The 144,179-nt window shown below is 46.9% G+C and overlaps 1 protein-coding gene across 2 annotated transcripts; it reads left to right on the top strand.

The window, feature by feature from the left end:
- The first annotated feature begins 76,880 nt into the window (after window positions 1-76,880).
- GFAP (glial fibrillary acidic protein) lies at window positions 76,881-119,505 on the top strand. Of its 2 annotated transcripts, XM_069237942.1 has the most exons (9): window positions 76,881-77,515; window positions 94,903-94,963; window positions 97,935-98,030; window positions 98,762-98,923; window positions 106,970-107,095; window positions 111,661-111,881; window positions 114,249-114,292; window positions 116,787-116,872; window positions 118,999-119,505. In XM_069237942.1, exons 1-9 carry the CDS (start codon window positions 77,022-77,024, stop codon window positions 119,038-119,040), a joined length of 1,332 nt encoding a protein of 443 aa, XP_069094043.1. In that variant the 5' UTR covers window positions 76,881-77,021; the 3' UTR covers window positions 119,041-119,505. The 2 variants fall into 2 exon arrangements, with proteins under 2 accessions (XP_069094043.1, XP_069094044.1); XM_069237943.1 differs by lacking the exon at window positions 116,787-116,872 and having other exon boundaries at window positions 76,907-77,515.
- Window positions 119,506-144,179: the final 24,674 nt, after the last annotated feature.

Raw genomic sequence — 144,179 nt, 5'->3', positions numbered from 1 at the left:
GGCAAAAAGTGGGGGGTAACTGCAACAGGGAGCCATTTCTTTACAGATGTCCTCTTGCCATGTCTGCTTTTCGCTTACAGAGAGGTGCCACAGAAGGGAGTAGGATTCTCACCCTTTGAACTTCTGTTTGGTCATCCTGTAAGGGGACCACTTGCTCTTGTTAAAGAAGGCTGGGAGAGACCTCTTCATGAGCCTAAACAAGACATAGTGGACTATGTACTTGGCCTTCGCTCTAGGATGGCAGAGTACATGGAAAAGGCAACCAAAAACCTTGAGGCCAGCCAACAGCTCCAGAAGTTTTGGTATGACCAAAAGGCTGCACTGGTTGAGTTCCAACCAGGGCAGAAAGTCTGGGTTCTGGAGCCTGTGGCTCCCAGGGCACTCCAGGACAAATGGAGTGGCCCTTACCCAGTACTAGAAAGGAAGAGTCAGGTCACCTACCTGGTGGACCTGGGCACAAGCAGGAGCCCCAAGAGGGTGATCCATGTAAACCGCCTTAAGCTCTTCCACGACAGGGCTGATGTCAATCTGTTGATGGTAACAGATGAGGATCAGGAGGCAGAGAGTGAACCTCTCCCTGATCTTCTGTCATCAGACCCAAAAGATGGCACAGTAGATGGAGTGATCTACTCAGACACCCTCTCTGGCCAACAGCAAGCTGATTGTAGGAGAGTCCTACAACAGTTTCCTGAACTCTTCTCCTTAACCCCTGGTCAGACACACCTGTGTACCCATGATGTGGACACAGGAGACAGCATGCCTGTCAAGAACAAAATCTTTAGACAATCTGACCATGTTAAGGAAAGCATCAAGGTGGAAGTCCACAAGATGCTGGAATTGGGAGTAATTGAGCGCTCTGACAGCCCCTGGGCTAGCCCAGTGGTCTTAGTCCCCAAACCTCACACCAAAGATGGAAAGAAAGAGATGAGGTTTTGTGTGGACTACAGAGGGCTCAATTCGGTCACCAAGACAGATGCTCATCCAATTCCAAGAGCTGATGAGCTCATAGACAAATTAGGTGCTGCCAAATTCTTAAGTACCTTTGACTTGACAGCAGGGTACTGGCAAATAAAAATGGCACCTGGAGCAAAAGAGAAAACAGCATTCTCCACACCTGATGGGCATTATCAGTTTACTGTTATGCCCTTTGGTTTAAAGAATGCCCCTGCCACCTTCCAAAGGTTGGTGAATCAAGTCCTTGCTGGCTTGGAGTCCTTTAGCACAGCTTATCTTGATGATATTGCTGTCTTTAGCTCCACCTGGCAGGATCACCTGGTCCACCTGAAGAAGGTTTTGAAGGCTCTGCAATCTGCAGGCCTCTCTATCAAGGCATCCAAATGCCAGATAGGGCAGGGAACTGTGGTTTACTTGGGACACCTTGTAGGTGGAGGCCAAGTTCAGCCACTCCAACCCAAGATCCAGACTATTCTGGACTGGGTAGCTCCAAAAACCCAGACTCAAGTCAGGGCATTCCTTGGCTTGACTGGGTATTACAGGAGGTTTGTGAAGGGATATGGATCCATTGTGACAGCCCTCACTGAACTCACCTCCAAGAAAATGCCCAAGAAAGTGAACTGGACTGTGGAATGCCAACAGGCCTTTGACACCCTGAAACAAGCAGTGTGCTCAGCACCAGTTCTAAAAGCTCCAGATTATTCTAAGCAGTTCATTGTGCAGACTGATGCCTCTGAACATGGGATAGGGGCAGTTTTGTCCCAAACAAATGATGATGGCCTTGACCAGCCTGTTGCTTTCATTAGCAGGAGGTTACTCCCCAGGGAGCAGCGTTGGAGTGCCATTGAGAGGGAGGCCTTTGCTGTGGTTTGGTCCCTGAAGAAGCTGAGACCATACCTCTTTGGGACTCACTTCCTAGTTCAAACCGACCACAGACCTCTCAAATGGCTGATGCAGATGAAAGGTGAAAATCCTAAACTGTTGAGGTGGTCCATCTCCCTACAGGGAATGGACTTTATAGTGGAACACCGACCTGGGACTGCCCATGCCAATGCAGATGGCCTTTCCAGGTTCTTCCACTTAGAAAATGAAGACTCTCTTGGGAAAGGTTAGTCTCATCCTCTTTCGTTTGGGGGGGGGTTGTGTAAGGAAATGCCTCCTTGGCATGGTTGCCCCCTGACTTTTTGCCTTTGCTGATGCTATGTTTTCAATTGAAAGTGTGCTGAGGCCTGCTAACCAGGCCCCAGCACCAGTGTTCTTTCCCTAACCTGTACTTTTGTATCCACAATTGGCAGACCCTGGCATCCAGATAAGTCCCTTGTAACTGGTACTTCTAGTACCAAGGGCCCTGATGCCAAGGAAGGTCTCTAAGGGCTGCAGCATGTCTTATGCCACCCTGGAGACCTCTCACTGAGCACAGACACACTGCTTGCCAGCTTGTGTGTGCTAGTGAGGACAAAACGAGTAAGTCGACATGGCACTCCCCTCAGGGTGCCATGCCAGCCTCTCACTGCCTATGCAGTATAGGTAAGCCACCCCTCTAGCAGGCCTTACAGCCCAAAGGCAGGGTGCACTATACCATAGGTGAGGGTACCAGTGCATGAGCATGGTACCCCTACAGTGTCTAAACAAAACCTTAGACATTGTAAGTGCAGGGTAGCCATAAGAGTATATGGTCTGGGAGTATGTCAAACACGAACTCCACAGCACCATAATGGCTACACTGAAAACTGGGAAGTTTAGTATCAAACCTCTCAGCACAATAAATGCACACTGATGCCAGTGTACATTTTATTGTAAAATACACCCCAGAGGGCACCTTAGAGGTGCCCCCTGAAACTTAACCGACTATCTGTGTAGGCTGACTAGTTTTAGCAGCCTGCCACAAACCGAGACATGTTGCTGGCCCCATGGGGAGAGTGCCTTTGTCACTCTGAGGCCAGTAACAAAGCCTGCACTGGGTGGAGATGCTAACACCTCCCCCAGGCAGGAATTGTCACACCTGGCGGTGAGCCTCAAAGGCTCACCTCCTTTGTGCCAACCCAGCAGGACACTCCAGCTAGTGGAGTTGCCCGCCCCCTCCGGCCAGGCCCCACTTTTGGCGGCAAGGCCGGAGAAAATAATGAGAAAAACAAGGAGGAGTCACTGGCCAGTCAGGACAGCCCCTAAGGTGTCCTGAGCTGAAGTGACTCTAACTTTTAGAAATCCTCCATCTTGCAGATGGAGGATTCCCCCAATAGGGTTAGGATTGTGACCCCCTCCCCTTGGGAGGAGGCACAAAGAGGGTGTACCCACCCTCAGGGCTAGTAGCCATTGGCTACTAACCCCCCAGACCTAAACACGCCCTTAAATTTAGTATTTAAGGGCTACCCTGAACCCTAGAAAATTAGATTCCTGCAACTACAAGAAGAAGGACTGCCCAGCTGAAAACCCCTGCAGCGGAAGACCAGAAGACGACAACTGCCTTGGCTCCAGAAACTCACCGGCCTGTCTCCTGCCTTCCAAAGATCCTGCTCCAGCGACGCCTTCCAAAGGGACCAGCGACCTCGACATCCTCTGAGGACTGCCCCTGCTTCGAAAAGACAAGAAACTCCCGAGGACAGCGGACCTGCTCCAAGAAAGGCTGCAACTTTGTTTCCAGCAGCTTTAAAGAACCCTGCAAGCTCCCCGCAAGAAGCGTGAGACTTGCAACACTGCACCCGGCGACCCCGACTCGGCTGGTGGAGATCCGACACCTCAGGAGGGACCCCAGGACTACTCTGATACTGTGAGTACCAAAACCTGTCCCCCCCTGAGCCCCCACAGCGCCGCCTGCAGAGGGAATCCCGAGGCTTCCCCTGACCGCGACTCTTTGAACCTAAAGTCCCGACGCCTGGGAGAGACCCTGCACCCGCAGCCCCCAGGACCTGAAGGACCGGACTTTCACTGGAGAAGTGACCCCCAGGAGTCCCTCTCCCTTGCCCAAGTGGAGGTTTCCCCGAGGAATCCCCCCCTTGCCTGCCTGCAGCGCTGACGAGATCCCGAGATCTCTCATAGACTAACATTGCGAACCCGACGCTGGTTTCTACACTGCACCCGGCCGCCCCCGCGCCGCTGAGGGTGAAATTTCTGTGTGGACTTGTGTCCCCCCCGGTGCCCTACAAAACCCCCCTGGTCTGCCCTCCGAAGACGCGGGTACTTACCTGCAAGCAGACCGGAACCGGGGCACCCCCTTCTCTCCATTCTAGCCTATGCGTTTTGGGCACCACTTTGAACTCTGCACCTGACCGGCCCTGAGCTGCTGGTGTGGTGACTTTGGGGTTGCTCTGAACCCCCAACGGTGGGCTACCTTGGACCAAGAACTAAGCCCTGTAAGTGTCTTACTTACCTGGTTAACCTAACAAATACTTACCTCCCCTAGGAACTGTGAAAATTGCACTAAGTGTCCACTTTTAAAACAGCTATTTGTGAATAACTTGAAAAGTATACCTGCAATTTTGATGATTTGAAGTTCCCAAAGTACTTACCTGCAATACCTTTCGAATGAGATATTACATGTAGAATTTGAACCTGTGGTTCTTAAAATAAACTAAGAAAAGATATTTTTCTATACAAAAACCTATTGGCTGGATTTGTCTCTGAGTGTGTGTACCTCATTTATTGTCTATGTGTATGTACAACAAATGCTTAACACTACTCCTTGGATAAGCCTACTGCTCGACCACACTACCACAAAATAGAGCATTAGTATTATCTCTTTTTGCCACTATCTTACCTCTAAGGGGAACCCTTGGACTCTGTGCATGCTATTCCTTACTTTGAAATAGCACATACAGAGCCAACTTCCTACATTGGTGGATCAGCGGTGGGGTACAAGACTTTGCATTTGCTGGACTACTCAGCCAATACCTGATCACACGACAAATTCCAAAATTGTCATTAGAAATTGATTTTTGCAATTTGAAATTTTTCTAAATTCTTAAAAGTCCTGCTAGGGCCTTGTGTGTTAAGTCCCTGTTTAGCTTTGTCTTTTAGAGTTTAAAAGTTTGTTAAAAGTTTGAAATTAGATTCTAGAAACAGTTTTAGATTCTTTAAAAAGTCTTCCAACTCTTAGCAAAATAATGTCTGATACAGAGATGAATGTGGTGGAACTCGACACCACACCTTACCTCCATCTTAAGATGAGGGAGCTAAGGTCTCTCTGTAATATCAAAAAAATAACCATTGGCTCCAGACCTACCAAAATTCAGCTCCAGGAGCTGTTGGCAGAGTTTGAAAAAGCCAACCCCTCTGATGATGACCTCACAGAGGAAGAAATTAGTGACTTGGAGGCCAATGTCCCTCCTCCAGTCCTAAATAGGGAGAACAGGACCCCTCAAGTCCTGTCTCCAACTGTGTTAGTCAGAAATAGTGAGTCCCTCACAGGAGGGTCCCACATTTCTGAAATCACTGAGGATGCACTCAGTGAAGATGACCTCCTGTTAGCCAGGATGGCCAAAAGATTGGCTTTAGAGAGACAGCTCCTAGCCATAGAAAGGGAAAGACAAGAGATGGGCTTAGGACCCATCAATGGTGGCAGCAATATAAATAGGGTCAGAGATTCTCCTGACATGTTAAAAATCCCCAAAGGGATTGTGACAAAATTTGAAGATGGTGATGACATCACCAAGTGGTTCACAGCTTTTGAGAGGGCTTGTGTAAGCAGAAAAGTGAACAGATCTCACTGGGGTGCTCTCCTTTGGGAAATGTTCACTGGAAAGTGTAGGGATAGACTCCTCACACTCTCTGGAAAAGATGCAGAATCTTATGACCTCATGAAGGGTACCCTGATTGAGGGCTTTGGATTCTCCACTGAGGAGTACAGGATTAGGTTCAGGGGGGCTCAAAAATCCTCGAGCCAGACCTGGGTTGACTTTGTTGACTACTCAGTGAAAACACTAGATGGTTGGATTCAAGGCAGTGGTGTAAGTAATTATGATGGGCTGTACAATTTATTTGTGAAAGAACACCTGTTAAGTAATTGTTTCAATGATAAACTGCATCAGCATCTGGTAGACCTAGGACCAATTTCTCCCCAAGAATTGGGAAAGAAGGCGGACCATTGGGTCAAGACAAGGGTGTCCAAGACTTCAACAGGGGGTGACCAAAAGAAAGGGGTCACAAAGACTCCCCAGGGGAAGGGTGATGAGACAACCAAAACTAAAAATAGTAAAGAGTCTTCTACAGGCCCCCAAAAACCTGCACAGGAGGGTGGGCCCCGAGCCTCTTCACAAAACAATGGGTACAAGGGTAAAAACTTTGATCCCAAAAAGGCCTGGTGTCATAGCTGTAAACAGCATGGACACCAAACTGGAGACAAGGCCTGTCCCAAGAAAGGTTCCACTCCAAACTCCCATCCAGGTAACACTGGTATGGCTAGTCTCCAAGTGGGATCAACAGTGTGCCCAGAGCAAATCAGGGTCCACACTGAAGCTATTCTAGTTTCTGAGGGTGGGGTGGATTTAGCCACACTAGCTGTCTGGCCGCCTAACATGCAAAAATACAGACAGCAACTCTTAATTAATGGGACTAGAATAGAGGGCCTGAGGGATACAGGTGCCAGTGTCACCATGGTGACAGAGAAACTGGTTTCCCCTGGCCAATACCTGACTGGAAAAACTTACACAGTCACCAACGCTGACAATCAGAGAAAAGTACATCCCATGGCAATGGTTACTTTAGAATGGGGAGGGGTCAATGGCCTGAAACAGGTGGTGGTCTCCTCAAATATCCCAGTGGACTGTCTGCTTGGAAATGACCTGGAGTCCTCAGCATGGGCTGAGGTAGAACTAAAAACCCATGCAGCAATGCTGGGTATCCCTGAACTGGTGTGTGTGAAAACAAGAGCACAATGCAAGGCACAGGGTGAACAAGTAGAGCTGGAGTCTGGAAGAATGGCCCAGCCTACCAAGAGAACAGGAAAGTCAGTTGGGAAACCAACTACAACACAGCAAAAGAAAGGGAACCTCTCTTCTCAGGAAGAAGTTCTGCCCTCTGAGGGAACTGAGCCTTTGGAGCTTGAACCTTATCAGGTTGAGCTCTTAGGCCCAGGGGGACCCTCAAGGGAGGAGCTGTGTAAGGGACAAGAAACCTGTCCCTCTCTTGAAGGCCTTAGGCAGCAAGCTGCTGAAGAGTCCAAAGGCAAGAAAAATGGAACGCATAGGGTCTATTGGGAAGATGGACTCCTGTACACTGAGGCCAGAGACCCCAAACCTGGTGCCACTAGGAGAGTGGTAGTGCCTCAGCTGTTCAGGAAGTTCATCCTAACATTGGCCCATGACATTCCCCTTGCTGGACATTTGGGACAAACCAAGACGTGGGAGAGGTTAGTCAACCACTTCTACTGGCCCAATATGTCCAACATGGTTAAGGAGTTTTGCCTCTCCTGCCCCACCTGTCAAGCCAGTGGTAAGAGAGGTGGGCATCCAAAGGCCCCCCTCATTCCACTTCCAGTGGTGGGGGTTCCCTTTGAAAGAGTGGGTGTGGACATAGTTGGTCCACTAGAACCTCCCACAGCCTCAGGAAATATGTATATCCTGGTAGTAGTGGATCATGCTACCAGGTATCCTGAAGCTATTCCCCTTAGGTCGACTACTGCCCCTGCAGTAGCCAAGGCCCTCATTGGTATCTTTACCAGAGTGGGTTTCCCTAAGGAGGTGGTGTCTGACAGAGGTACCAACTTCATGTCAGCATACCTAAAGCACATGTGGAATGAGTGTGGAGTGACTTATAAATTCACTACACCATACCATCCACAAACTAATGGCTTGGTTGAGAGATTCAACAAGACATTGAAAGGCATGATCATGGGGCTCCCAGAAAAGCTCAAAAGGAGATGGGATGTCCTCTTGCCATGTCTGCTTTTCGCTTACAGAGAGGTGCCACAGAAGGGAGTAGGATTCTCACCCTTTGAACTTCTGTTTGGTCATCCTGTAAGGGGACCACTTGCTCTTGTTAAAGAAGGCTGGGAGAGACCTCTTCATGAGCCTAAACAAGACATAGTGGACTATGTACTTGGCCTTCGCTCTAGGATGGCAGAGTACATGGAAAAGGCAACCAAAAACCTTGAGGCCAGCCAACAGCTCCAGAAGTTTTGGTATGACCAAAAGGCTGCACTGGTTGAGTTCCAACCAGGGCAGAAAGTCTGGGTTCTGGAGCCTGTGGCTCCCAGGGCACTCCAGGACAAATGGAGTGGCCCTTACCCAGTACTAGAAAGGAAGAGTCAGGTCACCTACCTGGTGGACCTGGGCACAAGCAGGAGCCCCAAGAGGGTGATCCATGTAAACCGCCTTAAGCTCTTCCACGACAGGGCTGATGTCAATCTGTTGATGGTAACAGATGAGGATCAGGAGGCAGAGAGTGAACCTCTCCCTGATCTTCTGTCATCAGACCCAAAAGATGGCACAGTAGATGGAGTGATCTACTCAGACACCCTCTCTGGCCAACAGCAAGCTGATTGTAGGAGAGTCCTACAACAGTTTCCTGAACTCTTCTCCTTAACCCCTGGTCAGACACACCTGTGTACCCATGATGTGGACACAGGAGACAGCATGCCTGTCAAGAACAAAATCTTTAGACAATCTGACCATGTTAAGGAAAGCATCAAGGTGGAAGTCCACAAGATGCTGGAATTGGGAGTAATTGAGCGCTCTGACAGCCCCTGGGCTAGCCCAGTGGTCTTAGTCCCCAAACCTCACACCAAAGATGGAAAGAAAGAGATGAGGTTTTGTGTGGACTACAGAGGGCTCAATTCGGTCACCAAGACAGATGCTCATCCAATTCCAAGAGCTGATGAGCTCATAGACAAATTAGGTGCTGCCAAATTCTTAAGTACCTTTGACTTGACAGCAGGGTACTGGCAAATAAAAATGGCACCTGGAGCAAAAGAGAAAACAGCATTCTCCACACCTGATGGGCATTATCAGTTTACTGTTATGCCCTTTGGTTTAAAGAATGCCCCTGCCACCTTCCAAAGGTTGGTGAATCAAGTCCTTGCTGGCTTGGAGTCCTTTAGCACAGCTTATCTTGATGATATTGCTGTCTTTAGCTCCACCTGGCAGGATCACCTGGTCCACCTGAAGAAGGTTTTGAAGGCTCTGCAATCTGCAGGCCTCTCTATCAAGGCATCCAAATGCCAGATAGGGCAGGGAACTGTGGTTTACTTGGGACACCTTGTAGGTGGAGGCCAAGTTCAGCCACTCCAACCCAAGATCCAGACTATTCTGGACTGGGTAGCTCCAAAAACCCAGACTCAAGTCAGGGCATTCCTTGGCTTGACTGGGTATTACAGGAGGTTTGTGAAGGGATATGGATCCATTGTGACAGCCCTCACTGAACTCACCTCCAAGAAAATGCCCAAGAAAGTGAACTGGACTGTGGAATGCCAACAGGCCTTTGACACCCTGAAACAAGCAGTGTGCTCAGCACCAGTTCTAAAAGCTCCAGATTATTCTAAGCAGTTCATTGTGCAGACTGATGCCTCTGAACATGGGATAGGGGCAGTTTTGTCCCAAACAAATGATGATGGCCTTGACCAGCCTGTTGCTTTCATTAGCAGGAGGTTACTCCCCAGGGAGCAGCGTTGGAGTGCCATTGAGAGGGAGGCCTTTGCTGTGGTTTGGTCCCTGAAGAAGCTGAGACCATACCTCTTTGGGACTCACTTCCTAGTTCAAACCGACCACAGACCTCTCAAATGGCTGATGCAGATGAAAGGTGAAAATCCTAAACTGTTGAGGTGGTCCATCTCCCTACAGGGAATGGACTTTATAGTGGAACACCGACCTGGGACTGCCCATGCCAATGCAGATGGCCTTTCCAGGTTCTTCCACTTAGAAAATGAAGACTCTCTTGGGAAAGGTTAGTCTCATCCTCTTTCGTTTGGGGGGGGGTTGTGTAAGGAAATGCCTCCTTGGCATGGTTGCCCCCTGACTTTTTGCCTTTGCTGATGCTATGTTTTCAATTGAAAGTGTGCTGAGGCCTGCTAACCATGCCCCAGCACCAGTGTTCTTTCCCTAACCTGTACTTTTGTATCCACAATTGGCAGACCCTGGCATCCAGATAAGTCCCTTGTAACTGGTACTTCTAGTACCAAGGGCCCTGATGCCAAGGAAGGTCTCTAAGGGCTGCAGCATGTCTTATGCCACCCTGGAGACCTCTCACTGAGCACAGACACACTGCTTGCCAGCTTGTGTGTGCTAGTGAGGACAAAACGAGTAAGTCGACATGGCACTCCCCTCAGGGTGCCATGCCAGCCTCTCACTGCCTATGCAGTATAGGTAAGCCACCCCTCTAGCAGGCCTTACAGCCCAAAGGCAGGGTGCACTATACCATAGGTGAGGGTACCAGTGCATGAGCATGGTACCCCTACAGTGTCTAAACAAAACCTTAGACATTGTAAGTGCAGGGTAGCCATAAGAGTATATGGTCTGGGAGTATGTCAAACACGAACTCCACAGCACCATAATGGCTACACTGAAAACTGGGAAGTTTAGTATCAAACCTCTCAGCACAATAAATGCACACTGATGCCAGTGTACATTTTATTGTAAAATACACCCCAGAGGGCACCTTAGAGGTGCCCCCTGAAACTTAACCGACTATCTGTGTAGGCTGACTAGTTTTAGCAGCCTGCCACAAACCGAGACATGTTGCTGGCCCCATGGGGAGAGTGCCTTTGTCACTCTGAGGCCAGTAACAAAGCCTGCACTGGGTGGAGATGCTAACACCTCCCCCAGGCAGGAATTGTCACACCTGGCGGTGAGCCTCAAAGGCTCACCTCCTTTGTGCCAACCCAGCAGGACACTCCAGCTAGTGGAGTTGCCCGCCCCCTCCGGCCAGGCCCCACTTTTGGCGGCAAGGCCGGAGAAAATAATGAGAAAAACAAGGAGGAGTCACTGGCCAGTCAGGACAGCCCCTAAGGTGTCCTGAGCTGAAGTGACTCTAACTTTTAGAAATCCTCCATCTTGCAGATGGAGGATTCCCCCAATAGGGTTAGGATTGTGACCCCCTCCCCTTGGGAGGAGGCACAAAGAGGGTGTACCCACCCTCAGGGCTAGTAGCCATTGGCTACTAACCCCCCAGACCTAAACACGCCCTTAAATTTAGTATTTAAGGGCTACCCTGAACCCTAGAAAATTAGATTCCTGCAACTACAAGAAGAAGGACTGCCCAGCTGAAAACCCCTGCAGCGGAAGACCAGAAGACGACAACTGCCTTGGCTCCAGAAACTCACCGGCCTGTCTCCTGCCTTCCAAAGATCCTGCTCCAGCGACGCCTTCCAAAGGGACCAGCGACCTCGACATCCTCTGAGGACTGCCCCTGCTTCGAAAAGACAAGAAACTCCCGAGGACAGCGGACCTGCTCCAAGAAAGGCTGCAACTTTGTTTCCAGCAGCTTTAAAGAACCCTGCAAGCTCCCCGCAAGAAGCGTGAGACTTGCAACACTGCACCCGGCGACCCCGACTCGGCTGGTGGAGATCCGACACCTCAGGAGGGACCCCAGGACTACTCTGATACTGTGAGTACCAAAACCTGTCCCCCCCTGAGCCCCCACAGCGCCGCCTGCAGAGGGAATCCCGAGGCTTCCCCTGACCGCGACTCTTTGAACCTAAAGTCCCGACGCCTGGGAGAGACCCTGCACCCGCAGCCCCCAGGACCTGAAGGACCGGACTTTCACTGGAGAAGTGACCCCCAGGAGTCCCTCTCCCTTGCCCAAGTGGAGGTTTCCCCGAGGAATCCCCCCCTTGCCTGCCTGCAGCGCTGACGAGATCCCGAGATCTCTCATAGACTAACATTGCGAACCCGACGCTGGTTTCTACACTGCACCCGGCCGCCCCCGCGCCGCTGAGGGTGAAATTTCTGTGTTGGCTTGTGTCCCCCCCGGTGCCCTACAAAACCCCCCTGGTCTGCCCTCCGAAGACGCGGGTACTTACCTGCAAGCAGACCGGAACCGGGGCACCCCCTTCTCTCCATTCTAGCCTATGCGTTTTGGGCACCACTTTGAACTCTGCACCTGACCGGCCCTGAGCTGCTGGTGTGGTGACTTTGGGGTTGCTCTGAACCCCCAACGGTGGGCTACCTTGGACCAAGAACTAAGCCCTGTAAGTGTCTTACTTACCTGGTTAACCTAACAAATACTTACCTCCCCTAGGAACTGTGAAAATTGCACTAAGTGTCCACTTTTAAAACAGCTATTTGTGAATAACTTGAAAAGTATACCTGCAATTTTGATGATTTGAAGTTCCCAAAGTACTTACCTGCAATACCTTTCGAATGAGATATTACATGTAGAATTTGAACCTGTGGTTCTTAAAATAAACTAAGAAAAGATATTTTTCTATACAAAAACCTATTGGCTGGATTTGTCTCTGAGTGTGTGTACCTCATTTATTGTCTATGTGTATGTACAACAAATGCTTAACACTACTCCTTGGATAAGCCTACTGCTCGACCACACTACCACAAAATAGAGCATTAGTATTATCTCTTTTTGCCACTATCTTACCTCTAAGGGGAACCCTTGGACTCTGTGCATGCTATTCCTTACTTTGAAATAGCACATACAGAGCCAACTTCCTACATATAGCAATGCACCTTATTCACATTATTAGGTGTTTACTATTATACCAGCACTAGGTTTAGTTACACCTCTACCCTGCACTGTCAAGCTCTTTCAAAAGGGAGAGCCCACGCCTCAGTGGTTTAGCCAGTGCATCATGGGCCCTAGTGTGAGGAAGAAAATGGCCTGAGTCAAGTCCAGTGACAGTGATATGGGAAATGACTGGTGTATTCCGGCGGGGCGGGCAGCAAGGAGCGTCAGGAGCGTAGCTTTAATTGGTGCAGCAAGTACAGCAGCACCGGAGCACAGAGACCTGAGGAGCCAACTGAATCTTCATTATTGTTGTATAACACAAGTTAACAGGGATTAGGAGGGCCCCCCACTGAACATTGAGCAATAGTCTGGCTGCTGTACGCTGCTAAAGTGGCTGCACTCGGGGGTCCAGAGCTTTACTTCCTGCCCTGCAACTGAAGGCCCGGGAATGACCTGGAGGCGGGCAGCCCGGCCTGCCTTTCTGTCGGACCTTATTGCCAGCCCGGTTAAAATTGCCAGCCCGGTTAAAATCGTCAACGCCTAGCGAGACTCCCCAGAGGAGGCGTTGGGCGCAAAATCCATTACGAGACAGGGGGCAATTGAATCTCAGCAGAAACCCTGGATGCTCCCAGTGGCCGGGGCTTACCTGGTGAATGAGGTGGGTGAAGTGGTCTGCCTTGAGACTTGAGCGTGAGGCAGCTCGAGCTGGTTGCGGCAGCCCTGCTGTTGCTGCTGGGAGCAGTGGAGGCATCTCGCCTGGGTGCCAGAGCAGAGTGCGGAGCCGCAGAGCCTGAAGAAGGCTGCAGCATGGTCGGTAAGATCCCCTTGGGGGTCTGGGCCAAAGGACTTGTCGAGGCCTGATGGAGATCCAGGACGGACATGCTGATACTGTGAGCCTCACTGGAAGGCTGCATACTTACGGTGCCTGCATTGGACCTCCATGTCACGCGCCTCAAGGGAGCCCCGCATTGTGATCCTGTTCGCCCCTACCTTAGACACCTTGCTGTGGCACGGGCGGGTGTCCAGAGATGCCCCCTGCTGAGGCTGAGCAGTGAGTGCAGGGCCCCCCTCTGAACACTGAGCAATAGCCTTGCTGCTAAAGTGGCTGCACTCGGGGAACCTGAGCTTTACTTGCTCCCTCAACATTCCCCTTCCACTGCGGACATTGAAAAGGCTGCTCTGCCTTGGGTCCCTACACCCCTCATAACAGTGGAATTTATGTGTGGTGATATTTACCAGTGGTGGCAGACAACATGGTTACTGGAGCTCCCCTATCTGGCATGCTATTTTTGGCGAATGTACTGACTTGGGAGGACACACCTGGGGAGGCCTTGAAAATACTCCTACATTTCCACTACTAGAACGGAGGGGATTGTGGGAAGGGGGCGTTTCTCACTATCCACTATAAACTGCGCAGTGTTGCAAGTGGCTGCCTCCTCAGCACTTGTTTGTACCAAAAGGGCCGTACCCATCATTGATTGCTGTTGCCATTCATTGCCATGTATTACTGTAGAAGAAATCTTCTAATGCCATGGGCTGCATAAAGGGCAAATCCGCAGACTTTAGTGAACGTGTCAGGTCCCAGTCGATCCTCTTTACTGATGATGGAGGACTGCATACATTCAATGGTCGTCAACCCCCCAACAGGATAAACTGGATGTAATCATGAGGGAAATATACGATTCTAGAGTGGCTATAGAACAATGCCTAGAGGCCATTACTACTGATCCTAGCCTCCTCAAAGACGATTGTAGAAAACAAGCAGATATAGATAAAGCAATAACACTACCCTTACCCTTCTTGCACCCTGGCGGGCAGAATGCACCGCCATCGTCACACAAGCATGCAGAAACAATGTCAGGGTTATCGGAATGCCAGAGGGAACTGAAGGCCATAACGGCCTGCAATTTGTAGAGGTAGAAAGAAACATTTACGAAGGGGGCACGATCTGTTCTGACGTTTTCTTGCCCATCTTATATTCTTAGCATTAATGATGTAATGACTATTCATGCTGCTTATTGATCATCACGTGCTTCTCCCTTTCCCTGATGAAATGTGCCTACCATTATTTGGATGCCAGGTCCCGGGCCTGGGGAAGGGCAGTCTGCCTTTCAAGAGACTGCCCACTTGAGTTCTTACTATGATAGCTGAGTTGGTGTGTTGCACCCGACAAGCGAATGCACGTTGTACAATTGTTTAGATGTTTTGTTGCTCTTGTTTGGTCAAACGAGTTTCTATCGCGGGACCGTGAATTGGGAGTTACTAATATTTATGTGCAGTTCTGCTGGCATTGACCCCTACAATATATGTTTATTCTGTTGGTACCTGTATGCACATTCATGATTTCTCATGCATGCACATGTTAGGCGATAAGTCTGTCACACACCAATATAATATAACCACCTGGAATGTCCGGGGTATGGGATCCATACATCAATCAATCAATCAATCAGTGAATTTATAAAGCGCGCTATGTACCCGACAGGGTTTCGAGGCGCTGGGGAGGGGGGGGGGGTGCTGCTAGCGTTCGAAGAGCCATGTCTTGAGGAGTCTCCTGAAGGTGAGGAGGTCCTGGGTCTGGCGTAGTGAGGTGGGGAGAGAGTTCCAGGTCTTGGCGGCGAGGAAGGAGAAGGATCTGCCGCCAGAGGTCTTGCGCTGGATTCGGGGGACGATGGCGAGGGCGAGGTTGGCAGAGCGGAGTTGACGTGTGGGGACGTAGAAGTTGAGTCTGGTGTTCAGGTAGGTGGGTCCGGTGTTGTGTAGTGCCTTGTGTGCGTGGGTGAGGAGTTTGAAGGTGATCCTTTTTTCCACGGGGAGCCAGTGGAGGTCCTTCAGGTGGGGGGAGATGTGACATCGGCGGGGTATGTTGAGGATCAGGCGGGCGGATGCGTTCTGGATGCGTTGGAGTCGTTTGATGTCTTTCGTTGGGATGCCTGTGTAGAGTGCGTTGCCGTAGTCAAGTCTGCTACTGACGAGGGCTTGAGTCACCGTCTTCCTGGTTCCTGTTGGAATCCACTTGAAGATCCTGCGGAGCATGCGGAGGGTGTTGAAACAAGAAGAGGAGACGGCGTTGATCTGTTTGGACATGGTGAGAGCAGAGTCGAGGACGAAGCCGAGGTTTCGTGCATGGCTGGCTGGGGTGGGTGGGGGTCCGAGGGCGGTGGGCCACCAGGAGTCGTTCCCGGCCGAGGGGGTGCGTCCGAGGATGAGGAATTCTGTCTTGTCGGAGTTGAGCTTCAGGCGGCTGTTGCTCATCCACTCGGCAATGGATTTTAGTCCCTCGTTGGTTTTGGCGGTGATTGGATCTTTGGTCAGGGAGAGGACGAGCTGGGTGTCGTCGGCGTAGGAGATGATGCTGTGGTTGTGTTGATGGGCCAGTTGTGCGAGGGGGGCCATGTAGACATTGAACAACGTTGGGCTAAGAGAGGAGCCTTGGGGGACGCCGCAGATGAGGTTGGTGGCTTTGGAGCGGAAGGGTGAGAGTCGGACTCTCTGGGTTCTGTCGGAGAGGAAGGATGAGATCCAGTTGAGGGCTTTGTCTTGGATGCCGGCTTCGTGGAGACGGGTTAGCAGGGTGCGGTGGCAGACTGTGTCGAAAGCGGCTGATAGGTCGAGGAGGATGAGGGCTGAGGTTTCGCCGTTGTCCATTTGTTGTCTGATGTCATCTGTGGTGGCGAGGAGTGCGGTCTCAGTGCTGTGGTTTCGTCTAAATCCAGATTGAGAGGGGTCTAGGATGGAGTTGTCTTCTAGGAAGTGGGCGAGCTGTGCGTTGACGATCTTCTCGATGACTTTCGCTGGAAAAGGGAGGAGAGAGATTGGTCGGAAGTTTTTGAGATCGTTGGGGGTCAGCCTTGGGTTTCTTGAGGAGGGGTTGGATTTCTGCGTGCTTCCAGCTGACCGGGAAGGTGGCGGTGTTGAAGGAGAGGTTGATGATCTTGCGGAGTTTGGGGGCGATGGTGGCGTCGGCTTTGTTGAATACGTGATGTGGGCACGGGTCCGTGGGGGAGCCTGAGTGGATGGAATTCATGGTTGTTAGGGTTTCGGCGTCGTCTACTTGGGTCCAGGTGGTGAGGCGGCAGGCGTGGGAGGAGTCGTCGGGGGTGGGGTCTGGCGGAGGTGCGGTGAAGAAGCTGTCGTGGATGGCTGCGATTTTCTGGTGGAAGAAGGTGGAGAGTTTCTGGGAGGGAGGGACGTCGTTGACGTTGGCGTTAGGGTTGGAGAGTTCCTTCACGATGCAGAAGAGTTCTTTGCAGTCGTGGGCGTTGTTGTTGAGGCGTTCTGTGAAGTGGGCGCGCTTGGCGAGTCAGATCCGTTGGTGGTGTTCACGGTTGGCGTCCCTGAGGGTAGCAAGGTTGTCGGGTGTGCGCTCGAGGATCCATTTCTTCTTGAGTTTCTGGCAGGTGCGTTTGGAGGTGGTCAGTTCGTCTGTGAACCAGGCTGTTTTTTTCTTTTCTTGGTTGGCGGTGGGTTTCTTGAGTGGGGCTAAGGTGTTGGCGCAGTTGAGAATCCATTGATGGAGGTTGATGGCGGCGGTGCTCGGGTCGGTGGGTTCGGGTGGTGGGTATTTGGCGAGTGTGCTGGTTAGTTGGTCTTCGGTGACTTTTCCCCAGCGGCGGTGAGGCGGTAGAGGGATGCGGTGGTGTTCGGTGTTTTTCTTGAAGGTAAAGTGGACGCAGTGATGGTCGGTCCAGTGGAGTTCGGAGGTGTGGCTGAAAGAGATGTGGTTGCTTGAGGTGAAGAGTGGGTCAAGCGTGTGTCCGGCGATGTGGGTGGGAGTGTTGACCAGTTGACGGAGTCCGAGGTTGAGGAGGTTGGTGGTCAGTGATGCGGTGTTGGCGTCGTTGTTGTTTTCCAGGTGGAAGTTTAGATCTCCCAGGAGGATGTAGTCTGGAGAGGCGAGGGCGTGGGTGCTTGCGAGGTCGGAGACGGTGTCACTGAAGGGGGCACATAAGCTCTACAGCGCACTTGCCCAACTCCACTGCCGACAAACACATATTGGTCCTCATTACAACCCCAAAATGGAATCACGACCATGGCGGAAACCGCCAACATAGACAGCCACTTTAACACTCCGACCGCCACGGCGGTACAAACAAACAGCGCAGCGGTAACCGCCAACAGACAGGCGGAAGACAATGTACCACCCACCCTATCACAACCCGGCAATCCGCCACCTTTTCCGGGGCGGAACCAACGCGAATAAAAACACAGCGGAAACAGTACACAGAAGGGAAAATCACTCACCTCTCCACACCCCACGAGGAACCAGGACGCCATGGAGCCAGAACTGCAGATCCTGCCGGCGATGGTCTTCCTGCTCCTCTATCAGGAGCTCCAACGGCGGCGGCGACGACCACAGTGAGTACTGTACCTACAACACAGGGGAGGGGTGAGGGGGGAGGGAAAAGAGAGTGACACACACATGCAACACGCAACACCCCCACCCCCAACCTCACCCACAACACCATACACACAAATACATGCTGCAACATTACATTTACACCCACCCACCCCCCCTTGAATAACGCAAGGACAAAAGGAAATTATTTGAACGATTGTAATCAATAAAAATCCAGTAGTCAAAACTCCAAATTCAGTATATACAATTATGTACACCAACTACACAAGTCCGGATAGTGCACCAATCATTGTCCGTGGACCACTGAGCCCAAAATGCATGGGCGAGGCCCACACTAGATACCTGACTCCAAACGGAGAGAACACTGCTGGGGCATCAGACCAAAAATATACAGGCACCTCAGGGGGAGGGGGGCACCTCAGCCTGATGAACGCACAACGCCAGTGTTCCACGAGGAGGCTCCATGCCCACTGATGTATTCTGGGGAGTGCAAAGCCAAAGTCTCTCAAGTGGGTGGGTTGCCCACTGCTATATCCTGGGGAGTGCAAAGCCACAGTCTCTCAAGTCTTTTCAGTGGGTGGGTTGCCCAATGCTTTATCCAGGGGAGTGCAAAGCCACGGTCTCTCAAGACTTTTCAGTGGGTGGGTTGCCCACTGCTTTATCCTGGGGAGTGCAAAGCCACAGTCTCTCAAGTCTTTTCAGTGGGTGGGTTGCCCACTGCTTCATCCTGGGGACTCAGTCTCTCAAGTGGATAACAGTCTCCACTGGTTGTGAAGGTGGCTTTGTGCCCAGAGTGCTTCATCCTGCCAAGGACTGAGGTAGAGGATGTGATACTCCACTGGTTCTGGAAGGGGCATGGTGCCCAGAGTGCTTCATCCTGCCAAGGACTGAGGTAGTGGATGTGATACTCCACTGGTTCTGGAGGAGGCTTTGTGCCCAGAGTGCTTCTTCCTGCCAAGGACTGAGGTAGTGGATGTCATACTCCACTGGTTCTGGAGGGGGCTTTGTGCCCAGAGTGCTTCATCCTGCCAAGGACTAAGGTAGTGGATGTGATACTCCACTGGTTCTGGAGGGGGCTTTGTGCCCAGAGTGCTTCATCTTTCCAAGGACTGAGGTAGTGGATGCCTTTCTCCACTGAAAGTGATGCTTCATGGAAGCTGCCCAGGCTCCTGGAGCTCACCACCAGCCTCGGACGACTGACCACTGGGGATGGCAGCCATGTTTGCGGTGGTGCCACTGGCTCAGGATGTCGCGAGGCCGCTGGCGGTGCTTGCGGCGGGCTCTGTGGCAGCGGTGCTGGTTGCGGGCTCTGTGGCTGCGGTGCTGGTTGCGGACTCTGTGGCAGCGGTGCTGGCGGCGGGCTCTGTGGCAGCGGTGCTGGCGGCAGTGCAGGTGGCGGTCTTCTCCGCCGTACAGGTTGGTGTCGAGGTGGCAAGAAGGTGTGACACTGGTCCCTCAGTCGGTGCCACCATGCCCTCTCCTGACCTGCCCTTCAGTTTCTGGCCCTTCCTCACCTTTGATGATGGCGCAGCTGTCTTGCCACTATCCCCTTTCGTTTTCCCTGACCCCTTGGTGACAGGTGTTTTCTGCTTCTCCCTCTGGGATGTGGGCAACTTTTTTAGCTTGGCAGGTGGCGGAATGTCCTTGCCCTCGCTCTGTGGCACACTGGCAGCCCTGATGGTTTGCGCACTCCACTAGCCCGCAGTTGCTGGCACCACTGTGCCTGGGGATGTGGTGGCTGAGGTGCTGGGTTGGGACCTGGGAAGCCTGGCCCTAGGGGACAGACGGGGGGAGGTGTAGGGAAGAGGTCAATATTAGCCAGGAAAAGTTTTTTAGACACACTGGGACGGGTAGAAGGAGGGGGTTTGGGAGTGGAGGAAGAGGTAGTGGTTGTAGGAGGTGTAGGTCTGCTGAATTTGGGTGAAGGTGCATGGGCTGGAGGCTGTTGTGAGGTGGAGGGCTGTTGGGTGGGTGTGTGCCTGTGTTTGTGTACTTTGGGGGGAGGGCTCACTGACACACTGGGATAGGACACAGGGGATGTGTGAATGGTAGTGGGGGTGGTGAGTGCACATGAGCGGTGTGTGGTGATGGGCGTGCTGGTGATGGAGGTAGTGTCTGAAGATGTAGTGCATGCAGGTGTGCGTGGAGACAAGACTGGAAGGGAGGAGGGAGACGTGGAGGAGGGGGACACAGTGGAGGCAGTGGATGTTGGTATGTCTGCATGGGTATGATGCTTGTGTGAGTGCCTGTGGGATGTGTGGTGCTTATGTTTGCCTGAGCCACTTTTGTGTGTTGAGGTGTGTGTATGCTGGTCTGATGGTGTGCTTGGGATAGGCTGAGGTGCAGGGGTTTGGGTCTGGGTGGAGGAAGTTGGAGGGGGTAGGCTGCCATCAGTGCTGAGGCCAGAGCCTGAAATGCTCTCTGTTGGGCTGCCTGGCCAGAATGAATGCCCTCCAGGTATGCATTTGTTTGTGGCAAATGCCTCTCAACACCCTGGATGGCATTCACAATGGTAGACTGCCCAACAGTGAGGGATCTCAGGAGGTCAATAGCCTCTTCACTGAGGGCAGCAGGGCTGACTGGGCAGGGCCTGAGGTGCCTGGGGCGAAGGAGATGCCCACCCTCCTGGGTGAGCGGGCACGGGACACACGCTGAGGGGCTGCTGGGAGGGCGGTGCTGGTAGGGGGGGTGGCGGCTGTACCTGTTGATGCGGGGGGCACAGAGGGGCCCGCCACCGCAAGGGAGCTCACTGCTGTCACCTCGTGTCCCCGCTGTGGAGCTCCCCTCGCCCTCCGTCCCACTGGTGGCTTCTGACTCCATTGTTTCGCCCTCCAGGGCCAAGGGGGATGCAGCTCCCTCTTTCTCTGGTGCCACTGCTCCTCTGCCTGATGATGCTATTGCACACAAGAATAGGGAGACCACAAAAAGGGGGGCGAGACAGAAGAAAGACATGTTCAGTGCATGCAACACCACTACCGTTGGCGGACACTACAGACACAGCAGCCCTCTGCACTACGCCATGCACTTATAGTTCCTAGATTATTCACGTGCCCATGGGGTACAAGGCCTAAGCCAGATTGCTGCACACATGGAAGTCACAGGAGCCTGACTAGGTGTAGATGGCACTAACCACTAGTGGGGTTGGGGTTGGGGTTCCACTTAACCTGTCTCTCAAGGGACCTTGCCTACCAAGCTCGCCCTGGCCTAGGGGAACCCACTGCCCACCTCCCCCACCCAGACACCTCGTAATGCTTGCAGAGTCAGATGAATGTGACTGTACTCAACCCCTTGTGGCTGCTTAGATGCCCTCAAGCGCCCATCCAACTCCAGATACGCCACCGCCAGGATCCGGACCATCAGGGGGGTCATGGTGTGACGGGCACCCCTCCCACGTTGGGAGGCCATCCCCAGCTGGCCCTCCGTCATCTTCTTGCTCCAGCAGCGAATGTCCTCCCATCTTTTCCGGCAGTGGGTGCTCTGTCTGTGGTGGACCCCCAGGGTCCGGACGTCCTTGGTGATGGCACACCAAATATCCTTCTTCTGGTGGGCGCTGACCTAGAGGAATAGTACAGGGGAAAAGGAAGATCTTTACCCGTCCAGACCGTCATACTCATTGGCCCACGTTCCCACCCTTGCCCTGACGCACATACACTCACCGTCCGCTCATGCAGGCCTCAGTCCTGTCCCCCCATGTATCTTCCATCCACACCACTCCAAAAAGGCATTGCCCATGCAGCATGCTCACAGTGTACTCACCTGTTTGTCTGGAGGACCATACAGTTGTGTGTACTGGGGGAGGACCCCATCCACTAATTTCTCCAACTCCTCCGAAGTGAAGGCAGGGCAGACACATGAGCCATCGTCGCTTCCAGACTGAGGTCACAGCAGCACTTGCAGTGTAGGTCCTCTCCTGTTGAAGGTCAGGTATCAAGTGAGTGAACAAACAGAAAATGGCGGTCACGTCCGCGGCTGTGCGTACCGTCACCGCCGGCGTACATCGTCATTGGCTCCTCGGACCCATAGGGTCCAATGTAAACCAATGCAGGATTGCGCCGCGGTCTTCGAAACGCCTACCGCGACGGTGTAGAACGCCAGTGCAGTTACCTCATATCCCCTTGTCGCACCTTACAGGTCAGGCAGCCGTCATTTCAGGGGGCCACATGGCATTAATAATAACTGCGTCACACCTATCTAGGCCTTGCATACACACAGTAACAGGCACATTGCGGATTAATAAATATGTGCAAATAACATTTTGTGATACCTCAGTGTGGGCTGACTCTCTGCTCGCTGTTCTCCTCCATAGGGCACGTCCGCTGGAGTAGGTGATGAGATGGCGGCATCTTCCGGTGTACAGAACGCTGGTGGACCTGTCGGCAATGGAAGAGAGACACGAAATATTCACCTACAGACTTGATCGTGCAACAATCCATGAACTGTGTGCCCAGTTGGAGCCAGACCTGATGTCAGATATCCGCCATCCCACAAGGATACCCCCTCTAGTGCAGGTCCTGTCAGTACTCCATTTCCTGTCAAGTGGGTCTTTTCAAACAACAGTGAACATTGCATCAGGGATGTCCCAGCCAATGTTCTCTAACGTGCTGTCCAGAGTGTTGTCTGCCCTGCTGAAACACATGCAGAGCTACATCGTTTTCCCTCAGGTGGAGGATTTGCCTACAGTGAAAGGTGACTTCTATGCCCTGGGACATATCCCTAACATCATAGGTGCCAATCATGGGACACATGTGGCCTTGGTACCCCCATGCAGGAGTGAACAGGTGTACAGAAACCGGAAAAGCTATCATTCGATGAATCTGCAGATGGTGTGTTTGGCCGACCAGTACATCTCCCATGTGAATGCCAAATTTCCTGGCTCAGTGCATGACGCTTACATTCTGAGGATTAGCAGCATCTCTTATGTGATGGGGCAACTCCAGAGGCACCGTGTGTGGCTAGTAGGTGAGGACAAGGACCCTATACAGTGTGGCTAGGTGTCTGGGTACCGGGTTGTCCCTACGGGTTAGTGTGTGTCTAACAGTTGTCCCTCGAAATTTGCAGGTGACTCTGGGTACCCCAGCGTGTCATGGCTACTGACCGCAGTGAGAAATCCCAGGACAAGGGCAGAGGAACGCTACAATGAGGCACATGGGCGAACTAGGAGGTTTATCGAACTGTCCTTCGGCCTCCTGAAGGCCAGGTTCCGGTGCCTCCATATGACAGGTGGTTCTCTCTACTACTCACCAAAGAAGGTGTGCCAGATCATCGTGGCCTGCTGTATGCTGCACAACCTGGCTTTGCGACGACAGGTGCCTTTTCTGCAGGAGGATGGTCCAGCTGGCGGTCTTGTGGCAGCTGTGGAGCCTGTGGACAGTTTAGAAGAGGAGGCAGAAGAAGAGGATATCGACAACAGAAACAACGTTATCCAGCAATACTTCCAGTGAGACACAGGTAAGAAGATGTCACTGCCTCACACATCTCATACTATTGTTTGAGCTATCAGAAGTCTGACATTTTCACCCAGTGTATATACCCTGACTTGTCACTTTGACTTTCCATTTAACAGATGTGGGTCCCACTTTGTGCCCTCTGCTATACTTCCTCCAGACCTACAGCTGTGTTTCATCGGTATGTGGACAATTAAATTGACATTGCTATATTCCATAGTTATTGCAATTACACATTAGTGAAAGCACAGACTGACTCCAGATTGTTTTGTGATTGATGTGTGTTTATTTCTGTGCAAATAAGTGGAGGGGGTTGTAAAATGGGCAGGGGTGATGGTGGAGGAATGTCCATGGCAGAGTCCAGTCTATTTGTTTCACAGGTGCATTTTCCAAAGGGGCATAGGAAGTGGAGCAAGGGCAGTTGAAGGATGGACAGGGTGACAAAGTGGGACAGAAGGGTGACATTCAGGGGGGTCTCATTTCATGGCGGGGGTCTTGGCAATGTTCTCTGTCTTGTTCCTGGATCTCAGGGACCGTTTGTGGGGTGGCTCTCCATCTGCAGGTGGTGGGGTGCTGGTGTCATGGTCCTGTGGCGGTGCCTCTTGTCCACTAGCGCCGGCGGAGGTGGAGGGCTGTTCATCATCCAGGCTAGTGTCAGGGGTCCCTTGTTGTGCCACAGTGTCCATCCTGGTGTTGACAAGGTCCTTCATCACCCCTACAATGGTGACCAGGGTGGTGTTAATGGACTTCAGTTCCTCCCTGATCCCCAGATAGTGTTCCTCCTGCAGCCGCTGGGTCTCCTGAAAGTTGGCCAGTACCGTTGCCATCGTCTCCTGGGAATGATGGTACGCTCCCTTGATGTTGGAGAGGGCTTAGTGGAGAGAGGGTTCCCTGGGCCTGTCCTCCCCCTGTGGCACAGCTGTCCTCCCAGTTCCCCTGTTTTCCTGTTCCTCTGTCCCCTGAACCGTGTGCCCACTGCCACTGCCCCCAGGTCCCTGATTTTGGGGTGGTGGGTTTGCCTGGGATCCCTATAGTGGTGGACACATTGCTGCTTGGCATGTCCTGGGGACAGAGGGATGGGCCCGAAGGGTGGATGCTGTGCTGGTGTTTCCTGAGGGGGAGGCTCTGTGGTGGCTTGTGCCAGTGTCAGGGGAACCGACTGTCCCGAGGTCCCAGATGGGCCAGGCTGGTCATCTTGATCCAGTTGTGCAGAGATGCTGTCATCAGTGTGGGCCTCTTCTGTGGGGGGACTGGATATGTCTGGAACCTCCTGTCCGGTGACGTTGCGTAGGGGTCCTGCAGGGGGGTAAAGGCATGATTATTGCATCTGTGTGTGCCATTGTGTCCAATGGTTGAGTGACCCTGTACTCCAGTGATTGCATTCTTGTCTAGGTCCTTGTGTGATATTTGGTTTGGGGTCGGTGTGGGTATCTGTAGTGGACATGCTTTGGTGATGGGTGTCCCTGCTTTGGTGTTGCATGCAGGGCTTGGTATTGGGATGGGTGGGTTGTGATAATGGGACATATGTGAGGTGTTGGAGTGATGGGGGTGAGGGTGAGGGTGGGGGTATGTGATGGCATGCAGGTAGGGTGGGGGATATAATAGTTAAGAGTTGACTTAGCACAGTCCATTCCTCCTGCTACTCCTGTGATGCCCTCAGGATGCAGTATTGCCAAGACTTGCTCCTCCCATGTTGTTAGTTGTGGGGGAGAAGGTGGGAGTCCACCGCCAGTCCTCTGTACTGCAATCTGGCGTCTTGAGACCACGGAACGCACCGTCCCCCGTAGGTCGTTCCACCTCTTCTTGATCTCATCCCGTGTTCTTGGATGCTGTCCCACTGCATTGACCCTGTCGACGATTCTGCGCCATAGCTCCATCTTCCTAGCAATGGAGGTGTGCTGCACCTGTGATCCGAATAGCTGTGGCTCTACCCGGACGATTTCCTCCACCATGGCCCTGAGCTCCTCCTCAGAGAACCTGGGGTGTTGTTATGGTGCCATGATGTGGTGTGGGTGATGTGTGAGGTGGTGTGTGTTGTGAATTGTGAGGGGATGTGTTGTTGTGTGTTGTTTGAGGTGCGTGGATGTTGTGTGAGTGATGATGTTGTGTGTCTGTGGATGCTAGTGTTGTTTCTGGTGGTGCCTCTCTCTGGCCTTCTTTCGGAATTTTTGGTAGTAAGGGTTTGTGGGTGATGTGGGTGTGTGTTTTAAATTGGATTGGGTGTGTCGGAGTGGTGTGCGTATGTGTATCAGGGGTGTGTATTTCGATTTTTCCAATGTGGTTGTGTTTTGTAAATGTGTGTGTATTTTGAGCACGGCGGTGTGTACCGCCAATGGAATACCGCGGTTGAAAGACCGCTGCATGGATTCGTGGGTCGTGATAGTGTGGCCGTATTCCTGTTGGCGTGACGGTGGAGGTTTTGTTTTCGCCAGTTTATCACTGACCTTTGGTGTAGCGGACTTGTGTGGGTGTCTGTATTGTGGCGGATTCCGAGCTGTGGGTCATAATAGCTGTAGCGGAATTCCGCCGCCGCAGCGGTGCGTTGGCGGTCTTCTGCACAGCGGTAAGCGACATTTACCGCCAATGTTGTAATGAGGGCCATAGTGTATCTACAAGAGACACATCTTACTACCGTGGAGGCTCTTAAATTACACTAGAAATGGAGGGGTCAAATTTTCCATGCTTCATACACAGCCTTCGCACATAGGTGGTGTGGGTCACCTCTGGGGTCCCATTGTCTCCCTAGACATCAGGGTTGATGAGCATGGATAATATACCCTACTATCAGGCACCTTAGATAGCATACCTGTAGTGCTGGGGAGCATATACGCCCCGAATACGGAGCAGGATGTCTTTTTAGCACACCTGTCCACGATCTTACAAGACTTGATGTAGTACCCATTGATCCTGGGAGGGGATTTTAACGCACTCCTGGATGTGGACCAAGATCATTCACACCCCCCTTTACTGGGCACTGGCCCAATCTGACAAGTTAAGGCCTTACAATGCTGGAGTCAGGGGTGAACACTTTCAGACTTCTGGTGCAGTCGCAATGAGGGCATGCATGAATATTCATTATTTTCCCACGTGCACGCCCTACACAGAAAACTAGATCAATCCCTCTGCACCACATCACTCCAAACCCGTTTAACCCATGCTACGTACCTTGGGAAAACCCTATCTTATCATAATCCCTTGGATATAATGCTATCTTGGGGTCCGTGCCATCCCCCATACCTACATGGCGCCTACACCCACAGTTGTTTGGAGGATGGAGCATTCCGTGATCCACTAGCTATAATGATAGATGTATACTTTACCAAAAACACTAACACAGCCACCTCACCTTTAGGTGAGTGGGAGGCATTTAAGAGAGCGGTACAAGGCACATTTCTAGGAATGACAGTGGGTGCTTGACAAACAATCCTGTGGGAGCTTTCCCACGTTGAGGGTGACATGGGCCTCTTGAGGAAAGAAATACTAAAGGATGTATCTCGCAGCTCGGAATTACAAGCAACTCGAATAAAATATGCGGAACTCCTTGAATGCCTGCGAATCATAGATTACAGAGCCTACGTGCAGAGATTGCATGCTGAAGCAGATAAATCTGGTACCTTAGTGGCTAAACTGCTTAGAGAGACACCCCCACCCGCCCCTGTCCTTGATATTATCACCCCCCCACATGAACCACAACACGACTTGACATTAACACAGCCTTCCATGACTATTACACGGACCTCAAATCAGCTCTCCCCCTGGTGAAACCTTCAGCAATCCAATCTTTTATGCAAGACCTGACACTACCTCTGATACCAGCAACTGCCAGAAAAGCTCTGAATGCACCATTGACTACAGACGAGCTCCAGGAGTCTATTAAAGACTTAACCAGTAATAAAATCCTGGAGACTGCCAAGCTCAACCCTGGGGGCTGCCAAGCTCCTGGTGGAGTTTAATGCTACTTTCTCTGTCCCCCTGGTGCCACATTTAGAATGCCTGTATAAGTCATCTCTGGAGAAGGGCGCACTACCCCCTACCACTAGACAGGCCTTGGTGACTTCTGTAAAGCCAAATAAAAGCCCAGCCCTTATCTACAAGGTTAACCAGACACAAATCCGGGAAACTGATTAGTTCCCTTAGAAAACCATCACCCACCAGGGTTACCCCTTGGTGGCATGCTTCATAATTTGGTCCTTCAGGTTCCGCTATGGGACAGGGTGCACTACAACCAACGGATTACGTGGGAGCACTTTATATGAAATCTACTATGATGGTGTGTAATAGGAGTGAGGGGGATCATAAAACAGATTTAAAATATCTGCCTACTAGGTAAACTAATGTTTTAATATCTGCCCTAGCGGCTGTATGGTTAAAACGGGGTGATTGGAAGGGGGAGGGTGCAATGAACCTGCCTTCCTCTTATGTGTGATCTACAAGTTTCAGGCCTACCCCTCAGCTTTTCGTCATTACCAAGAGTGTCTCCCTAGTGCAACTCCTTATGTGGGGAATGTGCCAATATACACCACTAGTGTGTTACTACATAACCATACTGAGTCATAGTGTATCACTCTGTAAAACTCTATATCAAAAGCGTGTTTGTCCTTCACACTGCTTGAACCAGAATGTTACTTAGTACTCCAAAGTGTCACTCCCTCCCCTCAACCTGTCTTCTACCTGCCCGGGGTCCGACTGTTACCAACCTCGGTGAACGCGGCTCATTTGTAATGGAAGAACGTGCGTTGCTTGGAACCAATTACGCATCCTCTTGCAAGCGCGTAACAACTAGGATGCCAACCTTCAGAAATGGCGAACCCAGATGGAACACAAAATGTGTTTCCTTAAGGACCGCACCCAAACTAAGGCGGTTAATCAGTTGCATAATGGCAATTCTGCAGGTTCATAGTGGAATTCAAAACAAAGATACCTAGGATGCTACAGGTTCAAAAATAGGAGGGGGGTAGGATGGAGGGGTCTCAATAGTCAAAAGGAATTAACAGGAAATAGTGGTTTTATTCAGACAGCGCTGTATGACATCGGAGTCGGCCCTCATTTACATTCTCACTTGCTGACCAACGGGGGTCCTTGGTAAGAATTTATCAACAGTTGCGCCTTGATCTTGCAGCCCAAATTGGATACATAAATAATTGGTCTTTTCTTCTTTCACTTCATTTTGTTGCTCTCAAGATTTTTCATGGGCCCTTGCAGTTTCTTCTAGCTACTGAATTGTATTAGGTCAGTTCACTTGCATGAAGACCTTGTTCTTAGTTTTGCGTAATTATCGACGCTAAGCACAACTCACTGTATGTTCATTTTTTGTGCATGTATGAAGTTCTGAGCAGCCATGATAACATGCCCGCCACATTTTTCACTTGCACAATAATACCTATTAGAACAAAACTCACAAGGTGGTCCAGGGTACAATAATGCAAGGTTGCCCAATCGTGTACGACCTATGCTAGTCCATGATTTTTTCTGAGGACGCTGCCAGTATGATGTGCATGCTGGGTTGATTCGATTATTAATGCGTGCTTCTATTGTTAATTATCTGTAACTTTGACCATACCTAATTTCGCCTTTTACCTTTTTTGTTTTCCCCCCCTCCTGTCTATCCCTTTTCTTTCTCCACAGAAAGCCTTGGTGACTTAAGTAGTAATCCTGTAAGACTTTTAGGTAAATCTTTTCAGCCTGATGATGATCCCGTTAATTTGCATGGGATCGAAAAGCTGCAGATAAATGTACCATGACTCGATGGGCTGGAGTTGATTTGATTGGAGCATGAGTACAGCATGCTTGTAACTTGATTCATATATTATTGTCATGCCACAGTGAATGTGCCTGATGCTGTTGATGCCAATGGCCTTTTAAGTGTTTTGTTTCCCATCAATCTGTGGTAATTGTGACTCATTGAATTCATACTATTGTTGATTTTGTTGTTTGAAAATTCAACATGGTTTTCATTGTAATTCTATGATTATTATAATTTAATAGTTTTCCTTAGGGACCACTGTTCCTCTAAAAATAACCTACAAACTGTGGCTTCACAGGTTCAAAGCTTGCTACCCAGGCTTTCATTTCTGAAAAAAGAGTGAGGCTGTGTAGGAAATCTACCTTTTCTGCAAGGACACCTCAGATTTTTTCACCTTTTTCTGGAAACCATTTTGCTGGTTTTTGAATTCTATACACTTCACCCTTACTACGCAGGAGTAGAGTGCCTGTGTTCCTTTTTTAAACATAGTTAAATTTACTTATTACTAATTGACACCTTTTAAATCCCTACTATATGGTCTAGAAAATGCACCTATGGCCTGGAAGTTAAATTTTATTTTTGGACTGCAGCACCTATCGTGCATGCCACAGAGTGGGCCTGCAAAACATTGCTTGAGGCCTACCCAGGGATGTAGGTTCACGGGGGTGGGAGGGTTGTTTGGGGAGTTACACCCCCCTAATAAATGTGTTTTCTGATAAACAGTTGGGTACAAGTGCTTTCACTCAGGTATGGTGACATGTCTGTCGGATTTCACAATAACTTTTTGCAGACACACAGACTAAAACACACACACACTCTCTCCCTCTCTGTTTTGAAAGTCCTCAAAAATATTGGTTATTTTAAAAAATATTGTTTTTTCTCTACTACCAATCAGCATTCCCCCCCCCCCCCCCCACTTCCACTGCTCCTTAAGCCCCTCTCATGCACCCTAGTTGTCATATAATGTAATTTAAGATTATGTGCCAGCCTGATTGTTGGAAAATCTGAAGAACAACCTGTTCATTTAACTCTTTTTGACAGACAAAGGCCTCCCTTTTAAATCTGAAGTTACCCCTTGGGCCTTGTAGCCTACAAGATAGGGTGCATGGTATATTGGAAGCAGGTCACATAAAAAAATAATGTCACCTTGTCCCTAAAGTGGCAGAGCCCTAAAAGCTTTTTTCGCCAGTGAAGAACCAATGCAGAGACAGAGTAGTTCCAGGTCCTATTACGCACAACCATGCACCCACACAAGCACATGCACACCCCTCATTCCTTTACATACACTAAATCATTACCCCGTAGGCAGCAGCAGTGAAGGTGGGGCTAGCAAAAAAGAGTGAGATGGAGAGTACAGGATGCAGTGGAGAGAGAGAAGGGTAAGGTGAAGAGGGGAAAAGGTGAAGCAGAGACATGGGGGAAATAAGGAGGAGGCTGAGGCAAAAGGGAGGATAGTGGGAAAAAAGAAGGATGGTGGGCGGAGAGAATGATGAGTAAGAAAGAATGGAGGGTGAGTGAGAGGAGGGTGAGGAAGAGAGAGAAGAGCAAGGAAGAGAGAGTAGGGTGAAGAAGAGAGAAAGGGTGTGGTGGAGAGAAAGGGTGAGTTGGAGAGAGAAGGGTGAAGTGGATTGAGAGTAAGTTGACACACAGTCAGAGTGTGGTGAGGTCAGAAGAGAGTGAAAATGAGATAAGGCGAAAAGGGAGGAGGGCGAAGCTAGAGAAATACATGGGTGAAGTTTAGAAATAGAAAGGCACAGTGGCAAAACTGCTGGAGAGAGGAGAATGTGGTGAAGAGAGGAGAGTGAGGTGGGAGGAAGTAGAGGTTGAGGTGAGCTGGACAGAAAGGAGACGTGGAGAGAAACCGAGGTGTAGATAGGTGATGTGAGGGAGAGATAAAGGAGGGTTAGGTGGAGAGAGCAGAAGAGGTCAAGCCCATATGTCTAAACCTATAAAAATAGACAGTTAAAACTAGTAGGCAGAACCCAGCAATTGGTGGATATTCTGCTCACGTCCATTTAAGACCATCCAGAATGTCCAGAACCAGCTTGCAGACGTGGTAAACTCTGGACAACCCCACTCATGTTTATGGCCCATCCATATTTCTTCGCAGCCCTCCCAGATCCCCAGTCCTGGATACATGTGTGGCTGATGCAAAGCTATACCTGGCGGATGGTATTGTAGTGTCCTGCTGGATGCATTATAGTGTTTCCACCAGCCACTCTGCTGACTCCTGGCTTCAACAATCACCCCACACCCATCCATCACAGGCATCACCAATTGGGTGACCCTGCTAATAAAAGGGGCCGGGAGCACGTGCCCTGGGGCAGTTATCAGTCACCCTACTACAGTGTGTGTCACTCATTATTAGTAGCATGTGGGCCTAGGGCCCCCAACACCACAGGTATAATCCAATCTTCTGTTTAAATTACCTACAACAAATTCATACTCCAACAGAAAAGCTCTGTGGTGTCATTCATTTCACATATCCCAGTTACGTACAGCGGTACAGCAACACCGTGACGTATTGAACAGGGAGTGCGCGCTGCCATAGAAAGCATTCAGCCCTCGCGCCCCTTGCATCCCTTCTCTTTTCGCCCCTCCGCGTCTGTACTCTTTGCAGCTTTACCTTCGCCTGCCTTGTGCTCCGTCGATGCACATGAACTGAGGGTGGGTGTCCTGGCATCCAGTGCATTGATCGAATCTTCCTTAATTGGGTGGCTGTTCTCTCGCTCCTAGGAACCCAACAACCTCCGAAGAGTTGAGAATTAAATGATTCGCTGCAGTCACTTTAATTAGAATAATTTAATCTGGGATTGGGGAGGGAGGCTGGCCCCCACCCCGGGAAGACGAGGCAAAAAAACAGAGGAGACGGAGTCCGGGGCCACAATATCCAGGAAGCAGATGAAATGATAAGGGCCTGAATCAGAAGAGGCGAGGTGAAGGGTACCAGAGAGAAGAGGAGAACAGGAGGGCAATGGGGAGAAAGAGTGGGGGAAAAAAGGGGGCGCGTTGTATGGACACGGTAGACGGGATAAAACTAAGACGAGGTAATATTTCCATGCCAGTGGACACTGTATTTAGTTTAATGTAACAGAGACTTCTAGCGAAAGGAGAAGGAGTCGAGCTTAGAGCAGTGTCGGCCGGTAATTTTAGGAGGGAGGGGGGCGGGCAGGAAGCACACACAAATTCATTCACACATGCATGCACATCCATTCACAACACTCATCAACATTCAAACATACACGCACACAGCAAACATTCATTTAAAAACACACACACACTTACCTTCGGCACGGAGGTCCCAGGAAGGTTGGGACTGCTGCCTTCCCTCACTGGCTGACCGTAGGTCAGCCAATGAAGGAAAGCACCAGTCCCAACTTCAGGTCAGCCAATGCAGCAGTCCCAACTTCATCACAGAGTGGGATGGGGCCAGTGAGACTTCTGACCCCTACCCACTCTGTGACGAGGTGTCACTGATTGACACTCGCCCTGGGTGACGCTTCTCCTCGTCACTGAGGGGGAGGGCCTCGAGGCACCTTTGCTGAGCCGAGGAGGTCACACCCATAGGAGCTGTGACCTCTTCAGCCCAGCAAAGTTCAGCTCAGGCAGCCAGGAGTCTGCGCAAATCGCACATTTCTCGCTCCTGGCTGCCTGAGCTGAACATGAAGAGTGTCTGCCAGGCTCACCTTTGCTCAGCCTGACAGACACTCTTCCTGAGGGTCAAAAGGTGGGGGGGGGGGGGGGTGTGGCCACTCTGCCCTAAAGGACGGGCTGCGGCTGGCTTAGGTTTGGAGAAACGAGAAGGACCTGAAGAGAATTACTGGTGAGGACATGAAAGAGGAAGAAAGGTTTACAAGGGCCCAGGGATCATGGCGAAGGATCCTTGTGCATTGTCTTCACTGGGGAGACATGAACCAATAGATTCAAAGCAGCGGAACTTGTAGAGGGAAAACATCAGTGCCTTAGAGAGACAGACTGACAAAAACAGACACAATTCAAGACAACTCAGCAAACAATTGTGGAGACAACAACAAAAAAGAAACAACAAAGATCAGCCACACACTTACTCCGAACCCGAGCTATATCTTTTATCGCTGTTCTGACAGGTGCTGGCAGAGATGCATCAGCCAGCTTGTGCCACCTCACACAAACACCGTCCTCCAGTGGCATGCACTGAGCCTTAATGTCAGCGGATGAGGAACCAGTGGTGAAAGCACAGTCATCCAACATCCACCTTGTGACAGGAAAGTGTTAATGGATACCAGAAGGCGTAATAGGCTGTGGTATGTGATCTTTTATTTTAATTCTTCCACTCTTTCTTTTCTCAAGATTATGTCTCTGTTTGTCTCTCCTTTCTCAGGTCTTGTCTTTATTGATGGGTAGTCTTGGTCTTGTTTCTTCAGGGTCTTCATAACTGGGTCTTCTTTCCTTCAGTTACTCATCGCGGAATTCCACCAATGATGACACCGGAAGGGAGAGAAAGAAGAAGCCGTTTTTTAGAAGGTATGGTCGTTGGTAGCTTACACTCTATTCTCCTGTCATCTCTCTTTTCTTCTTCTGTCTTTTCATTTCTCCTCATTTCCCCTGTTGCTTTCCCCATGTTGTTGGTGCAGTTCTTTCTTTTCTCTCTCTCTTTAGCGACTCTTCTCTTTTCCTTTATCTCGTGGCTCAATACTGTCCTTGTATGTTATACCTATGTTTTTTTTTTCTGGGGTTAGTAAGAGCTGCCCTTTCACCCCGTGCCTTCCTGGGTTTTTATTTTTTGTTATGGGTTGTGCGTCTTTTATTGTGTTCTTTTTTCCCCTTTTGCTTCCCATTTTCTCCCCCCCCATTTTCCAGTTATTTATCCCATGCACTCAGGTTTGATGAGTTTCCTCACCTTTCCTCCCCATTCCCCAGCGCTTCCTCTCCCTCCTCTTCTCCTGTTAGCGATTCTCTTTGGGGCTGCCGCGTCTCACCGCGACCAAGATGTAACTCTCCTTTTCGAGCCAGCATCTCTGCGTCTCCTGGGGACGCCACTTCAGCTTGCCTCCACCTTCCTCTCTCTCCTTGCTGTGACTTCCTCTCCCGATCCCTGCCTCCTCCTTCCTTCGCGTTACCGTCCTCTCCCGTTGTTCTGACGCTCACTTCCTTTTCCTGGCATGGGGCGCTTGAAAAATGCCCTGCCTATTCCTCCTCAGCCTCGGGCAATCACGCAGTAGCCCTGGGGCACTTCTCTCCCGGTCCGGCCCCCGCCGTCCTATCACACAACTCAATTTTGCCATGCTCTCGTCTTTTTTGCTGTCCTTGGAAACATCCTCAAGCAGCCTACTGTTGTAAGTGGGGTTAGACCATCTCAACCATTAATTTGAGACAGCACGCTCCACTTTGCAGGACTGAAATCATCTAACTTACTAATAGGCCTGTAGAATCAACACACAACACATCCCAACTACTCTCAGCTTCAAATGTATAAAAACTATAACATCTTCAAGTTTACCATTGTTGGAAATGGCCCTTTTTGCAGGGTTATCCCCAAACTTTTTGCCTTCTTCCTCCTATTTTTTCTGATCTGTTTTTGCTGGTTTATTGTCTCTGCCAATGTAAATTGTATTGGTGATTGCTTTGTCCATGAATGGCATATTTGATTTACTGGTAAGTCCCTAGTAAAGTGCACTAGAGCTGCCCAGGGCCTGTAAATTAAATGCTACTAGTGGGCCTGCAGCACTGATTGTGCCACCCACATGAGTAGCCCTGTGAACATGTCTCAGACCTGCCACTGCTGTGTCTGTGTTTGTAGTCTTAAACTGCCAGTTCGACCTGGCAAGTGTTGCCAGGCCCAAACCTTCTCTTTTCATACATGTAAGGCACCCCTAAGGTAGGCCCTAGGTAGTAGCCCCATGAACAGGGTGCAATATATGTTAAAGGTGGGACATGTACTATTGTGTTTTAGATGTCATAACAGTGAAATACTGTCAAATTCGGTTTTCACTGTTGCAAGGCCTATCTCTCTCATAGTAAACATGGGGGTTACCTTTAAATATCCTTAAAGTACATCTTCCCTTTGAGAGCAGATAGAGATGTGGAGTTTGGGGGACTCTGAACTCACAATTTGAAAATACATCTTTTGGTAAAGGTGGTTTTTAAATTGTTTGTTTGAAAATGGCATTTTTAGAAAGTGGGCATGTTCTTGCTTAAACCATTCGGTGCCTCTGCCTGCTTGTGTATGCCACGTCTGGATCAGACTGGCATCTGGGCTTTTCTGAATTCCCTCTAGACAGTGACACAAAGGGAGCTGGGGTGTAGCCTGCATATCCTGATGGGCCATCTGGGCTAGAGTGGAGGGAGGAGTGGTTGCTTACACCAGAAAGGGCTGTACCCGCCCTCACACAGTGCAGTCTCTGACCCCCTGGTGTGTGTCTGGGGCCAGGCCTGGGCAATGCAGGACTGTGTGAACAACAGAGACTTTTCTTTGAAGTATGCCTGCTTCAAAGGCAGAAAGGGGTATAAGTAGTGGATGCAAAACCCCAGACTTTTAGAATCTTTCTGGATAAAGAGGAACGTCTGCCAAGGGGAAGAGCAGAAGAGCTGGAGGAGGAGTAATTCCCCTTTGCTGTGTTGCTTTGCTGGATTGGCCTGCAGTTGCTACTTCTGTCTGAAACAAGAGCAAAGGGTGAACTTTGTTGTGTATCCTGCTTTAGAAAGTTCCCCAAGGGCTTGGAGTAGAACTTGCCTTCTGTTGGAAGTCTCAGAGATATCAAAGACTTCAGCTTCATCTGCCTACAGCATTGGGAACTATGTGTTTTGTGCTGTTCAAGAAGAAAAACCACTGTGATGCCACCAATGACGCCGCTGGCCTGCATCGTGACCTGCCGACGTCACACGGAGCCGCACTGCCCTGCTTCGCAACCCTGGTCTCACCGGCACCGCCATCTGACGTCGCCACTGAGCCGCTGCTTGCACCGTGACCTGTGGGCCCCGCACTCCAGCATCGCCTTGCTCACACCGCAGCCTGGGCATCCCCAACGCCGCCACTCCTGCTGACTCTGGCGCCACTGTCTGTACCATGGCCTGTGGACACCGCTAATGAGGCACACAAAGCACCGTCCCATCCGGCACCGCAGCCCCGGTCCACAGACACCAGCACCATCAATTCCAGTGTTGTACCTGGCGCCCCTGTCTGCACCGCGAACCGTGGACGCCCTCAGAGCCTGTCCTGCACCACACCACCGACTTGGGCCTATCGATGACAACGCTTCAGCAACAACGATGCCGCTGCCTGTACATTGACCTGATGAACCGCATGTTGCATCGTCCCGCTTCGCACTGCAGCCCCAATGCCATCCACGCCAGCACTCCTCACTTCATCAGCCTGCAGATTGATCTGCAACGCATGTGACTTCAAGGGCCTGACGACCCCCACACCGACCTCCGGAAACGACACCACAGCACCAGCTACCCCGCTCTCCGGATCTCATTGCGAGGATCACAACACCCTGCAATTCCAAAGGTGCTGTTTGTGGGTCTTCCCGATGCCGTAGCTGGCCCTCAACGCTGCGGCCGTCCTGAACTACTGGTTATGTTGATCACGACGCAGTGATAGCCCAAGGTGGAGCTATCGACTTCAAGAAACTATCTTTTTAAGTAACTTTTGTAGAATTCATATCTTTATTACTGGATGTTCTATTTTTCTCGTTTTGGTCTTGTTTTATATAGATAAATACTGGGTATTTTACTAAAACTGGTGTGGTATCCTTTTTTAGTGTTTTCCCTGTAATACTGTGTGTTATGTGCAAATGCTTTACACATTGCTTCTGAGATAAGCCTGACTGTTCATGCCGAGCTACCAGGGGGTGAGCAGGGGTTATCTGAGCAGGTATCTCCCTTATCCTGACTACAGTGAGGGTCCCTACTTGGACAGGGTGGAAACCGACTGCCAACTAGACACCCCATTTCTAACAACTATCAACTGGCAAGACCCAAAAGAAAGCTCTGCCTTGCACTTAATAGGCCATCTTGAGTAATAACCTTCACTAAGGAACTGAGCACGAATTATATATAAATAAAATCCGCAGATCTGCACAGATACATACTTCACAACCCGAAGCTTCCATACGTGGACAGAATAGACACCTCATGAGCCTAGTAATGTGCTGAAATTTAAGCCACAAACACGTAGAAGTGTGACTCAGACAACTAACATTGGAACCACAGTTATGGAACTACACCACCTCAGGATCAAAGATACACAGCAGTACGCTCCACACGGGGGAGTGATGGAGCACACACTACCTGACAACCAGAGACAGGTCTTGGAGATAGCGGTATAAACATAGTCGTGGCCCTATGCTGCACATCATGGCACATAAAATAGTGCTGCTACTTCAGTACAATGAACTATTATGCAGAGGCTTGATAGTCGATCACACACAGCCACCACACACAGATACTCCTACTGCTACTAATGATATTTATATAATGCCCAGTACTGTGAAATCTCGAGGCGCAGTATACAACGCAGAATTAGCCTGATTGTGCATGACGTCACTCCTCCATGCTGACCTGACACCAGCATTCACTGTTATTATCACCCTACATAATGCCTACTTTTTTGGTGTAGGTCCTATCTCAACACTGTGGTGACATCACCTATTAAACAAATGTTTAATGTCAACACAAGAAGCCACTCCTTTGAAGTACTCATCAACACAGATGACTCAGGTAATGTTATGCCCTTGCTTCAGAGCTTCACCTCATTGCCATCATCTCCACTTAAAGCAGCTCAGGCTAGTGTTTAGAAATATGTGAGCATGGCCATACTACCCATGTGTGAATGATTTATAGCCTGATTTATAGCCTGACATCACAAATGTTCACTAGATCAGTGGTTCCCAACCTGTGGTCCGGGGACCCCTGGGGGTCCGCAAAGCTTCCCCAGGGGTTCCGGGACTGCTTAGAAAATTAACTAATATTAACAGATTAATAAAGTGTATATAAATAAAGTGACTAAATGCAAAATTGAACATTTTAAAACATACCGTAAAGGTCAAGGAATTTGAAATTGGAGGCTAAAAATTAAATTAGTATCTTCTAATTGGTTTGTGGGAGCAGTCCAGGTGCATAAAACTGAATATAGTATGGACGATGTGTGGCTTTTATTGAATGTAGAAAAGCCCATTAAAATTAAAAAAAAAAAATTTGTATAGTATTTGCAAATTAAATAAAATGTGTTATCATTTGTGTATGTGTTTGATGAAATGTTAGTTTCTGTGTTATTTGTGTATTGTTTTGCTGTTTAAATCATCAACAATGTATAGGCCTGGGTCTCTGGCTTCCAGTAGTGACTCAGTGGGGGGTCCCCTGGTTCCAGTAATGATAAAATGGGGGCCCACAGAACCCAAAAAGTTGGGAACCACTGTACTAAGTCATTAGACTCCAATTTCTCTATTTTGGAGCTTGGAGTAAATGTGGTTACATATTGTGGCGTGGCTAGAGATTTGAATGGTAAATGATACTTCACTCTGAATAAAGCCCATGTTGTTTCATGGATAACTCCATTTTATGGCAACATGCTACCACTTAAACCTAGTCGCAGGGTCCCAGCCAATACAGGAACTATTGAAAGGGCCTCAGAGCATCCTCAACATCAGAAATGATATTCTGGTGTATTCAACTATGGAACATGGAAGTCCAACACAAATCCTGGTGGTATTTCCACCGGGCCACCTAAGCCTTTAACTCTAAACAAATATACCCAGATCATAGTGAGCTTTATTGATTGACTCCAGTTATGAATCCGGTAGCAGATTTGTGAAGCTTTCCAGTCCTGTGGAATTACTGGGACAAATAACCTCTGCAAGAACTCACAGGACCAGGAACATACCAACTTGCAACATGCTGCAATGGCATAATTCGAATGAATAAACACACCAGAACTCGGAGTGAGCTCAATCACTAATGGCCTTGGCACCCTAGTTGCTGAAAATGATGATTTGATAGCCATCTAATATGTCAGTCCATGCCTCAGCAGGATGCTGTCACCAAACAGAGCAAGAAGGGACTGCTTCTGTTCCCACGTGGTTAAACAGCACATCTGTCCACAGGTGGAAGAAGAGATACTTGCAGTTTTATACAGCATGAACTTTGCTCAAGGGCATTACATGAGCACAAGATTGCATTACACAGAGTCAGACTAATTTTTATTTTGTGCTTTTTAGGCACAGGGAGATTAAGTGATGTGCCCAGAATGACAGGGTGTTGAGTCGATGCCGGGACTTGAATCCCGTTCCACAGTTCCTAGGTGGGCAGCTCTGGCCTTTAGGCTACATGCCCCTCGCCTGTGTTTTCAACAAGAGAGAATGGAAGAAGAGGTGAAGCCCTAAACTCAGACAAAATAAAATTGTCCAAAGAAGAAGAGGGGATGAGGTCCGAGAAGAAGAACCAAAACAGAAGAACAAAGGAGGAGATTAGAGAGGACTGTCCAGAGGCTCAGAGAGAAGGAAAGAGGACAAAGGTCTCAGAGGGAAATCGGACCAGATAGAAAGAGAACAAGGAGTGAAAAGACACGAAATGTGATGTAGCGTCTGAGAGAGCAGAGGACAAGAAGGAAAAGGAGAGAAGAAGCCCCCCAGAAAGAAGGAAACAAATATAGGAAGCCAATGGAGAAGAAAATAAGACAAGGACTCAGACAACAACAAAAAGCATAGGAGAAAAGAAAAAGCCTGGAGAGCATTAGATGTGAAAGAGGGGAAAATGAGCTCAGAGAGGCAAAACATAATAGCCCCAAGATGAACAAGCATTGGCAAAGTCAACAGGTCACGCCTGTGGGACTTTTTAGTTAAGCCAATGCCTTTACGTGACCCTGTAAAGCACAGTGAAGATACTGTGAAGAATAGCCAAAGTTTTTAAAAAAGGCACAAAAATACACTGTATCATTTTGTAGCCGCATGCATGTGTGATAACGCATGCACTGTTACACATGTGCACCTACAAAGTGATGTGGGTATCATTTTTTTCATTCTGAGATGGAGCAGCAAATTTGAAAAAAAGATAAAAAGAAGTAGCGCAAAAGTGTTTTTTATTTTTAAGGTGGAGGAGCTGGTAGCAATTTACAACTGAGTCCCCCCCAGCCAAAAGAATATATAAAACATTTAAAAGACTCTGGACATAGGCAGCAGGTGGGAAACAGATTGGACAGCCTATCCAAAAATGACAAAGCGTGAAAATCAATGAAAAGCCAATGTCTGAAGGGGCTGTCAAAAAGCGTACTTCTTATTACTTTAAAAAACAATTATGACATGAGGTTTTCAGCCAGACAAAAGAAAGTGTATTTGTCATATAAAGCAGAATACCAAGATCACCCGAGAAATAGAAAGGCCATCTCCTTGACCATTCAGTTGACACTATTGCATTGCCCAAGGGGCGTAAAATGAATTTCCAAGTAGACTAGGCAAGTTTGAGGTTACACAAGCAGTACACACTCAACAACACTAACAAAGCATTATGCTTTTATGGCAGGTATTTGTAATGTGGCTGATAGTGTAGGGTAGGTCGCTTCCCCGCCGCTGCAGCTCCACCTGCCCAGGCCCCTGCCACCTCTTGAAGGCCGTAGGTGCTCCTTTTGCGCTTTCTCCTGTCCTGTCCATTTCTTCTTCTCTCCTCTCCACTTCGTCTTTTCTCCTCTCCACTTGGCTCCCTTTGCGCTTTCTCCTGTCCTGTCCATTTCTTCTTCTCTCCTCTCCACTTCGTCTTTTCTCCCTCCACTTGGCTCCCTTTGCGCTTTCTCCTGTCCTGTCCATTTCTTCTTCTCTCCTCTCCATCTCTTCTTTTCTCCCCTCCTTTTGGCTCTCCTCCAGGTAATTTCTTCTTTCTCCCATTTACTTTTCCCGCCTCCCCGCTTCCCGCACTCTGCTTTCCTGCCTCCCCGCTTCCTGCCGCTGCCACCAGTGCGGCCCCGCCCCCCCCGCTCCCATTCGTCGCCCTCCCTCCCGCCTCCCAGCTGACCCCTCCTCCCCCCCCATCCCTCTTATGCCGGCCGCTGGCGCGCCAAAGGCAAGCCCGTCTGCGCCCGTCCGCGCCCGTCCGCGCCTGGACCACGCCCAGCGCTCCCAAAACCCCCAGCACAGCTGCGACGCCGCCTCCCTCCACGCACTCAACCCCAGACGTACTACCACCTGCTACCAAGCCAGCCCGAAACGCACCCATGGACCCTTCGCCTGCCATACATGCAAGCACACCTTCCACCGCGACTGCAATCCATCCACCAGCCCACGCTCCAACAACCACCTCAAGTGCATCCTCATCAACGCACGCTCCGTCCACAAGCACGCCATTGAACTATGGGACCTCCTGGACTCTACCGCACCAGACGTCGCCTTCATCACTGAGACCTGGATGAACACCTCATCGGCCCCCGACATCGTCCTAGCCATCCCCGACGGCTACAAGATCGCCAGGAAAGACCACACCAACCAAATCGGAGGAGGAATCGCCATCATCTACAAAAGCTCCATCAACGTCACCACCTCCACCGAAGACACCCTCCTCGCCACCGAACACATGCACTTCCAGATCCACACCGACCCCAGGACCACCCTCAGAGGAACTCTCGTCTACAGGCCCCCTGGACCACGCGCCCTATTCAGCGAAGCCATCACAGACTTCATCTCCCCGCACGCCCTAGCCTCACCAGATTACATCCTCCTCGGAGACTTGAACTTCCACATGGAGAAGAACAACGACTCCAACACCTCCACCCTGCTCGCCAACCTCGCCAACCTCGGTCTCAAGCAACTGGTGAACATCCCCACCCACACCGCTGGACACACGCTTGACCCCATCTTCTCCGCCAGCAACCACGTATCCTTCAGCCACTCCTCCGAGATACACTGGACCAACCACAGATGTGTCCACTTCTCCTTCAGACGCAAGACCCACCACCTCCGCATGCAACCCATCACCCGCAGACCCTGGAACAAAATCTCCACAGAACAGCTACTCTCCACTCTCAACCATAACCAACCTGCCACCACCTCCGACGCCAACAACGCAGACCTCAACCTCACACAGTGGATCTCCAACTGCGCTGACAACCTCGCCCCCCTCAGACGCCTCCCAAGACAGACCAACATCAGGAAACCTCGATGGTTCTCAGACGCCCTCAAAGAATCCAAGAAAACCTGCCGTATCCTCGAAAAAACCTGGCGCAAAGAACAAACCGCAGAAAATATGTCAGCCCTCAAAATCGCCACCCGCGAACACCATCAGCTGATCCGCTCCACCAAAAGAGCAGCCTTCAAAGAGAGACTGGACAAGAACACCCACAATAGCAAAGAGCTCTTCAACATCGTCAAAGAGCTCTCCAATCCCAACGCCAGCTCCAACTCCATCACGCCCTCACAAGAACTCTGCAACTCCCTCGCTACCTTCTTCCATCGAAAGATCACCGACCTACACAACAGCTTCGGACCTCAGATCCCGCCGACCACCACGGAACTCACAGCCCCAACCATCACCCTCAATGCCTGGACACCCATCAGCGCCGAAGAGACCAGAACTACCATGAACTCCATCCACTCCGGCGCCCCCTCGGACCCATGCCCACATTACATCTTCAACAAAGTCGACGCCAGCATCGCCCCCTATCTCCAGAGCATCATCAACAGCTCGTTTGCATCTGCCACCTTCCCCAAGAGCTGGAAACACGCGGAAGTCAACGCTCTCCTGAAGAAACCTACGGCGGACCCCAACGACCTGAAGAACTTCCGCCCCATCTTGCTCCTCCCCTTCCCGGCCAAAGTCATCGAGAAGGCCGTCAACAAGCAACTGACCAACTTCCTCGAAGAAAACAACTTGCTCGACCCCTCCCAGTCCGGCTTTCGGGCCAACCACAGCATGGAAACCGCCCTCATCGCAGTCACCGACGACATCCGAACCCTACTGGACAACGGAGAAACAACCGCCCTCATCCTCCTCGACCTCTCCGCTGCCTTCGACACCGTCTGCCACCGCACCCTAATAACCCGCCTCCGCACCACCGGTATCCAAGGACAGGCCCTGGACTGGATCATCTCTTTTCTCTCGGACCGATCCCAAAGAGTCTACCTCCCGCCTTTCCGCTCAGAACCCACCGAGATCATCTGCGGCGTCCCACAAGGCTCCTCGCTCAGCCCCACTCTCTTCAATGTCTACATGAGCCCCCTCGCCGACATCGCTCGCAAACACAACATCAACATCAACATCATCTCCTACGCCGACGACACCCAGCTGATACTCTCCCTCACCAAAGACCCAGCCACCGCCAAAGCCAACCTGCATGATGGAATGAAAGACGTCGCAGAATGGATGAAGCTCAGCCGCCTGAAGCTGAACTCAGACAAGACGGAAGTCCTCATCCTCGGAAACTCCCCATCCACCTGGGACGAATCCTGGTGGCCCACGGCCCTGGGCACCACACCGACCCCTTCAGACCACGCATGCAGCCTCGGATTCATCCTGGACCCCCTTCTCACCATGACCAAGCAAGTCAACGCCGTCTCGTCTTCTTGCTTCCACACACTCCGCAAGCTCCGAAAGATCTTCCGCTGGATCCCCGCCGACACCAGAAAAACTGTGACCCACGCCCTAGTCACAAGTCGCCTGGACTACAGAAACACCCTATACGCAGGAACCACCGCAAAACTTCAGAAACGTCTTCCGCGCATACAAAACGCCTCTGCGCGCCTCATCCTCAACGTACCCCGCCACAGCCACATCTCCACCCACCTGAAACACCTGCACTGGCTACCCGTCAACAAAAGGATCACCTTCAGGCTCCTCACCCACGCACACAAAGCCCTCCACAACAAAGGCCCCGAATACCTCAACCGTCGGGTCACCTTCTACACACCCACCTGTCAACTTCGCTCTACCAGCCTCGCTCTTGCCGCCGTCCCTCGCATCTGCCGAACCAACGCCGGAGGGAAATCCTTCTCCTACCTGGCAGCCAAGACGTGGAATTCCCTCCCTGCCCACCTCAGGACCACCCAGGACCACCTCGCCTTCCGGAGGCGTCTCAAGACCTGGCTCTTCGAGCAGCAGTGACCCCCCCCCTAGCGCCTTGAGACCCTCACAGGTGAGTAGCGCGCTTTATAAATACCTTGATTGATTGATTGATTGATTGATAGTGCTGACCGGGATTGGCATATGGCAGGCAGTCATGCCCAGGTGGTCAGAAAGAAAGGCATGCCTTCATGGTGAATCCAAAATACGTTCACTGAGGCAACATTACCACTCCTTTACCAAGAGCAATAGAACAATCCCATACAACCAGTGGGTATAACCCCAGTAAATGCTTCATAACACGTAACCAGACAAATGCCCCTGCCTTAATCACATACTACACTGGAAAAACATTGCTCCCTCGTGTCTTCTTTATGCCTCTTTGTGGAACACCAAAGTCAACACATTACGCACCATTCCTCTGTCCAAAGCACTACTGTGCTTTACTAAATGGCACATGAACCTCACTTGGCAATGCATCACTAAAAGCAGGCAGGATTCCTCAATGAGTTGAATGCTCACCGCTGATGTATGCGGTTTCTGGTGATCATGAGTTTGAGACCAAATAAGGCCAACTCAGCCTTCCGTCGATCAGCAGGTCAGTTAATGGAATACCTTTGTACTGGGTAATTGTAACTATTATTTACAGAGTTTCAAAATAACCGATGTGCAATACTAAGCGCTATACAAAAAAGTAAGTCATTAAAGGAAAATCAAAGTAGAGCTAAAAGGTAGACCCCTGTTATGTCAAGGAACTATAACCCCAAACATCACTGACAATTATTGTCAGCCATAGTGGCAAACATACATAGGAATCACATTCCCATATGACAACATAGCACCCTGTGGTCAGGTGGGCAGACCCGAGCTGTTTAGCATACTGTCCCATGGGGCATTGCATAGATGGTTAATCAAATGTATACTTGTTTTTTCACAACTTCTTTATTTTATTCATTGTGTGTGCAAACATACCTTCCTCATATAGTCCCATCTTTTTCTTTGTGTTTTTTCACTCTGCATTTCTTAACCTCGTTTCACACATCAATGCATTTAGAAACTCTCTTGCAGAGAAAACATAAAAGATGTGGTGCTTAAGATAAGAAAAGAAGCACAAAGAAGGATCATGAAAAAATGGGAGGTGAAGGGACATCAAACGCATGACAAATTTGGGGACTCAGAATAGTACGCTAATGTGCAATGAGGGTCTTCAGAAAGAGTAAAGGCAGTGCTGATGTAACTTTGTCAATTGTAAGAGCCTGATAAATTATTATTTTTTAATCATTATAGTAGAAAGAACTTTATTTTAAACCTGTCATTATTAACACGAACTGTGCATGTAGGTACATTTCCCATACACTGCATTAGATTGTTGTATTACAATCTTTGCTGCAGAGAGCTTCTTAACAAAAAACCAGATGGATCTGAGATCCATTGAGGCAGCAGCAAAAAACAAGTTGCATGGAGAATTCCATGAAATTAGAAATGAGGTTAACATAGATTGAGAGAAAAATACAACGAGGAAAACAAAGACATTAACATTAACTTTAACAACAAATCCCCAAAGTCTGAATGAATGAGCAATTGTAATCAACAGCAACGGGTGGGGACCAAATGAATTATATGAGAAAAAAAAATAGTGCCACAATCACAGGAGAGGATGTGGCTTTAATGTCAAAGCTGCCAACTGGGGAACCAGGTTCGAGTCTTGGCGTTGGCTCAACATTCTTTGATTCTGGGCAAATAACTTAATCTCCCTGTCCCTACCAAAATGAATATGTCATGTTTCATGTTACTGGTGCTAAGGTATAGCACTCCAATACCTTTGGGTCAAGCTTGTGCTATATTAAAACTGCAATAAAAAATCAAGGAGGAAGGACACTAATTATTATACTTAATTAATCTGTACTTGGTTCGTGCACCACAGACAGAAAAGGATTTGACAGATAGCCAGTGCTGCCCAGTGAAAAGGCAGCAAAAAACAGCAACACTGACGCCAATGAATGGTAAAGTATGGGTGGATTTCAAGCCCGTTATTAGATACAAGAGTCTTGCTAGCGAGAGCGCATGCTCGCACAGGCTCGACCTAAAAAGCAGGCAGAAGGGGTTAGACATGAAGGGAGGGAATAAGAAAAACAAGGGAAGGCGAGGGAAAGGGTTTCAGATAGGAGGAAGGGTGGAGAAGCATAGCTGGCCACAGCATCTGACATGAACAGCCCCATTCTTGGGCTAGCTATGGCACATGTGGTCTTACACTCAAAGGAGCTTACACCTGACTGGCCGGTGAATTTGCTTAAGATTCTCTTACCTAATGGCCATCAATTCTCAATTCGGCCAATTTCAAATCTCACAGAAATTCTTGCACCCCATGGATATTTAAGCCATCAATCTAAGTTTACTTCTAATACCGATTTGGGTGGAAAAGTGAGTTTTCACACAACCAACATTACAAGGTATATGTTAATTCCACATGCAGTACTACATCAGTTGGGTTTCCAAGTAAAACCTTGTGGAATTTGTCCCTGGACAATAGTCTGGAATCCTGAAATGATTTCCAGAAACTGTTGTGGTAACACCAATTTCCCATGTAATTCCCCATTCCTTAGGGAAAAAGTCTGCAACAAATTCAAACTAAGGTTTCTACTAATTTAAAATGCTACTGCTACTTTTTATTTAAGAGCAACATTTCTTTCCGTTTAACAGGTCCTTAAATTGACAAGTGCGAAGATAAGCAAACTGGCCTTTTCTCTGTCTGTGGCTGCCAAATGGCATCAATTGACACTTGCTGCCCCACATGAAGCCACAATAATGAAGCTCAGAAAAGCTGTTTCACAATTTTTTCATGCAATGTTGCATTGTGTGAACAGGAGAGTGCAGGACAGTGCTATAGTTACTAATGTAACTTGCAACCAGGCGCAGGTCCTCTGCTAGGGCGGAGAAGCATTCCCCCCCTTCCCTCCCACCCCACCAGCAGCTACAAGCCTTTTACCAAAAAACTATTATAAACTATGTTTATTATTGGTTTTTGGTAAAAGGGGCAGGCCACAGACTGTGACGAGCCCTCACTGCTCATGTATGTTTGGCCATCTATCTCACATGCGCAGTAGGCTCTCTCCAGCCCAGCCACCCAGGGTGCTCCCAGCCTGCTCTGAGCAGCGTCAGGATTGGCCGCAGGGCCTGCAGCCTGTCTGGAGGGGAGGGGAGCAGTGCGGTAACCTCGGCAGCAACAATTCAGGTGAGTTTTTTTAATTATTAATTCCCTCCCCTTGATCCCCCCATCCGTGCGCTGCCACACCACCCACCCTGTTTTCACTGCGAGCCTCTCCTGCTTGCAGCTGTTCTCCTACCTAGTGCTGGAACACTTTCTGGCTGCTTTTGAAACAAAACACGATGTTTAGAGTATTTTAAAATCTTTTCCCACTTGATTAGTGTGCTATACAGTGCAGCACACATGCAAAGGTGGAAAGGTCTGTAGAAAATAAACTTTTTTCAAACTTTGATCCTGCCTCAAGACCCAAAGCCCTTCTACAATTGATATTAAATAGGGATTTGTGTCAAAAACATAGGTAGTTGGAACGCCCAGGTACCACCCATGGGACACCCTTTTGGAACAAAGTAGCACAAAGCAGCTCAAAGAGCTACACTGGAACATATTAGTGATGCTTTCCAGTACTAATTGTGCTTAAAAGTAAATCTCAAATCAACACTTTGTGCTGCTTTGTGTTACTCTTGTCGGCTTTGCACCGCCTCAGAGCGTTGATAAATTTGGTTCCCTGTTTTTTTTAACCAAATTAACATGAGTACGTGTTCTCCTACAAATAGAATTGCCATGTTTTTCCCTGGCTGGTACTTTCATGCTGAGGTAAAAACAACAGAAGAATCATCAACAAAATGGTATTTTTCAGCCTTTGAAATATAAACTTAAAATAACAAATACAAGGAGAAAATACATAAAAGGTATTTAGTGCTGCCTAATCTATTCCTACGTGATTTTAAAGCAATTAGAGGCAGAATTAACTTGTTAAAAAATAATTCAGATGATTTTACACAAACTGATGTTAACGTACCTTCTCCTAGCCCTCCCAGAACCTCAAAACTCACATAACTGGTCAGTACTTTTCTCTAAAAATGATGGAGACACTACATAGAAGATGCTTTTGTGTGTATCCGCTCTATAATTGCAAACACAAGCACAGATGCAAACGCAAAAGTTGTCCCTGCGAAATCGGTAATTTCAGGTCCTGGTGAAAACTGCAGAAATAAGAGCTGTCTTTTCTATTAGACATACTGAGACTCATAATCCAGCGGTATTCCCACACCCGGGAATTCCATGCTTTGTTGTAATTCCCGGATGCAGGTTTTCGGTGCCAATTACCGGGCCACTCATAGCGGCTCTCGTTGCCATTCTGTGTCTAGCGGCTCAGATGAGTCTGGGAAAGAGTCCATCCCCTGAGAGTCTGTGGTGGGGGCTCGGTCCTGGCTTTGTCTCTGGGCACGCCTTCCCTTAAGTTAATGACTCATGCTTTAAGGCCACTGTCTGCTCGGATGCCTGGCTCTGAAAAGGCCATTGTCTGTGAAGAGAAGGGGATTCCAGTCTCCTAGCCACTGGCTTTTGCAGCCAGTCATCTCCGTCGCTAGAGAGCGAAGCATTTGAGAATGAATGGCCATTGCTGAAGCAACATCCACACCTGGCACAGTGTGAATCGAAACTGGTGTCCTTTGCAAGCAGACCGCAGTGCGTATTTTGAGCAGTGCTTAATTTGTAAATAAAAAGGTGCCGGTGCCCAAAGCACTCCTCCTAAACACGCGGCTGCTGCAATTAAAAGTAGCCTCAGCCCCCATTGTTATCTGCTTCAAGCAAATGTGTGATGATTTGGGCCTGTTATTGCCCCAGGAAGGAAGAAAAACATGTGGAATTTGACTGACTATTCCTGGATCCCCATGTCAGTGCCTGTTATGGGGAAATAATTTGTAATCCCTGAATTTAAGTGCGGGGACAATGCCAGTATCCCGGCACCAAAATCTGGGGAACTCCTAAGGGCCGAAGAGATACCATGAGGATTTCTGAGGACCATTAATCACTTCAAGGTTAATCTCGGGTGACTATGCAGGAGGTGATTATCCTTGGGATGCTATTTTTTAAATTATGGAATTATTCTTTTATTCATTATTTTTATGTATAAATCTTAGATTTTTTTTCAAGCAATTAGTTGTACATTTTAAATCTGCCTTTTTCTATTGTTTCTGTTTTATTTGTGGGGACTTACCCTAGTACTTCCAGCTTTTTTCACCCTTTGCTCATTTCTGTTTTTTTTATGTGCCTTTCTTGTCTTTTTTTCTTCACTTGACGGAAACTCCAGTGCTCCTGTACTCACTCTTTATCACATTCAATTGCTGTTTCTTAATTCATTTACCCTTCCTTTAGTATGGTCTTTTACCTTTGAATCAGCTGCATTTATTCAGTTTATTTTGTTAGTACTATATTTTGTTTCACGTTTTAATTACCCAGAGATTTCTGTACACCGAGGCAGTTGCACCAAGGAAAACAAGCATTTGCAATGCAATGGGTCTTGTGTTTGCTCGAGTTAAAGCTATTAGCGTTGTGAACTCCTAACCAGACTTCTCTTGCCACATAAAGTGAAAATGAAAAGTAAAACAGTTTTACATAACTAACTGGACTTTTCTTGCCACAGAAAGTGAAAATGAAAAGTAAAACTGTTTCACATAAGCGAGCCGATGGCTGCCATGATCGCAAAGCAGACACACAAAAGGAAACAGAAGTTTGCTTGCAGTGAAACGTATCAGCAAAAGTGCAATTATCCATGTAACCTGCAAAAGTGCAAATATCCATGTAACAGGGTCGATGTCATGCAAAGCGCTGGACTAGTGCCCAGCGAGATCGATCTGCCTAAGAAATAAAGAGAAAAAGTAGTCCTGAAGCCATACCGATAACATGGAGCCTTGTATGTTTTCAGTAGTTGGCCGGTGCGCTCGAGGCAGGCTAAACACCTGAAAAGGCATGCATGCCTTTCACTAATTAAATCAAGCGAGTTTTAAAAGGCAAGCCCACGAACCAAACAAACTCATGGGCGTGACATGGGCGTGGTTAAAAGCCCACAGAGAGATTACATCTGGGACAGAACACTTTGGGCTCGACCCTAAAAAACATGTCCCCAACGACTAGAAGAGAGCTGACGACATAAGGAGAGTACTGCAGCTAGGAGAAATGGAGCAAAGGAATCTATGAAGGAGTTTTACCAAGTGTGAAAATCTGTGGGTACTTAGTGGCCGGTAATGCCACCAGAAGGGTAAGACCACGTAGACCCTGATTGCGAGTTGCACTGGTTACCAAAAAAAAACATGGAATTAGGCTGTAGAGCATACATTTACTACCTCCTCTGAGCAGGTGGTAAATGTATGCTGTGGCCTCTCTGTAGGGTGAAGGGGGAGGAAGGGACAGGTGGGGGCTAGGGAAGGGAGGGAGAGGCTACGTTCTTGTAGGGAGGAGCACTGTTTGAAGGGGTGTATGAATGAGTAAGTGAGTGCATGGAACTGTGAGTCAATCGATCTATCACTCTATGGATGAGTGAGTGAATGAGTGAAAGAATGGTTGTTTGAGACAGTGAGCGTCTGGCAAAAAAAGTGAATGATTGTATGGACTACTGAGTCAATCAGTGCATCATTATATGGATAGGTTAGCGAGCGAGTGCACAAGTGAGTGAATTAATGGATGTTTGAGACAACGACTGGGTGCAACGGTTTGATTATGTGAATACGTGGACCTGTGAGTGAATTAGTGACTCAATGAATTGATGAGTCAGTAAGTGGGTGAGTGTCTAGATATGTGTGAGTCAGTGTATGGATGTGTGAGTGATTCCGTGTTTCGATATGTGAGTGAATCGGTGTATAGATGAGTCAGTGCTGAATGAAGAGATATCTGCGAGTGTATTGATGAGTGAATTAGTATAAGGATGAGAAAGTGAACGGTTGCATGGATGAGCAGTTGCGTGGATGTGTGATCGAATGCATTAATCTGTGGCTGTGCAAGAATGAGTGAGTACATGCATGTGTGAGTAAGCATACTGATGAGAAAGCGAGTGCATGGACTTGTGAGGTAAATCTGCGCATCTGTGACCGCATGGACCCAATTCAGCCTTCTATTTAATTTCACCCAGTTGATTTACCACCCAGGAAAATTGTGTCTGGTGATCCCGCACCCTTATAATCTGAGACCACAAACCATTCATAATTGTGCGGCGCACAACTTCACAGGATGATGTCGCCCCGCACATTTTATAATCTGGGGCGCATTTTCTGTAACTTGTTTTCCAGTCTCGAGCACGGACTTGTGTGCTGCACTCCATAAATGTGAAAAGAGGGGGGCCTTCGGCGTGGTAGGACTGGGCCTGCAGCTTAGAATACCAATGGCGCTGGCACACAGCACCCCGCCTCGCAGGCAGGGCCCGGGCCAGCCCTCAAAGGGCTTCCGAGGCAGCGCTGACATTGTCCCGCCTTTGGGCGGGAAATGATTTTACAAGGACGCGGTTTGCATCCATTCACAAATCTATGAATGGAGAGATTGTTCAACTGGGGTCACCAGTAGCGAAAGCCGAGGAAAGACGAACGTGGGTGACTGGGAAGACGACAGTCATGAGCGTGCATTGAAGCTGGAGCCAGCTGCAAAGCCAAGCTTATGCAAGCATTTATCATGTTCAAGAATACCTTTGCCGAGTTGCCCTGTGCCCTAGGTTTGGTTTGCTTGCCAGCAGCATTTAGCATGCTGGGACTAGAGATGCTATTTGGCCACTGATTAAACCCCTCCAGACGGCCCAATCCGCAAAAGATACCACAGATCGTAGTTTTGGAAATATATTGGCCGCAGTTTATTGAGAGGTTAATTACAGCATGTCAGCCCTTCAACGTTGTTAAGGAAAATTGGTGAGATCCGGACTTTTGCCCTTTTGAAAATATGAATTTGAAGCTGCAAATATAAAAGGGATCAATTAAAAAGTATTTCAGAGCGGTCTAAAATATTTCTAAATGATTTTAAATAAACAGAGTTAGAATTTTTATGTTAATAAGGAATACTATTTTCTTAAATACGTATTTTCACCTAGAAGCTCCTGGCCCACCAGGTTATCAAAACTAAAATAAATGTCCAGTATTTTTTTGGTGAGAATGATGGCAACTCTGGGTGGGATTTACGAGTCAATACCTAAAATAGGAAGAGCAAAGCGCTAGCCAAAGCATTGTGGTCGTCAATCAGGGTAGCACCTGCTATCCCTTTGCTACCCGTCTCACTGGGATGAAGACCAGCACCAAGTACAGAAAGGAAGTGAGGCTACAAGAACCCCGCTTCTTTTGTTTACTTTCCATTTCTTCTGTGGCACTCTTTTAATTCCGAGTACCCTTACAATATGTCTGCTGCTTGGAGACCTGAATTGGCATCAGAAGTGAAGCAAAATATTTTCATGGCAAAATTAATAATTATTGCCACTATTTTCAGATATATCTATGGATGTAGGTGTTGTGATCTGTTTATGTTTAGTAGCCTGCCAGACGGCACTGGTTTATGCCATGGAGTTCTGAAGAGTGAGGTCACGAGATCTGCAGTAAAAGCTGTTAACAGAGGCAAGCAAAGGGTCTGTCACACTGCTGTGTAAGGAATAAAGACCAAGGGCGGCTTCTCCATAAGGGCGGAGGATGTGCCCCCCTGCCAGCAGCGGCAGCTGCAAACCTTTTCCCCCAAAATGAGAAAAAACGTAGGCCCATATTTATACTTTCTGACGCAAAACTGCGCCGGCGCAGTTTTGCATCAAAAATATTACCGCCGGCTAACGCCATTTAGGTGCGCCGTCATTATCTTTGACGCACACCGCGGCGTCAAGTCGTAAAGGAAAACAACGTTAACGCGGCGGAAATGACTGTGGGTCGATTTACGACACCGCAAACCGGATATGCGCCGTTTTTTTTTACGCAATAGCGTAAAAAAACACAGCGAACACAGCCATTTCACCAGAGGAGAGACAAAATGGATCCCAGATGCCACTACAGACCCCAGGAAGATGACAGCAGACCAGGAACCAGCCAGGAGGACCCACACAAGAACCAGGACACTTTTAAGAAGAAAAGAAAGTGTCGCTTCAGTGCAGAGGAGCAGGAAATCCTGGTTAAAGAGGTGACGGAACAACAGCAGCAACTGTTTGTCACATGAAAGTTGCCAATCAGTAGGAGAGAGGCTATATGGCAACAAATTGTCGACAAGATTAACAGTGTGGCTGAAGTACCCAGAACTGTCATTGAGTGCAAGAAACGCTGGCATGACTGCAAACGCAGGACCAAAGAAAAGATGGCCAGGAACAGGAAGGCAGCACTGCAGACTGGAGGTGGGAGTCCAGCACACCAGGAGGCCCTGGACCACATGGAGGAGATGGTCGCAGCCGTCATCCCTGAGGAGATCGTCACAGGGATTCAAGGACAGGACAGCGCAGACTACCAGGAGACAACGCACATGCAGGGTAAGTCACATGGGGAATTGAAATGCACTAATGTCAACTGCAACCGGGGGGTGGGGGGAATACCTACTACACATTGCATGGAAGTCATCTAATACATGGAGTGGCATGGGTAAAGGGGCACGGCAGGGGGGCATGGCCCGTTCTAAGAAGACCTGGGGCACACCATTACACAACACCAACAACAGTCCCATGGGGGCATGCTGTCATGCCAACGATGGAGCAAAGGAAAAGCCACAACAGGAGGGAAGGCCACTACGTCAAACTGACATCCTGGCACTCATCAGCCAACATACCTCCTACATTAACTAGGGCCCTATTAGCAATCCTCTAGCCAAACCGACAACTGCAATGTAACTGCGACAACAGTTGCCACTACCACCTCTGATCTGTGTGCAGCTCAAGTAGCCAAAGGCAGTAACCTCCCCGTGGAACATACATACCTAAATTAGGGGGTGAGGATGACATCTGCAACAATCTCCTGAAACAAGACAAAGGCCCCAGTACACTTAAATGTCAATGCCCATAGTTGTCACAAACATCAGCCAAAGTAAACAACAATAGGAGCGACACAGCACTAAGGACACACCCATGCTGCATATGTCAGGGTCCATCCTGTGCCTGGGTAACAAGGCAACATCACAAATGTCATACTGCTCAGACAACAGCATTGAGGACGGGACACATGTAACTGGTCACTGAAATACACCTGCACAGTCAGAGGACGAAATAGGACACTGATACGACTATCAGGGCAATCCAATGTAACACACATTCCCCAACATCAGCAGGACACATTATCAATGTCAACATCCATATCAGATCATATCAGATCATAACTATGCCATACATAGGATATGCAACATGTCAATTACATTTAAGTCGATGTGAACGATCAGGGATTGGGGCAGGTCCTGATAGTTAAGTGTGCTGCCAGGGCCATCAGAACACCCACAGCCAGTGAAAGGTCTCACCATGAGAATGGATATACACGGAGGGTCGAGTAGGAAAAGAAGGTGGCAATTCTCTATTTGGCATAAAGCAACACCTAGAGGCAATGAGGCTGACAAGTCTGATAACTCAATAACATACATGTGACACACAGGTGGGCCATAGGCCTGAAACAATGCCCATCTGAAGGACTGCAGATATTAATACAAAACAAGATCACAAAGTGAATTCATTAAAAGGCAGGAACGTCACGTCAAAATTGTCACAAGACAGACACACTCATTTTACCCTGTTTCATTGCAGAGGAAGATGGATCTCCTGCCGATATGCCTGTCCCAGATTTCCCTGATGACATGGATGACGAGCCGATAAACATTCCCCAGGAGACTATCCAAAAGGTCCTTGAAACCCTCCAGACCCCACCTTCAGTCACAAGGAGGAGCACAGAACAAGCAGCCATCGCAGAGGATCCACCCACCACCCCGATTGTAAGACCTGCCAGCTCCAATACAGCTGAGGACTCAGAAGACACAGGCACCAGCTTTGAGAGAACTGTAGTTGGAGTACAGCGGGAGCTGGCCAAGGAGGTGCGGGTGGGGATGCAAAATATGGCAGCCAGCCTTGAGGGGGTGCGTTCGTGCATGATGTCATCTGCAGATCAGGCAGCAGCTATGCAAGCCCTAACATCTATCTTGCAGGAACTGCAGAAAACCCAGAAGGAAATCAGCACAGCTGTAATACAGTTGACCCAACACCTACAACAGCAATCCTGTCAAAGCGTGCACAAATGCAACATTGAACCCCTCAGGGCCGACCTGGCTGCCTACCATCGTGATGTGGCTGCTATTCTCAAGAACCAGCAGGCCCTCCTTGCAGCAGTACTGCCCTTAAGACCTTCACAGGGAGCAGCCACCGGGATGTCTTACTCCACATCTTCTAACACTGAGGTGTGTGTTGCCCCTTCACAACCAACAACAACAAGGACAAAGCAGGCAACACACACATCAGAAGAAGAAGACATGGAACAGATCACATTCACAAGGAAAAGTACCCGGAAGCACTAGTTCCTGCCACATGGCCAACTATTACCAAAGTCCTGCATTTTGAAACATGACAGTCTTACAACTGTACTCAAGCACTGTTCTGCTAACCACTGTATAACTTGTCACCCAGCCCAGTGATTGTCTCTCTCCTACTCATTGGCTAAGTCTGTCCCTCTGCACTGTCTAAAACAGCAACCCCAGCATGACAAAAGCATTTTGGTAAACCCTTGCGTTGGATCACAATGGAAGATATCACTATAATGGACTCACAATCATGGACAAAGTACATATAGCACTACAGCACTTTTCAATAAATAGCACTTACACAACAAATCTGTCTCTGGGTAATGTGACATATCAACTGCGCAGTAGATAACTGAAATGTCAAATAACGTAGCTTGTCAATACAACTGTCCAGAAATTATGTAGTTAGAGAAATCTGCACAGTGACCATGATTGCATCATACTCTGCCCATCCTGAGGGAAAAATCTGATGAAGTGAGAAACCATACACCACCATGCTGTGTTGGACAGAAGAATGCTTCCTCAGGGGATAACTAAGTCATCAAATAGTGCCCGCTAAATGTTGTCAACGTGCAAAAATAACACAATAAACATGCCACACTAATCTAAGTAAACACTAAAAAAACTGCACAAATGAAGGTGTCTGAGTTAACATACAAATAGGTAATCATGCCGAACTGTGTCACAAATGATGTATGAGGGTCATAAAGACAAGAATACAAGATTTCCAATGAGAACTCATCTTATAAGGGTGTGCATGATCATCACACTGCAGTCAGACCTAAAACTGTTTCCCCAATATCAAGTCTGGAAGCACTGTTAGTGACTTTAAAAACACACTTATCAACAGAAACACATTGTCATCCATATTAACTGTGATTGGTGGTTGCAACAAAGGGTAAACACTTTGCAAGGTAGCTCTGGGTTAGCTGCCAATCATACAGCTCAGTTGGGATTTGTGTGTAGCATTGGACACAGATGTTATAGTACAAAAGAGATGTACACGGAATCCAAACCCACGATCAAGTACCATTCAACACATACTATTAAGGGGTAACCAAATATTTATTAAAAGCTAACCATAGATGAGGAAACTGAGGGAAAAATCTTACCTACCCTAATCTACCCTGACTACTCATAATCCACAATTGTCCCTAACTAACCTAAGCTACACTTACTTATCACATCCTCCGGAACCCCGACTCCACCAGCAGGATGTGCTGGTATCGCATGGCCCGACGCTGAAATTCACGGACCTGGTCTGGAGTCATGTTAGCTGCTGTGAAGACAAATGCAGATATGCCACATTAGTAACTGCATTGTGTGAAACAGCACAGCAAGTTAATCAGACAATACATCTACTGTACTTCTAACAGCTCATATCACGATACAGAGCATCGAATGTCCCTGAGGAAGTACATGGCAGGCCAGACAACAAAGGTCACATCACACAAAGCACATTCATAACCCACAAGATGGGTAACAACTGGCTTTGACTTGCAATCTGAGTTCTGACAGTTAACATCTAAGAATCATGCTGCATATCCTCCACCAAGAGCTGGGCAACAAATGTCAGTGTACGGAAAGCAAAACTAAAGCCACATGGTCTGCAAGTTGTAACTGGACTTTCCAGTATGGTACCTGAGTGTGTATACTAGTATGCAACCAAACCGTCACTTCTTCACAGGTATGTGTAACATACTGGTAGCATCAATACTAGGTACCCCGTTCACAAACCCATGGCCGTGTTTGAGGGGGGGCGGTGGATACACAACTATAATTTGCCAACAACATGTACACCGAGGAGTGTATAGGCTAATCCACACGTTTGTCTCTACAGACACACCACAGGTAAGGTCTATCTACATTTTGGAGTCAGCAAACCCTAGAGCACTCATAGGGTCAGACATGTCAGGAAAATCAGAACTTAGTACACAACATATACTTCCAGTGAGGCCTGACTTACATCAGACACAGAGTTGCTAGAACACCCATGATCATGAATTGCATGCACACCTAGGCCATTACACTCAGGTTCCACAGACTTGAGGCACTACATGTGGAAGTACATGATGCTAGGAGGTTCTACCTACTGTTTCAAAATTACATAGGTAAATAGTAAAGCAGATGTCTATTGGGAAGCTATTAGCTCCACCAATCTTAGAGAATGTGGGTCTGACAGGCTGACTAAATAGGGGCTGACTTCCATTGCGACTCTTGGTGATACAAGTGTCAGAGACATCACTATCCCCTGTACTCACAGTGGGGCCTACAGGGATGTCCTACAATCCCTACATGATACCATTGGATACGCATTGCCTAACTCAAAACATGTGAAAACTGCATTCCCACTCATGGAACAAGTGGAAAACATGCCCACAGCATCACACCTTGCTATGCGTCCAACTCACACAAGTCCATAACCAGCAAGCACAACACATAACAGACATATCAACACTTACTGTAGTGGTCGGGGTCCTCAAATGTCGCCACCTCTCCCACAGTGTAGGGCGCCGGTCCACCTGTAAGGTATGGAAGGAAGAAATGTGCTAAAAATCTGTGCACAGTGCAACATTTTCAGTATCATTTACAATGTGTAGGCTGAATAAGTAAATGGCAGCCATTCAGACATCTGATATTTCACGGCCAACTTGTACATAGCATGGGTCTCCTGTGACAGTTACACACATATCTGCACACATACATTGGCCCTATCATGTGGTTGCAAACTTGCCCCATAATTGGTGAGCACAAAAAAATATGGAGTGTAATCGTCTCATCATGTGCATCCAAGAGAAACATCCAACGCCTGGTTACTTGAGGACTGCATTACCAGTCAAACATGTCTTGTGGCCATGACACATTTAGTGCACATAGGCCCAATGTACAGAGGGAGGGGCGGGGACTCCTGTAAGCCATCCTGTTGTTACAGTATAGTCAATTCATGTGGCCCAGCTATGGTGATTTGCACCAACCATGGAGATGTAAAGCCACGTGCATACACTTGGACTGCCATCCATATTTGGATTGTGGCTCAACCGATTCCAACAAACATCTTACGATGTTAGCTGAGGGCACCTTACACCTTTACACGATTTATTCAAATCATGAACTGACATTTATCCAAAAAGATTAAGAAACACAATAATCCCACACATTCATAGTACTTCTATGAACGCTTTCCTTCCACACTCACCAGACTCACATGAGACCAATGTTTGAGCCACTCTGCTATTATAAATTGTCGTGAAGGCAGCACTCATTTTCAGCATCATGTAGTGATTCTAAAGTCAGTCTAGCAATTGCGTCAACATAGTTGGCCTAAATGTTGGTACATCTGTACTTCTCTGTCAATAGTACCCTATGTAGACATGATTGGCTCCTATTTTGTTAGCTGTGCTGACAGAAAGGCTGCACCAATTTCCTACATGGCAAAGTTACCTGTAAGTTTGCTGAGCACGTGCTACCTGACAGCTAGCAATTGTGATCCTTGCCATAGTGCATCAATGATCCCCTTACATGTCCCCAAAATTACACACAGTCATCAAGTTAGCTGGCAGACATTGCACTAATCCACTGATGTCACTACAAAGCATTCATTTGTGCACAATAACAATAGTCGTACTCACCAACAGTGCCACCAATCATGATTCCCAGGTAGTCCAAGAGATCCTGCTCCCTGGTGATGAGGTCTGCCCGCCGGTGCTTCAGCTGGTGGTCACTCCTCTGGCTGGCATACACACGCTGCAGGTGATGCAGCACCTTTCCCCACCGGATTCTGCGTGCCTCTGTAGGGTACCCCTGTATGACCCTGCCCCCTGCCTGGATCATGAGCGGCAAGAAATGTGTCACCAGCCAGATGAAGCCCCCCAACTCCTCTTCCCCCATCCTGCCAAGACGTGGCCTACCAGACATACTTCTAATTGAAGAGAAGGAATAGGGGTAAAAGAAATAGAAAGGGGAAATGGGTGAAAGTAGGGGTAAAAAGACAGAAAAAAAGTAAACCTAAACACTAAAAGAGCCCAACTATCCCCAAATTAACACTACCCACAACAGACTCCCACAAACAAGAAATACACAAGATAAATGGACAAATGTAGACAAAGCACAGTACTACAGTATACACAAACAAAATTTATTTCACAAAAGGACTTTACAGATAGCACACAGGACAAATACAGCACAAAATCTCTGGACAACACTCTCTACACAGCCACACAGTCTAGAAGGATCATAGACTGCAAAGTGAAAGTGAAAGTACACCCACTGTACATGATCTGTAAACAGGATATCCTATTACATCACTTCCTGAATGAAAAGTCCCGCCTTTTTCGCGTTATGCATAATTTTTTGTTTACCAAAACTGTATTTGCGTCATTTTTTTTGACGCACAGACGTGAATATTAACCCGCATCCACATAAAGATACATGGACTGTACAAATATCTGGATGCGGGCTATATTTCACTCCTGTGCGTCCAAAAAAATGACGCAAATACAGTTTTGGTAAACAAAAAGTTACGCACACCGCTAGGGACGTCAAAATTACAGTGCATTAACTGGTTTGGGGCATTTTTACTTCTTTTTTGGTTATTTTACATTTGGAACACATCAGAGATTGGCTAATTGAAGACAGTATGGTGTTGATGGTGTATGTTCACATGTGTGACATCATACTGCAGCGGAACATCATCCTCTACACCCTTCACAGTATGTTTACAGTTGGCTGACGTCATAGATGGTCATAAGTGTGGCCTACATATATGTGTGGCACAAATTGTGCATGTTTGCCATAAGTAGAGGATAGCAATGTGACGCACATATGTACAATACCTAATTGCCTTTGTCTCAAAGTGTGTGCTTTGAGAACTAATTTGTTGGTTGACCAGGTGTGTGTGTACATCACATGAAGCATTATTGTACATTTGGTTGTATGCATGTGACACCCATGTGTCCAACCCTAAGATGCAAGTAAAAATTGGAATGAGCAAGGGCATGTGTTAGTCATACATGTAACAACACCTGCAAAGTATACTTCCAAGTTTTAGGGTCACGTAGACACCACATGTGACATAGCATGCACCAGATGGATGGCAGACACATGTTCATGTCAAAGGTCCACAATTTCTACATCCTATGTCTTAGAGTATTGGTAAGAGCTTCCTAGGCACTAGTTGATGAATCCCACAGTGAGCCATACACATGCATTGAGGAAGTGGGTACCATGTTGTTTGCACAGACAGACAAGAGTCAATCTCATATGTATGATGACACCACAGTTGAGGCCATAGAAGTAAGCCCCAACTATCAAGTGGCTGTGGTGGACCAGCATACAAGACAGCACGTGTCCACATATTTCCAGTGATCAATTGCACATAGGTGTCTTGTTCATGTGTGTGGTCCAATGATGATCCTGTAGATTTTTTGGGATGTAATTTGTCACAGTTCGGACCAGGACTCATCATGAGTCAGTGGCAGCTATTCCTGTAACTACTGAGTATCCCTTGTTGATCAATGTGAGTAAAGTAGATGTGGACATGTGAACCAACATGTGGATGGTCCCACCCTGTCACTAAAGACGTGTAATGAGACAGTCAACAGGGCAACCTTGGTGTGCTGAGTGAGATAATGTCTCAATTGTCATGTTCCAGCAGGTGTCATTACAACATTTGTACACAGGTTGGCCTCTGCACTTCCCACTGCATCTGGGAACATCATAGCCTCTGTGCTGTTTATTCTCGCAGCTATTCACCACACACGGCCCATCACTATGTTGTGCGCACTGTGATGCTGTGTGTGAACTGTCATGGTTCTGACATTTGTGTATTAGTCATGTACATTATTAGAGGTTGCTGGTTGTGCTGAAAGCCCCGTACCCAATCCCTGCCTATAACCCTGGGACACTGTCACACTTTGTCATTCATGCATAAATGCAACCCAGAAAAAGGATGGGCCATGAATTTTGCATTTCCAAGAGGATTTAACTCAAATGGTACAATTAAAAGGCAGATGATGCTATACAATGTATTTGTGTATGCATGGTAGAAGCCCATACCTAATGCCCCCTGATGAATGGCAGGTTTGCTAACGCAAGTGTGGTACATATGTAGACACAGGGATACTTTAGTGTGACGCACAGACAGTTGCCAGTCAGGCTGACAGAATGCATGTTGATTCAGGAGCCAGCTACTGGACAAGTTACATAATCAGTGGTCTGACTGAGACTGTTTGGAGGCCAAACTAGACAGTTGACATGTCAATCTGTGTATGTCCTGTGTTTTTGAAGGTGACAAATGAACCCAAGGGCTGTGTTGCACGGCTTAATTACTATCAATGGTTGACGATGTATTTGACATAATGGCAACTCCTATGCTGTTCCAGGCATCATCAGGGGCAGTGCTTTTTGTAATGGGTGGTGTGCATGGAGGTGATCACAGGTGTGGGCTGCATCTGTTTATCACCAGTCCTGTAGGTGAGACTTGCATTCTTAGGGCCAACAGACATTTTCACAAGGGGAAGCAATCTACATGTGCTAACAGGGCTTTGAAACTAGAAGACAGTGTATAAATTGACCTGACGTCCATGCAGTCAGATGGTCTTTGACAATGGCATACCTTAGGAAAGGGTGTAGCACACTGGTTTGCTAATGTTGGTCTGTGTTTGTAGAGGAGGTATTATCAGGGTACACATCTTAGTATTCCAGGGACCTCTTCCGACAGGTGGGTTGTGACCAGGTGCATGGGTGTGTCAGGAGTTAGGAAATGGGCTGACATGTACATGGAATGTCATGTGCGCAATGCATGTCATATGTGTGGCACTTGTGCTGTCTATGTTCTGCTTCTATGGAACTCTAGTCACAGATATTCCTTGCAAATATTGGATGCAGTTGGACTAACTGCTGTCAAGGGTCTTGTCAGACATTCCTGTTAGTGATGCCAAAGCACAGTGACATCCTCATGTATGAGGCTTGTTTTCCCCTTATTGAGTGATGGTGTCATAGTTGTGTGCCATATGCTGCGTTGGACCTTGCTTTCAACATGTATGTGTGAAATAGTTGTGGTCCTCTGCTATAGGCCTTCAAACGAGATATGTACATGATATATGTCATTAAGAGTGTGTGTGTATGTGACCATTGTATGTTAGGCATCACATAAGCTCTGGGATGTTCCGTGTCCTACTCAGTATCTCAGCAATGCTCCATGAGGCAACACTCTTATTCTGATAAGTAGAAACGAAGGTGTGTAAAAAGGAATAGCCAGACCATGATATGGTGATTATAATAGGTGTTTATTTACATTAGTTAACTAAAGTGGTGAAGGTGATAATATTCAGAAGAAATTATTTACAATCTGTTGCCGCCTGCGTATACCAGCAGCTGTGTTCTGTAGTTCCCCCTCCTGTTGCAGGCCAGCATCCTCCTCTTCTTCCTCTTCAGGCATGTGTGGCTCTGGTTCCAGGAGGGGAATGTTTCTTCTGATACAAATGTTGTGCAATATTGCACATGTGAGGATGATCCTACAGACCATCTCGGGGGAATATAGGAGGCTACCACCAGTGATGTCGAGGCAGCGGAACCTTGACTTGAGGATGCCGAAGGTCCGCTCGACAATGCTGCGTGTCCTCCTATGGGCCTCATTGTATGCACGCTCTGCAGCTGTACTCGGGGTGCCAAATGGTGTCATAATCCATGGCTGGATGCCATACCCCTGATCAGCTGCAAGAGAAAATGAATGGGATCATGTTGATGTAGATGGCACTATTGAAAAGACCTTTAATGGCAGTAGTTGCCTTGTGTTGTCTGTGACTCTTTTGTGTACTAATGTGACATCCTATGCTTGTAGGCTGTACCATCTGCATTGTGTTGTTTCCTTGGCTGAACGAGTGTTTGTCTGCTAACCGTTTGTCAGCAGTATGTTTTGGGATTTTCAGTACAGTGTACCCTCCCTAGCATTGTGACTTGTGATACAGGTGTCCGTGTGTCTTCACTGGGGGTGAGATGATAGTTCCATGCACAGTTAAAATTGAAAGTGTGGTTAACACGTTCATATGAAAGTACCCTGGACATCCCATACCTTTAGACTTATGCAATGTATTAATGTAAAGGTCATTGGGACACTTACAATTTGCAAGGTGACATTTCGGCAACCACACTCATTGACGTCTTCACATCAGGCTGTACAGTAAATTCCGATGTGTGACAGGTTCAATGGTGACTTAAGAAACATGGCTAGCGATGTCACGACCTCAGTGTGTTCCTGTCGACATGTTGCTGTTGTGGTGTATGTGTTGTGTGTCCTAGAGGGTTGCTGTGCAGTGTGTAAATAAGTAGGTTTTTGTACTTACCAACAAGTAGTCCATTGCCATACCGTCCATCCTGGAAGTGTTCATTGATGGTGCAGTGACGGAAGATGTATGAGTCATGTACACTCCCAAGATATTTAGCCACGATGTTGGTGATCAATCCTTGGTGATCGACAATGGCCTGCACGTTGATGGAATGTGTGTGCTTCCTGTTGCGGTAGAGGTGTTCAGTTGCAGCAGGTGGCACAAGGCGTTCATGTGTGCAGTCGATTGCACCAACGACGTGTGGGAAGCCACTGATTGCGTAGAACCCCTGTTTAGTTTCCTGCTGCTTCTGCAGTGTGTTAGGGAAGCAGATGTGGCGGGGTGTCAGTTGAATGATGGCGTCCAGTACTTTGGGCAAAAGGCAGAGAATGATGGTTGTGATATTCCGCCAACCAGGGCACCAGTTGTTTGAAAAGAGCCACTTGCCAGCATGTGAAGTACGGCAAGCAGCTTTGTTTCTGTTGGGATGGTGCTGGGTGTCACCAAAGTGGGGGCCAACTGCTGTTCAATGTTTCGCAGCAGCTGCTGAATGGCCTGCCGGTTCAACCGGTACCTCTGTATGATGTTGTGTTCCCTGAGGCACTGAAGGGTTGTTCTTGGGCGGAATATCCTCTCCTGCCTTCTGCGCTGCCTTTGGGGGTCCCTGCTGGTGTTGTTGTAGTTGCTGTTGTTGCTGCTGGGCTCTGCGTCTGCATGCATGCTGGATTAGAATCACCTCCATGGCTCCCTGTTGCTGATCTGCTGCTCTGCTCTTTGTTCTGTGTGTTCTGATTCAATACAGGTGTGTTTGCCCCATTTTAACGCCTGCCCTGACCCAGGTGTTAATTTTTTACGCAAATCGGGCTGTGCGTCATTTTCTGGCTCCGCCTCCCGGACGTGCGTCATTTTTGCCCGAAAGCATAAATACGACGCAAGGCCCTTTAAGCCATTTTTGGGACGGGAACGGCTACCTTGCATATAATTAACGCAAGGCGGGTTGCTGCATCCAAAAAATGACGCACACGGCAGAATTTTGTCGTCCGCGGGCGTCAAAGTTTAAATACGGGGCAACGTTTGCGCTGGTTGTGCGTCAAACATTTTGACGCACAATCGGCGCAGACGTAGTATAAATATGCCCCTTAGTTTATTATCGTTTTGGGGGAAAAGGGGTGGGGCCATTGGGGTGACGAGCAATGAGGGGGAGTGCTCAGCACTCCCCCTCAGAGCGCATGTGTGTTTGGCTGGCCATCTCGGGATGGCCTAACACACATGCGCACAGGGCTCTCTCCAGCCTAGCAACACAGTTGCCGGGCTGGAGAGAGGCTGCACAGGCTCCCAGTTGCCTGGGAGCGCCCTGGCTGGGTGCTCCCAGCCAATCCTGAGGCTGCTGAGAGCCTTTGTCTGTAGAGGAGCCGGAGGATTGGATGGAGCGGCGGCATAGGTAAGTGTTTTTTTCATTATTTTTAATTTAATCCCCCTCCCTCCCCCTTCTGCCCCACCCCTTCTGCTGCGAGCTGCAACTGATAAAGACAGCATTTTGTGAAAGTGCTTCTCTGTCTGTCTTCTCCTTCTGTAGACAAAGCACTTTCCCGTCAAGTCCATCAATTCCTCATGTACGGATATTAGTACCTTTCAAGGTTAAATTTTCACATAATTTTAGGTCTGGCACTAGCCAAAACCTTTTGGATGTTACTAAAATGATATGTATAATTATGTACATATAGGGGCTTTCAGCCAGCTCTCTTCATTGATTGGTCTGTTAGAGTGTCATTCACATTTTTCTTCTGCCAACTACAGCATATGTCATGTGGCAGTTGAGCAGCCCACTACGGCCATTGGCTAACCACTGTGACTGGCGACATTCTACTCTTTCACAAAAGAGCAGTTCCACAGACAAAGTAGTTCCCTTCATTGCCAGGAAATACTATGGAGACATTTGTTTTTTGAGACCAAAATATTTTTGTTTTAAATCATTTGGTTTTTTTTAACTTGAGGATGGCCTGAGAGCTTCCACAATCATAAGTGTTTGCAAAAACAATGACAGAACAACAACGGACAAAGAGAAAAGGCTGACAAAGCCAGACCTACTAGCTTTGTCAATGCAACCTTGAAAACGGCAATGAATGGGTGATATGTGGACCAAGTAATGTTTGCAAAGTGTCACATGTTTTGTTGCATTTCATATAGAGCATTCTTGGCAACTGTTGCTCTGTGAAATTAACTGTCAAAATCTTCAGATTATGCAGCCAACCGATGGTCATGTGGCAAACATGGATAACACATACGTATATGATAATTGTGCAGGGACCTAATGTCACAGTTCCAGTGGCCATGATTATGTGTTGAATGACAGAGAAGAATATGTTGTTCCCTTGGCACGAATAAACTGACATCCTCAGGAGATACATTCTTATAAATATCTTAATACATGGGCACCATTAATCTCAAATGTACAGGAATCTCAGTTAAAACTAGCATTACCCTGGGGAATGAAGATATTTTTACTCTGCTGCTCCCTTAAGCAAAATCAATAACTTAAGCCAGACCTAGAGCTGTGGAGCGCGCCCTGTGATCTATGCCACTTCCCTGACTATGCATGTGATAATCTTTTCCACAGCCTTGTCTGGATGTATTCATATATGTACTATTTTCTATAGTGAAAACCTAGCTATAAAGCAACGGAGCACTGTGCACTGGAAAGAGGGGTACTCTTGGTGAGGTTGGTCAGTTGGGGAAGAAGCAAGAGGACTAAAAAAAAAAAGAGGGAGTAGAATGGAAGTGGGGCAAAGCAATGTCCCATAGAGAGATTAGGGGAAGCGTTAAATGGGAGAATACTGTTTGAATGTGGGAAAGAAAGCATGGGTGTGATACAACTTGTAGAGATACATGCAGCGAGGAGAGGAGGGGAATGGAGAAGTAGGAGGGTGGGAAGTTGCATGGGAGAGTTATAGGAGGCTACATGGTGACTGACAGCCGGGGCTCGGAAGGGGCAGTGGGCTGGGCAGTAGTGCAGGGGACTGGAAAGTCATGGGCTGAGATAAATATCAATGGAGAGAACAAGGAAACACATGCACTCCCGTGGACTGCTAAAATAAAAGGAAACAGGTGCTGGTAAAGCTCATAGGTCTCACCTTTGGGATCTATTGGCTTTGTCAATGGTTTTTGGCAGTGCTGTACAGTATCTCTAATGGTGTGCACCATAGCTAAAGAATAATAACAAAAAAAAACTATGACAAGGCTGCCCGCATCTGTTGTAGGTGCATACGCCATGCATGTGCCTCCTACAGAATGACTCTGCCTTTTTTTTGTTATTGATCCAAGTTTGCTCGGTTGATAACAAGAAAGACAACATGCAGAAGCGTTTTTTTAAGCGGGTGTGGGGAGCAAATCGGGGGAGGTGAAAGTGCAGAAGCAACTTGGGCAGTATGGATGGGTGAAGCAACACAGGGACGCCTGTGGGAAGAAGCAACATGGAGGACGCAGGTGGGTTGAAAGCAATGCAGAGTGCGCAGACAGGGGGGCAGAGAAAACCATAAGGCGAGAGCGAGCAACATAGAACATAGGGGGGATAAGCAAACGGATGAGAGAGAGGAATGTGGAGCCGGGGGTAGAAGTGCGAGTAAGCAGCACAAGGGGGTACATGAGGACTAGAACTTCATTCATGGGGTGAAGGAGGAAGTACAAGGGTGAGTAACAGCAACACAGCATACAGATGTCAATTGTGGGTCATGGGGGAAAAAGGGCAGGGTGGCATAGCGGGTAGATGAAAAAAAAAATCTAATACTTTTTTTTTTATGTACCTTTCTCGCCGCGTCGTTCCGATGCTCCTCTGGCTGCCAGAAGTTGCAGGCACAGGCTCCCAGCCAATGCTAATGCTGCTTTCATGCATGAAAGCAGTGTAAGGATTGGATGGAGCGCCCTGGCTGGGTGCTCCTAGGCAGAGTGGAAGTCTCTGCCTACTGTCTCCAACCTGGCAACACAGTGCCGGGTTGGAGAGACCTTAGTGCGCATGTGTGTTTGGCCGGCCAGAGACTGCCGGCCATACATGCGCACTGAGTAGAATGCTGTGTACTCCCCGTAGGTCCCTGTCATGCCCCATGGCCCGCCTCTTTTACAACAAAATCATAATAAGCATAGTTTATTATGATTTTGTTGTAAAAGTTTTGCAGCTACTTCTGATGACAGGGGCGGGCGACGCTCGTCCGCCACAGTGGAGGAGCCACCCCTGACAGACGTGGGAAAAGAAGCACACTAAGGAGACAGCTGGAAAACACATGAATTGTCCTTACGTACGGAAGATAAAAGAAAAAATAGTACCCTAAAGGTGAGCAGTGGAAGAGCACAAGTAAATTGGACCTGCTCCAGAGGAGGGTCAGAGGCAAGCTGGACAAGGCAAGCCATAAATTATGAAGCAGGTAAATGAGTGACAGTAAATCCAATCGGTGGTATGCAGTGGGCAGGCTGCAAGCCCCTCTCTATTCTTGTTCAGCCCATATCTTTTGCACCAGTGTAACCGCACTGTCTGGGCTGAAAAGCTAGGTCCCTGAATTTAAGCAGTGAAAGTATATAAATCATCCATTCAAAGGGATGCTTAAGAAGCTAGGCACTAGGGGAGGGAGACATACAAGAAGAGAAAGGAAAACTATAGACAGAGCAACTGAGATTGCCTGAAAGCCATCAAGGGTAAGCTATAGACTGACTCAAAGCCTACTGTAAGTATTGGTATTTTCCACATAGTTCTTCGACACAAGCAACTATAAACTAACTTGGAAGAAACCTAAAAACACAACTTTTGTATGCTTGTTTAATGAAAAAACAATGGCTTCAATAGAAAAAGTTACAACTAGTGCATACTAAAACGCACAAAAAAAGTCTCAAACCTTTTCAAACACATCAGTTAAGGTGCTTTTGTAAAATGAAAACAGATCAGTGTCAGACACATGCCGCAGCTATTGATAAATTTTGCAGAAAACCATACTGCGAACTTCAAAATTAGCAGATTTTTTAAAGCGTATTATCTATTTATTCAGAAGTAACTTAATGACGTATTTCAGTCACTCTGAGATACATGTTGTAGTCCGCAGCAATTGTACACTTAAACTCAATTCAAAACATAGTGTTAAATGAACTAGCATGTCCTAGACCATTGTTATAGGAGCAGTGAAAGTGTATGTGATATCTGCCACACCTGATAAAATCCAATACCCAGGGGTTGGTATTTATGGAATGTGATAAAAAAAATACCTATCGCAAGCATGTATCAAAAATAGAGAATAACATGCAGATTTTAGGGCTAACTGCACCGAAATCTGGATGTCATAGTGTATTTTTATCCCATTAAATTCCACCACGAACACGCTTTCTATGAGAGCTTGAGAACCTCAACCGCTTTACCCCAAAACTCTCCTGCTCCAAACTTGCCTGGTGGTCAAACTCTCTGAAGTAAGTACAAAGTGATGGTTAGCAGTCCACAAAACAGCAAACATGAGTACATGAGCTACAGACATCTACGCCTCTAGCTTTCCCATTTTACCCATCTTTTGCCCTGTTTTTATCCCTCATGCAGTCCAGGCCTCCTGGAGGACTCTACTCATCTGTGCTAATGGACGACTAGCACTGAATGTGATAATTTGCTTCCTTGTCCTTCCCTTTATGCCTATTATTCTCAAAACTTGATGATGTATGGTGCTTTAGGGACAGGAAGAGGAGCGGGTACTTCCTGGAAATCCCAAGGCCGAGCACTCTCTTTCTCCTACGCTCGTCTTCCCAGGGCTTCTATCTGAGGCCTTAACTGAGTATTGGAAGATAATGGCTCTAGGTTTGTGGCGAGGTTTGCTTTCAGCCTTGTCTTCTACTCAATCATGTCATGCTGGCATGTCATGTCAGGAACACCACCTCATTGCAATGCAACTGGCAGCGAGGCACTGATGGCCGTGAATTCCCTCTATTCATTAGCAGCCAAGCACCAGCCATCAGCACTGTGTTCAGCAAAGATCCCACAGTGACTGAGAAAGAGGCCAGATTCATTCTTGGCTAGCTCAGCTCATAGCTCTTGTGTGTCTAGAACACGTGCCTTGACCAGTGGAACAAAGCAGCAGTATATCCATTGGAATAAGGAGACCAACAAATCACAAGTTATGTGGTGAAACTCGAACATGCAAATCATGTGCCAGATCTGGGAGAGAGAAATTGACTTCTTCTGTCCTTATCCCAATTAAATCATTAAGTGCATAGTGGAACGAGTCTCGAATTATGTACCAGATTCCAAGAGTGGTTGGTTGATGCTGTCTGCCCTTGGTCACGCCCAATCATTAGGTGAACGGTGAATACCAAGAGACAGCTCCTGTGCCAGGACCCTGGAGCGATAGGGCAACTTGCTCTGTGCTAATCTAAGTAATTTCATTAGACTTGCATGGAAGTGAAACCTGCAGGAAATCATGTGGCAGATTCCATCAGTAATTGGGCCACATATTCTTCCCTTAGCAAACCCCTTTTGTTAGGTGCCAGATTTCACGACTGATTGCCTTCTTTACCCCTTTACCCAGCCAAATTACTAGACGAGAGGTCAAGTAGAATAAAACCAGAATCATGTGCCAGATTCCCGAAGCCATAGGGCAACTTCTTTTGTCCTTCTCTAATTTACATATTTGGGGTGGAAGTGGAACTATACATGAGCTCGTGGCCTGTGTCAGGAATAGAGAGATCTCGCCTGCTCTTACCCTAGTTAAATTGTTGGGTGAACTGGAACAGGGTTTGAGGTGGGATATGGATGCACCAAGAAAGCTGCAGGATGTGTCTCTCTCTGAAAATATTGTGTGTCTTATTTTGCATGTATTTATAAGCAATAGTAACAAGGCGGCACATTAGATCACAGGCCGCAGAATGGTTACATGGATCAATGATGTACGTGAAGGGTGATAAGTGAGACAATCCAATGAGAGCACTTGACATATAATGTTCATTACATATGCTCCCACTTTTGTAGCAATATATCACACCTGCTTACAGCATCAGACACAGAGAAATTAAATGATTGTCAAGTGACCTGAGGTGGAAAGAATGGAGAGTCTTAGTGTCTTCTTAAGAATTTTTGGGGTTCTGAGCAAGACAAATTTTGCGAGACCCTATTCTGAACAACTTTCAATTTTATTACCCATTTTCTAATAATTCGAGCCTGCATGATGCCAAACAAACTTCCAGTAATGGAGCCATCCAAAAACAGTTTAAATGTCTTTCCGGGGTCGCCAATACTCCTTCAGATGACACTGGGCGAAGAGACAGGGGTAGGCTGAAAGAAGGAGAGGTATTGATATATAGTAATAGACATGACGAGATAGAGAAAAAGAATGTTCACTTTCCCAGAGGGGCCTTGAAAAGTGGGGCCCTGGGCAATTGCCCACTTTGCCCATGCCTTAAAAAGACTTTGGGTAGCATTACAGGTAATTGTCTACCTGAGCAGTTGAGATGGCCATCTGATCCTTGCACAGACGAACAGCGCAGATGCGTTAATGAAGGGCTGGTGCCTCTGGCAGTGATGCAATCGATGTGTCGTGGCGCGGGGGGGTCTTGTGATTCCATGTTTTAGTTGGTGAGCACAGGTCCACAACGTCTCTCCTAAATGTTTCATGTCATAAACGTTTCCGGATGTATTAGCTGTTGCTTTTTACTGACTTGTTTTCTTCTAAAAATAATTTACATGACAGACAGAAAGACGTTAAGTTGGCAATTTCAAGAAGGGTATCTCGTTGTGCTTGGGTTGGTCTTCCTTGTATATGTGTCACTGCTTTTCACTGTTTTTGCAACATTTGAGTGACTTCCAGGCCTGTTTCAACTGTCTCAGCACAGCTACGGGCTCTGCCAGTCTCTGCCTTTTTTCTGGTTTTCCTTCCAAAATTGCTAAGGCACTTTCTAGCCTTCTTCTGTTACCATTTATGCCTCCACCAGTCATAGGTGGCACCAGTTCACGGCTGTAGCCATCCACCGTGATGCTGCAAGGGCCGCCAAGCTTGTGCTACATCTTCTGCAAGGAACAGCCCACTGTTAGTCCAGGTATTTTTAGCTGGTGCCCTCGCTTGAGTGGTGAAACTGCAGTATGCAGGAACTGAGATAAATTCATTCCTGACACCCGTGGGCATATAGTGGTGGAAGGCATCTTGTACAAGACACCAGACACTGAGGTCCTCCATTAAACAATGGAAAACTACCAGCCCTGGTAGCACTGATTCAATTTACATTTAGGCCTGCCTCGATTTTGTGCTATAAGTCTTGATCTAGCGATCTGTCTTCGTGTTCAGTGTTATTCATTTTCAGGGATGATGGAATGGGTCACAAGTCAACTGGTGACTGGGTTGAGCTCGCTGAGGTCTTCCTTTGCAATTTCTCTCAGACATTGAACAAGATGTGCTACACTGGGTGCGACGGATTCCTCACCAGGTCACTACTCCCTTTAAGGGAACTTTGACTAACATTCTGTGTCCTCATGCCAGTCACTCTGTGGGCACATCACAGCCCATTATTACATGTCTTTGGCGACTCCTTCTAACTTGTTTCCATTTTTACACTTTGTCCAATCTCAGTCCATCTTCATCTATTCAAGGCTTTGTCTTTTGTGTGCTTGTGAGCTGTCCTTCAAAGGTTTGTCTAGTGTATTTTGTTTTCCTCCACTCTCTTTGTCCACACTGAGTAATAAGGAGCCCCCTTCCATCTTTGCTCGGATTTTGGACTGAACTTATCACCAACACCAGCATCAGTAAAGGGTACGAGATATAGAAAAGGTAAAAAAAATTGTAAGCTGTGAAAAACCAGACTGCAAGCCATTCATCGATCTGGATGTCCGCCCATATATTGACTGTCGATTAGCATGTTGCTCAGTAATACGTCACACCAGGCTGACCGTTTCTCGTGTTCTTGCGCCCATCTGACCTATGGCACTGTAATGAATGGACAAACCTCTCACACCCATAGTCAAAGTATGTATTGGATGAGACAACGCAATCATGACACAAACTTTGCAAAATGCCCTTTTATGTGACAGGATTGCTAATAAAATGTTAAACCTGGCATATTTCCTTACAGCCTAAAGCCACTGTGTCACTAACACAATTCTTAACGTCACACCTATTTGGACCTAGCAACAAACCACCCACTTTTAAAGCATAATTGTCCTCATATGAAATAATGGTGTATGCATGCAACTCACTCTCCAGTCCACCACTCAGTACCAGTGAGTCCATCTTTCTTCCTGCAATCCTCCAATATCTTCTTAACTACTCAACACCCATATCTTATAAATTAATCGAATACTACCCAACTTCAGGCTGGAATCCAGGGACAAAAGAGAAAGTGCTGGAACACCTTAACCCAACAGCAAAAGGCAACAACTACCATAATTCTACTTAAAACGGATTGTCAGCACATTCAGCTGGCCTATCACAACAGCAGCCAAGCTATAGTAACAAAACATCAGTAAAACCAACTGCCCAAAACTGTCCATCAAAGTGACCTAGAGCACCAATGTAGCCTTATCATTTTAAGTATCTCACCCCACTTGTCTACTCATAGCTGCCAAAATGACAATACCTAAAGTGCACTAGGAAGCCTTTCGCTGCACAACAACTAACACAAACCAGCCAACAGGATGGCCAACCTGTATGGGATTTCCAGCCAATCCCAAGGTGGAGTAGTCACCAACTCGAACTACACTCCCATATGTGGGACGAGGAGGGGCTGCTACCCCTCTCTGAGGTCCACATTCTGCCACACTTCCCCATGCTGTGCGAAACTTTAATTAAATGCCTCTGAAAGGCCAGCGAGAGGGCTGAGTTGGAGTCATTTGCATGTTTGATGTGCCTGTCATACAATGTCACCTCAGCCCTAGTGGCTTTTCTGAAGCACCAACCTCTCCAGTAACCCATCCAATCTTTGACAGACCAATCCACTTCTGCTAGGACTCTCTTCTTCGAAGGGATCTTCTAGTGCACTTTGGGCCAAGCCTTCACAAGCACCAATGATCACCTTCCCACCTAAGGCCAGTCCCCCCACACTGCACCTTTTGATGCAACAACAAGCCAATACATCCTACACTGGGTACAGACATCATCAATCATAATCACCCCAACCATCGAAGAAACTCCATAGCCCACACGGAAAATATGAAAACAAGATGATTTGGGACCTTACCTTGACAGGAACCAGAACTCATCCTGATGACTAATGATCACGGTGGAGAAACAGATGAACATCCACCACCTCGTCCACTTCAGGCATAAACGCAGCTACACGACTGCAACCTCATGAGAAATGGATCCAACCAGTGACTGCACAGGACACAAAAACAAGCCCACACTCATACCCCACACTCTTCCAATCTGAACCAACTATAATGCCTCAATGTGCCTTGCTTTTGTATACTGATGCACTAAAGCATGTTTAAAAAATACAGGACAAAATAATGTATTATAAAGCTCAAGTGTTCTACCTCTCACTCATCCTCACCCTCTACCTTATAAAGCTCGAGTGTTCTACCTCTCACTCATCCTCACCCCCTACCTTTCAAAGCACAGCAACCCATGTCAGAATAAGAGCACCGCTCAGGTCATCGCTCACCAAAAAACTTCCAACATGGGCCACGCTGTTAATCATCTTTCTTCTACTTAGCAAACCCCGCAGTCTAAAATGCTGCTTGCCTGCCAATGCGCTTTGGCACCTTGATAGGGGTATAATGCACCTTATAAATTTAATTACAATACACTCGCTCTGAAAACAGCTGATGAGCAATTAGAAATAACACTTCTAAGCGTGTGAAGCACAAGACAGTGGGGGATGGGTTATTCTGATTGCCTTACATTTCTCAATTTATTTAGTTCCCAAACCAGAACGAAAGTTGACAGCAGGCCTCGCGCCCTTCCCATGTAGTCCAACCTCCCATTCCAGTAAAAATAGCATTTAAAAAAAGTATATACATAATTTACAGTTGCTCAGAAGCGTCATTTTCTGCTTTAGTAGTCTCGCACTCGCTAACGGCCTTGCTGCCTGGGAGACTGGGACAGGGTGTGGGAACAACGGGACGACCCCTGGCGCCGAAATTACGTCTGCCAATGACCTCATGACGTGCAGGTATAAATCTTTTCCGGGCCGCACCAGGGACACCTTAGAACAAACCGGTGGGAACAAAGGTGGAGGGTACAATGGGCCTGTTTTACAACTGAGAAGTTCAGAAAATGTCGCAATTGCAAGATTCACGAGCGGGATTCTGGGCAGCGACAGACCCATTCGTATTCCCATTGTGGAGCTGTCCTGCCCGGGACATGGGAGCGAGGCGCAGGGGGGGGCAAAGGTGGGGAAAAAACAGTGAGATGGCGGAGGAGAGGGGCAGATCAAAAGTGCCTCCCCGCCCCCCATCTTCAGTGAGGCCCCGCTAAGGGGCCTTCCTTTGTGAAGTCATGGGGTCTAGTGTGGGAAACGGGGGTTATTGAAATCCAGGCTTTGGGGTAGGAAAGGGAGGAGGCCCTCCACCCCTTGTTGTCTACGGCCAATCCATTTCTCAACGGAAAATGATGGTTGTGGGTTAACGATATTCAAAAGGCAGCCCAGGTCCCAGCTGGGTGGATAGAGTCAGCCTCTTGTTCGGCGGAAGAGAAGATGGGTTTATCAACACCGTGGATTGTGGATTACAATACTTGATAATGTTTCCTAATATCATTCATGCCAATAGACCGGGTTCAGATGGAAGACACCCGATTATTTAAGCAAAAAAAAAAAATAGTTTTCTTTTTGACCGTCTCCCGCCTGACATTGTCTCTGGGGCAAATATATTCTCTCGATTCATTTTTTTAAATCTCCCACTTTCCTCTTCTAAAATGCTGGCATGCATGTAATCCATACGTGTGTAATAGACTCACAACTGTGTTACCAACGCTGGATTATATCTACCCTCGCTCCCTGTTTATTAAATATGTTTTCCATCACACATATGCCGAATGCGTCATCTAGTTGATGGGTGCAACTGGTTTGCTTAGTGAGTAAAATTTTACTTTACAAGTTTTTAAATGTATATATTTTGAGGCGAAGCTTTCCCTCCCCCACCCAGCCCTTTAATGGGTATTGCTGGTATGTTTGGCAAGGCAGATTGCGACAGGACCTATCTTTAAGAAATATCTATTGTTTAAAAGTTTTGTTATACCTACTAACATTTTAGTCCATCCTCATTTCCAGCAGGTAGTAAGTACCACAAGGTATCTCTAAACAACGTTCACGTCTGATGTGTACACACTATTTAGTATAACAATGTTATATAGCCCAGGAGTCATTAAAAAGATACTGAACGCGTCTTGGAAGCACAAAGACACTTCGGACCCGCCCACTGTAAACAAGCCTCGGCACACACACAAACATACACACGGGCACTTGTTCACATGCCACTTTTTGGCACGCCAGACCCCCTCAGGAAGATTTGGGAAGAATGCTACTTGCCAAAGTAGTTACTGTTTTCTCTCTTAATGGGTTAATTTGGTTGGAATGGGTTGAAAGATCCGCTGCGCGGGAATGCCACCCCCCTGCAGCTCACAGAAGCCTCGGTACTCGGGAACAGGCCAAACATGCATGTGTGGGGAATTTTGGAAGTCAGTGTGGCGTGTGATACACAAACTGTAAGGAGTGCGCTCCCCCCCACCCCCAAGTCCCGCCTTCTGCGCAGAGAGAGGCCTGTCCTCGATGCAGTCACGCATCACTATTAATCACACGCACAAAGGCCTGCTCCATTCAACTCTGCCTGGCCGTGGCACTCAGTACCCTAGTTGTATTCTGAAGGATTTAAAGGAATGAGGAGGCTGTGAGATGGAGGGGGCGGAGGAATGCGTGGCCACAAGGGCATTGGTCCGCCCTTGCCTTCCCCCTCAAGCTCATCTCAGAGGGGGTGGGCTTCCTTGTATAAAGAAAAGCTGCTGGGAGGCACACAGGTCTCTCACAGCACTTTGGAAAAGTAGAAGGAAGGGTGGTAGCCTGGGTTGATTTGTTGTGAAGAATACTTTGGAAAGCCCTGAAAATGTCTTCATACCGACGCAGGTTCGGCGGAGAGACCACCAGCGTCTTTGTCAACCAGAGCCCAGCCTACACCCCACATAGGCGTCTGCGCTCTACCAACCCCAGTCCACGGGTGTCCCTGACCAGAGTGGCAGGCACCAGCATGAGCCCCCTCTCCACCTTCCGGCCGACGCAGGATAAGGTGGACTTCATCTTGGCTGATGCCCTCAACCCTGACTACAAGGAGACGCGCACCAACGAGAAGGTGGAGATGATGGAGTTGAACGACCGCTTTGCCAGCTACATCGAAAAGGTGCGTTTCCTGGAGCAGCAAAACAAGGTGCTGGTGACCGAGCTCAACCAGATCCGGGAGAAGGAGCCCACCCACCTGGGTGACATCTACCAGGAGGAGCTGAGGGATCTGAGGCGACAGCTGGACCAGCTGGCCAATGCCAAGGCCCGGACAGAGATCGAGAGAGACAACTTAGCAGAGGATGTAGAGAAGCTGAGGCGTAGGTGAGACCGGAGGGGCGGGAGCAGAGGGAGGTGGCTCTACATCAGTGCTTAATCTGAGCCATGATCGTGGGTGGTGGGCACCAGCTTTCGTTTTTGGGGACCAGCACTCATTTTTGGGGATTGGGACTTACTTTTCATCATCAGACTTTGGCCCAGTGCAAAAAAGGAGAAGGTGGAAAAGGGAGAAAGATAGGAAAACAGTGACAAAGGGAGAATGAAGTGATTAAAAAGAACCAGCGAAAATGAGATACAGATCTAGTTAACTGTTGAGTGGTGGAAGAAAGAGGCATGGGGGGAAATCAAGTCCAGACAACCTTGGTATTTTGTCCATTTCTGAAGCAAGCCCCTGAGAAAACTTTGTCCCCTGCACTTACATTCATCCTTTTTTTGAGAAATTAAACACTACACATAAGTCAACTCAATGGGTCAAAATTTAAAATAACACATTAAAGATGATGAGAGAATGTGTGTTTGATGTAATGTTCTAAGTGCCCAAGGGTGGCGTCCTTGCTCGCTGTGACACACGATCCAAGCTATACCTCACTAAGGATGGCTAAGCCAGTCTGAGGTTACTTGTGTGCCCTTCTGGAAAAGCCCTGGTCTGTTAGCTTGGGATGGACTGTTCCCATGAGGAGCAGGGTCTGGACTGATTTACCTAAGTCGGGCCTCTGTCTAGAGTGGCACAGTGGGCAAAAAACAATGGGCTGGAATGCTACCCAGAGCAGTTGCCAGTAGTTAGACTACTCACAAACAATCCTCCCATCACCTTCTAATATGATTTCAGACAACCACCTCTCTAAAATAATCCACATCATACCGAGAGCTCCTGTTTCCAGGGTAGAGATGTGTCACCCGTCTGTATGAAGGTCCCACCAAATATCACAGACTATGACTATAATACAGCTGGCTGCCATTATAGATGGGTTCAGCAGAGAACCTCTTGGCAGGTCCCAATCAGGCCTCAACCAGCCTCAGCGATGGATATGGTAAAGCTCTTTGATTCTGAGCAACACCACTGCACGTGGCTCGGGTAGGGCCCATGATCTGAACCATCCCAGCAGATCGCGCTCCTCCTTCTCTCTAGGTCTGCGGAGTAACTCATAGCAGCTGCCTGGTGTAAACCGTGTGCGCTCTACCTCGGATTCCTTTCCCACCACCATTCTCTAAGCACTGCTACCCACGACAGGGTCGGAGCACCACTCGTATCACTCACGCGTGACACCCAAATACTTCCCACCTAGGCCACAGTACAAATACAACTTCCTTAAACCAGGCGCCACCTCACAGTGTGGCGCGCGTGCTACCTGTGTGACAAAGTACTTCACACCCCTCAAGAGGCATAAAGTGCTGTACGTATGCAATTATATTTACAACAAAACTTTGGAACCGACGGGCACGGTTGGTCCCAATGTGTGCTCAAACAGGTGTTCCTATATACCTGACCAGCTCGCATCACACCTCAGATGTCACACCTTAGACTCCCTTGTTCACAGTTAGAATATATATATGAATGGCCAGATGTCACATATCAGCCTCCCTTCTATGCAGTCAAAAGACATACGTGACTGGGCAGGTCACATTGTAGCCCTGATGTCACACGTTAGCATCCCTTGTATGTAGTCTAAAGTCATACGTGACTGGGCAGTTCACACTGCAGCTCTGACGTCACACGTTAGCCTCCCTTGTATGTAGTCTAAAGACATACGTGACTGGGCAGTTCACACTGCAGCTCTGACGTCACAGGCTAGCCTCCCCTGTATGTAGTCTAAAGACATACGTGACTCGTCTGGTCACACTGCAGCTCTGACGTCACACGTTAGCCTCCCTTGTATGTAGTCTAAAGACATACGTGACTGGGCTGGTCACACTGCAGCTCTGACGTCACACGTTAGCCTCCCTTGTATGTAGTCTAAAGACATACGTGACTGGGCAGTTCACACTGCAGCTCTGACGTCACACGCTAGCCTCCCTTACATGTAGTCTAAAGACATACGTGACTGGGATGGTCACACTGCAGCTCTGACGTCACACGTTAGCCTCCCTTGTATGTAGCGTAAGACATACGTGACTGGGCAGGTCACATTGTAGCTCTGACGTCACACGTTAGCCTCCCTTGTATGTAGTCTAAAGACATACGTGACTGTGCAGTTCACACTGCAGCTCTGACGCCACACAGCCCCCGTTGTATTAAAGACATCCTTTAACACACCAGCCCAGAGAGGGCAGGAAGACCAGTGGTCGAAGCAGGCGCCTGAGTTCTAATGGTTATATAGCGGTTGCACACTCTGTCCCACCCCAGTTGTCTTACTAAGGAGGCCAGAGTGACGCTGCTACCGGAAGTGGGCGGTCATTCTCACCTCCTTCCAGGGTTTCCGGTGCCCACCGGAGGTTCCCTTACAGCCGCACTGAGGTGTGAGTGAAAGGACCGAGGTCTGCAGCTCCCGCCGGGTTTCTAATCCTACTCCGTGCGACCCAAGCCTGTTGAGGCTGGCCCCGCCCACTGGGATAGCTATGATAAGTGCAACACATGCAGGCGCCCACTCCGACCATATTTGATGCACTTTCGCCATAACCAGCATAACTTGCAGATTTCAACAACATAATGGCCCGTATTTATACTTTTTTTAGCGCCGCTTTTTGGCGCAAAACGGCGCAAACCTACAAAAGACAATGGCATTTTGCAAGTTTGCGCCGTTTTTGCGTCAAAAAACGACGCAAATGCGGCGCAAAAAAAGTATAAATACGGGCCAATGTGTTTTTTGTTCAAAAGGATCAACAGTAACTCAAACTCCGCATATGCTATTCTGTGTAGTTCCTGACACTTGGCAAAATTACCTAGTCACCTTTCACCTGTTGGTTGTTCTATTCATCTGCTAAAGAGGGAGAATTTTGCCCAGATGCTTTTAATAGCCCACGTGGATGGAAAGGGCAAATATAATTCCAAATGTAAATACATTTTAAACAGGGTAGTACTCATGAAAACAGAGTAACACATTTTAAATTATTAATGTTATATAAAACTTTAAACGTCAGTTATGACGTGACGAAGCACTGTAACTAATAGGGGCTCCCATTACCCAATTTAATAGAATCCAATGTTCGGACTTCTAAAGTACAAGTTGGTCTTGCTGGGATTTGAACACGCCACCCACAAGTCCCATCAGATGTTAGTGAACACCTTGTAACTCACAAAGCCACATTTGTCATAATATTATTTTCACAGTTGATGACCATTATGTTTAATTACGTTGGGATGATGCAGTCTTTTTTTGGCCCTCCGAGCAAAAACGTATTTTGCCTTTGAAGCGTTCCCCATCACCTTTCAACAAGCCATTTTTTGCTAGCTTCATGTGAATTAAAGTCTCCCATTGGTGCTATAAGGCAACAGGTGTACACTTCCATGTGAGAAGTGTGGCCCTGCGATCAGGGAGTTCTTAAAACAGCTCTTACTCCCGAAAGCATCCAGAGTTTGCAAAAGTCTCAAACATTTAGCATTTCTTTTTAAAGCTTATGTTTTGAATCTGTAAGGACATTCTACAGGGACATTTTTATGGTCAATATTCAGTGTACAGACCTGTTGTTTAGGTGCAAAGTGTGCTTCCAGAAGCCACAGTGTCACCGTCAACAAGAGAATAACCCAGGCTGTAGTCCAAAAGGAAGTTTTATTTAAATACAACATGAATGCTTATATAGCTGTGTGTTTTGCTGAGTGCAGTATTGTCTGTGCGTTAGCCAATCTATTTCACTCGAGGGGGGAGAACATAGTATTTCCAAAATGACGCCATGAACTTCCATGGAAGGCTAAATTATCAATAGCTGGTTAATAACATTTTCAGTCTCATCTTTTGAACGTTTACTTTTCTTTCTCAAGGAAGGTCTACATTTCCTAAAGCACTCAGGTCTATTTTGTTGAAATATCTATTTGTTTTAAAAGGTCGTAATGGCAACAGAGTGTGCTGTACAATGTAGCTTTTATCGTATAACATGCCACATAATGTCTCTTTCGCGTTGGTTAATTCGGTTGATCCTAATCACATAACTTGGTCCAGAATTTCCGTATACTTCTGGAAATGCTGGGTAATGTTCACAAACAGCTGCACCTGTTCGGAACATGCTTTGGCTTTTGCACACATGTATTTACAGTCAAGATTGCTTACGTGTTTTGCACTTGCACACATGTGCATCAACTCGTGGTTCCACAAGCAGAATATTGGGTTTCTGCGCGTCTGTTAGGGGTCCATAGTCACAGTATTTTGTGTGTGGCCTTTGGGGAGCTTTGTGTGTAGTATTTGGTTTCCTTGTGAAGTGTACTCTGTGTGCGGAATATTTAGACATCTGTAGGAGCAGCCTTAATGGTTCGTGTCTGTAGTGTTTGGGAACTGTTTGAGATACATTCGGATTCCCTGTACATGTAACTAATGGTTCGGTGCATGCAGCGCTTCGGGTTCGGTGTGTACTATTTGGAGTTCTGTGTTAATGTAATTGTGTTTCAGCGTGTGGGGGATTGTGTGTGCAGACTGGAGCTTTCAGTGTATTCAGTGTTTAGGGTCCTCTGAGTGCAGCACTCAATATGTGGTTGAATGGATCATTTCATAGACGTGAGGTGGTGGAAAGGAAAGAAGGGGTTAAGGATGAGTGGGAGGGTGCTATGCTTAATTTGTGCCGGTGGTAGCATGTGGTGGGCCTCAGCACTCGTTGCCATTGTTTCCGAAATGTAGCGCTTTGTGTAAGCAATATTTGGGGTTTCATACCTGTAGTCTCTGGGGATTTGCATGTGCCATGCTTGGGGCCCCACGCGTAGCTTTGGGGTTCTGTATTTGCGGTTTTTGAGGCTCTATGTGCCCAATACGTGGAGTTCTTCCGTGCATTCAGTTTTTGGGGCTTCGTTAGTGCAGTATATGGGGATCACGGTGTCACTAGATGTTTTGGCGTGCGTGAGTTTAGTCCACGCGTTCACTGTGGGCCGCCTTTAGGGGTTCCGTGTATACTGTTTGTGGGCGCTACTGAGTGTCAGGCAGGCGTCGTGTGTACAGCGCTCGGGCCCTGCTTTTCCTCTCACTGCCGAATTATATTTTTACCGTCTCAATGCCTCACGTTGAAACATTGATTTTCAAGCCCAAGCTGTGTTCTACTTCCTGCTCACGATAAACAACTAATTAGACAACGGGAGCGTGGGAGCAAGAGAGACCTAGGGAGGGGAGGGGAGGGGGCACAAGAGTGCGCGATGGAAGTCTGGGAGAGACAACACACAGGGCACAGAGCCCGAGAAGAGCGTGCGCAGATGGGTAGGTTAGGGGAATGGGCGTGGATTGGTCAGTAAGATTTTCCGGGGGAATTTCAGGCTTTCCAACGCTCAGGGGGGCATGTAATGTGAAAATGTATTTACGCGACAAGCAGTGTGCCTGAGAGGGGCTAAAGAGTGGTGGAAAGGGCGGGAATGCGGAGTGGTAGGACTACTGAGAGAACACACACTCAAAGAACCAACACTTTTGAGGACTTTCTAAACAGTGTGTGTGTGCATATTGTCTGTGTGTACGTAACATTCCTGGTGAAATCCGACAGACGTCTCACAATACCCGATTTAAAGCACCTATACCCAATTATTTATCAGAAAATACATTTATTTGGGAGGGAGGAGTGTAACCCACCCCCCAAAGCTGCTCCCTTCAACACAGTATGATAGAGAGTAGGGTGGATGGGAGCGCGATGGGTGGTTGAAAAGATGAATATAGGAAGTAGGTAAATCCACAATTGAATGGGGTGAGTGGGTACATTGATGTATGAGTGCATGACAGGATAGACAGAACATTTATTAGATGCTTTCCTGAAACAAGCATTGGCAATGCCAATAGATCTCACTTATGCACGAGGTAGTGGCTTTGGCAATGTGTTTTAGCCATGTTGTACATCCGTTTGGCTGCTGTTTAGAATGGCTAAAAGTTAGTAGCGTGAAATAGGGTAGATTGGAGTAGTGAAGATTGGGGTAGAGTGGGGTAGATTGGGGTAGATTGTACTGAGGTAGATTGGGATAGACTGGAGTGGGGTAAATTGGAGTGTGGTTGTAGGGTAAATTGGTGTGGCAGATTGGAGGGGGTAGATTAGATTGAGGTAGATTGGGTGGAGTGGGTAGACTGGAGTGGATTGGGATAGATTGGGGTGGAATGGGGTAGACTGGAGTGGACTGGGGTAGATTAGAGTGCAGTAGATCAGAGTGGGGTAGATTGGAATGGGATAGAGTGGGATAGATTGGAGTGGAGTAGGGTAGATTGTGGTATATTGGAATGACGTGGTGTACATTGAAGTCTGATAAATCGGAGTGAAGTAGAGATTGAGATTTGATTGGGGTAGATTGTAGTGGAGTGAAGTGGGGTAGTTTGTGGTAGATTTGAGTGGGGTAGACTGCCACAGTTTGGAGTGGGGTAGGGTGGAGAGGTGTAGATTTGAGTGGAGCGGGTAGATTGGAGTGAAATAGATTGTAGTGGAGTGGAGATTGGATTGTAATGGGGTAAAATTGAATGGAGTGTGGTGAATTGGAGTGGAGTGGGGTGGAGCGGGTAGATTGGAGTGAAATAGATTGTAGTGGAGTGGAGATTGGATTGTAATGGGGTAAAATTGAATGGAGTGTGGTGAATTGGAGTGGAGTGGGGTAGATAGGAGTGGAGTGGAGTATATTGGAGTGGAGTGGGGTAGTTTGGAGTGGAGTATGGTAGATTGGAGTGCAGTGGGTACATTGAGGTGGTGTGAGTCGGACTGGGGTAGATTGGAATATGGTGGGTGGAGTAGATTAGAGTGGAGTGGGGTAGATTAGAGTGGCATAGATTAGGGTAAATTGAAGTGGACTGGAGTGGCATAGATTGTGGTGGAGTGGGTAGGATTGGGGTAGATTGGAGTGAGGTGGATTGCTGTGGTATAGATTGGGGTAGATTGGAGAAGACTGGGGTGGACTAGATTAGATTGTGGTAGACTGGAGCAGAGTGAGGTAGATTTGAGTGGAGTGCAGTAGAGTGGGGTAGATTGGAGTGGAGTGGGGTAGATTGGGGTGGAGTAGAGTGAGGTAGATTGGAATAGATTGGAGTGGAGCATGGTAGATTGGATAAGGGTTGATTGTAATGTAGTGCAGTGGGCTGGATTGGGTTAGATTGGATTATGGAGTGGATTTGGGTATATTGTAGTGGAGTGGGGTAGATTAGAGTGGAGTGGGGTAGATTTGAGTGGAGTGGGGAAGACTGGAGTTGGGTAAAGTGGGAATATTAGTGAGGTGGAGTAGATTGGAGTGGGGTGGAGTGATGTATATTGGGGTGGAATGGGTTGAGTGGGGTAGACTGGGGTGAAGTGGGCAGATTGGGTAGATTGGAGTGGAGAGGAGTAAGGTAGATTGGGGTAGAGTGGTGTGGGGTAGGCTGGTGTGGAGTATGGTCGATTGGGATAGATTGAGTTGAGTGGGTGGATTGGAGTGGGGTAGATTGAAGGTGGGGTAGATTGGAGTGAGAGGGACTAGAGTGCATTGGGGTGGATTGGAGGGGACTGGAGTGGGGTAGAGCGTAGTGGAGGGTTTTGGGTTAGAGCTTAGTGGAGTAGATTGGGTAGATTCTAGTTGGGTAGATTGAAGTGGTATGGATTGGAGTGGAGAAGACTGGGTGGGGTGGATTGAGATTGAGTGGAGTGGATTGTGATAGACTGGAATGGAGTGAGGTAGATTGGAGTGAGGTAGATTATGTTACATTAGAGTGGATTGGAGTGGAGTGGGTAGATTGGAGTGGTGTAGATCGGAGTGGAGTGGGGTCGATTGGAGTGGGTTGGGGTGGGTTGGAGTGGAGTGGGGTAGGCGAGGTGGAGTTGAGTGTGGTAAATTGGAGTAGAGTGGGGTAGATTGGAGTGGAGTAGATTAGGGAGAGTGTGGTGAATTGGATGGGGTAGATTTGGGTAGAGTGGAGTGGATTGAGATAGATTGGAGTGGAGTGGTAAGATTTGGGTAGATTACGAGGAAGGTGGGTGTATATATGGATTAGTGATGGGTGGGTTGATGTTTGTGTTGATGGAAGAGTGCATATACTGACGGAATAATTTGTGGGTCCATGAGTAGACTGATAGATAGATGATAGACGGATTGTCGTATGTGTTGATGGATGGGTGCGTCTACTGAGGATGGATTAATGGGGCGTTGGGTCAGTGAATGAACTGATGGAAGGATGGTTAGCAGGTTAATGAATTTGTTGATGGATGCTTGTATTGACGATGGATTAATGAGAGGGCCAGTCAGTAAATAGATGGATGGATGATGAGCAGGATTATGGTGTGTTCATGGATGTGTGCACGTATTGATGATGTATTAATGGGTGGCTTAGCAAGTGACTAGATACATGAATGATGGGCCTGTTGACATGTGTATTGATGATGGGTGTAATAATAGTCGATGGATTAGTCAGTGAAGTAGCTAGTGAGTTAAAACATGGGTGGCAGGTTTTTTAATCGTGCATGTATTGGTGCAAAGGATATGTAAGCAAGTGAATTGATGGATGTATGGTGGATTTATGGATGGATCGGTTCATGAACTGAGGATGGCAAATTCAGTCATGGACTTGTCCACTAGTTTGTGGATAGAAGAATGTGCACTTGGTGCATTAATGTGAAGTTGGAATGATGGGTGAATACAATAGCACATGGTTACTTTAGTGGATGAATAGATGTGTTTTGGGTACATTTATTTAGAGGTAGGTTGATAGGTGAATAGAATTGCACATGGATGAATGGATACAACAGTGGAAGGATGAATGAGCTTAGTGTGCATTTATGTGCTCGGGGTGCATTGATGGGTGATTGAATGGCATGTATAAATAGGTGGATTAACTCAGTGAAGTGGATGCATACATGGATGGACAAACAGATGGATATAATAACGGATACAAATACTCTCAGGCACATGGATAGATGGGTGTCTAAAAGTACTGTTTGGGCTGATGGGTGGCATGGTGAGGAGGTGAGATGAAGGGTTTCAAGTGCATATACTGTGAGGTGAATATCTGGTCGCGTTTTGAAATGAGTGAGTAAGAATGGAATGTTTGAGCTAGTGCACAGTGGTATTGGCCAGCTAGTAGGATGGTTGTTAAGTGGGTATGTGGAGGTAGTGGGAAAGGAAATGAAGAAAGGAGATAGGAATTATGTTATGGCTTGAAAAATGTCTGCATGGATGACTAAGTAGATGCCATGAAGGATGAAAAGGATGGAACAGAGTTAGGGATAAATGGATGCACTGCTTAATTTGTGCCAGTGGTTGCAGGTAGTGGCACTTACTTTTGGGGACCAGTACTTATTTTTCATCACCAGTCTTTGACCCAGAGCAAGAGCAAAAAAGGCAAAACAGGGAGAAAAAAAGATGAAAGAGGAAGTAAAACAGTGACGAAGGGAGAAAGCAGAGATGAAAAATAACATGAAAGAGTGAGATTAAGGGACAGCAAGTGTAGGGTGGTGGTAAAAGAGGCACAAGGTGGAATCAAGACTAGACAGCCTTGGTATTCCATAACCCCGGCTTTCGGCAGCATCTACACAGGGCTCATAACAAAAACTTTGGAATATGTGCATGGAAAGCACCCACTTCTATCTTTTTGCATTTGGTTTTGGGGGGCGGGGGCACATTCCTGTGAAGGTCTAGCTGCAAGCCAATTGGTGGGCCATGTGTACAAAGCACTAATTGCTAAATACTGGTCACAATTTGCAACCATTTTGTTTACGTTTTTGCAACCAGTGCAGTATTCTGCAGACTGACCTATGTATTTATAGGTCACTTCATAAAATACCAAATTCAACCTGCCTCATGAATATTAATGAGGTAGGTCACAAATTATTCCCCACTACCAGTCACACCTACAAAGTGCATGTACAAAATAGGCCTTCAGTCTGTGCCTTGAGATGAATTGTGACAACATTCACTGGATGACGCTTTTAGATGAAATTCTGGCAAAACAATGTGTTAGTCGTTAGAGGAAAAACAAGCCTTTTCGTCCCACTACCTACCCAAGAGAGCCATTAAAAGCTTAGTGTTCACCTGTACCTGGCTTTTACTACCCAAATGTCTATGGTCATCTTCTCCTGTCATTAGCATTTTAGAAGACTCTGCAAACTTCTGCTGCTTCTTATTACTGAATGTAAACGCCTCCTAGTGTCAGCCATCATTGGCACGTGCCTGAACCATTGCAACTTCCTGTATTTGAGACTGTTATATTGTTGCAGTTCATTCCTTTTGGGCTGTAGGTCAAACAAAATCTTGCAGCTAGACTAATTCTTGGGTGTCCAGGAAGCAGCCACACCAAACTACTCATGCGTCAGCTTCATTGGCAGTTGCTGCTGCCATTTTCACCGCTTTACTCCTACTCTGACTCGTGTTCTCTCACGTCTTACAACCTGCATTTGCTGTAAACCTTTGGTTGAAGAAGTAACATTATGGATGGAAGCTTGTCTTTCTTTATTTTTTATTTCTGTAGAAATCCATTCTTCTAGATGTTTATAATGTGACTGGTGACCTTAAAAAGTGGTGAGGCGTAATCCTTGGCTCAAATTGCAAAGAGCTTTTTCTTGAAGGGTTCTCTCACACTTTCTTACACTAAGTTTACTGTCTTGCTCTGACTCACTCAGTCTCTCTTGGTCTCACCAATTCACACAGTCTCACTCATTCTATTCTGGCCCACTCTGTCTCATACAGTCCCACTCATTATGAATTACTCAGTCTTACTGTGATTCAGTCGCACACACAGTACAACTCAATTACACTAAATCTCTTTCTCCCTCACTCACTCACATTCATTCTGACAAATACTGGTCCTTGCTGTCACTCATTCTCACTCACTCTGACACATTCCTTCACTGATTGTCTCTCACTTTAACTCACAAACGTAGTCACACGGACATGCTCACAGGGCTGAGATTTCACCAGCTCTGAACAGTATCTCCGATGGCTGGCACAGGCACCTTCATGCATCTGTGTCAGCAATCAATGTCACTAGCTGCCTCAGGTTGTTCGCTGGACCCAACGAGGGTTTGCATTTTATTTTTACTATATCAAGAGTGAATAATTATTAATTCTTGATACAATAAAAATGGACCACAAAAACAAGGTGCCCATAAAGGAGAGCCGCCACTGGTCCAGGGACACCTATCCATCAAACCAATCCATCCATTCAGTCATCCGTCCTTTCACTTATCCGCCCCCCTTTCATCCATCAATTCATCCATCCATTCAATCATCCATACTTTTGCTCATCCATCCACCCTTTAGCTCCATCTATCCATCCTTTTACTCCATCCATCCATCATCCTCCCGTTGGCTAATCCATTTATCCACCCTTTCACTCAGCCATTCATCTTAACGCCCATCCATCCAACATTCGTCCTATCCATTCATACATCCCTCCATTTACCCTTTCACTCAGCCATCCAATCTTTTACTCTCATCCATCTAATCATCCATTCATCAATTCACCCTTTCACTCATACATTGTCCATCTTTTCATCTAGACATCCATCTACCCTGCCCTTCACTCATACATCCATTGTTTTACTCATCCATCTTTACAAACATTCTTTCACTTATCCATCCTTTCGGTCATCAATTCATTCTATCACTCATCCATCCATTTATACTTCCACTCACTCATCCCTCCTTTCACTCATTCTACCATCCATCCATCATTTCTCTCATCATCTATCAATCCATCCCTTCACTCCATCCATCCATCCACCCTCCCTTTCACTCATACACGCTTCCTGCCTCTCATTGTTTCATTCTCACATCCCTCCTTTAACTTAATCATCCATATATATATCTATTCATCTACCATATCATTCATCCATCCATCCACCTATCCTTCCTTTCACTCACTCACCCTCCCAAGTTAATTATGAATCTTTGTCTGCTGATCTACAGACAGAAGTGGCCTATCAAGAACCCCACCCCAGCTCGTAGCTGCTAAAGCAGGGAAAGGGGTAGAGTTGGGGGGGGTGCGGGGGTGAAGGTGACGAGGCCCCTGATGCAGAATCCTATCTGCAAACGTACCTGTCTGCAGCTGGTTTGTTCCTTCTCTTGGGCCTTTACGTAGTCAAGATAAGTAGCACTCTGTTCTGCTCAGCTCCATAACGTTTTTTTGCAAAGTGAAACCAAATGCAGTACTAAACCTGTATTACTGTCAGGAGAGCAGCTCCCGACCCCTCTTACAGCCTGCTCCTCCGTGATGATAAACAAATTGTTGCCACCCACTCCCTCCTTGTCCTCATCAGCCTGTCCCATCCCCAGCCATTGAAGTGACTGGAGCTTTGCCACCTCCTCCAAGGGCCACTGTTTATGTGCCCCAAGAGCAACCTGATCACTTGCTTTCTAATTCAGCACTCTCTCTCCTGTAATGTCACTGCTATAGCTTCTGCATGCAGGTCAAAGAAAACCTCGCCCGGCTGGCACTTGCACAGTAGGACATCTGCAAAGCTCATTAGGGTTCACTCATGAGATTCAGCATGCTGCCTGGGAGCAGTAATTACTTTTCAGGTGCTCTGTGTTTATTTCCCTGTACTTGCCTCTCCCCCGAGGGTGGCAGGGCAACGCCCCTTGTGCCCATGAACACCAGTCACCCCCAAATATGATGAATTCACATTTCTCATACAGATTGAACTCTTGAACCCTTTGGAGCATATTTATAAGAAGCTCACACAGGGCAGTGATCAAAGTTACTGCACTGGGGTGTATGAAAGCGCGAGAGCTGCACAGCGCCATATCGACAACGATATGGTGCACTTCAAGTCTTTGCTGCGCTAGCATACTTGAGGCTGCCTAGCACCAGCGTAGGCACTCTTGCGTTGTGGTCCAAGAGTGGCTGCAATCACACAAAATAGTTTTTGTGCAGTAAGAGGTATCTTCCTGCATAAAAGCAATCCCTAGAGGCATATTCATTTTTCTGCGTGTGCTTCAGAATGCAGCAGACTTGGAAAGAGGGAGGAACGAGGAGAAATTAGAATTATCCTTGTTACACCTCCGTTGCATAAGTGCACCATTTTGCGCAAATCTAGGCTTACAAGTCTTTTTCTGGGTTGGCATCAAAATTCATGGGTGGATGCTTGGGAACGCCCATGTTACAGCCATGTGACGCCTACCTGACACAAAGTAACACAAGACAGCACAATCTTTGTATTTACTAAAACACGCAAATCAACTTTCCTGGATTAGTAAATGCCAAAAAGGATTTTGCATCGGGGTCCGCCACAAAAATTATGCAATCCCAACGCCAAATCATAGTGAATCTGGACCTTGGTTTTACTTGAGCTGGGGACGACCCACCATGTTGCCCATTATACGTTGTTCCCTCTGCACAAACATTAAGGCATACAGGCCTTAAAGTCTGCGAAACTAATATGTTCCAGCTCCTTTGCCTTTCAATTAAATGATGAAGCAAAATACAGTTTCACTGAAAATTTTCAGATAGTGTGCATTCTGATGACAATTAGGTGCAGAAGCGTTTTCCAAGCAGTAATAAACTAAATGCAAATTTGAAGGTGTTTGTCCTGCCCCCGAACGGGACAAACAGAATATTTCAGAACTCTGGCTTTCGTTGTCCGTTATTTATCATAAAGCAGAATTTCTGAACCGCACATAGATGTGTGCGACTCTTGCTTACAGCGCCATCGTGTGGACAAGATCCGCATTGTTCAGAGGAGCTATAAGGCCAGTTCTTTATACATTAGTTACCAAAAAATACAGAGAATGCCATACCGCTTACCACAAAAGACTCAGAAAATAAAATAACTATAGGATCCACCACGACCGCCCCATATAAATCAGCCACTAAAAAGACACAGAGGAGGTGCTGTTTAATTTTTACTCCATTCCTTCTTTGAAAATTAGCTCGCATGTTAACGGAATTTTAGAAGGCACTTTCTAAGAATGACGAAATAATTCGACGGCATAACTTTCCCAACGTAACTAAAAGGAACTGGTCAGGAAATATTAGAACCATGAAACAGATGGTGATTTGGACACTGAAATTCCACTTACTGTCAATTGGATGGACGGGAAGTGCACAGAGGAAGAGAGAAAAGTATTCTCGAAAGTCCTGCGCTGAAATTGTATTTTAAAATGTATTTAGTGGTATAGTGCTTAGTCCCCCATATATGGGGTCACGAAGCCCTTGGTCGCACGAGTAGCACACTACATTGTGTGGTCTGTGTGTTGTGAATGGTGCTGTTCTTGTTTTGATCCTGATGACCACCATGGAAGCAGCGCTTGTGTAATGGATGAGGAGGTGTGAGAGGCAGATGCTCCCTCAATGGTTAGCAGTCTCGTCGCTGCTTTGATCAGCTCTGCAGTTCCCAGTATGGTATTCTTTCTGCTCAGAGTTCATCATGCTGGATACACACAGGGCCAACCAGATGTTATGGGCCCAAGCAGGGAAGGAGGAGCTAGTCAGAGCTGTGCTCTGATGGACTGTGATAGGATCTGCAATATCTAATGAATAGTGCACCAAGATGGTTTCTGACTTCTCTAGCTGTGCACTATACTAATTATGCAGGTATGTACCCTAATGGAGGATTTTGGGGTCTGACCCCCACAAATAAATGCAATTGTGGCTTGGTGGTTGGGGGTCTGCTATACTTATTTTAGTTTTTCTCATCATCCAGATTTCACTAAGAGTTTTTAATTTGTTCATTTTTTGGATCAAGAACTTAAGTATATAAAGTGACCGGTTTACCAAAAGCATAGCAAATCTGTACTCATAGAAATAATGCTTGAATTGATGCACATTTTCTAAGCTGTAGCAGTCTCAGGTGTCAAGGCACAATACAGGCTATCAGCCACCCAAAAGGTGATGGGACAAACGTATGCAACTAGCCTAACCACTACCATTCCAAACCACTGATTTTCACCCAAAGTACCACTCCAACAGAGGGCCTGATCTAGGGTTTGGCAGACGGAGTAATGGCAGTCAGGGTGTTCACTACACTGCCTTTACTCAACCTTCCAAATTATTATATATATATCTGCCGGCCCTACTGACATCTCTATACATTGGCAGGAACCTCAATCATGTTGGTTCCTGTCAATGGAGGTAAAGTTTGTAGGACGGCTCCGTCAATCATGATGGCTGGCCATCAAACTTTTCCAAAGTTTTCTATAACTCCCAACTTGGGAATTTGTTTTTGAACAATAAAAAAAATAATGACCTCCAAAGTTTCCTCCCATGGAATGGGGGTAATTTTTCTTTTTTTTACTGCCCCTCGCTTTCAGGTATACATTAAAGCCATCTGACTGTCCACTCTTAATAGGGCAGATGGTCAAATTGCTTACCTCCGACGGACCCTACTCTGTCGGGCTATTGGAGGAAGTTTTCACTGATGGAGTAAATTTTACTCTGTCGGCAAGTCTGCCAAACTCACAATCAGGAGGGCAGACCTTGAGTTTGGAGGACAGTGTACTCCATCATAGTGGCAACAAAGTATCTATCTGCCAAACTCTAAACCAGCCCCAAAGGCCCACCTAATGCAAATGCAAACCCCTCTCCGCATGGGAACAATCCATACCAGAACTTGGTCATCTCTCCCATTCACCCTGCGACCCGTGCTTTTTTATTTGGAAAATTTGAAATTCACACCTATCGAATCCCACTGACTAAACTATGCCCCTGTATACATGACATGGAGGCACATGTATGGAAGCTGGGGCAGAGCACTGTGAGGGTCTTCTGTTATCACTTGCTGAGTCTAGAGTTTGCGCTTTGATCTGTGCTGCTTCCATGTGTGTGCATCATTTCCAGAGAGAGTAGTGTGAGTGCCTTCCAGCTTTACTGGCAGAGCACTGGAGCCTCACTGTGCCTGTGAAAGTGAAGTAGGCCCAGCGCACTGTATATTTGCGTGTAATGAACAGAACATCTCACATCTTCGCTTTACTAGTTGATTTCAATTAATTTATCCCTATTCAAAACATTCGAGTAAATACATGGGTTCTCCTCAACTAACCTTGAATGGAAAAGGAAGTATATATTTCTAATCTACTACCTATTTACCTCTAACCTGAGGCTCCGGAGTAATGTGCTACTTGCCACAAAGCGCTTCAACACCTCATCAGGGATAGTAAGCGCTATATAAATAGAAATTACAATTACAATATGATTACCTTTCCATTGGCTTCTAGGAAGAATGGCGATGCTTTGTTGACATGTATGTTCACTATGGATATCTATGGGGAAAGGCAATACTCCAGTTACATGCATGATACGTAATACTATTGATTTGTCTGGGGAAACCATGGCCATGCACAGACATGCATTTCCCTTGGATAAAGTAGTGAAATGCGATTTCCTTTGATTTCTGTAATATGTCATTGAGTTTTATAGAAAAGATGGTTACAAATAACTGTAGTTTTGTTAAACATTTGGAAACGCATCCCTGACTGGGCAGGGGACAACATCCAAGTCGTACAATAAATTATGACTGTGCCCACCTCACTCTGCCCCTCATAGAGTGCCACCTTCAGAGGGTCGGAGGAGAGGGTAGTGGAGGCCATTTCTCACATTGGCTGCCACCGGAGTCAACATGGAATGTGTGAGAGGGTTGCCTCGAAGAAGACAGACCACTTTAGGGCCTGCTTATTGGAGAGTAAGAACAGATGGAACAATAGAGCATTTCTTTCCTTTCCTTTCATGACAAAGCGTGTGCAAATATGTCTATTTTTTCAACATAATGTGTAATTTTTGCAAAAGAATGCAAGCCATATTACTTAAATGTTACTTAGGCAGTTGTCTCCATGAGAACTGTATGTAAGGTATGTCCTCAAGCACAGAAAGTCATGCAAGATAACTATTTGATGTGTCTGAGGGTACCGCATTTGCACCTCCATGCCGTGGGTAGAGAGATCTTGTGACAGACCTGCTCACCGGATTTGGCTGTTATCTGCATGAAAACTGGACTTAAGGTATGCCCTTAAAACATGCAACATGCCTGCCCAATGTTGGAGGCTGTTGTCTGAGTGACATTTTCTATTCGAACCATTCTCCAGTATGCCAAAAAAATATATATAAAATGAGTCTTAAAAAAACAAAAACATGTGAAAAATGTAAAATCTAATAATGATAACCAGCTCATTCCTGCCCTTGCCAAAGGCCTAGCTCCAAAAGTGTACTAAACAGATAGTTGTGATCACCATTGATGGGAGTTAGAAAAGTGAACGCAGATAAACCAAGTTGCACGTGCAGGCACGCGCACGCGCGCGCCAGGGCTTTTAGAGATGCGCCGCTGTCTCCAGCGGGAGCAGCCGGGGGAAAAGCCTCCCAGCTCGTCTGGATAATGAAACAGAAAATCGTTAGTGAAACCTTCCCCAGACTCAAGCTTCGCTCTTTCTTCTTTCTGTTATTTGTAAGGTTACAAGACGAGATTAATCTTCGCTCGGAAGCTGAAAACAATTTGTCTTCATACAGACAGGTGAGCAATGTGAGGAGAATGGGCGGAAGGGGGAGGTGGTGTGATTGTGAGAGAATGGAAGGAGGAGGGCAGGAGAGGACCTGTGATGGAAAACGAGAGAGTGATGGAAGAGGCGGAGTGATTGAGGGTAGCAGAATGTTGACAAAAGGGAGGGAAGGTTTAAAGGAAAGACATAAAGACCCAAAGAGGGAGCGACGGGGGTCGCTGGGGGCCAGATAGTATTACGGGTTGTGGGACTATTGAAAGACACAGAAATGTGGAGTGCTAGAGAAGGGGAGGTGAAAGGGCATTGTGAACACTAAGAGACACGTGAGGGTGGAAAGCTATAGAGAAGGGAGGTGAGAGAGCATGGTGAACATTGAGAGACACAAAAGTATTGAAAACTAAAAAGAAGGGGTTGTGAGAACATAGTGAATATTGAGAGACTCTGAAGTGTGGAGAGCTAGAGGGAAGTGGGGGTGAGATAACATGGTGAATATTGAGAGATACAAAAGTATGGGAAACTAGAGAGAAGGGGGTTGTGAGAACATGGTGAATATTGAGAGACACAAGAGCCTGGAGAGCTAGAGAGAAGGGGGAGGTGAGAGAACATGGTGAATATTGAGAGACAGAAGTGTGGAGAGTTGGAGAGGAGGGGAGAATGAGAAAAACATGGTGAACATTGAGATACAAATACCCCAACGTGTGGAGAGCTAGAGAGAAGGGGGAGGTGAGGGAACATGATGAATATTGAGAGACACAAAAGTATGGAAAGCTAGAGAGATGGGGAGAGCCACATACATGTGGAGAGCTATAGAGAAGGGGGGTTGTGAGAACATAGTGAATACTGAGAGACACTTACATGTGGAGAGCTAGAGAGAAGGGAGGTTGTGAGAACATAGTGAATATTGAGAGACACAGAAGTGTGCAGAGCTAGAGAGAAGGGGAGGTGAGAGGTGAGAGAACACAGTGACTATTGAGAGACATAGATGTGTGGAGAGCTAGAGAGAAGGGGAGGTGAGACAACATGGTGAACACTGAGAAACACAAAGTATGGGAAACTAGAGAGAAGGGGGTTGTGAGAACATAGTGAATATTAAGAGATATAAGTGTGGAGAGCTAGAAAGAAGGGGGGGTGAGAGAACATGGTGAATATCGAGAGAGAGAAGAGCCCGGAGAGCTAGAGAGAAGGGGGAGGTGAGAGAACATGGTGAATATTGAGAGACAAATACCCCAACGTGTAGAGAGCTAGAGAGAAGGGGAGGATGAGAGAACAGGGTAAATATTGAGAGACACAGCAATGTGGAGAGCTAAAGAGAAGGGAAGGTGAGAGAGCATGAAGGACATTGAGAGACAGATGTGTGGAGAGTTAGAGCAAAGGGTAGGATGAAAGAACATGGTGAATTTTGAGAGACAGACGTGTGGAGAGCTAGAGGGGGGAATCAGAGAACATGGTGAATATTGAGAGACACAGACGTATGGAGAGCTAGAGAGAAGGGGAGGATGAGAGGACATGGTGAATATTAATAGGTCGAGGAGGGTCAAGATGGCAGCTGGGGAATAACTGAGATGTGGGTACTAGACTAATGAGAGAATGGGGGTGAGTGGGATAGAAAATTGTGAACAATGATAGGACAATTAGATAGCAAAGGGGTGACAAATACAATAGAGAGAAACAGTACAGTTAAAAAAAAGGAAAATAAGAGTTTAAAAAACAGAGGGAACTGGGAAAAATGTGAGCAGAAGTGAGAGTTTGAGAGAGGTAAGAAGTACTGATGGTGGAATAGAGTGTAAGGCAAAGAAGAAGGTATCAGAGCGAAGGAAGGGAAAAGAATATGAAGCATGCATGCTGGACTTGGAAAACATGGATGAGTCTAGGGATAGAGAGCAGCAGTAGCAGATGGCAGTGAGGTTCTGAAAGAGAGGTTTTGCACGGATTGCTAGTGGGGGAGAGATCAGGTGAAGCATCAGAGGAGGGCCTTAGTGACACAGTAACATACTTTTGGAAAAGAGCATCAGTGGGACGTTTAGGTGCAAGCAGATAGCGGGGCTTTGGAAATATGAGGGAAATACGGTGTGTAGGACTGCAAGCCAGGTACCTGAAGGATGGCTGAAGGGGTCAGTCCTGCAGAGACAGATGGTGAAAGCCTGGAGACTTTTATTGCATGGTGGTGGGTTAGGGCCGAAGACCCAGTAGACGATAATAGTTGATGCAGTTTGGGTAGAGTACATGTAAGTAGGTGAAGCAGATGTGTAGTACCTTTGAAGTGGGTGATATTGATGGGTGATGTTTTTTTGGTGATGGATGACTGAGCTTAACAGTAATAGCTATGTGGTAGGTGGGAGGGCTTAGTTAGCCACAAGTGGGAGGTTGTTACAGTGTGCTAAAATAGGTGGGATATTGTTTGGTATCTGTACAAGAGTTGCTAGCAGAAGTCCATGAGAAGTATTTGGAAATTTTTTAGGAGGAAGCTTTGGTATGAGAGGGAAAGGATGACTTAGAACACATTTAGAGGTATCTGATGGGATTGTGATCATTAAGGACTTTTGTTGAGTGTGAGTGATAGTGTGAGATAAATCTTTGTGGGGCAAACTGGTAGCAGTTGGTAGGGGTAGCTGAGTAGCAGGCACGAAGGCACTTGTTAGTATTTGTTGTGCAATGTATGTATAAGAGCTTGGTCAAAGTTAGTATGTGAACTGCAGGAGGGCAGCGAATGAAGATTGGAAGAATATGTGTATTCCAGGGCCTTGTGCAGGTGTGAGAGGCAGGTGTGAAAATGAAAGTCTTCCACAAGTGAGGCTGTTGTTGGTTGGAGACAGGTGGGTAAAAGAGGGAGCGGTGTAGTGGTAGTCTTGAAACATGAGTGGTCCATGTGGGGAGGTGGAAAGGTGTGAGTGAAAGCTGACATAAGGTGAGCTGAAAGTGAGGAGGACTTTGAGTGCGACATGGTAATAATCCGTCTGATGTATGTTCCTCTTCTACCTTCATTAGGATGTGGATGACGCATCCCTGATCCGTGTAGATCTGGAGAGGAAAATTGAATCTTTACAGGATGAGATCAACTTTCTGAAGAAAGTCCACGACGAGGCAAGAAGAGGCAAACTAAAATATACCCTTAGCTCCACCTCCCTTTCTGTGCTATGGATTGTCTTTAGATAAACGTTGTATCTTCCTAATTCCTTCTTAGTAATGATCTTCTGTGCTAGGGTCATTGCATCTAAGTTCCCTTCGCCACATTCTAGGTGGTGCATTGGTACTACTGGATAGCATGCGATCTACACTTCCTTCAAAGTAATGAGTTGATCAATGGATTGTTGTCATGAGATATAGTCACTCAAAGTAATTCCTGAATAAGCACAGCCTATAAGGCAATTAAGAAATGAATGAATAAACAAATGTACATGCCTAGCGTGGCCGTGCACACCAGATCATCTCAAGGCTTTAGGAAGTGTATAGAGGGTTCAAAAAATGAGTTTTGCATTTTTCTATAAGCTGTGGTGGGCCTCGGAGTGGGTGGTCAGTGAGAATGCATTGGATGGTTGGTGGTGTTTTCCTGCTGCAGCCTATTTAGAAGGTGGCTTATGTCAGATGTTTGCAGGAACCATTCTGTGATACACCCGTGTTGTGTTCCTCTGGGTTTTTTAGGGGTCCTCCTGGGTGATTTTTGCCTGGAAGATGATAACAACTATGGGATATCTCAGGTTATCTCCAGTACTTCCCTCCGAGCGTCACTGTTGAAGACCACCCTGGTTTGGACTCACGATTGGTTCAATTAGGACACTAGTTGCTCAGACACTGACTGCTCTCTGCTTTTTTAGGAGCTGCGAGAGCTGCATGACCAGCTGACCCATCAACAGGTTCACATCGAAAAAGACTTGGTGAAGCCTGACCTGACCGCTGCGCTGCGGGAGATTCGTGTTCAGTACGAGTCTCTGGCGTCCTCCAATCTACAGGAGACTGAGGAATGGTATAAATCCAAGGTAAGGCAGCCTGAGGTGACATTCTCTTTGGCCCCTTAGCTTACATTTGCTATAACTATGCAGTAGCAGCTCTATTCAATTATGAGCAATTTTCAAAATGAATAATGCCAGCCTGATGAAATCAGTCTGATGAAACCGCACTGTGGAGAATTGTCATAAGGACAAAATGCCCTTTTCAACTCTGACCCAGTGTTCCTGGTTTTTAGAAAGCATGGTAGTCACTACCCTGTCAAAATAGTTTCCGATTTACCATAAAGGTTCTACCGCCAAGGCTTGCATCAAGTGCGGAAGAAAGTCATATTGCTGGCTGACATAATGAATTAATGAATACATCATCATATTAAAATGGCCCACATGAGAATCTTGACCATTTCTAGGCACTGTTCATCCATCTCCCAGACAAGCTTGGAATGTCTGAACAGTAGCGTTTTGAAAAGGTCACTAAATACTCCAATTTATATTGTTTACCATGAGGTCAGGGGCAGCCACGCCCACTGTCCTTGGACAGAAAAATGTCTTTGAGCTTTTGACTTTAGTCTTGATTGGAAAATAACTGAACGCCTTATCCGTGGCTCTGAGGGTTTAGCTCATGGGAAGTTATGAGATTTCTGGTAGAAGAATACCTATATCGCCCTGTTAAAGAAGTATACAAATGTCAAGTATGGAAGTCTAAAAAGGATTTGGGTTCCATAGAAAACCATGACTGCACCTTGTCTGCTGCCAAGACATAATCGATCCTCTTAAAGGAGATCCAGGTTCAGCGCTTAATGCCTTCTGGTGATTTGAGGCTGTGGACACCAACACTCAGCTCTACTTTAACCGGAGTAGGACAGAGAGAAAGACAAATGAGGGAAGAAGAAGGAGAAAGACAAAAATAGCAAAAAAAAGTGACAAAGGGAGTAATCAAGGGGCAAAAGGAACCTGCAAGAGTGGGATAGAAGGGAAGTGGGGAATGGTGGAAGAAAGAGTTATGAAGTGGAACCAAAACTAGGCAGCCTTGGTATTGGGAAACCCCAGACTAATCATGCAAAAGTGCACCGGCCACTTTTGAGACAATGGAAATGCACCAGCATGCAGGGCAAAGTAACAGCCGTGTCTACCAATGGCCAATACTCATCCTACAATTATGATAAAATAATTTATTTGCAAAAAAGGAAATCTAAGTAAGTGTTGTCAGAATTAAACTCTTGCATTGCCTGTTTGGAATGAGTGACAACGTTGCAGAAGAAGCAGTACAGCGTAAGGCAGTGCTACACAAAGTAACGTTGCATTTCACGTGTTGATCGTCATCTCTCGTTGAGAAACAGACTTAGCATTTCACAAGGATTGTGATTCTCCGTTTCCTACTCACTGTTGAAACTCACAAAACCCTGTTCCCTCAGCCCCTCTTATTACCCCAGTAAGCTTTCAAACGGATTGCACCCTCCATATTTTCTTTCCACTACATGTTTGTTACACCTTTTTCTCTTTAAACACCTTTATTGTGGCAAAAGTTTTAGGTGATATCAGCATTTATCGAACACGTCAGGACACTCTGAAGATACTGAACAGAGACATTATAACTAGTGATTGAAAGCAATGATCCCGGCCATACAACATAGTTCAAAAATTAAATTCTGGGAAAATGGCCACAATCTTACTCTGTGATTTTGCAATCCCAGGAATCAGAGAACTAGCTCAGTGCAGAGGAGGACATCTCTAGGGGATATTAGGTGCTCCAGCATAGCGCAATGGTTTACTGTATCACAGATGGAGAAAGACGCAGTTAGCTTACTGGATCCACTGAATTTTTTAACAGTTTCTATAAGTTGATCTCAGATCTCTGGCAGCACACACTGCGAAAGAGTACTGATGAGTGGACACGGGCAGTTTTTGTCCAATGAAGTTGTGGTCAGCTAACAAATTGCTGCGGATTATACCACTAGGCTTAGCAGAGGAGACATTTTCAATTTCCCGTCCACGAAGATTATGGAGGGAAAATAGTTGATCTTATTATTTACCCCCACAAATTTTTCTGATGCTGAGATGGATCAAAATGTACCTCAGAGGTAAATAAGTACTTCAGTGCACATGATTCCAGATCAATGGACCCGCTCGTTTTTAATTTTGAAAGTGAAGTTTAAAATTTATTTAAAGAGAGAACATGAAAATGACAGCTATTCGAGAGACTCAGCTTGTTGAGCAGTGAACAATGAAAAATCCATTGGGTTCATATTACACTTGAGCCAATGCGAAATCATAACGCCTTGGGATGAAGGTGATTGTTTTTAACTTAAAAACAGCAAAATATATTTTGAGATGGATTCCAACATCAAGATTTCAGATTGATCTTACACTCAATAAATTATAAACCATTCTAACTACAATAAGCAGACTTAGCACTATGGCGGATTTTTCAGACTTCATTTAAGCTGTCGATACTAATCAATGTTCAGTGAGGCACTCTCCTTACATTATGCTATTTCGCTCTCATTAAAGCTTTGCAGGGCCATGTGACCATGTTGGCAATACTGTCTTGGAGTGAGACAGAACCTAAAAATGTAGACAAAGGCAGGCATTCATTTAAGTGGCCCTACCTAGATGCTTCTTTGAGGAAGATATGGTCCCTTGAAGGAGATCAAGAACTGGGCTGAGGATATATCGATTTGTAAACTAACTTTGCAGCCAGGTTACATTCACTGCAGAAGGTTATTGCTGTCTGCCTATTTGTGTTTACATCTGGAGGTTTTTTACTGTGACGAGTGGTGAAACGTTGTGAGAGGCACTGACTCTAATGTACATGAGTACAGAGAATTGCCCCCTTATGTTTCTCCATGAAACCTCTTTTGACAGCTTCCAGAACCCTGACCGGTCTGGCTAACAATATTTTTGTTTTCAGCCATCATTTTATTGATTTTTGTAAAGGAACTTTTAAAACTGCTCAATGAAACACTGATTATGCACGTCATTGCTGCCTTTCCCTTCAGATGACTTCTGGCATTTCACCCACTGGCCTCTTCCCGCCAATTTCTTTCAGAACACCCTTGTTCAGCACCTCCTACTGTATAGTTTCATTTAATCGAACAGTTTTAGCATTGGGCTTGTTGCTTCCATGCATCCGACATGTGCTCGAGTGGCCTCCTTTAGGGAAGATGGTGCTTCTGATAGTTTAAAAGTAAAGTTAGCTGCCATGATTTTCATAACTTTTAGAAGTTAGTGGTTTGTGCATTTTATGGGTCGCTTCTTATAAACATGCCGAGGCCACGAGGTTTTTTTCATTAGAGATAATGTATGAAAAAGAGCGGTTGTATGTCATTGGTTGGTAAAGGCTGTGTGACTTCGCTTCCCATGATGCCACTGGGGTTAAATGGCACACAACGTGATTTTCACTACTCCTGTTGCTAATATGACGCTGAGGCTGAATGCGTTCTTACTCTGTAGAACAAAGTGAAAAATACCAATGTCCGGCGCAGGGAAGCTGATGGAGGGTGCAACGGCTTCTGTTTGTAGGAGGGCCCAGGGGCGCATTTGTTCCACGTATGTTTTTTTATCATGACATGTTGTTAGTGCCCACTGCTTCTTTATGGGTACCCAGTCTTATTCGAGAAAGCTCGGCAGCTAATATTTCAAAATGTGTGTAATGAAGGGTGTAAGCCACTGAGGCTGCTTTTCCATCATTTAACTTTTCGGAGTGAGGCGGACAGGGTGCTCCTCTAGAATCCCGGCAGGGTGTCCCGCCCGCTCTTGGCGTCACCAGACTTGAGGGGGCTCCCCTACAAAGTATCTGGAGGGCCCCTCCCCCTGGACCCAGACAGGGGCCTGCCGTCTGTGCAGAGTGTGCTGTGCTGAAAGGAGGGGAGGGGGCCCGGACCTCTGGCGTCCCTCCCCGCTCCCTACGCCGCACCGCGCGGGCTGTAGGGCCTTTGTTACGCCACTGGTCGGTTTCTTCCGGTCAGAAACATTACACCCAACAGCCCGATGGACCTGGGGTCGTTGGTTCAAGTACCTCACACTGTCACAATATTTAGGGCAGACGTTCTGAGGTACTCTTTTCTGTTAGAGAACACCAGGGAAAGCCCCGGTGGTTCCAAACAGGCCCCTCGACTTTGTCATTGCTCTCTCCAGTCTTTCCAGACTCTCTCTTCTTCAGGGGTACCAAACGGAAGAACCAAGGGTAGCTGCTGCTACCCTGGCCTTCGCGTAAGTGAATACCTACGTCCTTTATTTTGTTCCCTTGTCTCTCTGCACCTCTTTTCTTCTTCCCTAATTCCTATACACCCTTTCCCTTGACTCTCTTCCCCTTTAACCTCAAAGTACTACCCCTCTTAGTCCCCTTTCCAACACTCACTGTTTCTTGCTCTTTCTTTTGTCCTTCACACTCACTCGTTTTTCTTTATTTCATTTCTCCCATCTCTTTTTATTGGTATTCATTCACCATTTGTTCCCCTCCTTAATCTTCCAGCACTCTGTCAGTTTGTCTATTGCTCCCTTCTCTTGTTTCTTTCTCATATTTTTTCTCACTCTTTCTTTCCATTGTTCCTCCTTTGTCTGTCACATTGTCTTTTCTCTTATCTTTCATTTTCACGTCTTAATCGGTGTTGTTTCAGTTTTCTTACTAGCCATCAACCACTTCTCATTCATTCTCCTTTATTTCTCACGGCCATCTTTACTGTTTTTGTTTGTCTCTTTTGTCTCCATTCTTTCACTCTCCTGCTCTCTATTTGCCTATTTTTTGTTCTTAATGTCAGTCTCACTTCTTTCTCCTCCCTTCCTCTTGTTCCGTATTCCATCTTTCTCACCACTTGTCTCTTGCTTTCTTTTCCGTTTTCCTCTTCTCTCTTTTGTCTTTGCCTTTTGATCCATCTGATCTCATTTTCTTCACATCTCCTTCTGTTTTCACATTTGAATCCTCTAGCTGCCTCATTTCTTCTGTTACATCCCTTTTTACCACCTATTGCAATGTTGATGTAGTTAAAGAGCTGTAGCATTTGGATTTCTGGGTCCAGATTTACTAAAGGTGTGCATAGCCATTGTGTCACACAAGGTGATGCAAGGCAATGCAAGCCCTTAAGTCAGATTTACTAAGGCATGCAAAGCCACCTTGCGTGATAGATTATCCTCACTAACATCAGCAAGTCAAGTACACGTGCATTCTACAGTAAACTAGAATGGACTTCTGGTCATAAATGCATATTGTGTTAGGTGGACATACTGACCCACATAGTTAATTTTGAACACAAAAAAATTTCTTGCATGTTCAGTGTGACTGGTGATTGTTATTGTAAATATTGAGAACCCCGACTGAATTTGTAAGATCTGAATAATGTGAGTTGTGGTAATTTAATGGAAAAAGGAAGCATATATTTTGATCATAAGAATAAATATACGTTGGTATGCCTATTTACTATTTCCCTTTGATATTAAATACGAAGGGTTGGAACAACGTACTAACCTGATAAGCAAGAAAATAATACAAGAAGTGGCTCCTTCAAGAGCACTTTTTTATTTCTGGGAGTCTATACCCAGCTTCCTGCGGGAATATTCGGTTGCCCTATTTCTTGGAAAATCCTATCTGAAGGCAGCGCTATAGGACCCTGGTTGGACTCCCTTGCCCACTGTATTTGATATCCCTGCTTTTATTGTGTAGACAGGTTTGGTCATGTCAGAACTAGTGGGAGCCATTATTGAAGTCTTCACAATGTGGAGGTGACATCTTAAACTCTGGACTGCAAACAGTCCTAGAATTCCTTGGTTGGACTCTTTCACACACTGGATATGTTAGTACTGATTTTCCTATTCAAAGAAAACCTAATTAATTGTGCAGTGCTGGGGTATATCAGTTGCAAGTTCTAATACCTCAAACAGATGCATCCCAAAGCATGACCCTGGGTAGATGTGAGGAGCACTACGATGGACCCTTGCTCAGAGTAACATTCACTTGTCACCTCAAGATCTAGTTTGTGTGTATTCCACACCACGTGGGTGAAGGTGACCAGGAGCTATGGCTGCTCCTGTTACATGGACACAGGTAACAGGCAATAACAATAATCAATCTCTAAATGATGCAAAGGATGATTTCTGTAAAGATGTGCATCCTTCAGCTTGACTCTGCTAGGATTCCAAGCACTCGGGGCCTCAATTACAAGAATCTGACACCTCGGCTCCGATGCTTCAGATTTCTTGAGCTGGCTTACTACCCAGTAACGATGCCATGGATGCACTGTATTCACAATACAGAACTCCATGGCGCACGTTTTCACAGATGCATCAGAAATTCTGACGCATCTGTGGAGCTAAACTCACGTATTGCTGGACTAGCCAAAAATAAAATGGCACTACTCCAGCAATGCCAGGAGGTCCTTATTGAGAAAAGCCCTGCCTCAGTTTTACATCTGCTCTGAGGTGACAGTAAAATGCTGATGCAGTACTCGCCCGTGCGGGTTATTTTTGACGCACCCAGGTACATTTTCACGCTAACAGCATTAGCGTTGTGGTGAAAATTACATGAAGACTCTTTTTGGTTTTTAATTGATAACTTGACTTGTGTATTGTGGATTTTTGTTGTTTTGGTCTTGTTTTGTTTAGATAAATATTTTCTATTTTTCTAAACCTGTGTTGTGTCATTTTGTAGTGTTTTCATTGAGTTACTGTGTGTTAGTACAAATACTTTACACCTAGCACTCTGAAGTTAAGCCTGCTGCTCGTGCCAAGCTACCAAGGGGGTGAGCGGGGGTTAGCTGAGGGTGATTCTCTTTTACCCTGACTAGAGTAAGAGTCCCTGCTTGGACAGGGGGTAACCTGACTGCCAACCAAAGACCCCATTTTTAACAGAACAGATGTGCTTTATTTGTGCTTTCCTATTGCTGATATAATTTGAAATATGCATATAGTTCAATTTGGTATTTTGTGCCAAGATAAACACAAAATGTAAAGGCATCTTTATTGCTCATTCAGCTTTTGAATTCCAGCATGAGATTTGGGGGGGGTGGGGGTTCTGCAGCGCCCTCCCCGCTCGCACCTCTACTTCCAGCAATACGCATTGCCCTCTTTTTATGAGGCCTGGGAAGAATTTTAACTACACCAGAGTAATTTCACATTAAGTTTTTAAAGGCAAAATTACCCAAAATTACACAATTAAGACCATTCAACCAATTGTCAGTAATTTGACACAACAATTCTAAGGCAGGAGCACAGGAACAACAAACTTAGTGGACGCAAGTGGCTGCGGCAGTTAGTGTTGTGTTGCATTTAATGCTATTTTCTTAGCGCAAAATGCTTTCTCAGGTCATTTTGGACGCAAGTGTGCTACGAAAATAGTGCTAAATGCTAGGTTACCCTCCTAATGTAATTCTGCATATATTTGCATAATTGCACTATGGCAAATTATGTGAGTTATGCCCACCAGTACTTTTTACCCCTCTTCCTCACACTGGTTTTGACTGCTATATGCCCCTCTTTTCTCTGAACTCTATCTCTTCTTCTCTTCCTTTCTATAGATGCTTTCTTTCTTCTCTGTGGCCTGCTTTTCTGCCTCTTGTTCACTTTCTCTCTCTTATGTGTCCTAGCGTCATTCTCATCTTTCTCTCTCTCTCTCTCGCTGCACTCTTTTCTGTCTCCCTCACTCTCCTCTCTTTATTGCTTTTACTCCCTCTTTCATGCCAGGCTTTTCTCTTTTTCTCTACCTCTTGTGTTTCTTCTCTCCTCCCTTTGTCCTTGGTCACTATTGCTCCAGGGTCATCCTTTCATCTTTCTTTCACCATTCTTTTCTTACTTTTTCACTCTGGCCCCCATTCACTTCAAATACTCTTTTTTCCTTCACTACTATCTTTTTTCACCCTACTCTCCCCATCAACCTCTTTCCTATCTTTTCTCTCTTCCCATTCTGTTTTCTTATCTCAGTCCATCTCTCACTTCTTCTGTCGCTCTTACTCACTTATATTCTCTCCTCCTTTTGTGGTCTCTTGCCTCCATTTTCTTCAAGCCATCTTTCTTTATCCTATTCTTTTCTTTCCACCTTTACATTTCCATGCCATGCTGTGGTGTAATGAGTACCGACCTGTTTTCCAGTTTGCTGAGATGACCGATGCAGCAGCGCGTAACAATGAAGCTTTGCGGCAGGCTAAGCAAGAAGCCAACGAGTACCGGCGCCAGCTCCAGAGCCTCAACAGTGAAATGGAGGCACTTCGAGGAACGGTAGGTGGCTCTCAGCTGGGAGGTGGGTTGCATTCAGTGCTATCATTTAAATTCTCACCAAGTAGGACTCCTTCGATTCTAGTAGAGTCTATTATCTTGTACCTGATTACACCTGCTTAGTGTTTCACATATATCAGCCTACTTGTGAGGTATATGAACTTTAAAATATTATGAAAAAATAAAATTGTTGGGCTAGACGAAAGTAAAAAAACAATCCCATAACCAAGAGTAGAAAGGAAATAATTTAGTACAGGATCAGAGGACCTCTTTCTTCTAAGCCGACATGCACTGGTGATCTTGAGGTCTATCCAGTCAGTGGTTATGTCTATAGTCCAGAAGCCTATCACTCCACTCCCCTGTAGGCAGCGATCTGCATAACCAGAACCTAGTTTACGGTTACCACTGAGAAGTGTCTCCGTGAGTTTCTCTACCAGAAGGGAGAGGGTTGAAAGGGTGTCTAAATAATCCCCCACCAGAGGGCCAGATTTATGAAAGGATTGTGTTGCAAGGTGATGCAAGGGAAAAGCAAGCCTTAAGTGAGATTTACTATGCCGCGCAGAGCCATGCAAGGTGGCTCTGCTCGGCAAAGTAAAGCTTGAGTAAGCAATGCAGTGCAAGTCACTGCCTTGCTTTACTTTGCCTTTGGAAGGCGTTCTATGGTGTTCCCACAAATTCACCCATGGATTTTGGATCATTCCCAGGTTTACTGACTCTAGTAAACCTGGGAATGCCTCAAACTAGTAGGCCATCCCAGGGGAGGTGTAACAAAAATACATATGTTTATTTCTCCTCGTGTTCTCTTTTTATGTGTGCTACATTATGCAGCAAACTTAAAAATAGGACAAAGCCTCTAAGGATTGTTTTTGTATAGGAAGGTATCCCTTCCGGCACAAAAGCAATCCTGCTTGCAATGCAGGCACCCTTGCAGCACAATGAAAAGGTTCCTGCATTGATGCTAGGCTGCACTGTGTGTGCAAGCACAGGGAGAGAGCAGGAATGCACCATATCTTAGTAGATAGAGCTGGTAGATATAGAACATTATTGCCCTCTCCATGTGACACAGTGCAGCACAGCAAGTTGTCTTGCTGCTTTCTGCTACATCAGATCTTCATAAATCTAGCCACCGTGTGTGCTGTATATAAGCACAGTCACCCACTTTGTGGACGCTACGTTACAATTGGGTGATGAGAAACTAATGGATTTGACTCTATAAGTGAGGATAGTGATAAGGTTCAAATCAAATCAAATCATTAACATTTATAAAGCGCGCTACTCACCCGTGCGGGTCTCAAGGCGCTAGGGGGGAAAGGGGGGGTTATCGCTGCTCGAACAGCCAAGTCTTTAGGAGTCTCCGGAAAGCGGAGTGGTCCTGGGTGGTCCTGAGGCTGGTGGGGAGGGAGTTCCAGGTCTTGGCCGCCAGGAAGGAGAAAGATCTCCCACCCGCCGTGGAGCGGCGGGTGCGAGGGACGGCAGCAAGTGCGAGGCCAGCGGAGCGGAGGGGGCGGGTGGGGACGTAGAAGCTGAGGCGTCTGTTGAGGTATTCCGGTCCCTTGTTGTGGAGGGCTTTGTGTGCGTGGGTGAGAAGACGGAAGGTGATCCTTTTGCTGACTGGGAGCCAATGCAGGTGTCTCAGGTGTGCGGAGATGTGGCTGTTGCGGGGTACGTCGAGGATGAGGCGGGCCGAGGCGTTTTGGATGCGTTGCAGGCGGTTTTGGAGTTTGGCGGTGGTCCCGGCGTAGAGGGTGTTGCCGTAGTCCAGGCGACTCGTGACAAGGGCGTGGGTCACGGTTTTTTTGGTGTCGGCGGGGATCCAGCGGAAGATCTTGCGGAGCATGCGGAGAGTGAGGAAGCAGGCGGAGGACACGGCGTTGACTTGCTTGGTCATGGTGAGAAGAGGGTCCAAGATGAAGCCGAGGTTGCGGGCGTGGTCTGCGGGGGTCGGTGCGGTGCCGAGGGCCGTGGGCCACCAGGAGTCGTCCCAGGCGGACGGGGTGTTGCCGAGGATGAGGACTTCCGTTTTTTCAGAGTTCAGCTTTAGGCGGCTGAGCCTCATCCAATCTGCGACGTCCTTCATACCCTCTTGTAGGTTGGTCTTGGCGCTGGCGGGGTCCTTGGTGAGGGAGAGTACAAGTTGGGTGTCGTCGGCGTAGGAGGTGATGATGATGTCGTGCTTGCGTACGATGTCGGCGAGGGGGCTCATGTAGACATTGAAGAGTGTCGGGCTGAGCGATGAGCCTTGAGGTACGCCGCAGATGATCTTGGTGGGTTCTGAGCGAAACGGAGGGAGGTAAACTCTTTGGGAGCGGTTAGCGAGGAAGGAGGCGATCCAGTCCAGGGCCTGGCCTTGGATCCCGGTGGAGCGTAGGCGGGTGATTAGGGTGCGGTGACAGACGGTGTCAAAGGCAGCCGAGAGGTCGAGGAGAATGAGGGCGACTGTTTCACCGTTGTCCATCAGGGTTCTGATGTCGTCTGTGACTGAGATGAGGGCGGTTTCCGTGCTGTGGTTGGTTCGGAATCCGGTTTGTGAAGGGTCGAGCAGGTTGTTGTCTTCCAGGAAGGTGGTCAGCTGTTTGTTGACGGTCTTTTCTATTACCTTGGCTGGGAAAGGTAGAAGAGAGATGGGGCGGAAGTTTTTCAGGTCGCTTGGGTCAGCCGTAGGTTTCTTTAGTAGGGCGTTGACTTCAGCGTGCTTCCAGCATTCGGGGAAGGTAGCAGAAGAAAAAGAAGAGTTGATGACGGTCTGGAGGTGCGGGGCGATGATGTCGTCGGCTTTGTTAAAGATGAAGTGCGGGCAGGGGTCCGAAGGGGCGCCGGAGTGGATAGAGTTCATGATGGATTTGGTTTCTTCCGTGTTGATGTGGGTCCAGTTGTTGAGGGTGATGTCCGGGGAAGCGGGTTCAGTGGTGTATGGTTGGGTCTGGTGTCCGAAGCTGTCGTGGAGGTCGCTGATCTTGCGATGGAAGAAAGTGGCGAGGGATTCGCACAAATCCTGTGAGGGCGTGACGGCGTGACGTAAGGTTGTGAACCCTCTTTGCTTATCCTAGTAGCCTACAGCAATCAGAGTATTCCTGCTTCCATCTGTATTCTCAAAATAACTATTTCAATAACAAACTCAAACCAAATCGTCAACCAGAGGCTGACTTTGACCTCTTCCTAGACTTTTGTATCAAGCACTATCAAGACATCATACCTCCTCATTGTCTTACAGACCTGCTCACACGTATCGCATAGGAGGTAACGTTTGCCAAACACTTATAGATAACAAGGCAGAACTTGGTCCCAGTGAAATGTTTGGATCATTCAAAACAGAAATGAAGAATTCCAGTAAATTCTTAAGTTTTTAGGCTCTTGATAGTGCAGGTGCATTAAACACTAGTTCCCAGGAATGAAGGCTCCATCAAACAATAAATTAAATTAGATCTTTGGTAGTCAAAGATCCACCTATTGTAGTGAAAGTCAGGATACACTGTCACCGCAGTGCGGTCATCCAGTACATTATGAAGCTCTGTCTATGACTGTTCCATGTATTGGACGGACTAGATAGTGAAGACTAAATAAGAAGTCTCATTGAGATGATGTGGTGAATAAATGAAGAGTGATGGGGGTGGGCTTGTTATTGACAGAATAACAAAGGGCGTATTTTTCTAAGGCTGCTGAAGTTGGTTAGTCAGTTGATGACACACTCAGCAGTTCTATTATGGCAGTGTGTAAGGAAAAATGTTTTGGTGAAGAAAGATGGGTGGGGAACAGTGCACAGAAGACTGATGGAGCAAAGTATGGAAAATGGTAAAAGGAGTTCATTTGGAGGAATGATAGAGCAGTGTTGGTTTTTGATTGATAGTGGAAGAGTGGTTGTGAGTGTTGGTTAATGCAAGAGTAGAAGAACTGTGGGGAGCATTTATTAGTGAAAGAACCCTAGCAAGGTATATATCAAGAGAATAGTAGTAAATGAAAGAGAATTAAATGAAGAGTGGTAGGCTTGTTAATGGGAAAGTGGCGAGGGGAGCACCTAGGAGCGTAGTAGTGAAAAACTGGCTGATGGAAGAGTAAAGGGAGGATTACTTCTAGAAACATGATTGGGGACTTAGGAAGTGAAAGAGTAGCAATGATGTCTTCGTTGAAAACCGATACTAAAGGGATGGGTAGTTGTAGAGAAAGTGGTATGCAGTGATGGTGAAAAGGGGAATAAAGGGATGGTTTATGGAAGAATATTAAGGATTGTTGGTTAATCCATGTCTGGCGGGAGTCAGTTAATAGAAGAGTGTTAAAAAGGATGATTAAGGGATAAGTTATTAGGGTTTCTTGTCAATATGGTGGTATAGTTTTGGTTAAAGAAAAAGTGGGAAGTGGTTAGTTAATTGTATGTTGCTTGTGATTGTTGATTAATATAATGTGGTGGACATCAGTAAATGGAACAGTGTTGAAGGCTTGGCTATCAGAAGAGCGGTTAAGGTTACTGGTCAAGGTGGACATAGTTGGTAGAAGAGAAAGTGAAAGAGTGATTTGCTAATGATCAAACAATACATGACTGTTATTTAGTTAATGCTACTTTTCCTTTGCCAAAGAATGAGTCAATGGAGAGGCAGATGCGGGAGATGGAAGATCGCTTTGCTGCGGAGTCCTCCAACTACCAGGACACAGTGAACCACCTTGAGGATGACATACGAAGCCTTAAAGACCAGATGACACGGCACGTACAGGAGTACCAGGACCTCTTGAATGTAAAGCTGGCTCTCGACATCGAAATTGCCACTTATCGTAAACTCCTAGAAGGAGAGGAGAGTAGGTGCGTATGCTTTAATAAACAGGCTGTTCCTGAGTGTGCAAATATCTGCAATTCTTTACATACACTTTCACTCTTATCCTGCTATCAACTATCTCGTAGTTCAGCCTGCTGCAGCTGGACATGGCAAGTGCATGGGGGTATAAGATTACATAGTAGATCCTGGTAATGTTTGTCGTCGCTCTATGTCCTGTTGTGGTTTTCAACCAGTACTCAGCAGGGCTAAAAAAATCTACTCGACCACTCGCTATGGCAAGTTTTATTTTATGAGGTCGATCTCTTTTTAGATTCCACTCGACCCAACCCTTTTGGCGAGTGGATAAAGAACAGGTGTTCTATTCAGTCAGAAACTGAATTAGCAATTAAGATGTCTTTACATCATATTCTTGTCACATTTGCTCTGTGTTCGGAGACAGAGGTTAAAAGTCAGTTTGTCTTCTTGCAATGCAAATACTTTTCCTTGTGACTGCAGAGTTCCAGGATTTTGTAAGGTGAATTGTCTGACCTATGTGAAATGAAAGGCTTTATCGTATCAGGTTTTTCCTAATACACAACATTTATATAACTAAGTCAACTTTACAAACATTTCAAAATATATTTCAGTAGATGTGAAAGACTATTTGTTCTACTTCTATGTGATGAAAAAATATTTTAATAGAATTAAAAAAGTCAGAATACTTTTCTTGGTGATGTGCAAATGATAAATGTTTTCTGAAACCAAATTTTCACAGATTTTTGTTAATACTCTATATAGTTTTATCAGTAAAGCTGCAAGTTAGTGGGAAGGCTTCTGGACATTTCTTGGAAATGTACTATCTGTAAATGAAAGTGCGGTACCATATCATGCTTAAGTAATATATTTATTAAAAGTGAGTGTTTAAACAAACTGAGAAACACTCTTGGCCTGATGGCAAAGCTATTAGGCAAGTCATGCATGGATCATGCGTACACTTAGGTCCTCATTATGACCTATGAAGTAAATGCAGCCTACCACCACGGCGACGGCCTCCAAAAGACTGACGCCATGGCTGCCTACCGTCCACCATAATATGACCGTAGCTGGAATTCTGCCAGAAGGATGGTGGAATTCCGGCTACGGTCATGGTGGTGGATGGCGGCAAGAGCCACGCCAGTAGAACGCCGCCGACCGTATCATGACACATGATACGGCCTGGCAGTGTTCCGCCTCGTCCCGTCTCCTGCCGGAGGACCCCCTGCAAGCAGATAAGTCGGTGCTCCGACAGGGGAGGGGGATGTTGTGTTTGGGGGTGGGGGGTGATTGTTTTTGTGTGCGTGCATGCGGGTGTGAGGCGTGTGGAATGCGTGTGTGCATGAATGGGTGTGAGTGTGCGCGTATGGTGTGTTGTGTGAATGCATGTGTGCTAGGATGTATGTCAGTGTGTGTTGATGTGTGTATATGAATGTATGCATGCGTGGGTGAATGTTGGTATGCGTGTGTGTATGTTGTGTATGTTGAGGGGTGGGTCTAGGGAGGGGGTGGGGGAGACCTCTATCAGTGCCGGGAAAGGAATTCCCTGGCACTGATAGTGCCTACCGCCATGGTTTTTGTGGCAGTAATATTGCCAAAGTCTCCAGCCCAGCGGCTGTTATCACCCTGGCAGACGGAGTGGTACATTGGCGGTTTGGCTTGAGTCAAACCGTTAATGTCATATTTTGGAGAAACGTACCGCCAGCCTGTTGGCAGTACCTTTCTTCAAAATAACGCTGTCCGCCACGGACGTAATGAGGGCCTATATGTGGGTGTGATTTAATATACATGGTGCAAATGTTTAGTGTATTTAATCAAACAAAAGAGGATTTGTTTATAGCAGAAATGTTGAATTAACATATTTGAAGGTGCACTCATATGTGAGAATGAAGAAAAAGGCTTGCCTAGGATCACACAATTTGAGACCCGTTTCCGGGTCAAGTACATTACAGCTAGGTTGAGTAGATTATTCAAGTTACTCAACCTACAGGCCTAGTAACATTTTTTATGATTTTTCGAGGCCTGCTCAGAGAGACAGGTGTACAAGGAAAGGATGAACATAAGCTGTGCATTCCTTATTAGGCATGGCATGTTATCTGTCCCAGAAGCCTTTCTTGGGGTGTTATTGTTGCTTACCTTTGTTTAGTGCACAATCTGCTATTCGTAGGTGTGTTTGAGACTTTCCCATAACAATTCTGGCATTTCCCTCACAGACTGGAGTCAGATTTGCTTTATGAAGCAGTATGGTTAGTGGTGTGCGTATATGATTGTGTCTGTGTAGTAAATATACATAGCAGATAGCTAAAGATTTAAAGCTATGTCTGGATCGTGCCGTCCACCTCAGCAAGTTTTCAACTTCCTTTTCTTCCCCCTTTCTGCAGGATCACTGTCCCTGTGCAAACCTTCTCCAACATGCAGATTCGAGGTGAGAACATCACATGTGAGAAGATGGGGGAGGCGAGTGGGATGGGGGGTAGAAATAAGGCCTTATACGCCCAGGCTTGGTGATGAATTCCGCAATGGGGCAAAATACATAGTGCCTTTTCTATTGCTTTCTCTTAATTTTCAAAGGCTGGCAAAAAGAAACTTGTTTGCACAATACTTAACTGTTGATTGTAGATTGTATTCCTTTTGCCAAAAGCTGGTTGGCACCTTAAGATTAAGTAAAGGAGCACCCTGTGTTGAAGACAGTTGGGAAAATGCGGTCTCACTTCACGAATAATTAAGTACCAACAATTAAAAGGAAAGGTATACGTCCATATCTCTAAACAGGTGCGTAGGTGAACGTTCTTCAGAATGACCATAACAGGAGTTGATAGGCAGCAAAACTGTGCCTGGTCTTCTTGAGTAATGATCAGGTATTTAGGTAAAAGATGAAAAATGGTTAGCAGTCTCTTTTGGGTTTTAGTCAAACATATAACCATTCTGCACAGAACATTTGTAATAAGGCTGGTAAGGGCGTAGTTTCAGGACCTGGGTTAGAAAGTAGCTCCAGCAGAAGGGTGTTTACTCATAAATGATTGAGTAATCAGTCAGTGCTGAAAGGATCTGCTTCAAGCTGGTTGGCTTCGGTGTCAGTCGGTGACACTGTTGAGGTTCATGAACAGAGACTGTGAAGATATCAAAAAAGGAGAACTATCCAAGAGTATCTCATCTACTGATGACTTTGTGGTCAAACAGTGTGGAAAGGTATCAGGCAGAATACAATAAGTGTTTGAGCATTATAGGAAAGATAAAGACAACTGGAAAAAGGTTCTTATTGACTTCTTGACAGTGCCTTGTTTGAGAAAGTGTCTCAGGTTTTGATCCAGGTGGAGTATGAATATCTAAAAGAATGGAAAAGGGTATGACATAGAATGCACTAACAGTCCTGTGACAAGAGATGTGATTATAATCTGCCCAAGAGATGTGATTATAATCTGCCTTCCAAAAAGAAGGTGGGAAGGAGAAAGAGATATACCCATTTCAAGTTACTGTGAATACAGTAACAGTACTTTTTATGAGCAGCGTGGGTTTAAAACAGGTAGTCATGGAATGCGATTTGAAAGGTGGCCTAGTACTAAGCATGAGCATTTCATACAAAAAGTCAGTGAATGCATGGAGCCGGCTATCAGAGAATACGACTAAAATAAATAAACAAAATGCATGTAGCAGGCATAAGTGATTAAACTGAGTATGACAGCAAAAGAAATAATAATTTTGCAGGCTGTGTTGGGTTTGTAATAAAGTTAGGGCAAAGAAATTGACTTGAAATGCTGTTCTCTGAAATCAATATTTCAATTATTTACAGTTAAGGGAGTGTAGTTTGTACTGGTAACATAGTGTAGATAACTGAACATATGAGTACAGGGAGTGTGACTGTCTGGCGGCTCACTGTAGGCTGGTGCACATACCCAGAGCTGGGAAAGAATGAAGATCTTGTCCACCTGTTTCTCTCATAGGACCCAAAACCAACTTACCGGGGCAAAGCATTCCTTCCTTCACAGTGTTGTAAACTAAGGTGTCATTTGTGTAGGTTACATTCACTAACTGGTGCAGTTGCTTGTCTGTTGCAGTAGGTGTGCCACAAGACGGGTCTTTGTAGGAGTGCCTCTGGACATGCAATGCTATAATAATAGTGATGGATTAATGTGTGTGAGGCTTTCCCAGCAGATGGGCGGACATGGGGGGGTGTCTTGAACCCTACCATCCAAAGTAGTGTCAAGTTGATTTATGTTTGGGTTGTCTCTGCAAGGTGTACTGCACTGGGGTCACAGGTTTAATGACCCTCTACATAATCTTTGTCAGGTGTGGAAGTGCAGCCTGTGGCTTGGGGGTTTGTTGAGACCCTATACTGCATTAGGTGGATTACTGCCGTTCTTGGTGTGGATGGGTGTTTGTGCTAGTGATGGAAGGTTAGGTAGTTTAAGTCTACAGCAGACATATTTGTGGAGTGGCCTGTTTGTCTTCAGATATAGGATTAACTGTGAGGGACTTGAACCTTCCTGGTCTCAGAATAGTATTCCACCTGGCCCCATGATGCAGGTTCCCTGTACTGTTTCCCTTTTGAGTTTCTGAAAGACTTGTTTCTTATTCTCGTATGGTAGAGTGTTACCGGCACGAGATAGTCTGGGTAAGTGACTGTAAGAGGAGTCTTCAGCATGGCACTTTTGCTATCTGAAGTGAACGGGAGGACGTATCACAAAATAATTTGACAATCCATTTTCGCCCGTGAACATGTTTAGCCAGTAGGAGTATTGTAGCCATTCTTGCCAGACCTTGACCTCTCTATGTGCAATGCTAATAAATAAAAGGCCTTTAATGTGTATCCCTTGATCTTGGGCAATATATAATCACTTATTAGTGATAGTCACAATTTGTGACCCTTGCTGCCAGAGTAACCCCAGGAACCCATGATCTTTGTGTTTCTTTCCCCCCAGAGACCAGTTTGGACAGCAAGTTACCAATAGAAACTCAGAGGAAGAGAACCATTGTTGTCAAGACAGTGGAGACTAGAGATGGAGAGGTACTTGTTGACTATGCCCTCTCCAAAAGGAATCAGAAATCCACATTGTTAAGTATTTCTGATGAAGTGTGAAAAGTTGGAAAGTTTAGAACATGAGAGGTACATGAGGTGACCCTTATTTACCCAGAACATCATGACACAGATACTGAACAAAGAACGTGATGGCTCAGACACTGATTCCGGCGGGTCTAACCGTGAAATAGAAAGGCCTGCCTCTAGGTGCAAAAGGCCTAGTAACATAGACTATTTCTAACCCTTCCACCCTTCAACCACTGGCCCATCTCCCTGGCTCATTCCCTAAAGGTCCTGCCTAGGCAGTTAAGGCTTAACCAGTCTTTTCTCACCTACCTCTTGTTTATGTCCAGTTGGGATTCCCTTGTCTCATACACAATGTTAACAACCCGACACACACTATTGATCACCTAGCGAACAGTGTCCATAGTTGTGGGTGGACAGGGACATCCAAAAAACAAAAATAAAGGAATAATAAGTGAGCGTCAGGAGTCGCTCATTTATTATTCACTGCTCCACAGTGCAGGTTGCTTGTATAGGAAAATCAAAGATAGAGTCCAGGACAGGTGAGAAATCCAGACAACTGAGGCATGGAGTTTCCATCTTGTGTGTTTTTCGGAAAAATGTTATCACTGAAAAGCATTTCTCCAGCAAAAGAAGTGGATCACTTGGCTGAAAAACTAGGAGATGGAAGCCGGTAAAATGTGTTAGAATTGGCTAGGGCCTCATCGCCAATAGCTGATTGGTTTACCCTTCAAACTAACCCCTTTCAACCCCTCCAAGAAAAGTACTTACTTGAGAAATGAAGAAGAAAAGTAGTTTCCTCCTGCTGCTGCACAGCAGAATTCCAGACTGCCTGGCAGTGGTGAACGTTATCTTCAGTGCATTTAAGAACCTCTGATTCTAGTCCCTCTTTCTTCAGCTGGTATTGATCAATCGTTCCCTGAATTCTGTCCTAAGTTACACTTGGCCTCATCTTCTGTCAAGAACCTACTTGCTGGAGGAATTTTTCCAAAACGTTTTGGTGGCGAGGGTCTGGCAAAAGCCTGTCTGCTAGAAGTGGATGCCCTGCTTGGGTAGAGCTTGGCCTGAGGAGTTTGAGGGCCTTGAGAAAGGCCCAAAGGTAGAAGCTCAGAAACTGTTAAAGGGTTCATAGTTAATAGGTCGAATTCTACATCTGTACAAAGGGTTTTACAATTCATCCTGAAGAATTCGACTTCTCAAGCATTGAGACCCTTGATAGTGAGCCAGTGTTCAAGCCACGTCTTTTTTAATAAATAATAATTAGGTAGAAAAGCAACAGAGAGTTACCAACTCCACACAAAGTATGCACCCCCGAAATGTTTGTACATGATAATAATAAGATTGACTCAACACTCTATAGAATACACTAGAGCCAACAAATAATTTGTCCAGTTTGATGTCAACTCAAATACGTGCTAGAGTAACTTGTAAGAGGCAATGCTTCTTGCTAAATTTCCTGATTGTTTTCATAAATACTGGCATTTGCAGGTACCAAATTGAAAACATGTTTTCTCTCTCAATAGCTGACATCTATTAGAGGGAGGATAGTGTATCCCTGATCTTGTTGTGTTCTGCAGAAGTATCCTGAGAGGATGCGCACAGTGAACATTGAATCGTATGGGTCTGGGTACTCCAAGAGAACATCCATGTAGTCCATGTTTGCTCAGAGAAGCCTTGCTTCTCGTCCTGGAGACTCACCTGGGCACTTTGCATGCTCTCAGCCCATTTCACAATAGCAAGGGAAGCACACTCTCATATACCCCTCTCCTCGCAAGTGCTCTACTTCACCATCACATGGAAATACATACAGGTAACCTCTTGGCACTGCCTAAAAGCCATCCATCACTTCCGCTAATCATAGGTGGCTATGTCTATGGTCTATGTGCCATGCTTACACAGGCATATTCATGCACACTTTGTTAGAGCAACGTAAAGGATGCAGTGGATGGACATGCCACTAAGTTAATGGAAACTGCTGTCCCCAGGGTTGTGAAGAGGCAATGCCACCAAAATTAATGCAGAGCACATGAGTTACTTGTTGTTGAAAGTCCTAGTCATTTCAATGCCTTTGTTTCTCTGGCTTTCTGCAGATCATCAAGGAGTCGACGCAGGAGCAGAAAGACGTGGAGTAGGCTGCAAGCCATGGAAAGGTGGAAGCAGAACCTAGTAGCTGGAGAATTATAGCAGTCTTAGGTCCAGGGGACACTCCTCAAGGGAGGTTACGCTAAGGTGACACAACAGGCAAACATCAAGACCGTGCTATGAGCTTGACTTGCAGAAGCTTACAGTTGATGCCTCGGCTACGACTGTGACTGTCAAAGAGTCAAAAGAATGAGGGCTGTTTCTTAACTAACCAATGGCTTCCTGTGAGACTAACTTTGAAATGCTAGATGTAGTGTGAGTGACTGGCTATTAGCGGTGCACCTGGTGAATTTGCAGTGGTCAAGGTCAATTCTCATCCTTTCTCACCCTATAACTAATCGTAGGTATTCAGCGTGGAAAGATAAATAAAATCGAATATGCTGGTGGTGTTTTGACACACAAACTTTGGAATGGTTTAATCTGTAACAATTGTGATTAAACTCGTTGTTCTTTCATCTTTTGCCTTTTGTTTCATAATTTTGCTTGTTGAAGTCTTTAATTGACTGCTGCTCCATCACCAAACATTGTGTTGTAGACATCACTCAGCCTTACTTCCTCAGCATGGTCATAAATTGCATAATTTCGTTAACACATCAATACATACCAACTGGCAAGGTTGATTCTATGTAGAGGTCGCACAGGAGGGAGGTTGAATATGGTACCCCCATCAGGAATATCTCTCCATGGATGGTGAAAAGGGTACAGGTGCAAATGTCATATAGGGCAGCAAAATACCTTCTCCAGTCCATCCAAATCAGATTGTTCACCAACAACCTCTGCATTCCCATAGCCAACCCTTGCCAGAAATCTTTGAGAAATTCACCTACACTTTCCTCTTCAAAACCACACAAGTCACAAAGGTTGTCTTGTCCGACAGTCATGAAACTGAAAATCCTTCCCATATCACCTTCGTGGAAGAATGTAAAGGTCTACAAGGCAGCTACAGTTCATGATAAAAGAGATCTCCTGGACAGGCGAAGCATTATATGCTCCTTCATGCCTATAACTTTGAAATTGGGTCTGGTGTTTCTGAACCAGGGGAATCTGGGTGTATGAACACCGAGCCATTGGTAATTGTGCAGAATGAAATACCACCCGGGATTCCCCTCTGCACAACTTGTAATCATGGCCTAAACAAGTCTTCATTTTCTCTCTTTTCTTGAAAATAATTGCATATAAAACAAACAAGAACCTGCAGGTATCCTGCTCACATCTGCCCAGGAACCTAATGCATACCATGGGTGCCTAAATCAAGCAGTTATTAAACATGTGAATGTTAGGAACACCAATTTTCTTTCTTTAACTCCAATGCAGCTAGATCTGGTCTGCGCCCAGTTTACATTTGGTGTGGTGGTCGGTGTTTCACGTCAGAATATAGGGCCAGATGTAGGAAGAAATGCTTTTGCGAGTCTGAAATTGCGAGTCGGTGCGACTCGCAATTTCAGACTCGCAAAAGCATATGCAGAATGGTGTCTCAGACACCTTCTGCGACTCGCTATGGGGTCGCAAAGACCCTCCTCATCAATATTCATGAGGTGGGTCGCATTTTGCGACCCCATAGTGAGTCCCTGCACTCACAGGGATGGTGGCCTGCTGTAGTCAGCAGACCACCATGTCTGTGCCTGCTTTATAAATAAAGCATTTATTTTTTATCATTTTGCAGCCCGTTTTCCTTAAAGGAAAACGAGTTGCAAAATGAAAAATAAACCGAAACCATTTGGTTTCGTTTTTTTCAGAGTAGGCAGTGGTCCATAGGACCACTGCCTGCTCTGAAAAAATATTTTTGTCGACATTTACAAAGGGGAAGGGGTCCCATGGGGACCCCTTCCCTTTTGCGAATGAGTTACCACCAGTGTGACACTGGTGGTAACTGCGAGTTGGTTTGCGACCGCATTCGCGGTCACATAGCAACTCTGAATTGCGATGCGACTCGCAAATAGGAAGGGAACACCCCTTCCTATTTGCGAGTTGCATTCCCAAATTGCGAGTCGGTACCGATTCGCAATTTGGGAATGAGCATCGCGTTCGGCCGTTTGCATGGCGCAAACTGCGAAAATCGCAGTTTGCGCCATGCAAACGGCTTGCTACATCTGGCCCATAGTGTTTTAAATATGGGGCTACAAAAATATAAACTACCAAAATGTTACACTTTATTACATTGCAATTCCTGTGGTTCGTTCCACAAAAGGCATAGAGTGTTCTTACCCACACAAACTATTGCTATTTTCCTTTACAGTCATGATGATGACCGCAGTGCTTCCAGCAGAGTAGGACCATCATGGCTGCTGGAAAGCTCTGCTCTGTAGGAGGCTGGCTCAGGTTATGGTGCACACCTGTGGTGCGGCACCCTATACTGAGTCCAGGCAACCCTTAGTGATAGTGAATAGGTGTCCAGATAGCAAGAGCTCTCTAGGGGTAGCTGAGGAGAGCAGCTGAAGCTTATCCAGGAGGAATGTAAAGCAGTTGCAACACCACAGTAGTCAGACAGTAACTCACTCACAAAAAAGAACCACACAAGTGTTGCAAAAATAAAGGATTCTTTATTACAGCACTAATTACTACACTAACATTAGTATATCTCCCTTTGGAGATATCTACACAGAATATATACGCAGAATAACAAGCAGAAATAGCATGAAATATACAGGGTCGTATAGGGAGGGGCAAACCAATACTAAGTAAGTGGAATGCGAAATAGTGAACCCAACCAAGGTAAGTGTGGTAGTTAGCTAGGAGTTAGGGGTAGACGAAAACACCAGAGGTAAGTACTGTAAGTGTGTCAGACCAGGTACAGAGTGGTTACCTACCCACTCGTCACATAGACTAACACAGGGAAGTAGTGGTTGAAGTTCATGTGTTTCAGGACCCTTCCCAGTGGACCCTGAGGAAACCAGTAGACAAGAGGAAGGTTGGAGAGTGCCCCAACCCATGGATACACAGAAGACAGGAGTACCTACACCAGGGGACCCGGATGTAGATGGGAGAAGGGACTCTCACTGAAGTCAGTGGAATCCTTGGATTGTCCAGCTGTTGTCGCAACCCATGGACCAGGCTGCTGGAACCCAGGGAAAGATTCCAGATGTGAAGGAACTGAAAAGGAAGGGGTCAAAGTCCAGTATCCTTGGAGGGGCCCAGGTGGTGCAGGTGACAATGCCCACCTACCTCGAGGTGAAGTTCCTGCAAGTCGGTGGAGGAAGAAGTCCAGCTGCAGAGTCCAGGAGCTGCAGGAGGTCCTAGGAGTCACCTACAAGCTGTCCTTCAACAGTCGCAGGATTGCAGGAGGTTCAGTGACCAGATAGGTCAACAACAAGCACTGGCAAATGCAGGCAGGAGCTGAAGGTGGATTTGCAGAGTTTTGGGGACCAGCTAGGTTCAGGAGACTCCGTCCTTGAGAAAAAGTCAAGGCTTGCCGTCAGCCCAGAGGAAGGGCAGCAGAAGTTGTTGGAGCCCCCACGAGTGACACACAGGCGATGGACACAGGGAGTCACCAGGAAGCATCAGCAGCACAACAAACAGAAGTCCCACGTCACAGGAGTTGCAGGACAGGGGTTAATCTTCGAGTTACAGAGTGCTGGAGGCTGGTGCTTCTTGGTGCCTGAAGAGCTCCTGGAGGAAGAGTCAACAAGCCTTGGCAAAAACAACAGTTGCAGTGCACAGGGGTTCTGGTCTAGTGGCAGGAGCAGGGACCCACAGTCCCCAAGTTGGTGAGACGACAAGCAGAACCCAGAGGAGGCCACCGACCCACCACCTGTCATGCAGAGACTTTCAATGTCCGTGGGACAGCAGACCCCACCAGCCTGTAGGCATTGTCTTGAGGTGCCTGCAGATGCAGGAGAGTGAATCCTTTGCTCCAAGGGAGAGTGCTTCATGTTTCTAGGTGCAAACAGAGTCCTTGTGACCCTGGAGGATTCACAGCCTTGGATAATGCAGAATTCTTGCAGGATCCGGAGAAACAATGTTGCAATGGGAGCCTTCCCATCAGAAGCAGATGTGTTTGGGTTCCAAAGCAGACCAGCAGCAATTCCAGAGGCCAGGAGCAGAAGATGTCTTGCAGAGAGTTTCTTGTAGAGTCTTGCTTGACGAATCTGAGGACCCACCATTGGAGGAGCACTTACGTACCCCTAAAATGGGGTTGGTCACTCTCTGAAATGACCCAGGTATCAGAGGGGGTCAGGGACGTCATTTACCTGGCCTAACCAGTCAGAATCTCCTAGTGGCCTCTAACTATCTTGTTGTCACCTGGCAGAGCTCTGTGCACCTCCCTAGGGGAGGAGCTGGACAGGGGTATGGTCACTCCCCTGTCCTTTGAGCAGTTTCGCACCAGAGCGGGAACTGGGGGTTCTTGAACTAGTGCAAACCGGATTATGCACTGAGGGCACCAAATGTGCCCTTCAAAGCAGTTTGGTGGTGCTCAGAGGCCACCCCGCCCCACCCCTTAGACAACTAATACACAGGGGGAGGTGGTCACACCTCTCCCTTGCACGAAATCCTTTGTTCTGCCTTCCTCTGCCTGAGCCAGGCTCACTAGCAGGAGGGCAGAACAGGGTCTGCAGTCAGCAGCAGTGTAGGTTGGCAGCCAGACCCCTTAAGGCTGCACAGGCAGAACTGGGGGATCTTCTAGGGAACCCCCAGAGTACAGGAGATCATACAACTAGCACTGGAATTAGTGTAGTTGCATGATTCCAACATGTTTGATACTAAAGAGGCCTATGTGGGGAGTTATGCTTCATTGTATCACAGTGGGGAGTTGTTTTTTCCCTGCAACACAACTCTGATGATTTGAACATCTGAGCCATCACATTCTTTGTTCAGGATCTGTTCCACAATTCCATTCAAAGGCTTCCAACACAACAGCCGTGAGCAGGTCAGTTGGGAATGTGGATGACTCCGGGTGACTCCTTCACCCCCAGTACGCTTGTGCATTTCAATGTTTCTGAGACAACAGGGGGTTGGTGTGGAGAGATTTGTTCCAATCACTGGTGACACTTTACCCATCGATAAATGGAGGGCAGAGCTAGAGGCCACATACTCTGTAAAGTGTCTTAATTTTTCCCTGTTTGTAGGCAGATCCAGGATAATTAGGGACAAGGTGGATTTCTGGCTCAATTTCTTCTCAATGTTCAGTTTTGAGACTGGCACTTGTCCTTGTGTTGTTTTCTCATGTGGTAAAGCTAGGAAGGCAGCCGGATCAGCTCTAGGTATGGTGGGGACAACTTTTACTTCACAAGATCCTGGGCTTCTCCGAGACCAAGGGTGTGGATCTGGTGGCCAGGAAGATAGAGCTGGAGTGGCCATGCAGGGGCCCTAGAAAATAAACTGCATCTGATTGGTGCACCCAGGAGTTGGGTGGATCAAGTAGAACTGTGCCCTGGAGACAAAGTTCAAAACAGCTTCTTACAGTCATTTTACAACAGGACTGACACAAAAAGTGGATTATAGAGCAGAATTTAGAAAAAACATGAAGGTTTATTGCTAAATTAAAAAAGCTATATTACTGAAATGCGGCAATAGTCTTTTTTAAATGTATGAAGTTATTGCAATGAAGGCTCTCACTAATAGAAACAGTGCAGAATAATGGGCAAAATCAGAAGTAGACTAAGGGCCTGATTTATATATATTAGCAGTCAGCCAGCCGTTCCACCATGGGAATGGAGTAAATTACTCTGTCCGCATAATGGAGGGACTGACGCCTAACTTATAAATTACTGTAAGGCTGGCGGTCATTTATCAGAGCATTGGCGGGAACCACTATCACAGCAGTTCCTGTCAATGTATATCACTGTTTGGTGCAGGGTTGCGTCTGCATGATGCAACCCTTCACCATACAGGTTTATTTATTTTTTATTTTCAAAAAGAAAATCCCAAAAACAAAAATATTGCTCCCCCACCCATGGGAGTAATCTCCCATGGAGGAGGAGCATTATTCACATATTACTGCCCCTCACTGCCAGGGTTTGCCTGGCAGTGACGTACAGTAAGACAATGGCTATATGTCCTCCCATCTAATTTGGGCAGGGTGACATGTAGCCATTACTCTGACGCCCTTACTCTGAGGGAGACGTTTGGTCATGGCGGAGACGTAGTACTTTCTGCCGTGACCAAACTTAAGTTCCGCCTGCATATGGATAGGGCCAGCGGACCACCCTGTTAGCGGGAGGGAACTCCATTGTCACCGCAACAGGGTTCTCTTCCCACCAACATATAAATTGGGCCCTAAATCTCAAATGTACACTAAAATAGCTAAGAAATCGGGCAGCACCTCTGCCAATGAGATCCATCCCACACCCAAATTCAAAACTTTAATAGCCATTTTCTCCACAGGGAAGCATTAGAACTGCACCATGATGTGAGCAAATATTAACATTTTCAACAAATCAAATTGTAGATTTTTAAAACATCACATAACCCGACCACCTAAGCACTAACCCACCACTAGAATATTGATTCTGCCCCTCTGATCTAATGCCTTCTGGAGGTGTTAGAATAAGCTGGTTACATAAAGCACAGGAAACCATTGTGAATTAATGGACTACTGCATGCAGGAGGAAGGTCATTGCGAAAGTGTTACAATAGGCCCTTTTTGCATACATTTCACAACCAGTTGGAAAACATATTCGTTATTTACTGACATAATTCATTATGAAAGGAATATCTCTCTTCAGCAATCATCATCATGCCCCAAATCAGACTGTTTTCCATGGCAAATATTTGTTCTGCTTATCGTATATTCAATACTGAAAATAACTATTTGGAAACAGTAAAAATAAAAACTGTAAAGCATTAAAGCATCTCCATAACATTTTATTCCTATGATTTTTAAGCATGGTACTAAGATTTTTTGCTACAGCTTTTTATACTGCAGCAGAAGAACAAAACGTGTTGTTTGGTCTTCACTATATGGAGATAAAATGGACAATGTCCCACGGGATTAGGCCCATGTGGTAAAGTCTAAGTTACAACTGCCAGTAGTAAAGTTCTCCTTTGAAATATAAAAAACAACCAGTTATTACCTTGTGGTTCTACATAATCTAAGTATTGCTCAAAACTTGCCAAGTTCTTCTCCTTAAGGTGTTGATCTTCGAGTCTCTCTAACCTTGGGCAACACAATGGGCCTGATTCTGACCCTGGCGGCCGGTGACCGCCAGGGTCACCGGCCACGGGAGCACCGCCGACAGACCGGCGGTGCTCCGAAGGGCATTCTGACCGCGGCGGTTCAGCCGCGGTCAGAAAGGGTAAACCGGCGGTCACCCGCCGGTTTACCGCTGCCCTTCTGAATCCTCCATGGCGGCGGAGCCATGGGGATTCAGACACCCCCTACCGCCATCCTGTTCATGGCGGGAAACCCGCCATGAACAGGATGGCGGTAGGGGGTGCCGCGGGGCCCCTGGGGGCCCCTGCAGTGCCCATGCCAATGGCATGGGCACTGCAGGGGCCCCCGTAAGAGGGCCCCGCAAAGTATTTCAGTGTCTGCTATGCAGACACTGAAATACGCGACGGGTGCCACTGCACCCGTCGCACCTTCCCACTACACCGGCTCAATTCTGAGCCGGCGTCCTCGTGGGAAGGTTGATTTGCCCTGGGCTGGCGGGCGGCCTTTTGGCGGCCGCCCGCCAGCCCAGGGCAAATCTCAGAATCACCGCAGCGGTCTTTCGACCGCCAAAGTAAGAATGACCCCCAATGTTTCTTGGACAGTCCATGGCGTATATGCTTATATTACAATCTGATATGTTCCCCAATTAATTCCTCAAGATTGAACCAAATGCTGGCCAGTCCTATTAACCGAAGCTGATTGCATACAGACCTCAGCCACTTAAAGTTATCACTGCCTCCTATTAACGTAATGCCCTTGTGTGTGTCTCTATGCATTACTAATTTGTCACTCCTCCATAGACATGTAAACTACAAATGGGCGTGAGGTGTTTCATTGTCTTAATGGACACACGTCCTAATTTAAAAAAATAGCAGGATGTAGGCATGCTGTGTGTGAATGTATTCTCAGTTATCATTAGTGCATGAATATTCACATTCCTCCCAGATTTCATCACCAAATTAGGACACTGCATGTATCTGAGTCTTTTATTCTGTCAGGGCAGGTGAAACAGCCCTGCCTTTCAACTTTTTTGTAAACAACATTTAGGTCCCACCCTCTGCGATAAAAATGATTTTGCTTAATTGAACTGTGGTTGTTTTAAATATTTTTGGTGTCCTCATAATACGTCCAGCTGCGCTAAGAAAACAGTAGGTTTGAAGCGCAGAGATAAATACCTCAACCAAGTACTCAGCCAAGGGAGGCATCATCCCTGCTTCCTTCCATTTGTCGATAAGCCACACAGGCAAAGACAGCCTCCGCCAAAAGCCTTCGCACGCGATCAGCTTCGGCTCCCAATCAGACCAGCTCGTACCACATGTAGGCTTAAAGGGACTCATAATCATTGGACATACCCTAAGCGTCGAACTACTCACATTCAATTCAAATTGGATTTATCTTATTCTCACATAGTGACCAAAACTTGTTCCTCTTGCTCGGGGGACCCCTCTTTTCTAAATGATATAAATTAATTGTTCACCAATGCAACCCATTCACTTATAATTGGTATCTGGGGAAGGATCCACTTAAAGCATATTTCCCGTCTTGCCAAGAGAATTAATACAAACAGCATGTATCTTTGATGTTTGTCTAATTTCTGAGCCTGATTTTCCCCGCTGTTAACCCCAAATATTGCTAGCCAAAGTCTTACTTTGATGTCTGGGCTGATCACATCTATTAGCACCTTTCCCACCTCTATCCAAAACCGCCCAGGCCTCGGACAGCTCCCAAACATATGGATATCGTCTGTCCTTCCCTTGATGCACCGGGGACAGTATTTTTTCACCTTCCTTAGAGCAGTTATCTTCTCAGGCGAATAATATGCCCTGTGTACTGTAAAAAGATGTTTTTTCTTTAAGTTAGCAGGCTTTACTGTTTTCTTCTCCTGCCTCCATTAACATCCAGTGCCACAGGGCAACTTATTTGCAATAAATGTGACTCTGGCATAACTTCTTTTCCCAGAAGTTGTCTCTTTGTCCTACTTTTGGAAGCATACTTGCCCAGCTCACCAGCTGTTAGTATTTGAACTTGGAGAGAGTATCCTCTACTAACTCCGTGAACGTAGCCCAGAATATCAGATCATGCCCTTCTAATATTTGGCGTCCCTCTTTCTTGAATAGAGGACTAGATAGCTTATCTTGAAGGCATTCCGGGGTACCTGGTGAGTCCCAAATACGCGCCAAAGAGCTATAATATGACATTCCTAAAGCTCTCTGTGTCAGAAACCATATCATGCAAGCTGCTCTAAGAGTCTGTAGTCTGACCTCCTTGAAATACTTTGGGTGGCCATAATTAAATAGAAAATGGTCCCCTGCTTCCGGGATATAGTCAGGCATGGCCTTACAAAGAGGGTTGTAACTTTGTCTATCTTTCAACAATCCTCTTATGTTTTTTAACTGGAATGCCATGTAGTATTTATAGACATCTGGAGCTACTATTCCTCCTTGTTCTTTTTTCCTGCATAGCATCTTCCAGGTGATACGCACTCCCCTTGATGCCCAAACAAAAGAGGTCAAATCTCCCAGCAGCCTTTTAAACCATGCCACCTCAAATTCTAAGGGGATTGGGTTTAATAAAAAGGTAAACTTCGGAAGTATAATCATTTTCAGAACATTCGATCTACCGATGAGAGACAGTGCAGCCCATGTTTTTAACAGCTTCTTTGTTGATGTCCACACCTTATTAAAGTTGACCCAGGCAACTTCCTCCAAGTTAGCTGTAATCTGCACCCCCAAGTATCTTTTCTCCTGTTTAACCAGAGAGATATCATAGGGGGTATTCCACTGCATAATCTCAGTCTTCTGTTGGTTGACCAGATATCCAGACATCACCAGATATCCAAACCCCTCCGGAGAATGTCAGATATTTGGATGCAATCCTACCAGATCGCTAGTATATATAAATAGATTGTCCGCATACAGTGCCACCTTTGCCTTCCAGCCTCTCAACTGGAAGGGCGCTATATTTGGATTTGTTCTAATCATGATTGCCAAAGGCTCTATGTATAGATCAAAGAGAAGGGGAGAAAGAGGACAGCCCTGTCGGGTCCCTCTCACAATTTTGACCTGCAATGTCAAGTTGCCGTTAATCAGTATCCTAGCTTCCGGGTTCTTGTATAGGGCATCAATTGCTTTAGTAAAGATGTCCCCAAACTTATATCCCTCCATGACCCGCTAGAGGAACAACCAACTAACCCGATCAAAAGCCTTAGCAGCGTCGATAGTAAGGGTTCCTAAGGGGGAGTTCTCATGCAGTGTGAGATTTATTGCACCCAACAGATCATGTGTTAATTCAAAGAGTTGTCTGCCCTTGATGAAACCCTTCTGATCGTCATGAACCAGTGTGCCAATTACCCCTCCAAGCCTTTTTGATAAAATATGAGTATAGATCTTATAGTCTGAATTAAGAAGTGGGATACGTCTATAGGACTCACATTGTGTTGAATCTTTATTTGGATTCAGAATCAAACAAATAGTAGCCTCATTCCAAGTTTTCGGCATCAATAGACCTTCAGAGAAAACCTCATTAATTAGGGGCCAGCTCATCCTTGAGTAATATGTATAATTCATTAGGTAGGCCATCAGGACCAGGTGATTTCCCTCTTTTTAGGGTCTTTATAGCTTCGTGGAGTTCCTCCATTCTTATCTTTACTTCCAGGTCCTGTCTTAATGATTCTTCTAAACTGGGAGAGAATTTTTGCCTAAATACCCTCTGATCTGTTCGTCTGTGACCTCTGATTCATTAGTGTATAATTTCTGAAAAAAGAAAACAAAAGCTTCTTCTATCTCTGCTTCCCCGGTAACACAACACCCTGTATCTTCGTTTTTAAGTAATTTAATACTGTTTCTTGTTCTACTTTTGTTTTCCAGGCTAAAAGCTTACTAGACCCTTCCCCATACTCATAATGTGCAAGCCTGCTAGCCTCCCAACTTTTTCTATTCTTTGCTTCTAGAAATTCCTCTAACTCTGCCCATCTGACTATCCCACTTGGTCTCTTGAGATTTATCCACAGAGGTGTTCTTTTTAAGTTGTAGCCCCAGAGTAGCAGTCTCAAGCTTTTGTACTCGTTTCTTCTCTTCTCTATGTCTGTAAGCAGCTATGCTAATTAACCTACCTCTTATATATGCTTTATAGGTATCCCAAACTACCAGTAGGGTGCCAGACCAATAATTTATAGCAAAAAACCTCTAGTATCTTGTTTTAGCCCTTCGAGTATTGATTCATCTAAAAACAAGTCCCGATTTACCGTCCACCTGGTGTGAGTGGTCGGTATATCAAAATTAAAATGCAGTTTAACCGCCGAATGATCCGATAGATGATCCGGGGCGTGACCGGCATATCTTAAATTTCCACACAATCTCCTATGTACCAGAATAAAATCAGTCCTGGAGCGATGGCTGTATTTTTTGTTGTAAAAGGTAAATCTTGAGCCACCGCTAGCCTTCCAGTGCCAAATGCCTACCAGGCTCAGGTCTTCCATTGCCTGTTTCACCCAAGTTCATGTTTTGGGTGAATTCACATTACCTCTGGCAGTGGATTTATCCAAAACTGGATCCAGCAAAATATTAAAGTCACCCCCTAACATGACTGGGTACTTTGAAGTTAATAATTGATTATATACGTTCTGGAAAGGTACCGGATCATCAATATTAGGACCATAGTAGCCCGCTGTCGTAAACTAATTTCCACCTACTTTAATTTCCGCAGTCAGCCAACGCCCGCTAGGATGAGTACTAACATTACCTTATGTTGCCTTTAGGGATTTTTTAAGTAGAATAGCTATACCTTTAACCACTCCAGATTGATTAGTACTCACACATTGTTCCACCCATCTAAAATGTTTCAGTACATCCCCCCACGCCTCCTGTAATAGATGGGTCTCTTGCAAAATAATCACCTCTTCGTCTACTGCCCCCAGGAACTCCAGAATCTTTTGCCTGCGTCCTTTTACCCTTAGGCAATTAACGTTCCACGATAGGACCCTTAAGTGGTCAACTTTATTTATAGACATTATGATAAGAGAAATCCCTACCATTGGGGCCTACCCTATGTGTGGCCTATTCTTCAAATTTAGACTTTATTAAGACAATTTCTTTAGATTTTTTTACATACGCTCCAACACCCTGTGATATACAGATTAAACCAATATTTAATAGTGACCCCCCTTCCCTGAGGAACCCTCATTTTTTCCATTAGGGGAAAAGAACGCCCCCCCCAATTGAGCTCTCAATAACCTAGGCAATAAGTATGCATGGGCCCACTCCGCTGCCTTCATCTGTTCCAAGAAAGTACACACTTCATTAGTGTAAGGAAATGCCTCCTTGGCATGGTTGCCCCCTGACTTTTTGCCTTTGCTGATGCTATGTTTACAATTGAAAGTGTGCTGAGGCCTGCTAACCAGGCCCCAGCACCAGTGTTCTTTCCCTAACCTGTACTTTTGTATCCACAATTGGCAGACCCTGGCATCCAGATAAGTCCCTTGTAACTGGTACTTCTAGTACCAAGGGCCCTGATGCCAAGGAAGGTCTCTAAGGGCTGCAGCATGTCTTATGCCACCCTGGAGACCTCTCACTCAGCACAGACACACTGCTTGCCAGCTTGTGTGTGCTAGTGAGGACAAAACGAGTAAGTCGACATGGCACTCCCCTCAGGGTGCCATGCCAGCCTCTCACTGCCTATGCAGTATAGGTAAGACACCCCTCTAGCAGGCCTTACAGCCCTAAGGCAGGGTGCACTATACCATAGGTGAGGGTACCAGTGCATGAGCATGGTACCCCTACAGTGTCTAAATAAAACCTTAGACATTGTAAGTGCAGGGTAGCCATAAGAGTATATGGTCTGGGAGTCTGTCAAACACGAACTCCACAGCACCATAAAGGCTACACTGAAAACTGGGAAGTTTGGTATCAAACTTCTCAGCACAATAAATGCACACTGATGCCAGTGTACATTTTATTGTAAAATACACCACAGAGGGCACCTTAGAGGTGCCCCCTGAAACTTAACCGACTATCTGTGTAGGCTGACTAGTTTTAGCAGCCTGCCACAAACCGAGACATGTTGCTGGCCCCATGGGGAGAGTGCCTTTGTCACTCTGAGGCCAGTAACAAAGCCTGCACTGGGTGGAGATGCTAACACCTCTCCCAGGCAGGAATTGTCACACCTGGCGGTGAGCCTCAAAGGCTCACCTCCTTTGTGCCAACCCAGCAGGACACTCCAGCTAGTGGAGTTGCCCGCCCCCTCCGGCCAGGCCCCACTTTTGGCGGCAAGGCCGGAGAAAATAATGAGAATAACAAGGAGGAGTCACTGGCCAGTCAGGACAGCCCCTAAGGTGTCCTGAACTGAGGTGACTCTAACTTTTAGAAATCCTCCATCTTGCAGATGGAGGATTCCCCCAATAGGGTTAGGATTGTGACCCCCTCCCCTTGGGAGGGGGCACAAAGAGGGTGTACCCACCCTCAGGGCTAGTAGCCATTGGCTACTAACCCCCCAGACCTAAACACGCCCTTAAATTTAGTATTTAAGGGCTACCCTGAACCCTAGAAAATTAGATTCCTGCAACTACAAGAAGAAGGACTGCCTAGCTGAAAACCCCTGCAGCGGAAGACCAGAAGACGACAACTGCCTTGGCTCCAGAAACTCACCGGCCTGTCTCCTGCCTTCCAAAGATCCTGCTCCAGCGACGCCTTCCAGAGGGACCAGCGACCTCGACATCCTCTGAGGACTGCCCCTGCTTCGAAAAGACAAGAAACTCCCGAGGACAGCGGACCTGCTCCAAGAAAAGCTGCAACTTCGTTTCCAGCAGCTTTAAAGAACCCTGCAAGCTCCCCGCAAGAAGCGTGAGACTTGCAACACTGCACCCGGCGACCCCGACTCGGCTGGTGGCGATCCAACACCTCAGGAGGGACCCCAGGACTACTCTGATACTGTGAGTACCAAAACCTGTCCCCCCTGAGCCCCCACAGCGCCGCCTGCAGAGGGAATCCCGAGGCTTCCCCTGACCGCGACTCTTTGAACCTAAAGTCCCGACGCCTGGGAGAGACCCTGCACCCGCAGCCCCCAGGACCTGAAGGACCGGACTTTCACTGGAGAAGTGACCCCCAGGAGTCCCTCTCCCTTGCCCAAGTGGAGGTTTCCCCGAGGAATCCCCCCCTTGCCTGCCTGCAGCGCTGAAGAGATCCCGAGATCTCTCATAGACTAACATTGAAAACCCGACGCTTGTTTCTACACTGCACCCGGCCGCCCCCGCGCTGCTGAGGGTGAAATTTCTGTGTGGACTTGTGTCCCCCCCGGTGCCCTACAAAACCCCTCTGGTCTGCCCTCCGAAGACGCGGGTACTTACCTGCAAGCAGACCGGAACCGGGGCACCCCCTTCTCTCCATTCTAGCCTATGTGTTTTGGGCACCACTTTGAACTCTGCACCTGACCGGCCCTGAGCTGCTGGTGTGGTGACTTTGGGGTTGCTCTGAACCCCCAACGGTGGGCTACCTTGGACCAAGAACTGAACCCTGTAAGTGTCCTACTTACCTGGTAAAACTAACAAAAACTTACCTCCCCCAGGAACTGTGAAAATTGCACTAAGTGTCCACTTTTAAAACAGCTATTTGTCAATAACTTGAAAAGTATACATGCAATTTTTATGATTTGAAGTTCCTAAAGTACTTACCTGCAATACCTTTCGAACAAGATATTACATGTTAAATTTGAACCTGTGGTTCTTAAAATAAACTAAGAAAAGATATTTTTCTATACACAAACCTATTGGCTGGATTTGTCTCTGAGTGTGTGTACCTCATTTATTGTCTATGTGTATGTACAACAAATGCTTAACACTACTCCTTGGATAAGCCTACTGCTCGACCACACTACCACAAAATAGAGCATTAGTATTATCTCTTTTTACCACTATTTTACCTCTAAGGGGAACCCTTGGACTCTGTGCATGCTATTCCTTACTTTGAAATAGCACATACAGAGCCAACTTCCTACATTGGTGGATCAGCGGTGGGGTACAAGACTTTGCATTTGCTGGACTACTCAGCCAATACCTGATCACACGACAAATTCCAAAATTGTCATTAGAAATTGATTTTTGCAATTTGAAAAGTTTTCTAAATTCTTAAAAGACCTGCTAGGGCCTTGTGTTAGATCCTGTTTAGCATTTCTTTTAGAGTTTAAAAGTTTGTTAAAAGTTTGAATTAGATTCTAGAATCAGTTTTAGTCTCTTAAAAAGTATTCCAACTTTTAGAAGCATAATGTCTAGCACAGATGCGAATGTGGTGGAACTCGACACCACACCTTACCTCCATCTACAGATGAGAGAGCTAAGGTCACTCTGTAAACTAAAGAAAATAACAATGGGCCCCAAACCTACCAAAATACAGCTCCAGGAGCTTTTGGCAGAGTTTGAAAAGGCCAACCCCTCTGAGGGTGGCAACTCAGAGGAAGAGGATAGTGACTTGGAGGACAATTCCCCCCTACCAGTCCTATCTAGGGAGAACAGGGTCCCTCAAACCCTGACTCCTAAAATAATAGTCAGAGATGCTGGTTCCCTCACAGGAGAGACCAACACCTCTGAAATCACTGAGGATAGCCCCAGTGAAGAGGACATCCAGTTAGCCAGGATGGCCAAAAGATTGGCTTTGGAAAGACAGATCCTAGCCATAGAGAGGGAAAGACAAGAGATGGGCCTAGGACCCATCAATGGTGGCAGCAACATAAATAGGGTCAGAGATTCTCCTGACATGTTGAAAATCCCTAAAGGGATTGTAACTAAATATGAAGATGGTGATGACATCACCAAATGGTTCACAGCTTTTGAGAGGGCTTGTGTAACCAGAAAAGTGAACAGATCTCACTGGGGTGCTCTCCTTTGGGAAATGTTCACAGGAAAGTGTAGGGATAGACTCCTCACACTCTCTGGACAAGATGCAGAATCTTATGACCTCATGAAGGGTACCCTGATTGAGGGCTTTGGATTCTCCACTGAGGAGTACAGGATTAGGTTCAGGGGGGCTCAAAAATCCTCGAGCCAGACCTGGGTTGACTTTGTAGACTACTCAGTGAAAACACTAGATGGTTGGATTCAAGGCAGTGGTGTAAATAATTATGATGGGCTGTACAATTTATTTGTGAAAGAACACCTGTTAAGTAATTGTTTCAATGATAAACTGCATCAGCATCTGGTAGACCTAGGACCAATTTCTCCCCAAGAATTGGGAAAGAAGGCGGACCATTGGGTCAAGACAAGGGTGTCCAAGACTTCAACAGGGGGTGACCAAAAGAAAGGGGTCACAAAGACTCCCCAGGGGAAGGGTGATGAGACAACCAAAACTAAAAATAGTAAAGAGTCTTCTACAGGCCCCCAAAAACCTGCACAGGAGGGTGGGCCCAGAGCCTCTTCACAAAACAATGGGTACAAGGGTAAAAACTTTGATCCCAAAAAGGCCTGGTGTCATAGCTGTAAACAGCATGGACACCAAACTGGAGACAAGGCCTGTCCCAAGAAAGGTTCCGCTCCAAACTCCCATCCAGGTAACACTGGTATGGCTAGTCTCCAAGTGGGATCAACAGTGTGCCCAGAGCAAATCAGGGTTCACACTGAAGCTACTCTAGTTTCTGAGGGTGGGGTGGATTTAGCCACACTAGCTGTCTGGCCGCCTAACATGCAAAAATACAGACAGCAACTCTTAATTAATGGGACTAGAATAGAGGGCCTGAGGGATACAGGTGCCAGTGTCACCATGGTGACAGAGAAACTGGTTTCCCCTGGCCAATACCTGACTGGAAAAACCTACACAGTCACCAACGCTGACAATCAGAAAAAAGTACATCCCATGGCAATGGTTACTTTAGAATGGGGAGGGGTCAATGGCCTGAAACAGGTGGTGGTCTCCTCAAATATCCCAGTGGACTGTCTGCTTGGAAATGACCTGGAGTCCTCAGCATGGGCTGAGGTAGAACTAAAAACCCATGCAGCAATGCTGGGTATCCCTGAACTGGTGTGTGTGAAAACAAGAGCACAATGCAAGGCACAGGGTGAAAAAGTAGAGCTGGAGTCTGGAAAAATGGCCCAGCCTACCAAGAGAACAGGAAAGTCAGTTGGGAAAACAACTGCAACACAGCAAAAGGAAGGGAACCTCTCTTCTCAGGAAGAAGTGCTGCCCTCTGAGGGAACTGAGCCTTTGGAGCTTGAACCTTATCAGGTTGAGCTCTTAGGCCCAGGGGGACCCTCAAGGGAGGAGCTGTGTAAGGGACAAGAAACCTGTCCCTCTCTTGAAGGCCTTAGGCAGCAAGCCGCTGAAGAGTCCAAAGGCAAGAAAAATGGAACGCATAGGGTCTATTGGGAAGATGGACTCCTGTACACTGAGGCCAGAGACCCCAAACCTGGTGCCACTAGGAGAGTGGTAGTGCCTCAGCTGTTCAGAGAGTTCATCCTAACATTGGCCCATGACATTCCCCTTGCTGGACATTTGGGACAAACCAAGACGTGGGAGAGGTTAGTCAACCACTTCTACTGGCCCAATATGTCCAACATGGTTAAGGAGTTTTGCCTCTCCTGCCCCACCTGTCAAGCCAGTGGTAAGACAGGTGGGCATCCAAAGGCCCCCCTCATTCCACTTCCAGTGGTGGGGGTTCCCTTTGAAAGAGTGGGTGTGGACATAGTTGGTCCACTGGAACCTCCCACAGCCTCAGGAAATATGTATATCCTGGTAGTAGTGGATCATGCTACCAGGTATCCTGAAGCTATTCCCCTTAGGTCGACTACTGCCCCTGCAGTAGCCAAGGCCCTCATTGGTATCTTTACCAGAGTGGGTTTCCCTAAGGAGGTGGTGTCTGACAGAGGTACCAACTTCATGTCAGCATACCTAAAGCACATGTGGAATGAGTGTGGAGTGACTTATAAATTCACTACACCATACCATCCACAAACTAATGGCTTGGTTGAGAGATTCAACAAGACATTAAAAGGCATGATCATGGGGCTCCCAGAAAAACTCAAAAGGAGATGGGATGTCCTCTTGCCATGTCTGCTTTTCGCTTACAGAGAGGTGCCACAGAAGGGAGTAGGATTCTCACCCTTTGAACTTCTGTTTGGACATCCTGTAAGGGGACCACTTGCCCTTGTTAAAGAAGGCTGGGAGAGACCTCTCCATGAGCCTAAACAGGACATAGTGGACTATGTACTTGGCCTTCGCTCTAGAATGGCAGAGTACATGGAAAAGGCAACCAAAAACCTTGAGGCCAGCCAACAACTCCAGAAGTTTTGGTATGACCAAAAGGCTGCACTGGTTGAGTTCCAACCAGGGCAGAAAGTCTGGGTTCTGGAGCCTGTGGCTCCCAGGGCACTCCAGGACAAATGGAGTGGCCCTTACCCAGTACTAGAAAGGAAGAGTCAGGTCACCTACCTGGTGGACCTGGGCACAAGCAGGAGCCCCAAGAGGGTGATCCATGTGAACCGCCTTAAGCTCTTCCATGACAGGGCTGATGTGAATCTGTTGATGGTAACAGATGAGGATCAGGAGGCAGAGAGTGAACCTCTCCCTGATCTTCTGTCCTCAGACCCAAAAGATGGCACAGTAGATGGAGTGATCTACTCAGACACCCTCTCTGGCCAACAGCAGGCTGATTGTAGGAGAGTCCTACAACAGTTTCCTGAGCTTTTCTCCCTAACCCCTGGTCAGACACACCTGTGTACCCATGATGTGGACACAGGAGACAGCATGCCTGTCAAGAACAAAATCTTCAGACAGTCTGACCATGTTAAGGAAAGCATCAAGGTGGAAGTCCACAAGATGCTGGAATTGGGAGTAATTGAGCGCTCTGACAGCCCCTGGGCTAGCCCAGTGGTCTTAGTCCCCAAACCTCACACCAAAGATGGAAAGAAAGAGATGAGGTTTTGTGTGGACTACAGAGGGCTCAATTCTGTCACCAAGACAGATGCCCATCCAATTCCAAGAGCTGATGAGCTCATTGATAAATTAGGTGCTGCCAAATTTCTAAGTACCTTTGACTTGACAGCAGGGTACTGGCAAATAAAAATGGCACCTGGAGCAAAAGAGAAAACAGCATTCTCCACACCTGATGGGCATTATCAGTTTACTGTTATGCCCTTTGGTTTAAAGAATGCCCCTGCCACCTTCCAAAGGTTGGTGAATCAAGTCCTTGCTGGCTTGGAGGCCTTTAGCACAGCTTATCTTGATGATATTGCTGTCTTTAGCTCCACCTGGCAGGATCACCTGGTCCACCTGAGGAAGGTTTTGAAGGCTCTGCAATCTGCAGGCCTCTCTATCAAGGCATCCAAATGCCAGATAGGGCAGGGAACTGTGGTTTACTTGGGACACCTTGTAGGTGGAGGCCAAGTTCAGCCACTCCAACCCAAGATCCAGACTATTCTGGACTGGGTAGCTCCAAAAACCCAGACTCAAGTCAGGGCATTCCTTGGCTTGACTGGGTATTACAGGAGGTTTGTGAAGGGATATGGATCCATTGTGACAGCCCTCACTGAACTCACCTCCAAGAAAATGCCCAAGAAAGTAAACTGGACTGTGGAATGCCAACAGGCCTTTGACACCCTGAAACAGGCAATGTGCTCAGCACCAGTTCTCAAAGCTCCAGATTATTCTAAGCAGTTCATTGTGCAGACTGATGCCTCTGAACATGGGATAGGGGCAGTTTTGTCCCAAACAAATGATGATGGCCTTGACCAGCCTGTTGCTTTCATTAGCAGGAGGTTACTCCCCAGGGAGCAGCGTTGGAGTGCCATTGAGAGGGAGGCCTTTGCTGTGGTTTGGTCCCTGAAGAAGCTGAGACCATACCTCTTTGGGACTCACTTCCTAGTTCAAACTGACCACAGACCTCTCAAATGGCTGATGCAAATGAAAGGTGAAAATCCTAAACTGTTGAGGTGGTCCATCTCCCTACAGGGAATGGACTTTATAGTGGAACACAGACCTGGGACTGCCCATGCCAATGCAGATGGCCTTTCCAGGTTCTTCCACTTAGAAAATGAAGACTCTCTTGGGAAAGGTTAGTCTCATCCTCTTTCGTTTGGGGGGGGGTTGTGTAAGGAAATGCCTCCTTGGCATGGTTGCCCCCTGACTTTTTGCCTTTGCTGATGCTATGTTTACAATTGAAAGTGTGCTGAGGCCTGCTAACCAGGCCCCAGCACCAGTGTTCTTTCCCTAACCTGTACTTTTGTATCCACAATTGGCAGACCCTGGCATCCAGATAAGTCCCTTGTAACTGGTACTTCTAGTACCAAGGGCCCTGATGCCAAGGAAGGTCTCTAAGGGCTGCAGCATGTCTTATGCCACCCTGGAGACCTCTCACTCAGCACAGACACACTGCTTGCCAGCTTGTGTGTGCTAGTGAGGACAAAACGAGTAAGTCGACATGGCACTCCCCTCAGGGTGCCATGCCAGCCTCTCACTGCCTATGCAGTATAGGTAAGACACCCCTCTAGCAGGCCTTACAGCCCTAAGGCAGGGTGCACTATACCATAGGTGAGGGTACCAGTGCATGAGCATGGTACCCCTACAGTGTCTAAATAAAACCTTAGACATTGTAAGTGCAGGGTAGCCATAAGAGTATATGGTCTGGGAGTCTGTCAAACACGAACTCCACAGCACCATAAAGGCTACACTGAAAACTGGGAAGTTTGGTATCAAACTTCTCAGCACAATAAATGCACACTGATGCCAGTGTACATTTTATTGTAAAATACACCACAGAGGGCACCTTAGAGGTGCCCCCTGAAACTTAACCGACTATCTGTGTAGGCTGACTAGTTTTAGCAGCCTGCCACAAACCGAGACATGTTGCTGGCCCCATGGGGAGAGTGCCTTTGTCACTCTGAGGCCAGTAACAAAGCCTGCACTGGGTGGAGATGCTAACACCTCTCCCAGGCAGGAATTGTCACACCTGGCGGTGAGCCTCAAAGGCTCACCTCCTTTGTGCCAACCCAGCAGGACACTCCAGCTAGTGGAGTTGCCCGCCCCCTCCGGCCAGGCCCCACTTTTGGCGGCAAGGCCGGAGAAAATAATGAGAATAACAAGGAGGAGTCACTGGCCAGTCAGGACAGCCCCTAAGGTGTCCTGAACTGAGGTGACTCTAACTTTTAGAAATCCTCCATCTTGCAGATGGAGGATTCCCCCAATAGGGTTAGGATTGTGACCCCCTCCCCTTGGGAGGGGGCACAAAGAGGGTGTACCCACCCTCAGGGCTAGTAGCCATTGGCTACTAACCCCCCAGACCTAAACACGCCCTTAAATTTAGTATTTAAGGGCTACCCTGAACCCTAGAAAATTAGATTCCTGCAACTACAAGAAGAAGGACTGCCTAGCTGAAAACCCCTGCAGCGGAAGACCAGAAGACGACAACTGCCTTGGCTCCAGAAACTCACCGGCCTGTCTCCTGCCTTCCAAAGATCCTGCTCCAGCGACGCCTTCCAGAGGGACCAGCGACCTCGACATCCTCTGAGGACTGCCCCTGCTTCGAAAAGACAAGAAACTCCCGAGGACAGCGGACCTGCTCCAAGAAAAGCTGCAACTTCGTTTCCAGCAGCTTTAAAGAACCCTGCAAGCTCCCCGCAAGAAGCGTGAGACTTGCAACACTGCACCCGGCGACCCCGACTCGGCTGGTGGCGATCCAACACCTCAGGAGGGACCCCAGGACTACTCTGATACTGTGAGTACCAAAACCTGTCCCCCCTGAGCCCCCACAGCGCCGCCTGCAGAGGGAATCCCGAGGCTTCCCCTGACCGCGACTCTTTGAACCTAAAGTCCCGACGCCTGGGAGAGACCCTGCACCCGCAGCCCCCAGGACCTGAAGGACCGGACTTTCACTGGAGAAGTGACCCCCAGGAGTCCCTCTCCCTTGCCCAAGTGGAGGTTTCCCCGAGGAATCCCCCCCTTGCCTGCCTGCAGCGCTGAAGAGATCCCGAGATCTCTCATAGACTAACATTGAAAACCCGACGCTTGTTTCTACACTGCACCCGGCCGCCCCCGCGCTGCTGAGGGTGAAATTTCTGTGTGGACTTGTGTCCCCCCCGGTGCCCTACAAAACCCCTCTGGTCTGCCCTCCGAAGACGCGGGTACTTACCTGCAAGCAGACCGGAACCGGGGCACCCCCTTCTCTCCATTCTAGCCTATGTGTTTTGGGCACCACTTTGAACTCTGCACCTGACCGGCCCTGAGCTGCTGGTGTGGTGACTTTGGGGTTGCTCTGAACCCCCAACGGTGGGCTACCTTGGACCAAGAACTGAACCCTGTAAGTGTCCTACTTACCTGGTAAAACTAACAAAAACTTACCTCCCCCAGGAACTGTGAAAATTGCACTAAGTGTCCACTTTTAAAACAGCTATTTGTCAATAACTTGAAAAGTATACATGCAATTTTTATGATTTGAAGTTCCTAAAGTACTTACCTGCAATACCTTTCGAACAAGATATTACATGTTAAATTTGAACCTGTGGTTCTTAAAATAAACTAAGAAAAGATATTTTTCTATACACAAACCTATTGGCTGGATTTGTCTCTGAGTGTGTGTACCTCATTTATTGTCTATGTGTATGTACAACAAATGCTTAACACTACTCCTTGGATAAGCCTACTGCTCGACCACACTACCACAAAATAGAGCATTAGTATTATCTCTTTTTACCACTATTTTACCTCTAAGGGGAACCCTTGGACTCTGTGCATGCTATTCCTTACTTTGAAATAGCACATACAGAGCCAACTTCCTACAATTAGGATCTCTTATATTGTTCATCTTATTCTTCCACATAATTCTAAGTGCTGCTGGAAATCGGATCTGGACAGTTGCCCCCTCTGGACCTAAGTTCTTTCATGTATTTCCCCAATTCCCATTGTCTATCTTGTGTTACCCTGAAAATATCCGATCTAATGCGAAAAGACCAGTCCCCTTTGGAAAATCTATTGACTTTAAGAGCCTCAGACAAAATTCTTTCTTTAATAGATTAAGATCTAAAGTTGACAATATTTTTCTAGGATTTGTTCTAGCTGTTTTTTTTTTTAAAGGGTCTCGGTGTACCCCTTGAATGTCTTCTTCTAAGTTGAGGTGACCTAGTACGGGGATAAAATCTCTAATTAATGAAATCACATAGGCCTTAATATCATCCCCTTCCACCGCCTCTGGGACATTCAACAGCCTAATGTTGTTCCTTCTCATGTTATTTTCCAGGGTTTCCAACTTATCCTGCAGTACCTTCTCCCCTGACTTCAGTTGTTGGATCTTTTGCTTGTTCGATAATACCTGCCTATCAAGCTCTGTCACCGCAGCCTCCATATGGCCCATTTTTTCATCAATACATTTGTCTTGTTCTCTATAGTTTCACATGTCTCTTTAATTTTTGCTTGGTTTTGCTCAGAGATCAAAAATGTTCCTCTAATGTCCTTTGTCCGGGTAATCAAAAGGTTTTACATGTCCATCTGGGCACCTGCATTTATAGACTGTGAAGTCGTGGATTGGGGTGTGGAGCTCAGCGCTTGGCTTATCAACGAAGATCTAGGGAGGAGGCTCTTATGCTCGTCTGGGAGGGCTTATATATCCAGGCAATTCACTTCAGACAGCCCAGACCTCTCATCTGAGTTACCCCATGTCTGCATCTCATTGGCCGTCTCATTGAATGGTGAGCAGCTTTGCTTTCCATAGCCCCAACCCCCTAGGTACTACCTTCAAAAACAAGTGCAGGGACAGGGTAGTTCTAGGGTTTCCTACAGATTTGCTTCCGTTCTCTAGCTGTGCCACAGAAATGTCTTTATTGTCAGTGTTCACACGAGGACCCAACAAGGGCTGTTTACTCTCAGGGCTATCAATGTTTTTCTTTTTGCCCACCCATGTATCCTCCGTTCGTGCTGTACTCCCCTTTTTTTTTTTTGCTCTTGAGCTTTCCTTGCCACCCGCGGCTCCAAGGAGACACCCCCTCACTGTTTTCGTGGAACTGTTTAGAGAAGCCCCCTTACCTTTAATCCGTCTACAACTGTGCAGCGCTGAATTTATATTTAAAGGGGGCCCCTTGGGCGCTGTCTGCACTCAGGCGCAATTTGGTGTCATGTGCCTGGGTCTCTCCAAGCACACAGCACCAGCCTCCCCCGCAGCTCCAGGCCCAGGCAGAACGAGAGAGAAGCCGTCCATGCTGCCCCCGCGCCCCAGAAGCGAAACCGGGCGAAGAAGCGCCTCCATGACCCAAGCTCCAAGACTCTTCTGCCCACGGGCCCCCTCCATGCCTGCCCGTCCCCCGCTGCAATGCCTCTTGGGCCCCGTCCAGCCCAATCTCCAGTGCCTACATCCAGTTCAGGTAAGAAGCTTTTTTTTTTCAACAGTTCAAGGCATATTCCGAGAGCACGCACCCGCACTAGGTCAGATGGCTGCCATGTTCATCAAACTGTGTTGTCCCTTTTCCGATTGCAGCTGAGCAGTAGTTTCAAGTATTCAATGTCTGTCATGCTTCCCAAACGGAGGATCTTACCCTCTACTTCTGTGTAGACAATGTCCCCTGGATAACCCAGCAGACGAACATGCTTCTCCGGTCAAGTTTATTACATGTTTTTAAAACTTGGTGCAGACGTAAAATCTGTTCTGTTCCAGGGCACTAGATCACATCGCCTGAGGGGGAGGGGTTGTGGCATAGGTTGCAGTTGCTACCTTCCAAATGAGCTGAACCTTACTGGGAGACAAGTGTGCTGGAGTATCTTTGAGCATGTGTTCCCACATGGGCAAATGAAGCATAGTGTTTGGAGGGGTTTCATTAGAGGCGGTCAATCGGTATTGGTGCCAGGGCTTTGTCCCCTTTTCCAAAGCATGATAAGTGTCAGCCTGACGGACACTCATCATGTCACGGTTAGGCAGCCAGGGGTTTTACATTTGCTAATGCACCTGGCACACTGAGCTAAGTCTTGCCAGGTTGAAGACCTCACAGACCTGAGGGAAAGTGACCAGCGGGAGCATCACTGATAAAGTTCACCCTGGGCGCTTCAGAGCTATGAAGTGCTCACAACTGTCTCATACCACCCTTTC

This window comes from Pleurodeles waltl, chromosome 6 (assembly GCF_031143425.1).
Source record: "Pleurodeles waltl isolate 20211129_DDA chromosome 6, aPleWal1.hap1.20221129, whole genome shotgun sequence".
NCBI lineage: Eukaryota > Metazoa > Chordata > Amphibia > Caudata > Salamandridae > Pleurodeles > Pleurodeles waltl.
Note: the sequence above shows the minus strand (reverse complement) of the source record. Positions and strands in the feature narration are given on the sequence as shown.

What these genes read in the sequence shown, in the direction of transcription:
- GFAP (XM_069237942.1), top strand. Translation starts at nt 77,022, where the DNA reads ATGTCTTCATACCGACGCAGGTTCGGCGGAGAGACCACCAGCGTCTTT. An exon ending in AGGAATGGTATAAATCCAAG is followed by an intron (nt 98,924 to 106,969) that starts GTAAGGCAGCCT and finishes CCTGTTTTCCAG; the next exon opens with TTTGCTGAGATGACCGATGC. An exon ending in CTAGAAGGAGAGGAGAGTAG is followed by an intron (nt 111,882 to 114,248) that starts GTGCGTATGCTT and finishes CCCTTTCTGCAG; the next exon opens with GATCACTGTCCCTGTGCAAA.